Source organism: Serinus canaria, chromosome 1 (genome assembly GCF_022539315.1).
Source record: "Serinus canaria isolate serCan28SL12 chromosome 1, serCan2020, whole genome shotgun sequence".
NCBI classification, from domain to species: domain Eukaryota; kingdom Metazoa; phylum Chordata; class Aves; order Passeriformes; family Fringillidae; genus Serinus; species Serinus canaria.
In genome coordinates this window covers 4685194-4829372 of record NC_066313.1, presented here as the reverse complement: position 1 = coordinate 4829372, position 144179 = coordinate 4685194, and the positions used below count along the sequence as shown (strand labels likewise).

Below are 144179 nucleotides of genomic sequence, written 5' to 3'. Positions count from 1 at the left end.
CCACAGAACACCAGAAATCAGCACTCTCATGTCCCATCTCATAATTAAAAATTCTGTAGTCAGAACACTGCCCATGAAGCAGCCAGGTGGCACAACCCGATGACACTCACAGGGAAGATGAAGCCAAATTTCCAAGACGTGAGAAGCCCTGTCAAGGCTTGGGGCCATCCCATAACTGCTGGCAAGAAGGGAAGCATAAAGGGGAGGGATTGGCACAAGTGCTCTGTGCTGAGCACCTGTAGTTCACTCCCACAGCAATTCTGGCTGAGGTAGGGCTGTGCTCTCACACTTCCCCATGTGGTGCCTCTGCCTCCAGAGCTTTGGCAAGCACAGCAGACCCCCTCTGCTTAGGAGAGAAGGAGGGAAGGTATTGGCAGTCCCCCAGCATCATTCCCTATGGCTTTTGGAGAGGTGGGAAGCCCCCTGAGAGGAGCCTTGACCTTCCCTGCCTTGTGCAACCCCCGTTGTTGCCCACTGCTGGCAGGTCGGCACGGGAGCTGCAGGATTCATGGCACTGTCCTCTTCCCCTCCACACCAGCCAGGCAGGAAACTGCAATTAAATTTTGCCTAGCAGTAAAACACTGCCAGAATTATAATTCAGGGCACCCCCAGGGGAAGGGGAGAAGCATGAATCTTTCTCCCAGAGGAGCTCCCTTCATATCCAGGCACGCGGCACTTACGCCCCGCTCACATGCTGAGGGTTCTCCCTTTGCTAAAAACTTACATTTTTAAAAATTAAAAGCCGTGATTCTGGCATGAGAGATGCATTCACCAGGGACGGGTTTCAGCTCACCAAGCTGCTGTGAATCAGTAGACCCCTTCGCCCCTAGGCATCAAGAGAGATTAAAAACCATTAGTACACTAGAAAGACAACTGTGGTTTAATCAAAACATCTTGGGAGCAGCTTATGAATACTGTTAGCAGGCAATATTTTCTAGTGTATTTGTCTCTCATTAAGAAGAGCCTAACTTAAGCAGCTTCCTTTTTAAGTTTCTGCTTTCTTAGACTTGAATTTGTTTTAATTGCTAGCACACAGGCTGGCTGACCACTGGCAGCCTTCTGTTCCTCCTGCACCCATCACTGCAGTCCAGCATTCCAGAATTTTAGCCTCTTTTGTTTACTGGTTTCCCTCCCCTGGTATTTGCAATTCTAAACAAATTGAATATTTATTACGAGCTCGTCACTTTACACCGAGGACTGAGCTTCCCCCAGCACACACACCCAGGCAGCCTTCCTGGGGAGAGGGGAGGGCACCTTCCCCTGCTCTGTGCTGGCCCCACGGGCTGGTCCCTGCAGCCCTCCGAGGGCACAGAGTCACTGCTGGCCTGGCTAGAGCTGGCTGCTGTGGCAGGGTGCCCAAAAATAAAGGGGCTTGCTGCTGTTACACAGGAGAGCAGAGTCAGGAACTGGCTGTGGGCTGAAGGAGGCAATTGCTGGAGAGAAAGACCCTTCATTTCCAGCACTAGAGGAAGGGCTGCTTTTGCTGGCCAAATGTTTCCTGCCGGCCTCTCCTGGCTGAGCTGGCACCATGCACAGGCTGGGAAAAGCCATGCTGGGACTATCTGAGAAGCAGGGGCAGGTAGGAAGGGTCTGGCTGTGTTCAGGGATGCTTTTGCAATGGGACACAGCTGGGAAATCACTGGGCTGTCGCTCCCCTTGTCTGCTGTGCTGCAGCTTTCCTGCACATCTGTGCACAGAGAAAACTGGGCAGCCCAAAAGGAAGCTGGCACAGAGCAGCACCCAGCAAGGTGGCACCACCCTTGTGCCATGCACCACCCGATGGGGACCCAGTCTGTGCCAGGCTCCCCCTCCCATTCCTGCCTCTGACAGCTGCAGAGAGGCATCCCTCAGTACGACCAGCAGGGACTGTGTCCAAACCTCTGGGGGCTTGTCCCAGAGGGGTGCAAGTTACCTTCCTCCAGTCCCCCTCAACTCCACAGGAAAGGGCACAAGCTAAATACTCCAGAATTAAAATATCTCTCTTTTTCTCTCTGAGATTGACAACTAAAGAATCCTCCTCTTCCCAAACACAAAATAATGAAACAACCTGCTTCCCAACTCTCCAAAGAAAAGTAAACAGCATTCAGAGCTACGCTGCTGAAAATGGAACAGCAAACCCTTCTGTCATCCTTTTTCTGACAGAATTGCCATGATTTTCACACCACTAGGCTAATATACACCATCTAACATTTGTCCAATCTTTTTTTTTTTTTTAAATAACCCAATCATGGAGAAGCTTCCAGAAGCTATTTTACAGCCCTGATCTCACCCCTATGAAATTCTCCCACTCTTCAGTCTACACGTTGTTATGCTTTATTTCATGGCTCTAGTTAGTCCCCACCAGACATCCAAAACACATCAGAGGACTGCTCACTTGCAGCACCTTGACATGCCACTGTGTGACTCCTATGAAATATAGGACTGAGATTTAATCTATATGCCTGTGGCCTCAAGCCATTAGGAGCAGGCTGTAGATTTATAACAACACACTTTTTCTCCTTGTCGCTGGCCCAAGGACTCGGCAGCTGCACTTGCACTGCTGTGGCCCCATGGCTGCTGCTGCCCGTGCTGCCTGCATACCTGCTAAGTGCTGGCCAGGATGGCTTTGGGTTCACTGGCTGGGATGCAGGAGGAGCAGCAAGGGGATAAGAACACCTGTAGGTGCCACCTATACCCCAGCAGGCCTGTCCTGTCTTCCCACACAGCCTGGAGTTCCTCCCAGGCAGGCAGCAGGCACTGAGAGATTTGGGCTCAGGCTGGCCCAGATGGGAACAGCACAGGAATCACATCCCAGATCACACCAAGACCAAGTCTGGCAGTTTAGTGGTGCAGATGTTTGTGTGCTCTGGGTGACTCATAGCATGGAAGGCTCACAGTGACCCTCCTTCCCCGCTGAGAGATTCACCAAGCTCAGCACTTGCACCTCCACATAGCTCCCAGCTCTACGTGTCCATCCTCCTTAAAGCCACAAGACCATGAGCTGTTGGAGAGTCACTGCAGCAGCACTTTGGAACACCCCAGAAAATGGTGAGTGTACAGGAAGTCAAACCTATAACATCACTCATCACAGAGGCTCTGGGTATTCAAGGCTCTCAGAGGATAAGCTGGGCACCCATCACTTGAACCACAGAAGGCTTTTTCCTGCACCTCCCAGCCTGGCATGCTGTGGGAGAGGTTGATCATCACCCAGAACACCCAAGTATTGTATTTATCAAGTTATAACCCATGTCCTGGTTTCTTCAGTAGATCCCATCTCAGAAAGTCCTCAGAATCCAGATCAGGGTAAGTCCCTGGGTAGTAGTAATGCTTCTGAGGTCTTTGTACTTTCTGTCAGCAGAAAACAGCCTCTTCCCCTAAGGAAGCTGCTTTTGTGCCAGTTTGCATTTTGCAATCTCCCAAAGAGCCATGGGCTAGGCAGGAGTTCAGTCATTCAGAAACCGAGCATCTTGGGCATCAGTCAGGGCACATGGAAGATACTGAAGAAAAGAGAGGATGTTTCATGTGCCCAAAAGGCTTTTAATTAATGCCAATATGGAAGACCAGGACATGGGAGCAGTGGATCCCAGATCACACCATGGCATGCCTTGGCACTCACAAAACCTGCTTGGCCTTGCAGGGCACAGCATGCCACTGATGGACCTGCACATCCCAGGCCCGCTGGCTGTGCAGATGAGCCTGAAATGCTTGGAAACCTCTGGTGGCCTTAGAGGCTGGGATTAGCCACTCCTGCCTCACAACACCAAGCATTTTGTCTAGGAATTAGGGGTGGCATGGGGAATTTCCAAAGACATGAAAGAGCCCAGCTCCTTGGAGGCACCATCAGATCTGCTGCTTGGCTGCAGCTCTGGCGCTGCTGGGGCAACTCCACCCTGCAGACCTCCTCTAATGAGAAAGCCTTCTGCACATTTCACAGATCTGCCACATATAAACAAGTAGGTCATTCCTGTAATCTCTTCATCAGGGTATTAAAATGCTTGTCCAAGTTTAAGCTTGGGGTGTGTCAGTCTTATTATTCCCAAGGGCTTCTGTTGAGTTTGGCAGGGGAAGCACCGAGGCTGCCAAGGTTAATGAGAGCATTCCCAGTGGCAGGTGAGTGCCCTGCTTTCCCAGACTCTCCACCCAAAACGTGCTTGCAACAGAGCCCAGCTGCCCCAGTCCCAAACTGGGGAGCAGGGATTTGGGGACTGGACAAGCAGGCTGCTTTTTTCCAAAGCACAGAGTGCTCCGAGTCTACAGCGAGGGACTCCTAGGCAGACAGGGATCTTTCTGAAAGAAATACCACCTGGCATTTAGCTGCAAAGACCCTGATTTTATCAGAGAGTATGGATGTGTGAACGTGTGGTGAGTGATGGTGTGTGAAAGCAAGAGGGCACTTTGTTAGCAGCCCAGCCTCTGGAAACCAGAGCCTGTAAGGGAGCTGACTCCAGCTTAAAATTGCACAGCAAATTGAGGGTGCTTGTTGCACACAAAGCAATAATTGTATCTGGTCCAAATGAACTCAGCCATCACTCCAGGATATAGTTATTATTAGTGTTAACGGGGAGCTAACACCAGTTACTGCTCCAAAATGAACTCTTTCCTTGTCTCCTGATTGGATACCATCACTCTCTTGCTCATAACAGTGATTGCTTTCTGCAGCCTCCATCCGTTTTCTTTGCAGCAAATACAGCTGCCTCGGTGTTTTGACTCCTTCCTCATCGCACTGATCAAGCTCACATATCTCTCCCTCCATCCCACAGGCATCCACGGCCTCCAAAATGTGAAGCTCAGGCCTAAAATCAAAGCAGTGAATTTTTGCTAGGCAGATGTACATCCAGATGCTGTCACACAAGCACAAGGAAAATCAAAACCCCATTTACAAGCCAGCAAGTGCTTCTATCCAAGGAACGCCCTCAGAACAGTTTTCCCTACACAAATCCTGTGTTGTAGCATTTGGAATTTTATTGCCATAACCCTGCCTATTGTGGTCTGCTAGACTATGCCCAGAGATTTGCCTGCTCTACCACTCTTGCCCAGCACTTCCCAGGTCAGTGTTAATGTCACCCCTTACCAAAGAGGAGAGCAGACCCCAGAGATCAGAGGCCCCCAAGCTCTGTGGCTTTCTGGGGGATGCAGAATGAGCTGGTGTCACAAACCCCGGGTTGGTTTTACCCAAATGCAAAGCCTCACCTTCTACTTTGGAACATCCACTTTCAAACACAGTATTCTCTCTCAAGGAAAAGACACTAAAATATTTCAGAAATCAACACGAAATCCCTTTCATGCTCTGGCTGAGATTCTCCTCCGAGGTACATGCTGACCCTGGCTTCACCTTAAATAATATATACATTTCCATAAATGTTGCTGTTCACGTCAGTGGTGCAGAGAGCTGTTTAAAGAGCAGTTGGCTGGTTTGCTCCATCAGGGAGCAACTCCAGCGTGGCTGATGCAAGCCTAGAGGGTGGGTGAGTGCTTTGGCTGGTGACAGTCCCTGCCTTGGCCCCTGAAGGTGCAGGTGGCAGTGGCACAGGGCTCACCTCCACAGGAAGGAAGCTGGTTTGGACATTCCCAGCCATGGCTTATGACCAGAGGGCAGGTTAGGACACAGACATCGCCTGTCTCTGAGGCTGGGGGAGAGAAAGCCAGAGGAGAGCCCTGCCCTGTCATCACCAACCTGCACAAAACACCTTCGGCTGTCCCCAAACGCCACTCCTGCACTCTCCCCTGCAAGGGTAAGAAAGCCACCAGGGAGCACGGGACAATAACCACTAACCACTCTTCTGGCCCCTTCACCAGCAGCCTGCTCTACACACTGCTGGGAGAGCCCACAAATGTTTGGGATGTGTGCAGAAACAGAGCGTGTGCTGCTCCATCATCCCAGGCACAGGCAGGCGGGTACCCAGGTGCTGGAGCACCCCGGGCTGTGCAGCCATCGCATCCACAAAGCTGCTCGGCCCTTCCCAAAGCACCAGCCCTTTCCCCGTGTTCTCTCGGAGAGGAGAGGCAGGACCAGCAGCCCCGAGTGCCGGAGCAGCTCTGTCCCCAACCCGCCCGGCAGTGACAGTGCCTCTGCGCCATCTCTTGGCAGCTGTATTTGCATTTCCCCTCCTGCAGCAGCCAACGGAGCTGCTACAGAAAGAGACGGCCGGGGATGCTCACCGGGACCTGCAGCGGAGAAACAAGTGGGAAACCGGCCGTCCAGAGCGTGGAAAGATATGGGGCCCTTTTCTGTCAGCAACAAAGAGAAGAGGACACGGACCTGCATTTCTCCTGGTGTGTGTGGAGCAGGACATTTGCACCTGTGCAGGATGCAGGACATCAGACACCCACCTGCATGAGAGGAGCTGGCAGTGAGTGCTTGACAGAGAAGGATCAGACCCTCCCAGCTGGCTCAGGAGCCTCTGAGGAAAACATCTGGAAAACATTCTAAAAACATTCTCCTTCTGAAACGAGGGGTTTCCTGAGCTACTTCCCCTGTAAAGCAGAGCTAAAGCTGACAGGTACCCCCTGGAACAGTCTGCAGGTTACAATTACAACCCCAGGCTGCCCAAGCCAAGCCCTGGCCGGGGACATGCCAGCCCCTGGCTCAAGAGCTGCAGGGCTTCATCTGTGATTATTCCTGGGCAGCCCTCTGCCTCCCCCAGGCTTGCAAGGGATACAAGGAGTGAAAGTACCTTGTGTCATCGGCTCCCTCTGTCAGCTGGCAAGGCAGCCCTGCACGCCAGCCAAGTAAGTTAATCAAGCAATGCTTAGGGGACCATAAATAGTTCTCAGCAGTGTGATTTGTCTGACTGCACGGGATAGATATGCCATCAGCCAATTTACCCACAGAGTCAGGGAGGAACCAGGCAGCAATGGCTGGAAAAGCCCAAGTGCAAAGCGAGGCTGAGAGAGGGGGGAAAGAAAAAAAAAATTTAAAAAAAGGCAGAGAAAAGACTGCAACACTGACAGATGAGGATTTTGGCAGCAATCACCGTGTGTGTGCTTTGTGTATCTCACAGCATCATTGCAAGGCTTAATTAAACAATAAGGGCCCCGGGAAGTTCAGGTGCTATGGGAGAACAAGGTGATGGCACTGATCCTGTGACCACCTGAAACGTGAGCTGCTCTGGGGGGAAAGGGGGGGAAAGATCCATCTTATTTAGATCAGAGCAATGCCAATGGGCTTGGCTGACACAGGAAGAGGAATTGCACCTCTTCATCAAGAATATTCTTTATCTGCCCGTTTTGGGTACAAATAAGAGTAGAGAGATCATTTTGACAGCAGCGATGAGATTGCTCAGAAAATGAACCTGTGAAAATTGATTTCTGAGCTCTCTGTTAGGAGTGGAAAAGAAGAATAATTTCAGGTTGTCCAGAAATGCAGATTTTCCAGTTTGCTTGCTGACACCTACCATGGAAAAAAATAAACACAGTAGGTTGGCTAAATCCTTGCTTTTGACACAGAGATGCAGTGCCATTTACTTCATTTTGAGGGCTCCTGTTTTGTTTTATGCTCTCTTTTATAAAGTCACGTTTCAAAACAGAACATTATTTCAAAATGAAAAAGGGAAATGTTTTGTTTAGGAACTGTGGGAATAAAACATTTAGATTGAAAAAAAGCCACCCTCCATAATTTAAGCCCAAACTATTCGTTGCACTTGACATGCATTTGCAAATGGATTCAGTTGCCCTGAAAATTGAGGGGTTTTTTCCTTGCTGATAGCTGCTTCGTGGGGGGAGGAGGGAAAATAGCCTATTTCTGCCTTGGAGTTCTTTTGTTCCTGAGGCTCTTTAACTCAGCTGGAGTCAGAAATGTTCATCTTCACTGTGGGAATGGCCAGGCTGTGCAAACAGCCTGCAGGCGAGGGGTGGCAAAGGTGCACTGCTCTGTGCTTTGGCATCAGGAAGGCTGCAGCCCCTGCTTTTGCTCTGGTATCCCAACATCCCAGGACATTAAATAAAATTGGGATTGCACACAGAGGCCTGTTGGGAAAGCCTCCAGCCAGCAGCCTGGAAATGCTGTTTGGCCACAAGGGCTGCAAAAAGCGTATTTTTTCCAAACAGAGCAGCTCCTCAGAGCTCCCCTCAGCAGAGACCCCTGCACCAGACCATTGCTGGGTGCCTTTGCCAGGAGAAGCAGCAGCAGCCAGGTGTGAAGCCCAGCTGCAGGACACAGCCGTGCCATTGCTTGAGCCAACACCCCTTCCCACCAGGAGGGCAGCATTTCTCTGTATGGAAACAGTCCTCAGCTCTTATCCAACGTTTCTGCTGCTTATTCTACTTTTGCACTTCTAATTAAGCTCCTTATTAAAGCAATTAATTCTCCAAACACAAAACTGCAGAGAGTGAAAATTATTACCGACCGAAGGCTGTTTGGTGGAGTGTGGTAAATGAGTCGTGGAGCGCTGTAGCTTAATCCCAGTCCCCACGGATAAGGATTGTTGGAAGAAAAGCCTTCCCCCACTGCTGGAAGGGTTTTTTGCTGGGGCTCAGCAGGTGACAGGAGAAAAGAAAAGCACAGACACACCCCTCCCCTGAGAGCAGCACTACAGGAGCCTCCCAAACTCATCCCTGACAACACAGCCCAGGCATCCTCTTATTTTGTGCAGTGCTGTGTACATTAGGGTTTAATAACAACCCTAATAACAAGCTCGAGATTTAGGACTCCAGGGCCTGAGGGCTGTTCTTCTACATTAGCATAACAGCCATGCAGAAACAGACAGGGGGCCATTCCTCCCTCCAGGAGCCTCTCTTCCTCTCCACACCTTTCTCTCTCCAGACTGCCAGCTCTTCTAGACCTCCACCTGCCAGGAAGAACTAAAGCTTCTTCTTTCTCTCTTTAGGTGGGATTGCCTTTCAGAGCACAAGGAGTCTTTGCCCTACAAATCTACCATTCCCAAAGGCAGGCTGTGATAAACCCCACCCTTAATTCTGGTCTGCTTCAAAAGGAAAGGGGTGGGGAAGAAACAGCAACACAAGAAGGATAAGAAGTAGCTGAGGCTGACAAGCAGCTCACCTGGCACAAGGGGAGCAGGCACGACACTGACTGCCTGGCTTAGAGCATCCCACCATCTGCCTGAGCCACAGGGCAGTGAGAAACATTTATAACACCTGAGAGACAGACGTAAGAAAAGTTCTCTTCCCCCCCTCACCCTGTTGACACCCAATATGGGGCATTCAAAGAATTCCTGCTCCTTTTTTAGGGCAGACACACTTGACCATCTAAAGTTTTCTTTCTCTCCCTCAAGCATCTTCCTCCTCACTGCAGACCTGTTGGAGTGAGCAAAGTACTTTTCCAGGCACCCACAGCAAACATTTAGCAACCGCAGGGTGAGGATGAGCTCCAGCACTGCTGAGCCAAAAGCAGTCCAGCAGCTATCCCTTCCCTTCATCCATCCCTTCCCCAAAACTTTTCTTCTCTGCCTCTACTACAGTGTGACTTCCAGGGGGACAGTACCTGCAGTGGGCTGGCAGAGAAGGCAGTCCCTGAACTGGAAGCTGGTTTGTTGCTAGTCCAGGGCAGTGTTTCCTATTCCTGTCTCCAATCCTCATCCCCAGCTTTGCTTTCCCCAGTGCCTGAACACGAGCAGCCTGTAAAGGGCCCATCACCCATATGGTTTACCTTGTCACATCCCTGCTTCTGCACCAGATCAGGCCTTGTCCCACGTTGTCCCATCCAGCCCAGAGAGGGGTGGGTGCCATGTGGGATGGCCACCAAGCAAATCCTTGCACCAGCCCGGGGGTGCTAGTTTGATTTTCAGGCACAGGAGGCCACTGCAGAAAATGTGTGTCTTCAGCCAGGAGGGAGCCACTGCTCTCTCTGTGCCTGAGCACATTAGAATGCAGTATTTCAGTTGTAAGACACACAAAGGATCCCCTAGTCACCTGCCTGACCATTTCAGGTTAAAGCATGTTACCAAGGGCATTGTCTAAATGCCTCTTAAACACAGGCAGGGATGGGACACCAACCACTCCAAGAGCCTGTTCCAGTGCTTGGCCACCCTCTCTTTAAAGAAATGCTTCCCAAGGCCCAGTTTGAATTTCCCCTGGCACAGCTTGGAGCCCCCAGCAGGCACATGCTCTACTCCCAGCCAGGCTACAACCCCTCCTGCCCTTTTTATTGATTAAAGCCTTTCTATTGATTAGTGCCCCCACCTGCCCGTACTGCCACACCCAGCACCCACATGTGAGGGAGAGATTCATTTCTCCACCTACCTATCAGTATTTCATGAGAGCTGGGGTTTCCTCCCTTCTGCTTGTACCCCAGTTGCAAACACAAAGCACAGCTTTACCCCACAGCACAGCCACACTGCCACTGTGCCACCAGGGCACAGCAAAAGGGGACACATCTCCAGAGATTAACAGGCTCTCTGGCTAGTCAGGAGCAGCTGCAGCTCCTAAACCCTTGTGCAAAGAGCTCCAGAAAGACCCTGTCAGCAAGTGAAATTGTCCTCTGGATTCCTGCTGTCTGAGCATGGTCATTCAGAGGCAAGGCAGGCTGGCACACAGGTAGCACATCACGGGCACACAGCCACGTGTGACACGCTGGTGCCACGTGTTCCCTGGAAAGGGCCCTGCCTCTGGCTCCAAGCAGAGAAACAACACATCCTTTCCAATTTTATGGTCATTTCTGGGTGCCAGCCATGGAGCAGTGGTGCAAGGGAAGGGCTGCAGAGGGTCAAACTGGTGAACAACTTCTAGAATTCCTGGCTGGAGGCTCACCTCATGTGTCGTCTGCAGGGTTGTGAAGGGGAGCTAAGCTGCAGAGAGTCAGTCTGCTACTGTTAGTTGCTGCTTTCCACTTGCATTTGAGACCAAAACCTCTGGGCAGTTCTGCTGCTTGCTCTGCTGGCATGCTTTGGGCTCCTCAGGCAAACACAAGATGGGCAAGGCTGTGTGGAGCTGCAGAAGGGAAGCCTCTCAGGCAGCTGTGGCTGGAGCACAAGGAAGGGGAGTCTTTACAAAGCATTGAAGATTTGTTAAAGCCTGTCCAGTCTGTGGCCATTTGGATCAGCTTGTGGCACACTGGCATTGACTTCCAGCTGTTGCAAGCAAAAGCAGGAGGGAGGTGCCAAGCCCTGGAGCCCTGCAGTCCCCTGTGCCAGGAGCTGAGGTGACAAAAGCCAGCTCAGGGCAGAGCCATTAGTTAAATTTCCTTCTGGCATTCCCTGCCATGTACCACGGATGGCTCACAGCTGCAGTCAGCTCTTCCTTGGCTTGCAGGGCCCCCTTCTCCCAGGGGCACACATCCCAGGGCCCGTGATGAGGAGCACAGCCCCCACCAGTGCTGTGCGTGCAGGAAAAGGGCTTTGGCCTCCCTCTGTGCCTGCAGGGACCACAGTCCCTAAACTTGTGGACAGAATAGGATAAAACCTGCCTAAAATGCTCCCCAACCACACAGCCATTCTCTCCTGTCTCTTAGGTTCTACAGTAGCTGCTGTAGCTCCAGATTTCCATACATGGCTCTAGCCAAAGCCAGACCTCCAGACTCTTTCCTTGAATGGTTAGCGAGTAGAGAAAATGCAATGCAAGTGTTAAGTTCCTCCCCAGCTGACTCTGGCTTGCTGGGGAGCCCTTTCCCATCAAGGTTTGAGTGATCCTTGTTTTCTCACCCTAGGCAGAGCCTGAGCACAGCAGCAGGGGATCTGCTTCTCCCTGGTGCCCCAGAAGTTCTGGGCTCCACCTGCCCCTGGCTGCCAGGGGCTTCTCTCACATGTCCCTGAACAAAAGATGGCAACTTCCAACCTTGACATCAGTCCAGGGGTCTCTCCAGTTTTGGTGGAATTCAGGAGATTGGTGCCAGCCAAGGGACTGCCGTGTTGGACGTGTCAGTGCTAAGGAAGGCAGTGCCTTTCTTTCCCTGCCAAATGGATGATCCTGTTCTAAGGCTGCCACCAGAGAGGCTGGTGCTAGGAAAAACCTCCTTCAGCTAAATAATTCCACTCATCTGTCTGTCAGGAGAGGAAAGAAAGCAGCAAAACACTTTGGGATGTCAGCCAGGCAACTGTCACAGAGCAAACAGCTGCCTGGCTCTCCCCCAGTGACAAAAACACAGCAGCCTTGGCACAGGGACTAGGAGGATGCAGTGTGAGGCAAGCAACAAGCAAGCATTGCTTGGTTCTTGGTGTTTGGGGGGAGCACTGTGCTCTTCCAGGTGCTGCTGTACCCCCAGGTGAATGTCCAAGAGCAGGGTCACATCAGTGCCAAGGCAAATCCCTCCCTCCCTCCCTCCCTGGTGCCCTGCCAGGGCTCTGAGGAGCCATGCAGAGAGGAGGGCAGCCTTTGTGAGGCTCCTTGTCTCTCCCAGCCAGGAGGGACACAGGCAGCAATCCCAGGGGTCACACCACCTAAGGAGAGAGTGAGCCTGGGAATCAGCTCCTCTACTAAAAAACAAGAGTGGGAATAGCAAAGCAGCCCCAGTGCTTCCTGCAGCAATGCCTCCTCCAAGGCTGAGGGCCCCCTGCAGCACCTGCAGATGCTGAGAAACCAGGAGGCAAGGGGCAAGCACCCCTGAGGCAAGCAAGTCCCAGCAACTTAGAGGATCATGCCCTCTAGGACATAGGGAATGGGGTGGAGGAGAGGTGGCCAAGCCAAACCAGCTGCCATCTTTTTGTCCTCCTTTGGCTGGTTGCCTCCTTGCCCTGGGGAAGAGGCAGGAGCAGCCAACTTCAGGTGCCTCCCAAGTTAGTGCTTTACTAGAACTCAGAAAGCAAAAATCTCTACTTCTGGAGTCAAGGCACTCATCTTTCATCAGCCTCTGATCTCCCACAGCTCTAATTGACCTCAGCAGAGCACACAGATGTACTGCACTTTAAAGGAAAAATCACACCTCTGTGTTATCCTAGCTATTCCCAGGAGAGGTTAGAGCCAGGGAAATTTGGTTGTTCACACGTACCCACAGGAGCTTTGTGCCCACAAAGACATTTCTGTCGGGTTTCTGGCTGATACCAACGCATCCTCTCTGATGTGCACTTTTGGGTCAATGCACACCAACATCCTCCAGGTCCCCTTTCATCCTGCAGGAGCCAGGGAACCACTTCTGATGGCAGAACTCATTTTAAAATTACTCCAGAAAGCTGATGTGTGCCTGCACTCTGTACCCCTGGGAAAATGGGACCCAGCAGACATTCCCAGGAGGTTTGCTGCTGCTTCTGGCTTTTACTCCTTGCTTGGCATTTCTTCCCAGTGCCTAAGACCTCCCTGTCGCAGAGGAGCTTAGAAGCCCTTCAGCTTTGAGCAATGCCAGCTGAATATTGAGGCTGATTTTCTTTATATAGATGCTGGTTTTCTCTTTCTATTAGTGGTCTCTGGAAGCTCCCAGGCCAATTGTTTGAGAGCAGATATTTTATAGCTGCATGTGACAGTAGGGAGAGAAAATATGCTAATACATTCCCACCACGGGAAGAGAAATGCCAGGTCAGGCTGTGGGAAAGGCAGCAGCCCTGCAAGGAGAAGCAGCTTTACACAGGCAAGGAGAGCAGGTCACCATCATGCCAGTGGCACACCTGGCTAGGAGGGGGCCAGGCTTGCTGAGCTTTCAAGAAAAATGTGGCTTTCCCTAGTGCAAAGAGTGGGTTTATCATGGAATGAGTGTGGAGGCACGAGGGAACAACATGAGCTTGCTTGGTCTCCATCCCTCATGGCTGTAGGCTCTGGAGTGAGACACAGCTGGTGACAGGATGGTGTGAATGCCTCATGTGCACAGCTGGGGATGGCACCTGACATCATTTCAGACTCAAAGGAGAGAAATGCTTATTCCCTGCACCTCAGAAAGGCAGCACTGAGGTGGAGGGTAGCTGCTGGAGGAGGGTGAAATCAGACAAGAGGTTTCTGGACAGCTTTGGGGGTCAGATGGCTGTTGGGAGAAGGAAAATTGTAGGCTGAACTTTCCCCACACCTCCTGGCTGCGTGTAATTCAGAGAAACCTGAATCTTCACAGACTTCCCAATCAGATAATCCACGGGTTACATGCATGGAAGCACACCAAGTTCTTCTCTGGTTTCAAGGAATTCAAAAGGTGAAATTGATTCTGCATATGTTGGGGAGTACTGAGTGCAGGATGTCATGTTTTCAATCACTGCTTACATCTTGTTTGCCATCCCAGCCCTGGGAAGCACACAGCCTCCTCATTGAAAGCCTCTTCTTCCCTCACATCTTCATTCATCCAGCCAGCTGTCGACAGAAGCCTGTAAGCACAAAGCTCAACCACAGCAGCGGGCTTGGGAGACTGCTTTATTTTCGGAAAAAAGGCCCTAAAAACTTAAAACAGCCATATTCCTCTGGAGAACTGACTCTAGAACCACTACTAGTAAAAGCTGCCTTGAAATAAAACAGTTTCTAACGATGGCATTTAGCAGCGGTTTCAAGAGCCCAGTACTCTCTCAGTTTAATCAGAGGGGAATGCATTTTTGGGGAAGGCATTCAGGGCCAGTGAAGGGCTCCAGGGTAGGCAGCATAACTGGCCTTAGCTTGCCTGTCACTGCTCACAGCAATCTGTGATGCCTTTGCTCACAGGATCCAGCATTTCCCCTCTGGCTCCGCCTAATGCACCGAGATCTCCGATTCCTAAGTGGTTTGCAGTGCACAGTCCTTTTTTCTCAGTAACTCTCTCATTATAGGCCAATTTCAACTTATAAATTCATTTATAAGCCAGTCCATTTGTGCAGACCGTCTTGCTGGAGGCAGACTTCTGCCTTTCTCCATCTCCCTCCCTCCCTGCTTCACTGGAGCCTCTAATAAGGACAAGTGTGTGTGAACCCGGGACATCTCTTCTCTGCTGCTTGTGTGGGGCAGAGGCTGGGGCCAGGCACAGCCTCATCCAGCAGATGTGGATAAATTTGGGAAGGGGCAGTGCAGCTGTAACTGGGGGGTGTTCTTGCTGCCCAGCTAGAGAGGATGGTGGTTTCTGCAAACACAGCCATGCCCAGCTCTGCTGCCAGATCACGAGTCAGGGATGTGCTCCTCAATCTGTGTTCACCTTGCTGCTGCTCCTTCCCAGACCTCCTGAAGGGAGCAATGCCAACCCCAGGACACCCCCAGCAAGGGGCCATCTGGGAGAGGAAGAAGTTGCTTCAGTTCACTCCATCATTCCCAGGACTCTCCCTATCCCAGTGGCCCTGGGATGCCTTCCCATTGTTAACACAGCCTTGGAGCATAGATCAAGAGTGCTTGGGCAGCAAACCAGGGACTGGGACAGGAGTGGCCACCACCTTTGGGCAAGGAAAGACAAGAGAAAGGGAAAGGATATGAAAGAAACCCAGCAGCAGCAAAGTTGACCTTGCCAGGCCCAAAAAAAGGCAAGCGCCTTCTCCAAATGTGAATGGCCCCAGCTCCTCAGCTAAACCAAGTGATCCACCAAGGGGTCACCAGGGTGACCCTAGCTGGAAGCTGACCCCAGGTCCATAAATTGGGCCATCATTCACCTTTGCCACTGTGCTACTGAGGACACACTGACTGCAAGGCAATGACCAGGAGGAGGAGGAGGAGAAGGTGAAGTAACAAGTGATAGGACAAAAGGAAATGGCCTCAAGTTGGGTGGGGGGCAGCTTTAGTGAAAGAGTCAGGAAGACTGAAAAAACTTACCTGGGTGGCAAGGAAAAGCCTGGTTAAGAGGGGTGAATTCATGCTATGGACAAATCCAGGCACAAAACATGGTGAGTGCCAGGGAAGGCACCTGTGCCAGGCCAATCTAACAACCATCACGTGGTGATCACATGGCAATCAGGCAGTAATCAGGAGCTTATCAAGCCCCAATCATCTGACGATCGTGACTTGATCACGGGATGCTCACGAGTTGATCACAGGATGATCACAAGCCAGTCAAGTGCAGAGCAGGTGCCAAGACATGCTGATCAGGTGAGATCATTCACCCCTCGTGGGTCAACCGTGAGCCATTCACGTGAGGATCACAAGAAGACCATGTGAAAATTATGTAATGATCATGCAGCGACCATCCCATCAATCAAGGTTTAATTGCCTGATCGTCACTCAGCTATCACCTGTCCATCGTGCTGTGATCACACACCCACCAAGTGCCCACCAGGCACTGATCCCGTGCCAATCACATGGTGATCCCATGTGTCCTGTCCCATCCCAAGACATCCCTGTGTCACTCAGCTGGCTCCTGGTGCCCCAGCAGCACTCGGCATTGTCAGCAGCAGCTGGGGGTGCCCCACTGGGCTGTGGCTGTGCCCGGCCTGGGCACTGGGAGAACCCTCTTCCCTGGAAGGGTGGTCAGACATTTTTCCTGAGGTGACGTTTCTGATGCTTGTGTCCCCAGTAGTCTGTTTTGTTTATGCTGGATATTATGTTCTGTGCCTTCAAGACTGGCTCTGAAGAGCAAATGTTTTGTTTTTTTATCAGCCTGCTCCCCCACAGCTGGCAGGACACACAGATGGGGCAGTACATAGCGCTGCTTTGGCTTGGCTTTTTGCTTTGCTCTTGCTTTTTGCTTCTGCTCACTAGTTAGTTCAGCTAAGCAGTCCGAATTTTCCCTGGGCTGCTTTTCCTTTCCCTTTTTTGGAACCACTGGAGCCTGCTCCAGACTAGGACCTGGGAAACACCAAGAGTTTGCACCCTGTGCCAGAGGGACTGATAACAGAGTGACCACCCCCAAGAGAGACTTTCTGAATTTGTCATCTTTTTTCAGAGCGGTAAAAGAGTGGTGTCACCCGGTATTGTTTATTTTGTGTGCTGGGGGTGCTGTGCCTGTTAAATAAACAGGTTGTTTCCACTTCTCTCCGAGGAATCCTCCCTGAACCGGTTGCGGGGAGAGCCCCCCTTTTGGAGGTTTTCTCCTAATTTGCCCTAAACCAGGACAACACTGGACCGGGCTGTCTCGGGAATCGCGGAACCACCATCCCTGGATGTGGCACTCGGTTTAGCGCTGGGTCGGCGCTGCGCTCGGTGACCTTATCGGTCCTTTCCAGCCTAAAGGACTCGGTGATTTTGGGCTCTCCTCTCCCCGGCAGAGGCAGCACGGGCTCAGCCCCGCTCCCTGTCCCGGGAAGCCCCAGCAGATGGTGCCAGACTGTCAGAAACCCTCCGGGAGCCTGCCCGGCTCTGCCGGGAGCTGCCGCCGCCTCCCCTGCCTGCCGGGCGGGGTGCGACGTTTTGGGAGGCCCCGCTCCAAGGGGTAGTAATTCCTTGGAGGATGTGAGAACATCGGCATCCACCTCCCTCACTTCAGCCAGCTCTCCTTGGCCTGCATCTCGTTGTTTCCAACGTTTTTATTTTCCACCGCGATGTTTGCTCCTCGGAATGATCGGAGCAATGCAATTCCCCCCTCCCTTCTCTTGGCTGACTTTGCTTTGGGCAATTTATCTCGATCCTCAGTGTAAAATTTTCCTTTGCACCATTTCATCCTATTATTCCAGAATAAATCAGGATCCTTTCCATGTCAAATGCCAGCAGAGGAGGGAGAGTTCCATTGCTAAGGCAGTTCAGAGACTTTCCTCTGTGCTCAGGCGTGGGGACAACAGGCCCTTCCTGCTGACCACAGGGCTCCCTGGGCTTCTTAGAGCTACCTCAGACTCTCACAGCAGTGATGCTTTCCCAAACCTCTCTGTGAGCAGGACTGTGCCAGAAGCTGGTGAAGATGCAGGGAGCTGTGCCATCTCAAGGACCGGCCTGGGAAGTCACACAGGAGTGTTTCAGGGTGTTTCAGAGGGGGTTCCTCAATAGCCAGCATTGGTCTAGCAGGACTGCCAGCAGACAGCAAACTCATGGGCCTCAGCCCCCAAAAATCAGGACCCAGGGAACTGCACAGCAGGGATGGGAAATGCTGACCTCAAGCACCCACATGGGCTTTGGTGCTCCCAGCTGGTGGTGATGCAGTCACAGCTAAACTAAAGTCAGCTTTTGAATTACAGAGCAGAGAGCCCACCCATTCCTCACCTACGCCCAGCAGCTAAGCTCACCCACGTGTTGTTAAAACCATGACACCATGTTCCAGGCACACCCCTGGAGCCTGGGAGAGCTGAGTGAGCAGAGCCCCCTGGAAAGCAGGGTTGGGACCAGGAGCCAATGCTCCGGGAGGAGCCTTAGTGCTGGAGCCTGAACGTGGGAGCTGTCAGGCAGAGAACTGCTTTGCTTTGCCTGGCAAGTGCTCTCACCTTCCCCTCCACCCCAGGTCCTCATGCAGGGATTTGTTTCACCAAACTCTGCTCTCTGCTCTCAGGGCTGGTCCCAAACCTGCTAGCTGGAGCAGCTGCTTTTGCATGCTGAGGAGCTTTCCCAAACCAAACTGCTGCTGCTGGAATGGCCAAGGAGCACAACAGCCCCAGCCCTGTCATACACAGGAGGCTCTCTTCTCTCTGTACCCTCTCCCAGGCAGCACCATCCCAGCCTTCTCCTCCAGCAGACAGCTCAGCTCTGTGTCCCCAGCTCTCCAGCCTTCCCCTCAGGATGCAGCCCCTTACCTCTCCCCTGCCTTGCACTCCACAGGCACGAGCATCCATAATGCTTTCCTGCTTTTTGGGGAAATGCAGGTGCTTTATGAACATCCCTGTCTCTTCATGAGGCTGGGCAGTGGTGCCCCTGCCTGCCAGGGTCTCTGCCCCAGGGCTGGGGTTTCTCTCTCCCCTCCAGCCCCTCCTGGCTGACACATCTGATCCAGGCTTGGCAGCACCTGTGCACGTTTGTGTGTCAGTGCAGGCACCAGCCTGGCTGGCAGCAGGCAGTGCTGTGAGGTCTTTGCAGCCACCCTGAAGCTGCCAGCCTCAAAAGCAGCCCTGGGTGAAGCCTTGCTCCAGACAAGGTTTATTTCCAGGCTGGTTTCATCAGTAAGGAGGCCTGAGGAGAGCGTTTTGCCCCTCCCCATGGATGTGTTCTTGCTGTCCTTTCTTCAAGTTGCAATGAAATTTGATAGAAAGGGTTGCAGTCTCAATGTTAAGGTCCAGGGCTTACATCCTGTATTTCCACAAATGTGAGTAAGCAGATAGAGGATTGAGACCCCCACCATCACACTGGTCTTTGCTCAGCTGCCACCAGGCAGCTACAGCTCTCCAGGGCACAGTGTCGTATGTCCTCCCTCCCCACAGGGGCATTTTTAATCAGAGGCTTCAGCTTGTTCATTTCTCTCTGGGTCACTGCCACCAGTGGGGCCCTCAACCACAAACCATGACCTCTGTGTTGCAGTGAGAAAAGGTGAGACATCACCCAGCAGGAAAACACTCAAGCTTGAATGTTGCCACAGCAGAGGAATCAGGAGCAGAAAAATTGAGGACACCAGTGTGATTTCACATATTTAACCTCCTGATAATTCCCTCTGTCTATATTACCTCTCAGCTTCCAAATCCTCAGTTCTGCTCAGAGAGAGGGAGATTTCTCTCAAGGCTTTAAATCTTGGGATTAGGTTCCTGGGAAATGCCTGTCCAGGTCACACTGATAGGCTGTCTAGTCTGATCTCCCACTGCAGCCATGGGAAAGAGCTCACAGGGTCGACCACTCCTGGGTTCTGTCCCCAACATCCTCCTACAGCTCCCATCCTCTCAAAGCCACGGGTGTGAGAGGGCACTTCCCATCCCTTGGAGTACCCCAGTCCTGAGCCTGTTGTCCTCAAATGCCTCTCACCCTGCCCAAACCTGCTGGGGCTACCTGCCTCCAAGGAGCAGAGACCCAGATGTCCATGACCTGCTGCATGAAGATGTTCTTCCTCTTGTTCTTCCTCTTCCTCTTGTAGCTTCTTCCAAAGAAGTGTAGGAGTTTCAGTGAGTGTCTCACGGTGGCTGTGCTGCAGGGTTGGGTGAACAACTCCCTGTTTGCAGCCTGTGGGCTTAGCAAACCTCGTTGGTATTCTTTGCCAGCCTCCTCCTCTTCAAAACTGAAGTATTTTCACATCTCTCCGCTTTCACAGGACACAGTTAGGGTCACGTGAGCCTGAACTACATCCCTGAAAATGCCAGTATAACCATATCTAATTCCCTACCCTTGCCTTAATATTCAGGTAGTGGCCCCAGCTGAAGGCAAAGAACATATCCAAGGTGACCAATGACACACATCTGTGGAGATGGGAGAGGACTCAGCCTGAAAATCACCATGAAACTGGTGTAGGTCTGGCATGCTCCCATCAGCGTTCACCAGGAGGCAGCTCCAGGTCTAGCACATGAGTCTTTGACTGTGAGGACATAGAAGGTTTTAAAAGAAGTGAGAAAAAGCCATTCTGAACCCTGCTGCAAGACTGGAAGCGTGGCACGAACAGCTTGTGCTGGTGCAGCGCGGTTTCAGTTGCTTGCAGTTTGTGTGGAGGTTTCACATCACACCAGGGCTCTCTCATCGCCTGTGGCCTGACATTTCTAGAGCAGGCAGAGGCAGCAGCGAGCATTAGTGCATACAGAACAGGCTGGAGATGTTGTCTGGATCTCCAGATGGGTTACACCAGGCAATTAAGAAACTCTGAGCTGGCTAGACTTCTATGACAATGAAAAGCAAGGAAAAAATTCAGCAGCTTGTTGGCTTTTCCCTGCACCTCAGGCCTTTGAAGGGACAGAGGTCACTTCACAGTGGTTCTTTCCCGGACAGTCTTCAAAAGTTTTTGTCCTTCCTTGATGGGTTCAGCCCTGCTGCAGTGATATCCTTGATAAGGAGACAACTCTGTCACCAGGAAACCTCTTTTTCCAGGCTGATATTTAAACAAAGGTGTTTCATGTGTATGCAGGGTGTGGAAGAGAAGCAGAGGGGTCAAGGAGAGGTGTTTGAGCAGGGCTGGTAAGAGAGATTTACCCTGGCAGTGAAAAGCTTGCTGAAGGCAAGCTTGTGTGTTAACAGACAAAGAGGAACACGAAATGAGATGAAAAGTGAATTAAGGAAATATAAACACCAGGGAGCTGACAGCACTCAAAGACCTGGTGTGATCCTACAGCAGCCCCTCCACCATCTGTGGCCATGCTGGGACAAACCATAACAGGGAACACCCTACACTCCCTTGCATCTTGCCTGTGTGACCTTTTATCTGTGTGACACGAAGGTGCTGCAGTAGCTGGGGCTCAGCACCAGGGTCCAGCAGTTGTGGCCAGCAGAATCCCCCTACACCTGCTGGCACCATCCTGGTGGATTCAGGCCTCCCTGGGAATTCATGAGTCCTGAGGATCTGAGTGCCTCCAAAAGTGAAAGGCTTTTAAAACACTTGCAGCCAGAGCTGTGGCCAGAATGCTGCCCTTGGGAAAGCTTTGGGGAAAAAAAAATCCCAGAATCACGTCAAAATTACATTAAGAACCCCCAAACTTTTGTAACATGCCAAGCTCCAAATTAGCCATCTCTCCAGCTCAAAGCATGTGAAATTTCTCCTGTCCTAGGAAGGGGAGCACCCCAGGGAGAAGCAGATCAAGAAATCCTTAGAAGCACTAAGGACGCCTCAGCAGGGATCTACCTTCAAGGGCACGAAACTTTACTGCCTGGGTAAACCAGCAGGTCTCAGCCTGGGGGCAGTGGTCAAAATGAGTGATGTTCTTTGAAGCCCAGAAGAGGGACCTGAGCTGTCAGTGTGTGCTGTGCTTGCCCAGGACCATCCACCTGCCCAGGATGAGCCCAGGCTCCTCTCAGGTTCCACATGAAGGGCTCCACTGAGCCACTGAGCTGCTGAGCACCTCATCACTGCTGGCCCAGCTACCAATATCTCCGTGCAGAGAGGTTTTCTGTACAGACACACAGCTTTCCCAGCTCACAACCACAGACATTCATCCCTTTCCTTGAAACAGATCTGTATGCTGAAGCTGAGGAGGTTTGCAAACCAAAACGAGCAGGGCACCTCTGGCCTTGGTGCAGCACGTGGCTGATGGCCAGCAATACATCAGAGTGGCAGAGAAGTGAAAGCTGTCATTACCTGGTATTTGAACAGCTCATGATTTAACTTGCTTGTGCTCTGCTGCAAATCATAAACCCACAACCTCAGCCAAAACTGAGGGATTTGAAGGAACTTGGGGAGTCGGGAGCAGCAGAAAACCTGGGGCCAGAGCAGAAACATTACACCCAGTTCACCTTGCCCATGTGTAAAGTCAGCCATACCCCAAGTGCAGCAGCCCAGGGGTCCCGATGAGAAGCTCAGGGTGGGGAGAGCCCCACATCCACCTGCTGGTGTAAAGCCAAGAGTGACAACACTGCCACAGCAGAGATGGCAGGAATAACGTGGAAAAAACATTTTTCATGGCCTTGACAGTGACCCAGAGTCCCACCACAAGAGGAATTGCTTTGGAAAGCACTCTCGCTGGGAATTTATGGGCGAACATGACTGTATATTTTACAGTACATTCTTATGGCCTCATCGGTCAATAATCTGCATTTAACTCAGTCCCTTCAGAGTGTGATGGGCCATAACGCTTGTGAAGCAGCTGCTACATGCTGAAATAATAATCAAGGAAGCAGAGGGCAGAGCTGATAATTGACTCTGCTAATGTGCAAGTCGGGACTTTGAGTTATTGATCAGCTGTGCTTCAGTGGCTCAGCAAGAGCCCGGTCCTCTGTGCTTGGAGGTTATCGACTCAGATGTTTCAGGAGGGGGGTACTCTCTACCCCTGCATACTGCTTTTTTGGCTTGTCTCCTCCTCTGGGCTTTTTTTTTGGCATTTCCCCTGGGACTGGTCTAGCACAGACCCCTGAAATTGCCTGGCAAAGCAGTCTTGTCCCTGCATCCATCCTGCTGGTGTCCCACACACTCAGATCTTCAGCATCAGGGACATAAACACACAGTGCTGAGGAGACAACAACTTTCACCCTCAGTACCTCTTTATAGCACTATCCTGGGCATAGGTAACCCTTTGAACCCATTGCTTGCTCCTTCAGGTCTTCCACCTACCTCTCCTCTTTCTTGAGTGACCTTATTGAGCTTGGCTGCAGCTTTGGCATGTTTCTCCCTGTCCCCAGAGGTTGCCATGGCTGATCAAGGCATGTCACTGACGCCTCATCCCACCCCAGCACTGACCACCTGCTCTCCCATGTCCAGGCCAGTGTCAGAGCCACAGTGATAAGCTGCTTTCTCTGTTGCTGGCCAGATGTCTGCAGCCACATCTCGAATATGTACTTGCAAAAAGCCTGCCAAAAAAGGTAGCTAAGTTATGTCAGGCGGTTCTTCTTTTCAGCTGGTTCACTGGTTTGTTCCAAGACTTGCATGAGTGCAGGAAATGTGGTTTCCTTTTGCAGAATCTCTGCAGGTTGCACCTCCGAGCAGTCTTACCCATGTAAGCTTCATGGCCAATTCTCCTAATTTGCTAGGCATTGCCTTCATTTGCATGCATGTCAAAGAGACCTGTAATTCTCCAGATCAACCCAAGAGCTGATGCCAATGTGAGTAAAACATTCTCCATTTTTTCTTTTTTTTTCTTTTTTTCTTTTTTTAAAGTGTGTGTGGGGCTCTTTTTTCTTCAATGAGAGAAATATTTCTTTTTGAGATATGGCCCTTTCATCCTCATGCTCCCCAAGACCTCTTGGCTGTACACCATCATGACTTGGAATCTTAATGACACTTACTGGTTGCTCCAGCTCCTCCTCTCTCAGTCTCTGATGCTATTTGCTCCTGGTGCAGAAAAGGGCAAGATCTGAGTAAGCACCTCCAGAGCTATCTTCATAGTGGCTACTGATGTGAAGGAATTATTCAGCCCTTCAAGAACATATTTAGTTTCCTTAATTGCTCTATTTTAAGTACAGGTGACTCAATCCTCAAATATTTAAGCAGACTTCCCGATATATGGGTTACTTGGGGAATCAATGTTTTTACACCTCTAGGTTTCTGCATGCTTAAACCCATTTTGGTCTTCTAAGAGTGGTAAAAAATGTTGTCCAGTGAAGAGCATGAAAAGCTTAGTCTGAGTTGTCCAAAACCAGATGTGAAATGCCCTGAGCAAGTGCTTTCAGAACAGTCTAAGGATTCGGTGGAGAAAAGTAAAAGAAGATTCAGTGACTGAAATTAGAGGCAGAAAAGCCATGTGCTCTTAGCTGGGGAAGGTAATTATGCACTGTAGTTCACTCCAAGAGGAGGGCTGGAGACACTCCATCTTAACTTCATCACTGGGACATTATTGAGACCTAGCACAAGGTATCCAAGTGAAAATCCAAAACATTCTGGCAGCTTTGCAAGGCTAACCAAGCCCCAAAAGCTGCGAGCTCTCAGTGCAAGCTTTCAAAAGGTGACCGAGAGAGAGATGTGACATGTGGCCTGGTAACAGGCTGGGGAAACAGCCACAATGCTGAGCAGCCTGTCAGGTGGCAGCTGCAGGTCCCACCACAAGTGACAGCTGGTGGTGGTGGCAGTCGGTGGCACTGGGTGCCAGTCTAAGCTGCTCTCCAGCCCCTGGCACACGCAGCTGCCAAGGCTGGCCAGTCCAGTGGCCGGGTGACGAGCCCCCGAGCAGCACTGTGGTGCCCAGGCATGCCCAGGGGTAAGAGGTGTTGGACACTAGCCCAGGGGACACAGGATTTGTGCCTGGCAGGGCAACAACCACGTGCTGTGAGCCCAGCCACGGTGAGAGCTGGGGCAGTGCTGCAGGACGGAGACTGTGCCTCCCACTGTGCCCCCCGACCTAGAGGCACTTCCTCTGAGCTCTGGGCTGAGCAGATGCTCTTCCAGGCCTAGACAGAGCCCTGCCCAAGGCCAACAAAATATTTCACTCTTGTGATTGCTCATGAGGCAACACTGATTTTCAGATATGAACCCCTTCAGCCTGTCAGGCTCCTGCTGATAATAATGTTGGTTTTGACCACCAGACCAAAAACCCATTGATTCTTTCAGATGGTGATTTCTTCTAGTTCTGCCATAGTTTGGTGATTCTCAGCATCTTGAAGCAACAAAGCATGGTTTTAATTTGAGTTTCTTGTAGATCTCCCTGCAGCCTTCCTCTCCATTTCTTAACCAGACACCACAAAAAGGCCCTCATTTCCTTGGATCACTCCTTACTGCTCTGTGGGTCATGGCTCTGGGGCCACTGTCACAGGTCTCCAAGCCACCCTTCTTCACTTCCTCCTGAACTAGATTCAAAACCAGAGGCTCATCCTCTTTCATTTCAAAGGAAAAGGTAGGATTCAAGAGCCAGCTGAGCTGGTAACAGCTCTTGGACTTCGGGTGGAAGTCTGGCACTCCTCCCTGCCCCCCATCCTACCTCTTTGGGGGGAGGATGGCACAAGTTGTATTCCCCAGAATCTCACTGCAGAGTCCAAGCATTGCTTCCATCAGATGATAGGTGTCCAATGGACTCTGCTTCCCCTCTGTCTGCAGAAGAGGAGCAGAACAGCTCCCAATTCAACCACAGCCTGCTGGATGCTGTGGGATGTGCCTGTTTCCAGCAGCACTTCTCACTTTCCATGTTGTCTTTGCAGCCAAATTTATATATTGCCAGATGTTGCTTACCTTGCTGAGTCTGCAGCTCATGCAGGTGCCAGATTTTCATATGGATTTGTAGCAAAAAGTTGACAAGCCTCTTGCAAGGTTTGCTGTTGCTGGCAGGGTGCTGAGTTGCAGCAAGGGAAACAGGAAGGCTCTCGTTCTGCTCACTCCCATGCTGCATGGAAATCTAAGAGAAAGCCAGGCAGGCAGGAAAGTGATGGCTCCATATGGAGGTTTAGGATGCCAGGGGTCAGCTCTGCCACTCAGAGACGTGGAAGATGGGGGATTTTGAAAAGAAAAATGGCATTTTACAAGCATCAGGAAAATGCTTTCCAAAGGCCTATGCCAGCTGGACAGAGCCTTGCCTGGAAGATGTGTAGATAGAGGGCCTGCAGCAGCAGATTTGCAAGGCAGAAGCCACAGTGCATGCTGTTGGCCTCCCCCAGCCCCCCCCTTCCCATGGGAAAGGAGAAGCTGCTTCTCTGCAGGGCTGGGAGGTGACACATCATGGTGCCTTGGGGTTCCTGTTGCATCAAAATCTTCCTGACCCGTGTTGCAACTGCTCTGCCCACCTTCAGGGTGCAAACAAGCCCTGGCCCCCGTGGCCAGTGGCCAGCTCCCCTCTCTGCAGGGGCATCTCGAGATGGCAGTGGCCCTGCAGTGACACCAGCCCTGCAGGGACACGAACCAGCTGCTCCCTGGGCTGCACAGGGGGACTCAGAGGGCAGGGGGTCCCAGTGGACAGGCTGAACATGAGTTTGGAGCGCAGCACTGCAGTGACAAAGGCAAATCAGAGCAGGGGCTGCACCCACAGGGACACTGCCAGCAGAAATACAGATGTGATTGTCCCACTCTCCTCTGTCCTCGTCCAGATCACACCTGTCATCCTGTATCCTCTTCTGGTCCCCACAACACAAAAAAAAGGTGTTGATAGAGTGGAAAGGGGCCAAAGGAGGGCCACAAAGTGAGCAAAAGGCTGCAGATCCTTCAGGATGGGGAAAAACTGAAGTAACTAGGTCTTTTCTTCCTGGAGAAGGCTTGGGGAGGAACCTCATCACAGTTCTGCAGAACCTAAAGGGTGACTACAATTTAGACAGAGCTTCTCTCTTCACAAGGAGGCACATGGAGAGGGTACAAGTTGTAGGAGGAGAGATTTCATCTTGATATAACAAATATGTTTTTTGCAGTGAGAACAATCAATCATTGGAATGACTCCCCCGGGATGTGGTGGAGCCTCATCGCTGGAAGTTTTCAAGATGTGACTGGACAGGGTGCCAGAGAATCTCATCTACCCTCTCTCTTTCCCATGAAAGGTTGAGCCAGATGATCTTTCAAGGACTCTTCCAGCCTGGGCTGTTTCTGTGCTCCTGACACTGGTCCCATCTCCAGACTCCAGCTTCCCTCCAGGCCCTTGCCCCTCCTGACCCCTGTGCTGGCCCCCTCCCAGGCATTTCTCCTGCTACTCAGGACACTGCCTCCATCCATCCCTCCCAGAATTCCCTCCCCTGCCTCCTACTAGAGGGAGACATGGCTGTGCCCTGACCAGACAACACGTACCCACGACAGGAGAAGCATTGTCTCTGCTTGCAGACCCCTTTTCTGCTTCTTTTCTCCTGCAGAAGAATTCAGTCCTTTGCTTCTCCTCTCTCCTTCTCCTGAAAAAGCAAAGAATGAAAGGGGAGACAAACCTGCCACTTTGTTGTCCATATCAGAAGGGGGCAGGGAGTGGAAGAGGATGTATTTAAGAATGCACCTGAAGGATTTTGGCTATCCCACCCACATCCCCATTCAGCTTTTGGATCCAGAGCTGTGTCATTTATCCTAATCTGTGCTTTGCACTTTGCAGCAATCACCCTTCGCATGAGATCACACAACTCCTACACCACAGCAGCACACAAATCACCAGTCCCAAGCCTGTCCCAAATAAATCACAGCTAATCTACTTATTGTAGAGGAAAGGGCACAAATCACCCTTAGACCAAGGGGAATAGGGAAGTGTAAAACATGGAAACACAGACTGCAGCTACAGGGCAGCTCCCAGGATTGGTGGGATGGTGGTGTGCTTACCAAACATGTGTGTACACATTCCCACTGCCCAAAATGCCCTGCCTGAATATGGAAACAGCCCCCCTCCAGCTCAGCAAGGGACATTTCTACACTGGAGCTTCTGACCTCTGTCATATCAACAGGCACCAGATGTGGGGATATTGTTCTAGATGCTTCATCCCACACTATGGCATCTGCAAATGGATGGAGGCAGAAATGTCTGATCCCAACCAGAACCAACTGCCTCAATGGTTCAGAACAAGGTTTTGGTCTCAACCCATTACTAAAAGCTGGACAGTCCAGAGTGCCTTACCAGCCTGCTGAGGAAGCAACTGCACCAAGGAGAGAAATATGAATCCTGTTTCTGTGCCAAAAGTGAATTCAATTTTGGAGAGAAACTGCATATTCAGTACAGCACATCCAGTGATCTCTCAGCTCCAGTCTGCTCTTTTCCTTCCCTAACAGGATTTTCCCAGCACTACTTACCTCATCAGCCTTTCCTTGGGACTAAGCCAGGAATCCCAGACAATCTGTCCTGTTGCCTCCAAACAACTTTCTGTCTGTCACTAACAGGTCTGCAGCATCCATATGTCCTGCGGCCGTCAGTGCTAAAAACAGTCCTAATCTTCTTCCTCAACACAAGTTATCAAAATATCTGAGGCAGAAATAGATGCTAAATTTCAGATCATTAGCAGAAAAGAGAACCAATTATGAAAAAAATAGCCAAGAGTAAGAGATCTTGCACTGGATTAAAAATAGATTGGTTTTATCCATTCTCACTGCTTCAGCTGAGCATGCAAACTGCAGGCTTTGCAAGTTCAGAGGGGAAACGTGTCTGGCTTGGGGGCCAGCAAAGCTGGTCTGTGTGGGCATGACTCTCTGACTCAGGTCTGAAGCGCAGAGGAAGGTGTGTGCAGCTCCACAGTTTGTGTTGTGGGCCTGGGATGCCTGGCAGGGGGCACCTGGGCAAGCCTGGCTGGGGAGTGGGCAGGGTTGGCTCCTGCACTGGGTGCCCATCTCTGCTGGGCATGTGGGGCCAGAGGTCTGAGGAGGCAGCAAAAGGGGAGCAAAAGTTGCTTTTCCCATGCAAATCTGTTCAACATTTTGGTCTCTGACATAGGTCATGGCCTCCTCAGGGATTGGAAATCACCTGAGAAGAAAAGCTGTCCACAAGGCTCCCCTCAGTGGTTTTGTTGCAGGAATGTAATATCCTCTGACAGCATCCTTCCCTCACACCTTGAAAAGCTTGGAGCTGAAAACCACCACCAAAGGAGAGGCATAACTTCTGCCACCACTGATGTGCCCTTTTGATGGTACCACTGTGGCAGGCATTGAATAAACAAAAAATCTGTCCCAAAGCAGGGAGGAGGAGGAGGAGGAGGAGGAGGAGGATGAAAGTTGCCAGGAAAGTGAGCAAGGCTCTCAGCAAGCACAAGGAAAACCAAGTCTCCAGGAAATGAAGTGTGTCTTCCATCTCCCTGTCAGGGGAAATTTTGAGAAAGAATGCTTTCCAGCTGTAAGGGAACATTGAAGCTCAGTGGTGCTAGGGGACAGTTTCAGCTGCTGCTGCTGCTGTTCCCCTGATAAGGATTTGGGCTCCAGCACCAGGGTCACCATCTGTGACCATCACCACCCCAGGGCAGGCAAGAACCCCCTGCAGCCACAGCTGGCCTGGTGGGTGACAAGCAGGGGAAACAGTTCATCTGGACCCAAGCAGGTCAAGAGCTTCCACATTAAGATGGAACATTGACATGAACATTATGTGAAGATGGATTGTTTAAATGCCTTGAGAGCTTACTTTGGCTGGGACAAGCACAAGGGCTCAGAGAAGGGAACAAAAAAAAAAATTAGATCAAATTTCCATGAGGATTATTTATTCTGCATCATCTCAACAGAGTCCCAAAGCACTATTAGCACTAGGCTTAAGTTCATTTTTTGGGATTTGCTGCTGGGAGATGTTTGGAAGGGGGTCTACAAATATACATCTCCCCAAATAAAAAGCTGGAAGAGGATGTGAAATTATGAAGGAATAAGAACACGGAAAGTTTGCATGAAAAAGAGTAGCTGCAGCTTGGCTACACAAGAGCTTCATCTATTCCAAGTACAGTAAATGGAAATAAAACTCTGAGTCAAACCTTATTTGTCCTGTTAATTCAGCTGAGAGTAAAGTCACAAAACAGAGGGGAGAAAAAGATATACAAACCAGCCTTAAATAGCTTAAACTAAACCAAATCATTTAGCAGAACACACTTACAATAAAAGCAATTAGCATGCAAAATATTAAGAACCTATCCTGTCTTTAAAATATCTATGGGCCACAAACAGAGGTGCACAAAAGACAGATTATGAGCAAATCTCAACCTTTTATACCATCACTTCTCAAATTAATTATCTGATAATCACCCTGGCATTCATTTACAGAATAAGTATTCCATTTCAAATTAAACCTGCACGTAAATAGAAAAAAAAAGTTAATTAACAAAACAATAAAGTACCCAGCAATGTAAAAACTCTGCTGACTCCACTCCCTAGCAAGTGGCAAGAGTCTTATGGAACTTTGTGCTGTACTCTCAGATTGAGGCACTGGGGCCTACACTTCTGGCAGCAAAGCAACACATGCTGTCATAAAAAATAAGTTGCAAGTTTGTCAGTGACAAGGAAGCACAAGAAAACCTGGATCCCACTTCTGTGCAACTTATCCTTATTTCTACCTCCATCAAATAAAGCACATAAGCCTCCATGGAAATCACACACTTGCATCTTGAACTGAATAGGGATAAACAAAGAACATGCTTAAATATTTTGCAGAATTAGATCCACAATCTTAATTTCATACTGCAGTCATTCATTCTCTGAAAAATCTGTTTCTATGGAAACTTATTTTGGATCCAGCAGAGAGATTCTTCCCTTTGATTTTCACTATTAGAGTCAGTCTTTTCTCTTGTCTCTTTCTCTAGAGATATTCTAAAAAACAGATTTCTTATTTCTTTGCCTGTTTCACAGCAAACCACTATCTCTAAGTTCCCTCATTTGTTAAGCAGAAAAAATTCTCAACTATCTTATTGTGATAGTGTGAAGTCCTTGAATGCTGTAGAAAAAGAAAGGATAATGGATAATCTAAAAGCTTCATCTTGCCTAGTGGCTTACAGATTAACATGATTTACTGTACTGAAAGGGAATTCTAATGCTTTTAAAAGCGTATTTAGGGAAAAAACCCAAAACTGTTTGCCAGCCCTCCCTGTGCCCTGGCTAGATGTGCTGTCCTTTGTGGGGAGGAGGAGCAGCCCTTCATGGAAGGTGTGAATGCTCCCCAGGTGTACACAGCAGCAAAATTATGTTTTTGTCTTGATTTCCTGATGACTCTTTTTGCTGTCTTGGCTGCTGTGATCATCGTGCAGATGTTACATCATAAACTTGGCTATTCTCACATGAAGGTTTTGCTTCTGAATGACAGTGGTCAGCTCAGACCCCATTGTTTCAGACAAGACTGGTTAATTTTTGCCACCATGTCTTACTTTACAGCCACCTACACAAAAGTCATCTCTTCTTCATTACCCAGCCACTCAGTCTCATAGCGCCCTGTGAATTTCATCAGAGTCAGCCCTTGCTGCAAATGCCTTGATTAACTTAATATTATCTTTCTTTGTTTAGCAATCATCCTCTTTTCCAGCCCATTTCTGTGTTTGTTGAGCAGCACAGGTCCCATCGCTGGTGACCTCCCTTTTCTGTCAGAACCACTTACTTTCTTTTCTGCCTGGTATTTTTAACAAATAGCTGAGCCCTGCCAGGAGCTGCCAGTTTTGTCCTCTCGTTACTTAGTTTCTGTAATAACCATGGACATTGTGGAGCCTCTTTTGGATCCACACAGACTACAGCCACAAGATTTTTCCCCTTCGCATGCTGACTCCTTCAAAGAACCTCACAGATTTGTGAGCCTTTTTCAATAGCCAGACCATTTCTTTGCTTAGTGCAGAGGTCAATCCTCCCTGCAGGTGCCTGCAGGTCCCTCAGATTTCTCATGCCTGCCTGGTCAAGTGCAGCACCTTGCAGAGACATCCAAACATCTGAATACCCACAGGAGGCATACGACAAACTCCAGCAGCATCTTAGGACCCAAAAGCCCTGTGTTAGTAAGACTATAATAAATATCCTTTTAGACATTCATTCTTCAAGAAAATTCAGCTCTTTCCCCAAAAGCCTTGTGTTAGTGAAGACTATAATAAATATCCCTTTAGACTTTCATTCTTCAAGACAATTCAGCTCTTTCCCCAAAATAATCTCAAGATGATGCCATTGTCCAGTATCAGCTACCAGGCTGCCAGATCACCACTTCTGGATTAATGACTTTATCCCCAGGAGCCTCTGGGTCTGTCCCAGAATATCTTTGTCAGTTGTCTTGCTTGAATTCAATTAAATGCCCAAATGACAGCACAAAAGGAACACCACCTAACCTCCCAAACCTTTGCCTCACCTGGAGAACGCCCCAAACTGACGTTCATGCTCTGAGACCAAAGAGCAGGATGACCTTGCAGGACGTGTGCCTTCAAACGTGGCCGTGTGACACCAGGACAGCCTCCCAAGGACAGAAAGCAGGGGACACTGTGCCACACAGAGTTAGCCTGTGACATCCCCCCTACCCTTGCTCCCCGTCTCTGTAGCCCTTCAGTAATTCCTCTCTGAATTGCCTGCCTCTCCTAACATTACCAGGCAGCAGCGTACGTCCCACTTCATTAAGCCTGTAAGCCACTGGCTGGATGATATCTGACTCGCATCCGTTTGCAATTTAAAACGGGCATTTGCTTCAGATCAAAGCAGCAGCGGCAGCAGGAGCAGAAATTAGCATCTCGCAGCCTCTCTCTCCCTGGTTTCATTGCCACAGTGTGTCTCCCTCATTACCAGGGAAATGAAATGTCTTTACAGTTCAGGCTGCCTCTCTGCCTTTTTATCCTGCGGCCACCGCGCGAGGCATCGCCGCCACATTTAACATCGATTGGTCATGGCCCTTCTCTTTCAAATGGGACAGTGGACCTCTCCTCCCTATTAGCATCCCACGAGGGGGCTGGGAGGAGTCACAGCCCCTCCTGGTATGCCATCCTGCTTCCAGCATTCACCCATTATTTCCCTCGTGCTTAAAACAATGATAAAACCAGTGTTCTCCCCCCAGCAGGTCAATTTCCACACTTAGTCGACAGCCCTAGAAATGGAAGTTCCTCTCACCTCTACAAGGAGTAGGTACAACACAGGTACACACATTAATCTTGTCAGTCCCACACCACCACAACCAGAATCTTTTCTGGGGAGTGCAGCTGGCTAAAAGGACACTGAGCTGGTTCCTCCTGCCTGCTGTGGCAGCAAACGGAGCCAGATTCCACCCTAGCACCTCTCATCCATCCTTCCCACCTCGAGCCTGACAGCTGTACTGCTTCTGCCCTGCAAAGCATTACTCCTTTCCTGCCCTGTGCAACTGCAATTCAGTGTAACAGCAACTATAGCAATAATTATGTAATGCCATATTATACTCTAGAAGAAAAGAGGGAGGAGCAGGTGATTTGAGAAGGACCAAAAAATGCAGCAGCAGGCAGATCCAATGCAGCAGTTTCTTAATGGCTAAGGAAGGTTCAGAGTTCTATAAGTGGTTCTGCTTTGTCTAAGTGGCCAAAGACCAAGGCCAAATGATACACAAAACAGGCAGGGGCTGCAAGAAGCAGCTGGAATGCAAAACAGCATCAAGTGAGACCAAAGCACATAATAAATACTGCTTCTTTTATTTCCAGTTTTTAAATATTTTATCACAGGAAGAAAACTGAATGTCAGATTTCCAAACCAACTCAGAGTTAATAGGAAGTAATGAAGAGATGCTGCTTGAGGGGGGACATCCCAGGACAATCCAGGTCATTTGTTTGGAATAATTTATCAAAAGTTTGGCAACCTTCCTCAGCAGCCTTGCCCTGGCAGTCCAGGACAGCACGCTGCTCTTGTGCCCTCTGCTCCAGGGCAGCAGGGCAGGCCAGGAAACCCTGAGCCATCAGCCACAAACCATCCCCTTGCTTGCAAACCACTTCCCTCCACTTCTGCACGGCAACCAGCTCATCACCCAACTTCTCTCTTGCCAAAAAAGGTCCTCAGTGCAGGTGAGTCACTGGTATGATCCTTCATCCCACTGCATGTTGGATAAATCACTGAGCACGGGCTTTTTTCCTGCCCAAATGCAGGTGCCATAGGAGCATTCCAGGAAGGACACACATTGCAGGGGTTATATTCCCATCCATCCCACCCTCACATCATCCATCCAAGCTGCAGGAGGGTGCTGCTCTCCCCTTGCCATACAGTTTCCATACCTTCCCATGAAAACCTTCCACACACAGCACAACAATTCTGGCTTTTTATAGCCCTGTGCAACCACTTCCCAGTGGATTAATTCCTCATGGACCAAGCCCTCCATTGCCCTTTAACCCTTTTAAACGGCTTTAAAAAACTGTGAAAGGACCCTGGATCTCCCTGCCACATACTGCCCTCACACAGAGCATTCATTCCCTGGGCAAGGGCACACAGGGGGGGACAGGGTGCAGCACGGGCACTGCTGTGCTGCTGCACCATTTTCTCCCCTTCAGGTGGGGAATGTAACAGCTAAATATATATTTTATCAGCTGTTCTAATTTATATCACAAGCTGAATTTGAACAAAAGGTGTTGATGGGGAGGGTGAAGGTGGACAAGAGCTTCAACAGCAAAATTTACACCCTCCCCCTGTCCCACCAAGTACCACATCTCCCTCCCTTCTCATGCATTTACCACAGCTGACAGAATTGTTCTCTTTAAAAACAGGACAGTTTTGGAGCTTTGGCTGTGATAAGTTACAACTCTAAGTTCACTCATGGAAAAAAATACATCCTAAACATTATGTCAGCTAAAGGTTTGGCAGTGACCCAGCAAAGCCAGAAGAAAAAAATAGGGGAAAAAGCCCACTGCTGCAAAAACACACATTCTCCTTGCAGACCCTTTCATCAAGGCCCTAGGCACACTTTCAAGCTTAAATTAAAACCTCTACACCTGCATGAATAGAAAGCTGCTACTTATAGGGCTCTGGTTAACTGAGCAAAAATGGCACAGAAGAAGAAAGTGCCCTATTGATGGAGAAACCTCTCTCTCTCTGTGCCAACCTTGTTCTCCCAGTCCATCAGACACAAAAATCTCGTGTTGCAACAGTCTGCAGCTTTTTGTGTGCAGATAAGATGGCAGGAAAGATTCCTCCACAGACCTGACATGGGCTCCTGAGGTGACTGAGTGAGTGGGACAGCACAGTTCTGTGGGATGCACCAAACCCAGGTGACTCAGAGAGCTTTTGGAGATTGACCCACACATGTGACTGCTACAGTAGGGTAGGGGCTGTCCCCAGCACTCTGGTAATGAGTAGCAACCTAAATAATTCAGATTTTTGACTAAAAATATGGTCTTGATGAAGTTCATCCTAAGCCACATAAAGAATGGGCTGTCAAGCCATCTATTAGTAGTTTGCTGTGGTAATATCTGAGGAGGTGTGAGATACCAAATGAGGCAAATAGGGCAAAATTATATTTAAAAATAAGTGGAAACTGAGCACCATCTTTTTAACTATAATCCCCAGGGAGATGAAGGGACAAAGTACTTAAAAGTAGTAAAAAGAATGCAAGGAAAAAAACCAACCCACTACTACTCATTTTTTTTGAACAAAACCAAAGCAGACCTACCTATCTCCCTCGCAATGAGACTGAAAACCTTGTGGGAAGGGATAACAAGCAGGCATCGTATATTCTTGACTTCACCAAGGTTTGTAGGCTCCCAAGGTATTCTTGGGCAAACAAAGGAAACAATCCAAATGAAAATCTGGATAAACAGCACAAAATTAGCAGATTAGCTACATGCATAGATAGAGAAAAGCAGTTCTTTCTTTCTTTTGCCGTGCCCTTACACATCTTCATCTCCTTTCCATATCCCCTAAACACAAACCAGGCACCAGGTGGCCAGCTCACACTGCAGCCTTCCCTTGGTGGCCTGCCTCCTCTCCTTCATCCACCTACCACTTTCCAGACACCTGTAGGAGTTTAATATCCCGGGAGCATCCGCTTCTCTGTCAAACAGACGGAAACCGGCCCATGAGTAAAGCTTCACCGAGACAGGGCTAAGACAGACATCAACATCTTCCACAAACTGGTGCTGAAAGCTGCTCAACACCCCCATGAAAATGGGGCTGCAGTTAGACAGGAGAAGCCAGCAGCCTGAACACACACTGGAGACACAACCTGCTAGACAGCAAATCTGCAGGAGAGGAGCCTGACGGTCACGAGCCAAGCACAAACAGCGCCGCGCTGTCACACGCAAAGAGGAAATCAAACATCCCACTGGGATGTGTAAACGGGACATAACCCACAAGGCAGGGGGGAAACCTCTGCAGAGAGCCCCACATGCAGCTCTGAGCACTCATGCTGTGGGAGAGGCAGCTGGGGTCAGGGCAGCAAAGAGAAAAGCTGCACGGGGTCCAGAAAACATCCTGCAGGGAAAGACTGAGCAAGCTGGAGCCAGACAGCACAGACAGAGGTGGCTGAACAGGGAAACAGGAGCAGATGTGTGCAAAAACTGAATTTTCAAGGGAGTGAAGCACCTGCCAGTTCTTCAGGATAAAGTCAGGCAGCTTTCCTAATTGCAAAGAAAGTGAAAGAACAGATCATCTAGAGGGGCTGTGGTGCCTCCAAATCTCTCTGTGGTCACAAGAAACAGGTCTGTAAGTGTCTGCTGTGGTTTCCATTGAGCTACTTTGGTCTGAGGACAGTGCTTATTAGAGTGTTGCCCTGACACCTGACCCTACACCTCCCTGGGACCACATCCCATTTTGCACAATTAGGGGTGGAGTATCCCTTGGCTTATCAGGACTGGATAGAAATCTGCTTTCTTCTATGCATCAGCCAAATATTTTTCAGGTAGCAAAGCTCCTCAGCCTTGAAAAGGTGAGCCCAAGCTGGATTCCAGGGTATAGAGGAGCTGCCCCACAAGCACACACATGTTTTTTTTATTATGTGGGACAACCTGGATGTGTCTAATACCAGGTCCCAGCTGTGCAGCTTCCTGACCCACAGGTAGCAGGGGCTGGATGCTGTCTTCTCCTACAGCAGAAGCAAAGGAAGGAGTTGGAACTTTATAGGCTCATCTGCAAGATGGTTTGGGGTCCACATCTTCCTTCTGGGATCCAAGACTCCATGCCAGTTTACTGGGTCAAAAGGATTTGGTTTTTTGTGGATGGCTGCGATTCTTCTGCTCTGGACTTCCTTCAGGTCCAGCCAGCCTTGCTCAGTCCTCATGTTCCTGTGAGAGGTTTTGTCATGAAGACCCATTTCACTTTGGAGATGATGCTCTTTGGGCACAGGGACTCTCAGGCTGTGAAAACAGAGGTGTCCAAGAGCTTCCCCAGCAAAGAGTGGGCAAAGGCAAGGGCGATGACTTAAATGGAAACCAATATCCCACTTCCAGTTCTACCACTGGTTTTTAGCCTGGATACCACATAGATTTTGTCAAGACACCTAAAATTAGTAGAAATGTAGTACTTTTGTGTCACAGTGTAGAAGGAGCTGTTTTTTTCCCTTATTCCTGCAGAGGAATAACACCACTTCCATGCACAGTGGGAGATGCATACTGAAAGGACCTCCAAGTGTACCACAACAAACAGAGCAGGCAATGGGTGAGTACCTAACCTAAAAGACAGAAACACTTGTTATGAAAACCTTATTTGCTTCGTAATTCCAAAGCTGTCTCATTCCATCAAAATCAAACACACAGTTTCAAGGATTTATTGCAAGAGCTACTACAAAACAATAAAAAGCCCCTCTGCAAGTACTCAGTCCTCCTCAGCTGTCCAGCTCTGCTCCTCCAAGTTAGCTGCCTCTAGAGACCAGCTAAGTTTTCTTGGCCTCTTCATTCCCTTCCAGTTCCATCATCCATCCTGTGATGTTGCTCTTCTTGCTTTTCCTGAATTTGCAGTACCAGCAGAAGACAGCAAGGGCCAGCAGAAGGATCAGAACCAGTGGCAAGTATAGGATGAAGTTCAGCAGTGGTGGGGATGAGCAGATTCTAGACAAAACAGTTGACTCTGAAGGAAAGAAGAAAGAAAAAGTGAGGCCCCAAGCTAGTTTGAGTTTCTCTTTCCTACTGTTATCTCTAAGTGCTATTTTCTAACACTTTTCCCTCAATCTTCAACAGCCACCAATTTTTAAGAATTCATAGAGGCTACCTGAGGAGAAGGGAGAGAGAAACCAGGTAATTTGCCTCAATTTATTGTCTGGGGAGGTCAGATAAGGCTCTGCCTTGTTCATCTGAAACATCCCAACAGAAACAGCCCAGTTCTTCTGCTAACCCATTCCAGACTGGGCTCAGTAAGGAAAAGCAACACACTGCCTGACACCAGTGACAGTGGGATGAGGTAGAAGTCTGTCAGAGGCTGCACCACTGAGCAAGATGGGATATGAGGAAAGCAAAGGAAACCAGATCAAGAGGTCCCTGTCCCTCCAGACACCTGGCCCTCCTTGTTACTGCTGATCTGCTACTGTATTTCATCCCCAGTGAGCTGCAGGCAGCTGTGAGCACCATCCTCATCCCTGGCAGCTCCTGCAGAACAGCTCCCCAGCTGAGGTGGAGGCTGCTGGGTACTTCAAAGACACCTGCATCACTGGAGGAACACACATGCACATACATGGCCACCCAAAAAATAAAAATTAAAAAGAGAGAGTGAAAGAAAAAACACCCAGGTAATTTTTTATCTTTTGGGAAAACCATGAAAACCACTTGGCACAAATACTTATTCAAATATTGGAGGAGAATTTACTACCATTACTGAGCAATTTTAGCAATGGTTTTCCCACCAGTAATGGGTAACAAGAGATAGAGGGAGCTGATGAAGGAGAAATCTTGCGTGCTAGAGAGCTGTGATGGATAACAGCAGTAACACAACAGCAGGGGGGACGATGGGCTGTCAGTCCCTCTCTGTGCAATTAAATCCAGATTAGCTCTGCTGTAGGTGCAAAGTCATGAGAGAAGGCCCCATGCCTGGCTGTGGGAGCAGCAGGCAGAGGGGAGGGCTCTGTAGGGTCACTCTTTCCATGCTGGTCAGCTCTGGGAATCGCTGCAGAAGGCAGAATTTGTGTAGGCACCCAGGCTGGCTTCAGGCAGGGCAGCTCCAGAGCTGAAGGCAAGTACAAGTGCAAGATCCTCTCAGCTGGGTGCATCATGATTGATTTCACAGTTTATATTTTTTCCTCCACATGGGTCATCTGAGCCTCCTATTTTCCCAAAGCAGCAACAACTCCTGCCTATTACCTTCCTAAAAATGCTGCGTGCCCCTGACTGAAACCTTTGCTTTTATTAAGCTTCTGCATGCAAAACCCAGTCCTACCTTTGCACCCAGCATGTACCCTCACTCACCCCAAAGCGAACAGAGGCTGTTTTTTGAGCCCTCAGGTTAGACAGACTTGCCAGAGAAGTCACACCAAGAATTTTCCCCCCAAAACATTTAGGTCCTGGCCCCAGCATGGCTCTGGGGAGAGGAGGCACGCAGGGCGATCAACCCCTGGCACCCAGCAGCGTTACCTGGCGGGATGGTGGTGAGCTGGGTGTACCCTGAGCGTGCCAAGGCCTGCACAGCCCAGTCCTTCCCCTTGCTCTGCTGCTGCCATTCCTGCAGCTGGCAGTAATATGCCCCAGCATCTCCCCTCTCCACGCTGCTCAGCGTCAGGCTGAAGTCGCCAGCGGAGGGGCGGCGGAGGAACAGCCTCGCCGCCAGGCGCTCCTCGGGGTACTCCACGGTGCCATCGTGCTGCAGGGACAGCAGGGCACTGTCACGGCCACTGCCCTTCACCTGGAACCAGGTGGCAGAGAGGTGTGAGCGGGCCAGGAGGGCGCCCTGCAGCCGGCAGGGCAGCGTGGCCTCCTCGCCCTCCCGCGCAGAGATGCTGTGGTTGGTTTTCTCCATCTGCAGCTCGCGCTCTGTGGGGGAAGAGTGCGAGCAGAAAGAGATGTTGTGGCGCTGTACAGCTGTAAAAACACTTCTGCCCGCACCCACAGGCTGACAGGAACCTTCTGGAGCAAAGTGAGAGGGATTGGAATGGCCTCCCACAGGCCCCTTGCTCCTGTGACTCATTCTCCCTGGGGTGTTGTGTCTCCACCCTGCCCATCATCTCTGCCCCCTGTGCAGTAATAACTCTTACCCCTCCAAAAAAGTGATAAAAGCATCTTTTAATCCAAAAGCTATTTAGGAAGCTGGAATTCTCTGATCCACTTTATTTAGGGCTGGAGGAGTGAGGCTGAGGGACGGAAGAACTGAGCCAGGGAGACCCAGCATGCACCCAAAAGGTGATTAGGATGAGAGCAGATGAACCTCCAAGTCTTCTTCCTTAGCAGCAATGTGCTGCAGGGTAAGGAAAACCTAGTGTTTTTCCTACAGGATGCTCAGGAGCACCAGATGAGGGCAGCTTCTCTATTCAGAGTGTTGCACAACCACCCAAGTGCACCAGGTGTTGGAGGGAAAAGAAAAAGGGCACAATTCACTTTGTGATGAAGCATTCCACTACATCTGCCAGTAGCAAAAATAGCAGCTCAGTTGGCTTGGGAGGATGTGGTAAATCTTCCTAATTCCCTATTTCCCTTTGAGAGGCACTGACAACTCCTGCATCCCTAAGCCTCTGATCCAACACAGGAGCTGCTGCTTTCCCTAAGCCCTGCCAGCTTAGGAGAGGCCTGGCAGGGGCCTGTCATAAGTTGATCCAACCCTCTCCAGCAGCACCTATACAAGGGATAACACCTGCTCACCTGAGAGTTTGAACTTCAGCGTGGTCCTTCCCGATGTTCCCTCTCCAAGCTTGTACCAGCCATCCACCAGCCAGAGCCATTCCTCCACCACACAGTAGTAGCTGCCCTGCTCCCCCAGGTGTGCAGACAGAATCTGCAGCTGGAATATGTTGCTGGACACCCTCTGGCTCAGGAACCGGGACTTTTGTGCAGGAGAGCTGAATTCAGACCCGTACTCCAGTATGCTGCTGTAGCTGGCCCTGACAATTTTCAGGGGTTTTGTGTCTGCCAGAGGAGGCAGGAGGTACCAGGTAACAGCAAACTGTGAATTATTCTGGGCAAACAGAATCCTGCACTCAATGGCTGCGTTACTGCTGGCAATCTCCACAGAGCTGTCTTTCGTAGCAACCTGAAGCTTGCTTTCTAAAATGGAGAAACAAAACAGTCGTGCCAGATGCAGCTGCCAGGACAAGGATACTGACAGGGAGAGGAATAAAGCTGAGAGAAACACACTGGAAGAGGAGTAAGGAAGAGGGTGCACAGAGGAAAAGGGCTCATTAGGGGATGCTGGGGCAGAGGGTGGAGGAAGGAGGAAAAGAGCAAATCCACACACCCTTGTTCAAACAATAGCAGGGAATCACAGCTGGGTGTTACTGGGCAGGAGAGCAGCAGAGGAGGTGCCTTGGAGACCATGGAGCAGGAATGGGGATGGAGGTAAAGCCATTGTATTGGAGCTGGGAGACAAAGCCTCTGTCTGAAGCAAATGTGTCTGTCTACCACTGCTCCCATCAGCAGGCTCACACATATGTGATAAAAGCAGCCCACGGCTTCGGAGACTGTGAACAAGTGTCTTTTATGGCAGAGAGACTACAGAGCCTCTGTGGCTTTCACTAACAGTTGCCATCTCAGGTGTTTGCTGTGGTTATTAATCCAAAACCACACAACAGAGTCCTGCACACCCTCTGTGATCACACCCAGTGACTGCTCAGCGCAGTTGAGGAGAGCAGAGGGATGGTGCTGCCTGCAGCTCTGCCCTCGGCACAGGGAAATTCTGATCCTGATGTGTCTGTGCTGCTCCTGCTCTGGGGGAACCTCTTCCCACAGTGCATCACCTGTTGCTGGAACCTCTCCTCCAGCAGTGAAAAGGCTGCAAATCCATATCTTTAAAGGTCCTCCAGCCACCTGCATGTCCCCTCCACCCTCCCATCCATGCTCAGCAGTCAGGGGAAGGAATACACACAGGTATTACCCTCAGGTAGGGAGAAATTACTCAGCAGGAGACACCATCAGGGTGTAGGCTGAGTTTCCATTCTTAGCACTTTCCTGGCACAGGAGCTGAGCAGCAGGACACCCTCTGCCACAGGGGCTGGGGACAAGTGAGCTCTCTTAAGGCTCAGCCCCTGGGTGCTGGTTTGGGGAAGGCAGCAGAGGACACACTGAAATGGTCCCTCAGAATGTCCCAGACCCCTGTCCTTGGCCACAGGCTCAGCAGGGCACTCTCTTTCCCAGTCCTCTCCCAAGGGATGTGGTGGCAGCAGGTTATGGAAAGGGCTTTGGGACAGGAGGGAGCTGCGGCTTCTCCCACAGGGGCTGAGGGGGAAGAGGGATACTGCAGGAAAAAGCTTGCACATTTCCCCTTCCTTCAAGCATTTCTTCTCAAAACTCAAGCAATCCACTTCAGAGGCCTTCACTGCCTCTCTTGAGACTGGTCAAAGCAAAATATCCCAACTGCTATGTCTTTACATCCCTGCAGAGCCTCTGCCTCTTTGTGAAATCTGCCAACAAAACCTCCCTGCTTATTCTTTCCTCTTTGCACCCCATTACTTTTCCTTCTCTCTGCAGACAAACACATTTTCACCAAAAGGTTGGCAGTTTCCTCCACAGAGGCACTTGCACAAGTCCCAGTATCTGTTTATTGCCTCAATTCAGTGATGAGGAACACTGAATGGGAGGTGGATGTTCCCAAGGGATCAAAGGGCTGTCCTGCATTTCACAGTGTGCATTTGCTGCTCTGAAGAAACAGGTGTGGGCAGAAAGCAGAAGAGAGGGGACAGCAGTCACCCTAATTGGGACACTGTGCAAATTCATCAGATCCACCACAAAAACCACACTGACTTGAGCACACCTGGGAACTAGATGCAAGTTGATGTCTTAAACTTCAGTATTTAAAAGCACACCCATCCCAGAGCTGCCTCTGTGGAAGTACAAATCTTCAGAGGGGGACACTGCAGAGGTCCCTGCCAATCTCCACCATCCTGTGTTTCTGTGACAGGTGAACTGACCACTCTGGAAAAAATAAGATACTTAATTCTGAACTTCATCTGCTCAGCACCTAGGATACCATTCAGCCAGTCAGTGAACTGCCAGGGGATGAGGGCCAGGCAGGGTCTTCCTTGAGTATGGCCTAGCCTGACACCCACTGGGGCAGAAAATGCTCCAGAGAAGGAAAAGCTGCTAGATCTCAGAGAGGAGGCACAGGAACCAAGCCTTGAGTGCTTGATTTTGATGAGGAAAATTGCACTTGTTGCAAAGCCCTTTTGTTTTAGTTTTAGTTCAGATCTCCTCTCTCTCTACTGCTAAAGATCATTTACCAAAAGGGCAGAGGAACTGCCTGCCTCTTCCTTTCTCACATAAAGCCATGGTGCGGTTTTCCTTTTCATTTTCAATTTAATTAACCAGGCTGAGCACCTCAGCACCCATCTCCTTGTGAACCTTGCCTGATGACTCTTGGCTTGCTCCTGGCCCAGGAGCAGGCAGAGGGACACAGCTCACGTGGGCTGCTGGCCTGAGGGACACAAGGTGAAAATAATGCCCACTCCAGAGTGGGGGAAGCAGCTGCACTGAGAGGCTCATGGAGCACTACTTATGAGATCCCACCTTAGATACTGGAAATGGAAAAGATCTGTCCTCCTTCCTTGTCTCTTGTAATCTTTCATGGATGTCCCTCCCAGCTGAACATGGTCTGTAGACCACAGCAACATGTAAACTCCTTCAGCACTAACTAACACCAAGTAGTGCTGAAGCAAAAAGTCAAGAACTCCAGGATTTCTGCAGACTCCAACTATAAGGTTTTATATCAGGAGAAGCAAGCTGGTGATTTTCATGATTTGCAGCTTCATTTTCTGCAGCTTCCCCTCAACCCTTTTGCTGCCTAAGCCAGCTTCCTCCCCAGACTTCCCTACCTTCCCAAATATCCTCCACTGGCTCGTGCTGCCTTTCCAAGAGAGGTGGCACTAGAGCCAGCAGGAACCTCCCACTGTGCATCACCCTCTCCCAGTTCCTACCATCTTTTACGGTGTTGCAGTCTCCAGCAGCAGCTGCAACACATTTGGAGCCAAATGTTGTGGTCTCATGCTGCTGCCATCTCCTCTGTGTAGATGCTCTGCAATTACACCTGCTCATCTTAATGCCATTTACACTAGAGATGTGCACTCAGAGATGCTGATTATTGTCACCCCTTTGCCTCAGTGCCACCCTGCCCCAGCTGGTTGTAGCTCCAGTGCTCAACAGAGCATCCCAGCAGTCAGCTCCACAGGGGTGAGGAATCAGTAACAGTGGGAGAGGAGAGAGCACCAGAGAAAAGAGCCCAGACCGGATAGGAAATGTATTAGCCTACGCCACAGCAAACCCATCAGTTAAAAGACATGAAAAATGCATAATTTCAGTTCACTGGGTTGTGATTCCAAAAATCCAAGGATTTTAGAGGAAGGAGTACTTAAAGGGGAAAAAAAAAAAAAAAAAAGAGCAAGAACTCTCCTTTGCTGGCAGGACAGACACGAGGGCAAAAAACTAAACCAGCCCATGTTCTCACGCCTGCCTGCAGAGGCTCAGAGGCTTTGGCCAGGACAAACCCTGCAGCTCCTGCAGCAGCCCCAGCTGTGAGCAGGGCACGCTGGCACCGTGGTGCTGCCGGGGGTGGAAGGAAGCAGGCTGGCTTGGGAGCTGGGGTCTGCTTGCAACATCTCTCTTCCATAAGAGGATGAGGCTCCCAGCGGGATGCTGGAAGGAGGGATGGCAGCGCAGACCCTGCCTGCAGGGGTGGCCATAAAAGGGAAGCCTGGGCAGGGCCCTGGCTGTCCAGCCCAGCTGTGCCTGGCAGGAGATGCCTCCCCACGGAGTCCCTGGCATCCTGAGCCTCAGTGCTGGCTCCCAGCCCGGCAGAGAGGCCTGGTGCTTTCTCAGCATGCCTTCAATATTCTGGTCAGGGAACACAGGCATATCCCAGCATCAGCTTCAGGGACTGGTCTCTCTCCACTGCCTCCCAGAAGATCCCACCATGGGGTGTATCTTGCACCCTAAACATTCATCTGGGCTTCTTGGGGGGTGCACTGCTTCTTTCCAGAAACCAGGCTTAAAATCCTAGTGGCAGGACCGATCTCTATGTGCTTGGTGTAATCTGCCAACAAAGAGATACTGCCACTTGCCAGCACCAAATTTGCCTCCAAGTTTTTGTCAGGTGCTGGGGAAGCACCAGAACAGGCAGCACCATCTCCTGCAGCCCTGGGAGGCGACCCTGCAGGGGACACCCCAGACATCAGTGGCCCTGGTTGCCCTGTCACGTTTGATGGACTTAAAGTTGCAGGAGAGACCTTTGCTGAAGGTTCTGCTTACCTGGCAGCACCACTTTTATTCCCACGGCATTGGAGCTGGTGCTGGCTGCTGGCTGCCCCAGGGGCAGGACGTTCCTCCTCCAGACCTCCACCTCACACTGGTATGTCCCCTCATTGGCAGGCAAGGTGCTGTGGATGTGCAGCCTGAAGGAGGTGTCAGTCTTCGCCAGCTGGGCTTTCCCTTGGAAGTGTGGCTGTGCTGTCCCCCAGAGCACAGTGCCATTGGGAAGGAGCTGGAGCAGCTCATGTGGGGGACCCGTGGGCGGGCTGGGCTGGAAACGCCACCGCACGGACACCGGCACCTCCTCCAGGGCGTAGCTGGCACCCACTTGGCAGAAGAGCTCAAAACTCTGCCCGTAACTGACCGTGGCAATTCGGCTTCTCAGCGTGGCGTGCAGACCCAGACCTGCCCGGGAGGAGAGAGCCCTTGGCTTGGGCACACAAGTCCTGCCCTTGGCTTGAGCACACAAATCCTGCCTTGTGCCAGCCCACCGCCACCCTTCCCACGCAGCCCCAGGCACTGCAGGGTCATGGCACCAGCAGTGCCGCTGCTCCTATGCCCGTGCCACTCTCCACTTAGCTGCACTGTGCTCTCCCAACCCCATGCATCCCTCTCCTACCTGCCACTTTCCCACCTCCAGTTTCCCAGAAAACTCTAAATACCCTTTTTCCAAGGTCCCCAGACCCACACCAGAGGAGCCAGGGATCCTCTGCTGATGCTGCTGTCCTGTTTGCTGCTTCCCTCTGCCATCTGCAAAAGCTTAACAAGTCCTGTGGCCTGACTGGTGCTTTCAGGCACCCAGCCCAACAACAAGAAAGGAAAATCGCCCTAAATCACAGCCAAAAGCTGCCTACCCGTAAAGGCACCCAAGAAGGAAGGACATGGTCACTGCACACCATGGAGATGAGCAGCTCTGCACTCAGAGGGCAGGAGAAGCAATCAGAGGCCAGCTCCGGGGATGTATCTCTGATAAATACCACCAGACAACTCAGCAAGTAGCTTTGTGGAACTTAATTACTGCAAGTAATTATCCTGCTCGAAGAGATATTTTGTATTCCAGCTTAAGGAGACAGGCCTGCTGAGCAAGATACTGCCCCTCAGGTCTCCGACCATTTTAGTTGTTTTGTCCCACTGGTCTCCCCCAAAACACACCATGGAGGACTCTGGCATCCTGGTAGAAAAGGGGAAACTGAAGCACTGCAGGGCCAAGTGATCACCCAGGTCACCCTGCAGTAGCAGGAATGCTCAGAGCACAGCAGGCCTGTGTCCCAGTGATGTGCCCACCTGTCAGAACCCAGGAAATTCCTCTGGCTGCTCTGGATGGCTTGAGCCCCTGTCCAGGGGGCTCAGAGAACTTGGCACAGAGCCCAAGACCCCTGTGCCTTTGATCTTGACCCATGGAAAAACAATTACCAACCTTTACATGAAGAAATACAAGCCAAGAGAGTTAGAGCAGAATAATAGTTTGTCATGGGGTGACAAATAGATTTTTGAGGTTTTTAGAATGGGGGCTTGGGGCCCCAAGATGTGGAGGAATTTTGGCGTACCCTGTCCTCCTTCCTTCTTCTTCTTAGCCTCCAGAGCACTTTTGGATTCATTTAAGGTAGAAACTCACTGTCTAACATAGGTGATAGGTATTGGGAAGTTATTGTAAATACTGTACACATAGTTTTTAGTATAAAAGACAACACCACCTCTGAGGGTGGCCAGTGTGCCTCAACCCGACCTGCCAGACAGACCTATGGTGGGTCGGAGAAAGAATGTTCCTTGAGAACGAGAACAGAAGAATCCTGACTCCTTATTCGACTGCTGGGCTAGGCAGAGGCTTATCCATATCTCAGAGTCACTCTGACCACAGAGATTCTGAGATCCACCCACTTCTCCAACCCAGAAATAGGGATGGCCGAACTCACCCATGGAGCTGATCATCACTGCTGCCTCTCCCTTGACTGTCCAGTTCTGGCCTTGGGACCACTGCGTGGCTTCACACCGGTACTGCCCACCGTCCTCCTCGTCCAGCGTGCTGGGGATCACCAGGGTGAAGGTGCCAGAGCTGTCTTTCTGCAGCCTGAGGCTGCCCCGAGCCCCCCCATCCTGGTAGGCACTGCCCAGGCTCAGGGTGCCATCCTGCTCCATGGCAGCCACCAGCTCCCTGTGCCCCGGCTGCTGCGGTGGCAGGTGCCACCAGCGCAGGGACACAGGGCCTGTGGCATCCTGCACCTCACAGTGCAGGATCAGGGGGTCTCCTGCTGTCACTCTTGGGGTGCTGGTGGACACAGACAGGCGCAGGTGGCTCTCTGCAAACAACAGGTACCACGTTGGGATGCTGCACTCCTTAGGAAAAGCCAGAGATGCTGTTTTGTTAAATGGGAAGGCTAGATAAATCTTGATGTTGGAAAATGAGAGGAGTTGGGGTGAAGTAATTACATATCCTCTGAACAGAGAGAGAGACATGGTTCGCCCAGGAAAATCCTGGGAAGCTGGGTAGAAGCTGTGAGAAACTTAGAGGAAATAATTCCAACACTTATTATCTCTCTTTCTGTAACCATTGTTTATAGATACGATTCTCCTGAGTATGCTATTCATGGCTCACCAGTAGTGTGAGAGAAGATTCCTAAAGGCCAATCAGGTCTTAAGTTCACCATTGTTTCTATAAAAACTGTAGATTTCTAATAAAAAACTGTCTTTTCATGCCTTCTGTTGATGGAGTCTCTATCACCTTTGGCCGTCCCCAGTACCCCTTCAGTGATATTGTGAAATTGCCTGAAATTTTCAACCTGACTTTTTATATAAATTTAGAGAAGGCTTTGTGGTGGTGGTTTTTTGTTTTGTTTTCGTTGGGTTTTTGTGGGGGTTTTTTTCTGGTTTTTGACTTTCTTGGGACACAGATACATAAAGAATGAGTTAAGAAACAGAGTCCCAGCAGGCAGCTCCTGCTACATCAGAATAACCATTATCTAGCTATGACAAGGAAACCAAGAGCCTCCTACACACTTTTCTTAGAGTGGTTTCTCACAAATCATCCACCCAAAACAGTGACAGAACCCTGATGGAAATGGCAATGATGCCCCTCCCCAGACACTCCTGTTCTGCTGGGTTTTCCTGTGATTTTCAGGAATAGCAGCAGATGTTGCTCGCAGTTTTTGGTGCCAAAGACACAGGAGGACCCAGACTCCTCAGAATTCTACCTATTTGCCCCAAAACTTACTGCAAAGAGACTGGACTAAAGGTTTACACTTTGTTTACAGCTACTGTGTCTGTCATGCTAATACGTGCTAAAGCAAAAGCTTTTCCCATTATCTATCAAAAACTATGGCATATTTACACTCCTGCTGCCCTTGTCAAGATGAGGCCAGACCTAAAGCATTTCCCAGTCAAGGATCCTGCAGACTTTACCCAGCAGAGCAGCTGTTAGGATTTACTAACCTATTGGCTTCACGTCGACTTGGATGCCTGATGACACAACGGTCTGGATGCTGTGCAAGTCTCCAGGAGTCTTCATTTCTGACACAGAGCACTGGTAGGTACCCTTGTCCTTCAGCCCCACCTCAGAGATAGTGAGGACATAAACTGTGTTGCTTGGCTTGAATGCTCGGAGCTGCCCCAGCTTGGCTCTCTCCTCGTATTCCTCTTCCCAAGTCAATACCCCATGGGGGTCAACCCTGGCCACTTCCATGTCATTGAGGAGCCAGATCACTTGGAAGCTGCTGCTCTTTGGGGCTTCCACCACACAACTGAGCTGCAAGGTGTCCCCTTCAGAAAGGGAGGGTTCAGTGGCAGTGAGGTCCACGGAGAGGTCTCTGCCTGTGGGCAACCAAAAACAAGGAGGGTGGTGGGTGGCCCTGCCCATGCTTCCTCCTCCCTGGCAGCACCAGTGGCCTTGCAGTGAGCAACAGGAGACAATTCTCTGTTAAAACATGGGGTTTTTTCATAAGAACAGCGATCAGGATGGAAAACTTTGACTCTGGGGAGAAGGTTGCCAGCTCTGGGCACTAAGCAGCAGTTGCAGGTGGAGGAAGTGCCAGAGCCCTGGGGAGCTGAGCTCCCCCCTTAAGAGGAGATAAACCTGACAGAGCAGAGCATTCACTGGGACAGCCTTTGGCCACAGCCTCCCCCCTGCTCAGCTCAGGCATCCAAGCTGAGGGCTGCCCTAACTCAGAGGCATCAGCTTTTGCAGGTGCTGCTCTGTTTCACCTCCTGGAGCTGTTTTACCTCATGGAACACCTCTCCTGTAAGCCAAAAAGGGGCACAAAGGGGTTTTATCACAGTGGTGGTTTTAACTATGCTGCTTGTGGTAGAAAAAGGTGCACGAAGGGCTGGCATTCAGGTGGCTTGTCTGTATCTACTGTGGCTCTTCCTGCATGCTGAAACCCCCAGTGGCTACTGTGAGCTGGGGATGTGGGCAAGAGATGCTCTCCAAGCTGGAGAGGATTTGGGTTAAGTTCCTATAGAAAGCAGAAATGTCAAGACTTGTCACAGCATGGGGAGGCAGGAAGGAAGAAAGAGAAGGTGGATCCTGCTCCCCATACCAATTAGCAGGAGGTGCTGAGCAAAGAAGGCAGTGGCAGGGGGAGCTTAAAGTCATCTTCCCCTTGGCAGACCCTCTTGGGCAGTCAGCCAGCTGTGTCTGAGGCAGGGACCCCATCTCTGGCTCTTGTCATAGCATTCACCTTCCTCACTGGGCATTCAACACCCCTGGTTCCTGGCATCAGCCTGGCTGGACAGTGGCTGCAAGCAGGAGACCCACTGGTACCCCAAACCCTGGGCCATGACCCCACAAAGCACTGGCTTGGCCAAAAACCTGGAGGAAGGACTGAGCCCTCACTCCCTGGCTCACACCACTGTGCCCCTGGGTCACTGTGGTGCCCCCTGAGTCTCAAAACAAGGGAAAGGTTACGTGCTGTAGTTTGGAAGTAAAACAGAGCAGCTCCCAGAGCACAACTGGAAGGGCTCAAATAATTTATAGAAAGCACAGTACCCTGTGAATTTAAACACTGGTTCATAAACTGTTTGTGAACAAGAATCCCAGCTGCTGCAGATATGTTTGGCATTCCTAAATATTTGCTGCAGAGTTTATAGAAGCCCCTGGAGGAGCTAGCCATGGTCAGAGTGGCCGATGGCTCTCGGAGTGACGGGGTGCTCAGCCCTGGGTTCCCCCACTGGGTGCTGGAGGAAGAAAGCAGCCCTGCAAATTTGATGGGGGGTTTGCACACCCACTGCTGTCCCACCATGGCAATACCAGGAGCAGCAACGCTGCCACCATAATGTCCTCTCACCGCCATCACCTCCCACCTTTAACCTTACCACAGAACAAATACCAAACTCTGACAAGGTTTCTAAACAATCCCATGGCACTGATGCCTGAATCCATGCACTACCAGTCATGACAAGCCCTCTTTAACAAGAGGAGGCACAGAAGTGCACTGACTGCTATTGCTCCCCAAGCAGCAGCAGGCTTGGAACGCCTTTGCTGCAAACAGGGCACAATGAGGGGAATAAAGCTCAGCCAGTCAGACAGGTTTCAGGAGACAAAGTGACAAGAGACCACGCTTCCCTCCCCCTCCTCCTGATACCCTGCTCCCCTGAGCCACGTTCAGAGTGCTTCGTTCTCACCCGTCTGTTTCTTTGGTTTCCTGCTCTGACTCACCACCCTCCCATGAGACATCAGTTCCCCTCACTCCCCAGCTCTGCTCTGTAGCCTCCTCCACTCACCCTGAGGAGTGGGGACAGGGTACACCACCTCCACAGGCAGGGCTTCAGGGGGAGACTTGCTCCAATTTTACTGCACCCTATCTTAAAGGACACCAACTACAACCTTCTCTTGGCAGCTTTGAGCTAAAGCTTACTGGTGAGAGAGAGAGAGAGAGAATGATTCTCCCTTCCCCTGGGCACAGCTACTCACACACATCTGGGGGAAGAGCAGGGTGAGGGACCGCAGCCAGCAGAGGCTTGTGGCAGGAGGGATGGCAGGCAGAGTGGTCAGAGGGAAAGCCTAACAAACAGCAGCACCAGTTGCTCTGGAAACCAGCGGGGTGGTGGCAGCAGGGACAGACAAGCCACCCCCAACAAGAGCTGTGCAGCACACACAGGCCATCCCCGTGTCCCTCCGTGCCTGTGCTGAGGCACAGAGATGAGCAGCTGACTTTTTTAAGGCCACAAGAGCCCCGAGGCAGGGTAGCAACCCTGTTTTCCACACTCTGGAGTTAGCACTGCCAAGGATCCATCCAGGCTGCTGTGGGTGCACACTGTGCCCTCTGCTAACACCTCACACGGGTCTGTGAGGCTGTGGGCTTGCAGCTGGCATCGGGGATTCGGCTGCATGACCAGCCAAAGCACCAGCAGCTCCTCCACCAGGGCTGCCACGGCCCTGAGCTCAGCCCAGCCCAGCCCCTCAGTGCCCAGCCAGCCCCACCAGTGTGTCCCTGGGCTGCAGCACAGGCAGGTGAAGGGGCTCTGAAATCTGCTGCTGTGGAGCCTGGAATGCACAGGGGAGCTGGAGCCAACACGTGAGTTTGCAAAGGCCTTACCCCGGCTCAAAACTGCCAGCCACGTCCTCTGGGTTTGATTGCGGGAGATGTCCTTCCACGTCTTGTCAGGATCCTCAATCCACTCAGCTGCCTCACAGTACAGCTGCCCCTGGTCAGATTGCTTCACTCCCCTGATGACGAGCTTGTACGTGGTGTTCCCAACCTTGTTCAGCTGCACATCCCCCTCCAGAAACCTCTGCTCATAAGAGGGCCCTGGCTTCAGGATGAAGTCCTTGGAGAGGGTGAGGATCTCCTTGGCATGCTGCTCTCCTGCTCCCTGAAGAAGGTACCAGCCGACTGAGAGATGGGTGTGCTGGGCAGTGGCCTTGGACACCTCACAGGTCAGCTCCACCACATCCCCTTCCATGTGACTGAGGGCCTGGGGTGCCATGGAAGCCGAGAGTGTGTCTGGAATCACTGAGCATGGGAGAAACACAGAATCATGGAATATCCTGAGTTGAAAGGGACCCACAAGAATCACTGAGTCCAGGTCCTGTCCCTGCACAGGACAACTCCCAAGAAACTCCAACCAGGGCCTAAGGGACCTGACAGCACAGGAGAAAAATCTTCTGTAGCTGACTGACAAGGCTTCCATCACCTTGTGTTGAGGTGTGAAGTGACTCAAACCTCAGCAAACAAGAAAAACAGTCATCTCTTTACAGTGACCTTTTCAGTCAAACTACAGTCAGTATTAGTCAGGCAATCCCAAGGAGATTAGAATCCATCCCTCACTATCCCAAATACTGAGATCTATCACCAGTAGAGTGGTGCAGCACCAAGATAAAGGAGAAAACAGGGCTGAACACCAAGTGGAAGTACCATACCACCACGTAGACTCAGTGGGCTCACAGCTGGGCCTTTCCCTCTGTATCTCCACCCCATTGCCTTCCCTCCCCAGGAGTCTGCAAGAGCTGCTACCTCCCTCCATCTGTGGGTATCCCACTTGGGCCAATTCCCACACCCACAAAGCCTGGAAACTCCTGCCTTCCTAAGTACTCAGCTGCAACACGCTGTGTCTGTGTCAGGAGCTGAAGTCAGGTCATAGGAGAGCAGAGGCTTCCTTTCCCTCCTCTTGCTCTGGCTGGGAGGCAATAACCACAGAATCACAGAATAATGAGGTTGGAAGTGACCTCTAAGATCATCAAGTCCAACCTATGCCCTAACACCTCAACTAGACTATAGCACCAAGTGCCATGTCCAGTCTTTTTTCAACACATCCAGAGATGGTGATTCTACCACCTCCCTGGGAAGAGCATTCCAGTACTTTATTCTTTTGGTGAAAAATTTCTTCCTAATATCCAGCCTATACCTTCCCTGACGTAGCTTGAGGCTGTGTCCTCTCATTCTGTCAGTTGCTGCCCGGTGGAAGAAATCGACTGTCGGAATTCAGGACATCCCTCTGGCTGTCCTGGATTGCCAAGACCCCTGCCAGAGCACTCAGAGACCCTGGCACAGAGCCCAAGACACCTGTGACTTTGATTATGACCCATGGAAAAAGTTACTATGACCCATGGAAAAAGTTACCAACCTTATATGAAGATCTGCAAGCTACAAAAGTTATTATGAGCAGAATAATAATTAGTTTGTCACGGGGTGGAAAAGTAGATTTTTTGGGGTTTTTAGAATGGGGGTTTAGGGGGCAAGATGGAGGAATCTGGGTGTGTCCAGCCTTTCTCCTTCTTCTTCTTGGCCTCCATCTTCTGCTGTGATGTTGGCACTTTTGGATTGGTTTAGAGTAGAAGTTCACTGTCTAACATAGGTGATAGGTATTGGAAAGTAATTGTAAATAATGTACACATAGTTTTTAGTATAAAAAGATAACACCGCCCTGGGAGCTGCCAGAGTGCCTCTGTCTGTCCTGCTGAGCAGATGGAGGCAGGCCAGGAGAAAGAAACAATAAATAGATAAGAAACAATAAACAACCTTGAGACTGAGAATTGAAGAGTTCTGACTCCTTCTTCGAGCGCTGGGCTAGGAAAAGAGACTTTCTAACATATCTCGGGGTCACTCTGACCAGCTAAAGCCCCGAGAACCGACCCCCACCTGTCTCCAACCTCCCTTCAGGAAATTGTAGAGAGCAATAAGGTCACCTCTAAGCCTTCTCTTCTCCAGGCTAAACAGCCCCAGCTCCTTCAAACGTTCCTCAAACGAACGTGCAAGGTGATGGATATATTGACGTACCTACCTCAGCCCCACTCATCATCCCTTTTCCCCAGCCATCCCTGTGACAGATGAGATGTCCCTGTGGGGACAGTACTGACCCGTCCCACCGGGAGCAGGGCTCTCACTCAGCACCCACCTGTGAGGTTGGTCTTGGCGCTGTAGCTGCCGAAGTACCTCTCGTCGGTGTTGGGCGTGTGGCACTCGTACTGGCCGGCGTCGCGCTCCTGCAGCTCGGTGATGTGCAGCAGCACGGCGTCCCCCTGCAGCCGCTCCACGAAGATGCCGCGGCCGCGCACGCGCTGCGTGTAGATGGCGTAGGGGAACGAGGGGTCCACGGTGCTGACGATCTGCACCTCCCGCTCGGGGGCCGAGGGCAGGTAGATGGACCACTGGAAGTTCTGCTCCGCCGGGCCCTGGTAGCCGCTCACCTTGCACCACAGGGTGATGTGGGAGCCCTCCGTGCGGTAGAGGGGTCCCTTCTGGACAGTCACCAGCCGCTGGCCGGTGGTCAGACCTGTCAGCACACACGGTGTTTGCAGGGGGGCAGTCACAAGAACAAGCCCTGTGACAACAGAGCCCTGAATTTCTTGTCTCCTGCCACACTGGGGATCACACGACAGAGCCCAGAGCATCGTGGCCAGAGGGCTGCCGAGCCTGTTCTTGCCTGAAGAGCCTCTCTCAGGCAGCGTTGCACGGGAAGCAGCAACCAGGCTGAGAGCACTGGAGGAAGCTTGTGGTGTGTTAAAATGAAGAGGGCCAAGCTCTCAGGTCCTGCACAAAGTGTGGGGGACAGGGAGCAGGGGCGCAGAGCTGATCACTGCCAGAGGAGGAGATGGCAATGCAGAAGCTGAGGGACACAGGACAGTGGAGGTCGGCAGCAGGCTGGCTGCTGCAGAGATGCTCCAAAGGCAGAAAAGAAGAACAGCACACGAGAGGGGTCAGAAAGCACTCTCCCTTCTGAAGGCAGGGGGCACAAATAAGCATCAAGAGCTCCCTCCATTTCTGCTTGCAGAGGGTCTGGGGATTGCCACCCACAGACCCTCCCCTTCTTATAGCTCCCAGCAGTGACATTTGCTCTATCTGGAGCTCAGCATGCACACCAAGCAGAATGCCCACAGGACATGGGTCCTGAGTCAAAAAAACAACCGTGGTGGCCAGGGAAGAGAGCTGGTGACAGGGCTGCCCTAGGAACTCTTCAGAAATTCCCTCCCAATGGGAGAGAGAGTGAGGTAACACCCTCCACACTGCAATGAGGCACTCACACGGGGATGTGCATGTCCCCTCACTGAAACCCTCTTAGGGTTTGGGCTCTCGTTTTTGAGTGAAAACACAGTGCAGAAGGAGCACATGCTGATGCACCTCTTCCCATGGCAACTGAGCCAAAGCAGTGCTGGCTGAGCCCCCCATGCCCTGCTTTCCCCACAACACTTCCAAGAAAGCTCCGGCCACTGGGCAGGGCACTCACCCAGGAGGAGGAAGAAGAGGAAGGCAGCTGCCAGACACTGTGCCAGCCCCATGGGAATCCTCTCTGCTTGGATCCTCTCCCAGAGGGGTGGTGCTGGGTTCTCATAGGCGATGGCGACAGCCACGCCGCTATTTAGAAAGAGGCTGGGAGGAAACTGTCTCTCAGTGGTGGTTTCCTCTGCTTAGAATGGCAGGGAGAAGTTACAGAGCGGGGTGCATCAGCAAAGCAACACCCTCTGGGAGGTGACAGCCTGCACCCTGTCCCCAGGCCACCTGGGCAAGTGTGACGATGCTCAAAGCCCCTTCTGCCACTGTGTCCATGCCAGATGCCCACCCGTGGGCACCCACTGGCTGTGGCTTTGCTGTCCAACAGCAGCTCATGGGCTAAACCTCTGTCTCACTCCTTCCCCTTAATTGCATGGAGTAGCTTGCTCCCTGGTGACAGCGAGGAGGGGACAAGGGGCTGGATTCCAGGGAGCAGATTTCTAGGGCTGAAGGTTCCTCCAGCTATTTATTTCCCATGGCTGCAGCCAGCAGCTTGATGCCTTAGGTAGAGGCTCGGGTGGCACAGTGCTCCTTGAAGCTGATCAGGGTCTCCCTGCTCCAGTGCCCCCAGTGGGGCATCCCTCCCACAGCACCCCCACCAGCCCATCCACTCCATGGTCAGCAGAATCACAGCAGCCAGTCCAGCCAGCTTGTTGGTTCTTGAAGGATCCCCACAGAGTCAGGAATTGCCCAGGAGCTCTATCCTTGGATGGGGGAGATCCTGGCCCAAAACTTCTGGCAGAAGCAAAGGGACCACGGGGAGCTGCACTGGGGGGCTGAGGTCAGGAGGCTCCAGTGCAGTCCCAGGGGCTCTGGCACATTCCCAGAGATAAGTGCTGTGGCTTCATTGCCTGGGACATGCTGCTGGCTCCTGCTGGCAGGTGCCAGGGGTGTTCTGGGACATGGTGGGTCATCCAGGGCCACATCCTGGGCAGGGAAAACCCAGTCTCTGAGGCATCTAGCCAAAACACTAGAGACGGGCTCAGAGGCACTGCTGAAATTATTTGTTTGGGGTTTTTTTGTTTGGTGGGGCTTTTTTTTTTTTTTTTTTGTTTTGGGGATTTTTGGGGTGGGGTTATTTTCTTTGTTTTGGGGTTGTTGGGCTTTTTTCCCCAGGTGGCACAAAGCATTTATCCCTGAGCCATGCTGCTTCTGCTGCTGCCAGAGGGATTGACTGAATGACTTAATTAGCTAAGGGATTCACAAGCAAAAAACAGCCATAAAACAACTCCTCTTGCTAGATCCCAGGGGGCTTCCAGAGGGAATGAGATTCATGTAACGACCCAAAACAAACACCAGGTCCCTCCTTTCCCCATTTATAAAACCAACTCATGACAGGCTGGGAGGTGGAGGCAGAGGCCTCTTGCTGCAAGGCTCAACCCTCCATCAGCCAGCTCCTCATCAGCTCCTCAGAAAACCAAACCCAGACCAGGGGACAGGCTGTGGCAGCAGGCAGAGGTCCCTGCAGGATCCCACCTGTACCCTGAGGAGGGTCTGTGCCCTGTGGCAGCAGGACACAGCCATAACTGGGTGGTAGGCTTACGTTCTGTGCTGCAGGATTAAACCTTCCCTTTTCAGAAGGAAAAGGATGGAGAGATTTGCTTTCCAAGAGCAACCCACTGCCAGCACTGCCCTGGGGGATCATCCTGTTGACAGTAAGCCAACCCACTTACCACTTTGGAGGAGGGAAAAGCATCAAAAGCATCTCTGCTACAGTGACAGAGTAAATGGAAAGGAAACTTGGAGTTCAACCTCAGTGAGCTCCCGACAGCCAGTGTGCAGATAAACACACACTTGGGGACAGTTTAACTCCAAGCTTGCAGCTCTAATGATGCATGAGTCGCAGTTTACATTTGCAGTAGAGAAACTGGGGAGAATAGGATTGTCTGGCCCGGCCCTATCCCTGGCAATGATGATGCTCTGTGGACAAAATCAACAGTTCCCTCTTCCTGGGACTGCACAGTCTAAAACTCACTCTCTTCCTCCCTGGGAAATCAGTGCAACCAGACATACAGCAGGGCAGGGTGAAGGGAGGGGATCAGAGAATTCTTTACAAAGACTATTGCTATTAGAAGCCACATCAGGGAGTCCAAATCCATGGGGAGAAAGATTCCCTTGCCCTATTTTCCCAGGCATGACACCAAACAAGAAATGACAGGGAAATATGCTTCTTGGACAGCACAGAGGGTCCCTGCCTGTACCTACACAGAGCAGAGGACTTTCCTCCTCTGAGCCAGGGGCTTCATGTGCCCAGGACCCCACTTGGTGAAGTGCTACACAGGCCCCTAGGGATTAAACACTCTTGGCCTCTGGCTCCTGGAACAGCCTGGCTACTGCCAGCACCTCTCAGTATACCTCAGCAGGGTATAGCTATCTCCCCCTCAGCATCAAGCTGAAGATTGGGTTGCCTAGACCACTTTGTCTTTCACACCGGTGATGACCATCTTTAATTGCATGTCTCCATTCTCCTTCCTCCTGGCTCTCCCTGGATGCCTTCAGAGGTGCCCTCTTTGGATGGTGCTCAGCCACTTTGGGTCAAAGCTTTGCAGAGAAACACCATCAAAAACGCAGCATGGAAAGTTACCAAGCCCAGTACCAAGTTACCATGCAAAGTGGAGTCTCTGCTAGGAGAGCAGAGCAGCCATCAGCAGCATGCAGAGTGACTTGGAAACCTCTTGGCTAGACAAATGCTGACACTCACACACTGCAGTAAGCCTGGGGAGAGATGGAAATAAGGCAGGATCAGCCCCACATCAGGGTGGAAAGGCTGTAGAGGAAGCTGCTGAGGATGAAGGAGGTGACCCAGTAATCAGTGTTTATTTTTAGGGGGAGGAGTCTGTTGAGACCCAGAAGTGATTAGGCAAGCACAGGGGAAAGGCTGTAACCCAGATCCCAGCCTGGCTATATGGCTCCCATGAGTTCCCTCACCCCATTTGGGCGCCTAGGGTTAGGGAAGCTGTGGTTTCCTGTGCCTGCAGCCATCACATTCACTGATGGCTTCCACTGAAAAGTCATAACAAACGCCACCATCCAAAGGAAATCAGACCTCAAACCATGTTATAGGCAAATCCAGCTTTGCACAGGAAGGGTTTTCAGCCTGTGTGGCTGTAAACACCTCTGTGCCTTGCAAAGAGCAGCTGCAGAGAGCTCCCCACATTTCAGGCTGCTCTTGTGACCAAACGGGGAGGGGGAAGACAGCCCAGGGGTGCAGGCTGTAGGCAAGCTCTCCACAAATTCTGCCTCACAGGTCTCAGGAGCTCTGTCTCCCACCCAGAAATGCCATTGCTGTATGCCCACAGTAACGTGGAGAAGCAGGGGGACAGGGAGGGATGGAAGCTGCAGCCTTGAAAGCAAGAGGCTGGCACCAGGCAGGGTGGGGGGGACAGCGGGAAGAGCACAGCATTAGCTGGGATAATCTGGCACTCTTGGGGGACGCGCCAGAAGCCTACAGATAATCAGGGGAGCTGGCGCAACAGACTTTGAAGTCTGCCATCAGGTTTTCTCAGCCCGGCTCAGACATCAAAGGCAGCTGGTTACTGCCCCCAATTACAGAGCCAGCCAGCCTGCTGCCTGCCTTCCCCAAGGCCGGCGGCTCAGCCGCGCTCCCCGGGCACACGCTCACGGCCAGAAACCTCCTGACGAAGCATAAATGCCCAAATTCCCTGCAGCTCCTTCTGGAGCCAGGCTCACTTTGTTGGGAGCTCGCCTGGCTGCCACGTGGCTTTCACCTTGGGCTGTGGGAGCCAAGTGAGATCTCAGTGGATACAGATCTGCCCGCTGATGTGCTGCAGGGCCTGTCAGTCCCAGGAAAACCAGACAGCCACAGCCACAAAAAAAAGGGGAAGAATAAAAGAGAAGAAAATAAAAACCTTTTCTCATGGTGGTGGGAAAGTTTGCTGCCTTTAGTCAAATCTTGCGGGGCCCTCATGGGACATGGCTCCAAAGCAGGGCAAGGTCAGGGTCTTCATGAGCAAAACCTCACAGCAGCACAGAAAGGTTGTTGGGGTCTGTTTGCACTTAAAAAACACAACACAGTACAGCAAGTGAAAGCAAATAATTAAAACCACAAACAAAACAAGAGAAATTGAAATCTAAGAGCAGAAGTGGCTGAGAAGGAGAGAAACACCTGTCTTGTACCAGTTGCAGATCTAAGGACTCTGGCCACGCTGAGTAGCAAACAGCCGAAAACACACACAACTCGTTTTCAATGAACCGGTGTTCACTGCTATTTGAACCATCATTTCTACTGGGAAAAAGAAAAAAAAAAAAAACAAATCAAAGAATGGAGCAGCCTGCCCTCCATGAATCCCGGTGATCTCCTCTGCAGCACACACAGGGCCTGATCACGTCACGGTGAAGTCTCCAAGTGCAGCCCCCCTGCCCAGCCCGGCTTCTGCACAGCACCAGGAGCCGCCCCCAACCCGCTCTGCACTGGCATCTGAAGCAGCATCTTTTACGCAAGCAGCACCATGAAAGGCTCTTTGAAGCAGAGCAGCAGAGGGATGAGCCTGGTTGTTTCAGTTCCCCATGGACACAGCCCGGGCAGAGGCCGAGGAGGAGAGGAGGGAGGTTAACAGAGGGATAGGAGAGCAGTCGCACTGGGCTGTTCAGGAGGAATTTCTGGGGAGGAGTACAGGACGGTGTTACGTGTTGGGAGAGAAACTAGGTTTTCATATTAAGCTGCTTATTTAGGTCTCTAAGTTATGGAGATTCTGCACTTCAAAACTAATTAGATTGACAGAGCTTGGATTCGATTACAGGATTTCCAGAAGCAAAAGGGTTTGAAAAAAATAAAATTAAATAGCTGGCCTGGAAATGCTAGCAAGAGAATTAAACACCCATTGCTGCAACCAATTGTTAAATGCATCTAGGCTGGGAAAATGACAACTCCAATTCCCAAAACCCACTGCACCAGTGGCTGCAGCAGGGAGGTGCTCTCCTAACAAACCCAAGTAGAATATGGACAAAACCATGTTTCCCAGTCCTAGAGGTAGGCAGAGAGTTCCAAGGCACTTCAGGAAGCATATGCTTTTCCACTGGCTCTGTGTGAATTTGGAAGTGCGTGGATTTTTCCCTGCCCTGAGGCTACTGCAGTGAGCAGAGCATACAGGAGCTGTAGGCAGGCAACTGCAGGGCTAGGACTGAAAAGGGAGGAGCTGGAGGTCCCACAGAGCAGCACTGGGGCTGACAGGAAACCTCACCACATAAAACCCCACCATCTATGCAGACACAAAGTCCCATCCTTACCAGCCAGGACCCCAAAGTGTTTTCTGCACCAGAGGAGTGGGGCCGGCCCAGCACTGCCAACAACGTGGGACCATCACACAACTGTGCTCCTGAAATGACAAAGCAAGGGAGCAATGGCAGAGCTACACTTACACCTCACCTACCATCAAAGGCTTTGCTCATCTGCCTGAAAGAACTCCCTCTTTCCCACTCCTCTGAGATCACAGAAATAGCAGTGGCTTTTCAAGGCCCAACAGCAGAGGCAGAGTGGCTCTTTTTAAATTCCCAGAACTGCCAGCTTCAGTTCCTCTTGAAGCTCCAAAAGCATATTTTCTCTCTTCTCCTGAAGCATCCCCATGCAGGTGTCCAGAGAAAGTCAGCTTGGGGCCTGAGGGGTTGCCAGGGAAGCCTTGCCTCCCGATGAGGTATTAGCATGATGGGCTGGGTGTGTTTAGCTACCTGGCCATGCAGTAAATGCTCTGGTTCCTATATGTCACCTTTCCACCTTCCTTAGGTTTGGGTAGAGCCCTCTGGACAGCACCACCCCACATTGCCCTCACTGTCACACTAGCACCACAAGAGCAGAGCACATTGTTGGCAATACTGAGGCTGCTGCTGCTGCTCTCCTCCATTTGCACTACAGAACGGTGTCTTGGCTCACAGAAAGGCTAAGCTGTGTTTACTCTGAGCCAAAGAAATTCCCTTCAAACAAAAGGCAGGAGCTGCAGTGAACTCCAGGGAAAGCCTGCAGGGTACACTGCTTTGATTAAACAGAGATGGCAGGAAGAGTTGCAAATGTACACAGTACATCTCACTTGTTTGTGCTCGGGTTGTCAGTCTCAGTGTGAAAGCAACTCCCCCTTCAATGTTGCCACTGAAAGACTTGAAAAAGGATGTGCTCAGGACTCCAACACAGCAGCAGCAGCAGCTATCTTCCTTTTGCCTGACACCTTCCACACAAGACAGCCTGCAGAACTCCCCTGCTCCTCGCAGGAGAACACCTCTCACCACTGAAATGCCTCAGTCGAGCTGGGAAGAGGTGACACTCTGGCAACACGCTGCTGCCACCACTGACATGAGCTAAAGGAGGGTTTAAAGAAGCAGTGCCATGCCCAAGGGTCCTGAGAGCTGTCTTGTTAACACTGTACACAGTTGGGTCGAGGAAAGGGAATTTAATGAATAGCAACTCACAAAAGACCTTTATAGACCTTTTCTGAAAAGACCTTTTCTGCATTCATCCATGCAGGGAACTGTAGGAGACAGAAAGAAGAGCAGGGGGAAAAAAAGATAATGGCACAAGGCAAAGACATCTCAGCACGGACCTGAAAGGCTACAGGAAAAGCCATCAACTTCAAAAGGACCTTAACATCTTATTTCTAATGAAATGGATTATTCTACCAGTCTGAGCACTCTGAGCTGAAGGGGCTCTCGCTGAAAAACCAGAGATGGACATTTCTGAGCTAGAGGAAGGGGCCATGCTTTTGTCAGCCTACAGTGATGGCAGCAGGGGAGAGAGTGGGCAGTGACAAAAACCAGCTAGTAAGGTCTGTCCCTGCAGAAGAAAGCCAAAACCACAATAAAGTAAAAAGACACATTATCCTTTTTTTTTTTTTTTTTTGTTTTTTGGTGTTTTTTTTTTGGTTTTTTTTTTTTTGGTTTTTTTTTTTTTACTCGAAGACTCACCTTATTGCAACGATTTTGCTCTAAATATTCCAAGAAGCTTGGTCACTCACTGAGGGACTGGACACTGTGGATACACACCAGGGACCTCAGTATGAGGCACTGATTCCAGGAGCTACACAGCAGAAAAGCTGCCTGGCTGAAGTCTAAGAGCCTGCAAAAGGATAAAAACCACAGAGCAGACTGGATTCATCCTGAGAACCATCACTGCACAAAGGCAGAGGTGTTATACAAGTAACAAAAGAAAGATCAGAATCCATCCTGGAGGTGTTTTCTTGGATACATAAGCTATGTTTGGAGAGAACTTGAGGACCCATCACCTATCTGTGGGTTGAATAATGACCGCTGCTCCCTGCTGGGACTTCCTCCCTTCTCCCCAGTCCATCACTAGATGGAGCTGCCATTACCTCATTTCTCTCAGCCCCTACCTGTCTGCCCAATGCTTTTATACAAGGATCTTGCCTAATTCTCATGTCTTAGGTGAGCTGTGCTTTCCTCTACAGCAATAGTGAGAAACAAGTGCCTTCAGTTCTTATTCTGAGATGTGTATCTCGAGTAGCTCAGATAAATTACATTCTTTAATTACCTGTTTATCAAGTCCAGGGCAGCTATCCTGGTTGTTAACAATGAATCATGTTGTTGTTATCCTGAAAAATGAAAATGTTCAGCACAGTGGTCGCTTGTCTGGAGCTCCTAGACAGTGAGCAGAATTTGTGTTATGATAGCAAGCAGATGGAGAAAAAAGGCTAAACCATCTTTCTTAGGGAAAAAACCTATCCCTCCTGCTTTGGCAAAGGAAGTGTAAATGTCTCTTTGGAGTCACTTCCCCATCAGAAACGCTTACTTTCCTTGCATAGTCCTGGAGTCCTCATAAGGAAAGCAGCTACAAAACATTTGTGTGTATGTACACAGGGTGCCAGCCTTGCAGGTGATTCTGCAGTGGGCACTGGGCTGGAGTTCTGCAGCCTGAGCTCTCAGCAAATAATTCAAGATCACACTATAACAATGTACTCCTGCTCTCCTCCAGAGAGAGAAGCACAAAAGGCCATTGTCCTTTAGATGCAGAGAGACAAGGGCAAGAAAAGGCTCCTGAAATGAAGCATGAAAAACAGAGGAGATAAGGCAGAGGGAAGAAAACACAGATTAAATCAGCAAACAAGTTTCAGGACACTAAAAGGATGTACCTGAACACCAAAGGGGAGGTTACAACTACTGCACTTGCATTCAGAATGTGCATTTGGCTGTAACCACACACAGCTTTCATACATCCAGGCAGATGCTAAGCAGCATGGATATTTTGTCTTTTTACCACAGTCTTAGCATTCCAGCAGAGAGGCAACAACAGCTACAAAGGCAACACCAGTCCTGTCATCTCGGGGTTCTCAGATGCCCAGGTATGTTCAGATTACCAGCTCGGCTGCAGGAGCTCTGGAAGTTCATCCTCCCTTCTCTCTAGCTCCAACCTTTAGGAAACTTTTAGGAACTTAGTGTCTTTGGCACTCCTTACCATCCATTAAGTATGTCAAACTATTGCCAGGATCACAGAAGCAGGGAACTCGAGGGCATAAGCCAGGTTAAGTTGCTAAGAAGAAACAGAACTTTGTGCCCATTTGTCTTGCAGCTTCATCACTCACCTCTAATGACATCAGAGGGGTGCTCAGACTAAGTCTGTGGTCTGCTCTAAGGCCCAGCACATGCTGGAGGTTATAAAACCCCAGATGAACAAAGTATAATATATTGCTAACTTGCTTTCCCAAAGCCTGTATTGCAAAGTCCTGCCACTCTACCCCCTTGGCAGAGGTGGAAGCAGACATGCTTTTATGCTTCTGGCACTTCATGGAATGCAACTCTGCTGCCAGGGACAGGAGAACAGCTTGTGTCTATGGCAGCTCCCCGGAGGGACCTGGAAATCCACAGGGCCTGGTTTCCTCCATAACCCAGGATCAGTCATCTGCTGGCTACAGCACAATGCCATTTTCCTCAGTAGCAGAAGGAGACCCCTGGCAAAAGGCTGGCTGACTGAAAGCTACACGTGGCATTTGAGGCATCTTTGGCACAAGAATGAGAAGTGGCTTTTCCTTCAGTTAGCACATCCCACAGCTTCAATCAGTCACTAAAGACTCTCTTGAAACACCATTTGTGCTGATACCTGCTGTGCAGACCTCAGCCCCCTGCAGTCACAGAAGTGTGGGAAGTCCCACAGGAAAGGCTAAAGCCACACATTTCCTTGGAGGATTTGCATGACAGGGCTTCAGCTTCACATGACAAAGAGGAGGCAGGTCTTCTCATGCATCCTGCTTGACACCAGTCAGCTCCAGCCCAGAGAGGGTTTTTGGACTGGCCCTGACCCGAGCAGGGCAGTCAGCCAGAGCCACAGCAGCACCATTAGGGTCTGTCAGAGAAAAAGGACAGCCAAACATGTTGCCTGAGCCTGGTGTTATGAAAGCAACTAAACTCTCAGGCTCTGGCACAAAAGTGCTTTTCAGACTGCCCCTATGGCAGCAGGCCATCCCTCTATCAGCAGCTGACAGAGCTGAGCCCATGGCAGGTACAAGGCAGTGTTAGAGACTTGACATCTCCCATCACTCTTCAACACCCAGGCACTTACTTGCAAGTACCCCCTTGCATTTCCAGACTTATATTTTCCAGCTTTCCTTCTTATGACAAAATCCAAGCACGTTTACAAGAATGGTATTAAGACCCAGGTCATCCCAGAGGGTGGGGGAGGCAAGTGAATTTCATAAAAGCTAATCCAAACTTACCTGTGAGCTGTAACCTGCACAGCTCGAGGCCAAGGACTCTGTCCCACAAGCACACCACTCCTTCCTGCTGTACCTGTGTGTGCTGGGCACCTACAGCTGGCAGAGGCTTTGCTGAGGGACCATTTGTGACATTCCTGGATCTCGGCTGATGGCTCCTGCTGCTCCTTAAGGATTTAGAGCTTGGTGCCACCTCCCAGCTTCCTGCAAGCAGACTCTGCAGAGCACAGCTTTCCATCTAGAAAGAAGGCAAAGGGACACACTTTGCTGTCACCTGGCCTGCACTGCAGCCTGCTCAGACACAGCATACACCACTCTGAACACTAACTCACCTTGCCAAAGCCTGCCTTGGCCTCCCAAAACCACTGCTGCCTCAAACAACTTCCTGCTGGAAAGCAAGTGTGCTGGTTTTGGCTGGAATAAAGTTCATTTTCTTCACAGTAGCTACATGGGGCAGTGTTTTGGATTAGTGCTGGGAGCAGTGCTGATAATGCAGGGATGCTTCCCTTCCTGCTGGGCAGAGCCTGCACAGAGCCGAGGCCTTTTCTGCCTCTCACCCCACCCTAGAAGCAAGTGGGAGCACGAGAAGGTGGGAGGGGGCACAGCCAGGACAGGTGACCCTAACTGAGCCCAGGGATACCCCAGAGCAGACAGTGCCATGCTGGGCATATAAAAGTGGTGGGAGGAGGAGGAAAGGGCAACATTCAGAATGAAGGTGTTTGCCTTCCCAAGTCACTGCTACGCGTGACAGAGCCGTGCTCTCCTGGGAATGGCTGAACACCTGCCTACCCAGGGGAAGCAGGGAATGAATTCCTTTGTTTCCATCTATGACTTTTTCTTTCCCTATATTAAACTGCCTTTAGCTCAACACATATATTTTTTTCACTTTCACCCTTCCAATTCTCTCCTTCATCCTGCTGGTGGGGGAGTGAGCAAGGGTGGGGCTTGGCTGCCAGCTGGGATCAAACCATGACAGCAAGTCACCTCCTTGCTGTATGATTTTAGTGTCTTTGCATGGTTGCTGGGAGAAAAAAAAAATCCTAAACTCAGCCACTGGCAAAGAAAGCAAGAAGTTTTCTTCCAACATTATTGATTTTCCTCCTGGTACTTTGGAAATAAGAAGCCTCATGAAGGGGTCAAGGAAGACTCGACATCTAACACCAGGTTTTACAGCAGATATTAAATATACACTCCCAACTGTGACTTCTGTCCTTAGCTAATCAAAATCAAACTCTCCCAATAAGAAGGACCACTTACAGTGGGGCAGAAACATAATAGACTCAGAAAATAATTATGTTTCCCAATTCATCCCAGAAATTAAGGCAAATATTTAAAACTTACTGTAAAAATAGAGTTCATGCTTATTTTACAGGGTAAACAGTGCTGGAAACAGGACTGTGAGGTTTACATTTTATACCTTCAACAGTAGTGTCTGCATACATGCAGGGAACAAGGAAAGAACTGCCCCCAGCTCAAACATCCAGACCCACAGCACAGACATAATCAAAAAGGACATCATCTTTATTTTAAACATAAAAAGAAACATTTTACACAGCATTGTTAGAACTATTCAGTACCTGCATTCCAGAATTGTGCCCAAAACTTTATTTTTTAATTTTGAAATTTAAAAAAGAAAGAAAATGTTTTGCCCTTCTGCTGTATGATGTTCAAAGTTGCCCTGGATCGAAAGTCCAAGTGCCTGGAGGAATTTACCAGCTTAACCAGGAGATGTGGCAATGCAAACAGAGGAAGATCAATGTGAGCCCTTAGGATACTTTGACAATACCACAGGTTGCAGCAGGGAGGATATGGATGCTTGTACTGCACCACAGGCAGCTTACTCTTCTGATACTCTGCAGGTTTAATACACAACCAGATGCACACACACCTCCACTCACACAAACCCTGGTCACACACAAAATAATAATAATAATAATAATAATTAAAAAAACCATGAAAAGTGACCTAGATTTTTTTTTTCCCTTAGAGAGAAGATTCACACTCTATTTTTAAAAAAGAGGATAATACAAAATTGGCACAAGTAGAAGGAAACTTGGGGGCTAGGTCTAGCCCATCAGTTTCTAGCCTTCCAACTACAGCAAATACAGGGTGGGATGGGATGCAGCATTGCCTTCCAAGGGGCTGTCAGCAGTATAAGCTAGTGGCAAAACTTCCTTCACTTGGAGTGACAAAGATGGTTTGTTACGGGCTGTGGAGGAAGGTCAGCATTAGATAAGGACATGGGGACCTTTCACTAGAGAAGAAGGGAGCCCTGACCAAAATAACCCTGAGTTTTTTTCCAGCAGGGAGGAAGTGTGCTATATTGTGTGTTTGGGAAGAGCTGGCTCATCCATTTCCTAATTATTGCCCTGCTCATCCATTCCCTAATTATTGCATTACGGTCATGATCCTCTCCCCCTAAAACTTAACCAAGGACATAGATAGACAAGGATTCAGTCTGCCAGGACAAAAAGTGACTGATGCTGTGCTTAGAACTTCACCACTACTTCCACCCCTCCCAAGATGCCCCAATGCCACAAGCCTTCTGAGAAGAAAGCAGATGGTAATGCAGGAAAGAAGCTGCTAGATCAGCCAGCATCCCAAACATCAGAATAGTGTTTCATAACATCCCAGGAAAAAGCAAGATTTCATTACAGAAGAGGCAGGAGAGGAAGAAAAAATTCTTGTTGTCAAAGTAGTATCTGAGTGAATCCTTTCCTGAACTCCCTTCCCTTGCTACAGATTTCTGGGCTTTCACAGTGGAAGCTGGAGACTGCTTTTGCCCTGTTCTTTAGAAAAGGCAGCTAAGTCTGCCTGCAACAGAGACCTTTTCAGAGATCTTCCAGAAGGAAAAACATCAGGCCAGAAGGAAAACTTGCTATGTACTTTCAGGACAAAGTCTTCCAGAGGTTCATAGGTCTGGGGGTCCCAGTTTTGGAATGCTACATGAAATGTCATAGCAACTTGCAAGGCCCAACTCTGCAAACTAAGCCCATTTTGAAGATGTTTCATACTCATCTTTCAAAAATCCCTGGACACCTCTATGCATACAGATGTGACTGCATGCATGTTCACACACAGGACACAGAGCAGCCTTCTGGAAAACCCCTTCACATTGGCCTCAGAATAAAGGTCACAATGCAAGACAGGAAAAAACAATCCACACTAAGAAAACTTGGCACAAAAAACCTTCATAGGCCAGATACCAGACCTGCAGCTCCCCTGGAATATGCAGTGGGATGAGCTATTAGAGAAGCAGATTGTCTAGGACATAACTAATGTCTAATCAGGCAACAGCACACCACAGCCACTACCTTCCATGGATGCTCTTCTTTACCATCTTTTAAAAGCCATGGTAAGGATTGAGCCCTGCCCTCATGTCTGCATTTCTCACCCTTCTTGATGCAAGCCAAACCACGGCTGTGACACCAGACTGTGGTGAAGTCCTACTTCCTCATTGGTTTGTACACAGTACCTTTATTCTGACCTTTATTGCTTAGAACACCAGCCATGCTGGGAAGACAGAACTGCCTGGCAAAGATGCTGCTTCCTCTCAGGAGCCAGGTCAGTGTATTTGGAAGACCAAAGCAGGAGTTCCATACTATAGCACCGAGGAATAGGTCTCAAGCCCAGGGGGAAAGCCCCGCTGAAAGGCTCATGCTCAAGACCAGGGCCCATGGAACCTGAAGGATTCTTGCTGCCCTCCTGGGCTTGCTCTTATTCCTACCCTGAGCTGCACTGCAGCTACTGCAGATCTCAGATTCTGCTCACAGGTTTGAGGGTTACCAGTAAGTGACTGGCAGAAGCAGCACTGATGTCTGGTCTGTGCATTTGGTAATACATAGTTTACGAGTCTCTAAACATGATCAGTTGGCCAACTGCAGATGAAGACCCATCTCTTATTATCTTCATAGGTCACACCATCATCTGGGGAGCAAGGTCTCCAACGCCCCTGCTGAGGCCAGCAGAAGGCTGAGTCTTGTCCCTAGATACCACGTGCCCCCCTGCCACAAGCAGGACAGGGTCTCAGGCACAATGTGAGCAGCTGTAGTGGGGAGAACAGAAGGTGGAAGGGTGTGGGAGAAGGTGGCCATAGGCAGACATCCATCAAATGCTTGTCTGAGGATCAACTCTTCGGGGTTGCCAAGTTGGTCTTTGCTTACCACAGCTAAGAGATTTGAGCACTGAAAACAAAAGGTTTAAAAAAAGTGCTTCAAAGACCTCCACCAGGCAAGTTACATGTCAGGATTAACTGCAATCTCTTGGGAAGCCGGGGAAGAGAAGGCATGCTGACAACCATAAAACAATTCTTTGCTGGAACAGCCTCATGATGGCTCCAGCACAGGAACCTTCCCCAGCCTTCAACCCAACACAGAGAAGTCTCTGAGATACCAAGGTGGTAAGAGAAAGGAAACAGGATGGCGTGATGGGGATAGAGGAGGAAGGTAGATTGGTTAATACAGTGAAAGTCTAACACTTACCAGCCTCTTTCCCATTCATCATCCTGCCCACCTTGCTTTCATACAGGGACATCTTTCCAAAACCACGGGGATGGCGGGGGGGGGAACCAATGAACAAACAAACAAAACATTAATTAATTTTGTCACAGGGCCCTGCTGAAAGAAGGCTCAACAGTTTGCACATTAAAAGGACATGATCCCTATGCAGAAAGTGCTGCTGGAAAAGGAGAACTCCCAAGTTGCTAAATATGGCCTGATTGTTCTCAGGACATGATGTGTTACAAGGAGAAGCTTGAGGTCCAGGCTGAAACCAGAGAGCAAAATGCACTGTCTTGTCTGGGCCTGTGAGCAAGTGTCTGAACACGGTCCAAGAGCCCTGTGAGTCTCTCCCAAAATGCAAGTGTGTCCAGCTCAGTGCTCAGTCCATCTCCATCGACATGAGCCGGCGGCGCTCCCGTCTCGTTTCCTGCACCTCCTTCTTGCAGCACCAGCGGGAGCTGCAGTAGCCAATAAGGCAGGATAGGAGTCCAATGGCAGTGGCCAGACCGATGCCAATCAACAGGGGGTACTTGAAAGCATTCAGAACTGAAAAAGGAAGGCAGAGTCATTAGATATCACTGAGAAATTCAGACATCCCCTTTATTTCTGCTTGCCTGAAAAAGGAGAAAATTCCACATTATTCAGGCAGGGGCAGATTAATTATTTCAGAAAGAAATGACACTAATTTTCCTTCTTGATTTTCATCTTCCTGGGTTTGAAAAATTGGTCTTTTAGTCTCTCCCTTTCCTCTTCACCCTAATTCTTTCTCTATAATTTCAAGGCCTTGAAGAGGCTGGAAGTACCAGAAGAGCCTTGGAGTGAGAGAGCAAAGTGCAGTTTATTTCAAGAGTTATTCTCTCACACATTTCTCCAAACAAAATATTGGATTGTTTCCCCATCAGAGGCAGAGAGTGGCTGCATTCTTTGTAATACATTTCCAAAAAGAAAGGAATGGACTCCTTCATGCTTTGAATTATTAGAATTACTATATATTTACCCTATCTAATCAACCTTCAAAGCTGGTGCCTAAACAAAAAAGATTTTGAAGTACCTACTGCTCAGTTAAAAGGCAGAAAGAACTGAAATGGGTTTGGAAAGTACAGTTATAATAGTTATCAGCACAGTGGGGAGAACAAAAGCTTCTTGTTAATTTCAAGTTCATGGAACTTCCAAAAATGACCTCTCCTGGAAATATCAAGAAAGCAACTAGTTCAAAATCCCTCCTGTGTTCATTTTACTCCTTAGTTGAATTCTAAATGCAGTATGTAGTGAGCAACTTCCCACTCATGAAGTCTAGCAACACTTGCAACTCTGGGTGGAAAGCAGACAAGGCATAAAGTGCAGAGAGCAACATGTCTTGTCATCAGAGAGGGAGGAAGGAGTCAGAGTTCTGATTTTTCTCATCTCAGCTTTGACACTAACCACAATGTGACTAATTCACACACCCCATCTGCAAACCAAGGCTTCCTCCAGCAGACAGCAGAAGGGTTAACACTTGAAGAGAATACCGTGCCCTTGACTGAAAGATGCCTCAGCTATGGAAAACATCACCAAAAGGTGATCAGGAAAGAAAATGCTCCAGTCTTGTATCTATCAATTGTTTAGGCAGAACAGATTCTTCTACTCTGAAGAATCTTGAATCAGAAATTGCTAACCATAAAAAAAAAAATATGACAAAATCTAATGAGATTACCAGAGGCACCTTTAAAAGTAGTTATGGGGAATGTTTGCCGCAAAAAGACATAATAAGGTGTTAAAACCTAAATGGAGTAACACATGTTTCGGTCTCTCACCATCCATTTTCACAGACAGAAAGATGGGTTTGGCTCTGATGTCAGGCTCCCGCTGCCACACGCCCGTGGCAGACCGCACCCACGGGGTCACCACGCAGTAGTGGTTCCCGAAGTCGTGGTCCTCGCAGCCGTGCACGCGCAGCCGGAATTCCAGAGGGCTGATCCTCTCCAGGCTCAGCTCGCTGCTCCCGTTCCTCCTGCTCTGCATCACGATCCCCCTCCGGTCCAGAGAGGCCAGCAAGATGGGCTCTCTGTCCAGGGCAAAGGAGCGCACGGCAAACCAGGAGACATCAAAGGACATATCATCTGTGTTTGGGGACAAAGAAGAGTTCAGACGTGTTGGTGAGTCCTGAAAAGCATTCATAGTGCTATTTCTCAGCAGAAAGGTTAATCTGTAAGCAGCACAGCCAGCACTGGTCTGACAGGAGAGGGGAAAAAAAAAAGAAAAAAGAAAAAAGAAAACAGAAAGAAAAAGAGAGTCCCCTGACCATGTCATTTCTAGGAAGATTCAAGCAGTGAACTGCAATGAAATGCATTGACAGGAAGAATGGAGTTGTACAAAAAGGGTGACTTACCACAGGGATGACACAGAAGTGATTTCTTGCCTTTCTGCTGGCTATTCTGAAATTTGTATTTAATTCTGATCTACGTTTTTACCAAGCAGGCTTAGTGTCATAAGAAGTTCTACAGTTATGCTGCACCTATAGTAAAGGGAGTGGGAGTGCTAGATATTTGCTAGCAGAGAGCAATTTGCAGTCAATATCTTCATGAGAGCCTTACACAACCACAAGATCAGAAGGCTCTATCCTGAAGGCCCCTTCTGTACATTTAGAGTTTGCCTAAATTAACACATATTCTGCACAGTGCACAAAAAATTACCTCCAACAGTACAAAACATTCAGGAGCAAAGCCTGACCATGCTGTCTTTACACATTTCTCCCACAGTTGTGGGTTACTGTGACACATCAGTCATGATGCCTTATACAAGTTTCAGCACCCAAAGACACAGTCTATAATATGGATTTGCAGGAACTTACACTTTTGACACAGCTGACAGGTAGTCAGAGTGCATCAGCACATCCAGCTCACTGTGTGTTCATGCAAGGTCCTATTGATCTCGTTAGCAGATCTCAGTTCTAAGCCTATTAGGCAGATGTAGCTGAGTATCTACTTTTAAAATCACCACTATTCTTTGCTATCATGAGCCCAGCAACACCTGTCAGAGTCTGAAACCTGGCATGACCCACAGTACAGGCAGGAAAGCCTGCTCACTTGTTTCCTCACAGGTCTTCCTTCCTGGCACATCAGCAAACCAATGGGCCCAAAGTGGAAACAGAAGTTACTATTTCTGTCCTGAGTTTGGAGTACTGGTACAGTGTGTGCACACCAAAAGCACTCCCAGTGATTCTTGGAAACTTATCAAACCTCCCTTTTCTAGTTTTGAGAGCTCCGAAAAATACAGTCTGGAATTTGAAACTGATCTTTTGGCTAAATGAGTTTGCTTTTCTCTTAAACTTCCACATTTGACTTCCAGGCTAATGGAATAACTGAAGCCCTAAACCTGCTGTTGTACTGAAATTGTTTACAGATCTAAGTGAAGATGATTTTTAAGTCTATCAGGCAAGCTAGCACTTTGGAAAAGAAGGGAACCCCCATATTTTAAAGTAAAGGGAAGAAAAGGGACAGCCTCAGCTCTTTTACTTGAAGTATATTATCAGCTGGCCATGTGGGACATTCCTCCTTACTGTAGGGAAAAAAGCCAAACAAGCCAATGTCTGGGATATAATTAACTCCTAAGGTGCCCTGGTTTTACACACACCTACAGAAACAAAACAAAAATATGAGAAAGCACATGTTCCTACCAGAGACAGTGTCTGACCAAGCTGTTTTGGGACACCAGCCAGTTTCCTGCCCTGCCTGCCACAGCCTGATGTTCTGGGCAATGCAAGAACCATGGGAGAGCACCTGGCCTGCTTTGCAGCCCTGCAGCAGGAGCCAGTGTCCCAGCCCTATACGGGGTTCAGCATAGGTCACATGGAGCAGCAGCCCTCAGAGCAATCCCTCTTGCCTCTCATCCTACAAATGCTACCATGAGTTACTTGGCAAAGCACTCGGACCACTTCCCTTGAAACCAAAGTTAATAAAAATTAGCATAAACACATGTTCAGTCAAAGAGACCAAACTCTGACCTCTGCTTTGTGCACTCATCCAAATGTCTATGGGAAACAGGGCCTCTGCTGGAGAGAGCTCTGTTTATAGAAACCACTCTTCATCCCTGTTGTTTATGCCAAATATAGTAATAGCACTGGTCCACAGGCACGTTGGGAATGACCAATTCCTTCCAAAGATCCAAGACTGACACTTGCTCTTGTGTTTCCAGGTGCTGTAGGAGCATATGGACACCTTTCAGGCTAAGTCAAATTATACTTAACACACCCTTGACCTTGCTTAAGCAATAAATTCAGATATTAAAGATAATAATAATCTAGTCTTCAGATCCTCAGGCAGCTTTGAAGAATTTATTCTTTTGCATCTCAGATAATTTGAGGTTCCCATCCCCTCACATGAGTACAGGCACTTGCTGTCACTTTGAAATATTTGAATCTATCTTCTGTAATTATAACGTGGGACAACATTATTATGCCAACATATTTTATTAGCCAGTATACAGTTTGCAATTAGTGACTCACTACAGACAGTCAGAGGGAGGATTTGGCTCCGAGCACTCTATCACTATCCTCCTTGAAATAGCTTAATACAGCAAAGTCATCTGATTCATTTCTATATATCTCTGGGTTTCATGCAATAAAAACACAGACAAATTTAGCAAAGCCAGGACATAAATCAGGTGCTCTCTAAATATCAGAGATGAACAGGCCTAGCGGCTCCCAAGTGCTAATAAATATGTAGATTCACTGACATAAAACAGGTCACACACTAGGCATCTGCCTCATTCCACACACCCTGCATCAATGCTGATGAGTCACTCAATTTTTGACGCAAATCTATAAAAACTCCACTTCAAGAACCACACTCCCACTCAACATAGGTTTCTTTCCCTGGTTCTGTCTGTGCCACAGTCAGTAGTGTGGGACACCTGGCCAAGGTGCCCCACAGTGAAGTGTAACATCCCAGTGCCCACAAGGGCATCAAGGACCTCAGAGCCACCAGGACATGCACCCTAAAGGAACAGGGAGCACTGGGAGCTGGCCCCTTGAGAGCTCTGGGAGCAGAGTTAGCAGTGCTGCTGTGCTTCCTCCCCTCCTCAGCCACTGAGGATCATCAACATGTAAAGCACATCTTTACGCACATTTCGATTTGACACACAGGGCTAAGCTGTCTGGGTCTTAGCTACTTCCCTGACCAACCACTCCTCAAAAAAGAGAATCCTATTTCTAGACCAGCTTCTTAGGAACCATACACTTCCACTGCTTAGAATGGAGCCCTCTCAGCATCCTGTTACAGTGTTGAATCACAATTTTGAGACCCTTTTTGTTTACTACATTTAAATGAGGTTGAATAGGGCTTCCTAGAGAGCTGAGCAAACCACTTCAAGCCATATAAGGGGTAAACAAGCTGGTTTTGTTAAATTCTCCAGAGTGCCCATTGGGTCTGGCTGGAGCAGATAAAAAAAACCCCACATCTCCTTTCAGACACAGTAAGTAATACTTTTAAATCCCTAAGCACACAGCCCAAGAATGGGTGATCTGGGAAGTCTAGAGAGATCATTTGTGAAAATGTGTATTCAAGAGAAGTATCAGAAGCAGCTTTTATATCTTCAGGGCACAGAAGAACTACTATTCCCCACTGACACACACACACATATTCCCCTCGTACCAATTCAAAACACCAAGCACAGCTGCCAAAGCAAAGGAGCACTTCTTTAGATGGAGCAGTTGCTGCCATGTACTGGGCTTAGTAACACACACTCGATTTCAGCAGGGTCTCAAAGAAGCAGAGGAAATTAAAGCATGTAGCAGTCACGCCAAAACCTTTTCTACCCTTTTGAAAATTTCCCACAGGGTGGGTGGATACACACATACACACACTGAAAGCATTCTGAGCTGCCTCTACCAGAAAAGGGTTCAAACCATAAGTGATGCCTCTGGAATTAAAAAAAAAAAAAAAAAAAAATCTATCTAACTAACAAATGGCACTGACAAAGATAACTGGTCATTTAGCTTTTCTTAAGCTCCTTGAAAGTACTTTAGTTTTCTAATTGTGCATACAGAGAGGGAGAAGAGGTGGCACCTGACACCAGTGTACTACGGGAGGCATACATACTAATGCACATGCATGCCTGCGAAGTTGAGTGTCTATGTGCACAAGAGCAGAGCTGGCTTGCATACCAAATACATTCAAAGGATGTGCATCTATGGGATATCTTAGGAAACATCCTGCTCCTCCTCTGCTCACAGGGGATCCCACACCACAGCCCTGCAGCAGGTCTGACACAAGAAGTACAGATGGCCTTGAAAGCCACCACGCCCCTCAGAAGGGAGTCAAATGCATTTGCTCTTTTCTCCTTTCTCATCACATTCCCAAATGGATTGACCATGTCTGTACTGCAGTCATCTGTTTTCTTCCAGAAGATGCTGATAACTCTTGCCTTGTTTCTCTAAATGCCAGGTGTAGGCTTTCCCTAACAACATGCCTCATGTCCCCAGTGGGATGAGACAGCCCTCTTATTTTCACAGTCTGTCTAACATTTGGCACTAATTTAAAAGCAAGTCCTCCATTCCAATTGTGAATTAAATTGTGATACTGACATAAAAGCATAAAGACAGATCAGAGATGGGACACACAGGAATAAGGCTAATAGTGAGGAACAACATGTTTGCTACCATACAAGCCCTTAATCCCCTCCTCTAACCTGCTCCATTAGCTCCCTCCAGCTCCCAAGGCCAAGAAGGTAGATGGATGAGGGGAAGTCTGCACACCCTGCATCAATTCCAGCTGTTCCCTGCAGCTCTTCTGCCAATACCATCCAGAAGACCAGCAAGGACTGCGTTTCATCACACAGCATGACTTGTTAGGCCCCAAATCCTGCTCATCCTGCAACTGGATGGGATGCAACTGGAGGCTCAGAGCATGGACTGAAAAGCCCCCTCAAAGCCTGCCACAATGCCACATTTTATTCCACTGTAGGTTTACTTGTCTGTGCCTCATCTGCCCCATTACAGAATGAGAGGACCAAAGAAACCATCAACATAAAAGAAACAATATAAAAAAACATCACAGAGGTCTGCCATGTCCAAGATGACATTACCCAGCTATGGAACAGGGCTGACATTTAAGACTCTGCTCTGGTTGCCCATGACTGCTGGAAACAGCATCATCTCCAGCTCCAGGGATAATCTATCAATTCAACAGACACCCACAAACCCTTGTGAAGTTGCCAGGGTAAAACTCTGCTGTGATGAGCAGCTCCTCAAAAGGCCACACTTTTTTACTTTAACCTTTTTGATTATCCTTATACTGCCTGTGTTCCTCCCAGTCTCAAGATAGCAAATACACACAAATCCATCCCAAACCCAACTGCAGCGAAGCTCTGACACGAGAGCCCCACGGCTACTAAGTGGCCTCTTTACACAGCATGGCTGAGGCTGGAAGGGACCATTGGAGGTCATCTGGTCCAACCTCCCTGCTCAAGAGCTATCCTAGAGCACATGACACAGGATTCTGTCTGAGGGCTTTTGAGTCTCTCCAGAGAAGGAGCCTCCATATCATCTCTGGGCAACCTCTTCCAGTGTGTGGCCACCCTCACAGTAAAGAGGTTCCTCCTCATATTCAGGTGGAACTTGTTGTGTTCCAGTTTTCAAGTTTTAAGTGAGTCAGGGATGCTGAGACCTCTTTCACAAGGCAATATTGAGCTTATTTAGGCTGTCGAGCACCAGCAGAAGCAGCAGCTGCTCCCTGTCAGCAATTATTGCTTTGGAAAGGAAGGCAGCTGCTCTGGGTACTGCCTCACAACAATACCTCTAAGAGCTTGAGCACACCTCAACGTGGAAGAGGCTTCCTGCTGAGGAGAAGCCACAGGACAGGCTGAGGTATATGCACAGGCACACACTGCTGCTTGCTGTGCCCAATATCCCAGGCTGTGAGTCTTTTGACAGCAATAAAGTTTACTCAGCTTTTCCTCCCTACCAAGCATTTCAATAATACAATCTACAGGCTTCTATCATTTTTTCACAGGCAGCACACGACCGTAATCTAGCAAATTGCTTCCCTGCCACACTCAGATTTAATGTAGACAGACATCTTGTAATTTCAAAGTGATGGGCCTTTACTAAGCCTGGTACCTCATCTCATCAGCCACTACATCATAAGTAATATTTTCTGCACAGCACCTCTTTTGTAGTGGTTTATGTGTTGGCTTTTATGTTTGGCATAAATCATATAACAACTTTATATTTAGATATATTCACATATATTTATATTTACATATATATTAGTAGATTGATTTTAAAGAGATGCTTATATCCATATACATAATGACTTAACTGACTCCAAACCCAAATTTTGGGTATAAGAAAGAGAGTTACTCTCACAGCACTTTGATGAAAAGCAGCTCAGACAATGCTTGGCAAGCAGCTAGGTTTTGAGCAATTCTCTGAACTTTTCAGCTTTCCATAAAAATTTGCTTTTGTGTCTGCTACTCTTCCCACAGGTACTAGGTACTGTATTTCTTTCTTCCACATAAAAAAGGATGCTCAACTCTGAAGGCAATGAACATTCATTTTGACATTTAGGCTGCAGCAGTCGATTATTATGATTTTTAGATTTACCTTAAGCCTTAAATTCACTCTGAAGGGAGATGCTGACTGGCCAGGTGTCTAAGATTTCTTCACAGATGACCATTTTCTTCTAAATGGTTTAACCAATGGACCTGCTTTCCATTTAAAGGGAATAGGAATAGTTTTCATGGCCCATCTGATGGTTGTAGGTTGAGATTACCTGCAATGGGGGCAGTTGCTGGCTACAGCAGAGGGGAATTTGATGGTAAGAGCATTTTTTCCCTCTCCCCTCAGGAAGTGGAAAAAAAACTTGCTTTAAATTGAGCTGTGTAAAAGCAAGCGCACTGTCCTGTGTTTATCCAGTTCTACAGAATTGTTGATTCTCAGCTCTCCAGCTTCACTCAAAGGACATAGGGTTGTAACTTCTAAAGGCAAATGAGTTACAGGTGAAATAATTTTGCAGAAATACCTGGCTCAAGTGGCATTCCTTCCGTTGTGACGATGCACAGCAAATCTGCCACCTCACCCTGGTAAATCGTTGGGCTGTCAGAATGCACCGAGACGTTGAATACAGGACCTGGAAAAGAGCAACCACAATTATTCATGACAGGCTTTACTTCACTGTCCAACACCTTTCTTGCACATTTTTGAAGTATGTACTCTCCTAGTTTGAAGTACTGAAGTACTCCCCTAGTTTGTGGAGACAGATCTCTGAAGTAGGGACAAGCAGCCATTTAAGTTTGTTGTAAAATAGTTTTTCATTGCTGGCCATTTAATCCTGTACTAAGACAAAGTAGAAGCTGTTGCCCCAGTCTGCCTTCTTCTCTCCAGCACAAAAGGAGCTGTTCTTCCACTGGTGACTCCTTTAAGAGCACAGGAGTTCAGATCTTCAGGCTAATCCAGAATGGATTTTTTTGTGGAAGCTGTCAATAGGAATTCAAGTTAAAGCAAAACAGTATCTTAACAATACCAATGGTTCTACACTGGAACAGACAATACAAGTAGTGCATCTGATAATACTTTTCTATGGGCTTTCCTTCAGGCTCTGCCACAGATAGCTTTTTCTGTAGATGTCTCAAAGCCCAAGGGTACAGTAACTCCTTCAGCTGCAAAGTAGTGATGATATCAATGAAAACCATTAGGCAGTTTTGAAATACTCAGATCCCATGACAACACTGTGATGTTTTAACAGACTTCTGATATACATAGGTTAAAAACCCAAAACTGCTTCAAATTTTGACAACAGCTGCATCTCTAGTGCACAAGTAACAAAATCAGATATGCCAGCATTGTTAATACTCTCTATTTCACAGGGCAGAAACTGAAGAATGTACCAAAATACCTCTGTGATTTCTCTTACTAATCAAGGAGTGAATAGAAGGAAAGCTGATCCCAACAGTGAACTCCAGGATGACTTTGGGGGAAAGAGCCAGGGAAGCCAACAAAAAACTTGGTCTTCAGATTAAAAAGTAACCCTTTTTACACTCCCTAGACTCCCATTATTACCTGCCTCACCTACTTCTGGCACAGCAGCAACAACAACAAGCAGAGAAGGGTGGCTTTGAAGGAAAGAAAAAGCTGTTTGTTTGCTCTCCTCCACTCTTAGCTGCTACTCTTTTAGTACAGAACCCCAAATTTCAAATCCACTGAAGATCAGTGGCAAACAATGCTTTTAATGAACACATCAGGAAATCATCCAAAACAACCCACTTGCCCTCTCAACAGGTTTCTACACTGATAGCTCACCACATGGCACACACTTACCACATCATTCCCAAACTGAGGTTCTGGAAAGAAACTTGGATGTATCATGAAGCTCAAACTATAATTTTTGGTGCAACTTTTCTAGACTACAAGGGCCTGGCTTGTTTTGGTCAACAGAAAACACACAGCATGCTAAGAAATTAATTCCAGTGCAATAATTACTTCTCCAGCTTTCAAAATCCCCCCTTCCCCAGTTTGTACCAGCACTCTCCTCTGCCCAGAAGCAGCTGCACTTTTGTACACAAGGGTAGTATGCAGACATACAGTCTGAGAGTTTGACACTCATTTTGACATTACAAGATCTTTCTTAAAATTAGCACTGCAAATCATCCCCCCCAAACAAGGATAAAAAGGTGGTAGAGATGCAACAGAGGTTATACATGGATTACCAGCCAAGACTCCTACACGTTTATGCTAGAACACATTTAAGGAAACAAGAGACCCAGAATACTGAGATCAGCTGCTCAGATAGTGACTTCACAAGCAGGCTGCAGCCCTAACTTAAGCTCAGCATGATGGGATCCTTTTCCTAGGAGATGAACAGAGATTAATCTGAATGCTTCCTCAGCATCTGTCTCAACTGGTTTTGTGTGAATTCAATTTGTTTCCTGATATTCACACACACCAAACTATATTCCCCTTGCAGCCCATTTGATTATGTGTCCTCAGATAAATCAAGACATTTTCCATCCTCATGTTCAGAGCTGGACAGACAGAAGTTCAAGGTCCTAGGGGATTAAAGGGAGCACAGAGCAGGGCACTCCAGCCAACTAAAAGCAGAAAAGTCTCAAGCTGTGTGTGAACTGTCAGAGAAAAGAAATAAAGAGACTGTAAAAATCTGCTAGGAACATCCCTGCATTCCCAGCACAGTCCCTCTGCTGCACTGATCAAAGGCAGAATAGTACCACAATAATCCTGATACTGTCCATAGCTCAGAGTCTATCTGCAGCAAGTGAGGTGACATCACATCAGGAACACAGGACATGCCCGACTCCAGCAGACAGGCTGGATGCTGGGAGGGGTTGAGCTAGAGAGATGAACTGCTTGATTCCAACTCTGTCAGGCTAAGGATGGGCTACCTTATTCCTGGCCTGGCAGGTTAAACAAGAGGGCACTTGGGATTTTTCAGGCCTTATTTCTAGGCTGAAAGTCCAGGTACCTCCTGCATTGAACAGACACTGCCTTCAAACCCTGGCAAACCAACAAACCACTGATGTGGAGCAGAGTCAGAGCATTCCTGGCCACTGGATGTCATAAGGGTAAAAGCTGAGCTTGGCTGGTCACTCAGCCAGGAAAGGCTGTGGATCATGGAAATGCAGCACTCCCAAAACACTCCTCAGTTTGGGTCACCAAGCATTTCTCCACCAGGCTTCCCACATGAAGAGCCAAAACTTCCCAGGCAGGAAGGCTCCAAGGCATCAGCTGCATTGGCATTTCAGGATTGTGCTTTCCCTTGGTAAGGCACAAACAGTTCTTTCCCTTCAGGTATTTCCCTGGCAGGTAACATCTCCTGCAAATTACCTTTTCTACCTCCAGGGAGAAATCACTGTCCTGTGCTAGAACTGAATATCAATAGTCAAGAGGTGTGTTGGGGGTTGTGTTCTTCCCTATTCAGCTGAAGAGAGAAAACAACATTTAATTATTTATTAAAACCTAAGCAAGATTAATTACAGTGAAAGATCCTCAGTTCAGTCTCAAAAACTGTGGCTGCAACTTCTTAGGGTTATATATCTCTGAGTGTATCTCAGAACTTCTGCCCACATAACCCATGCCCTAGGCCTCAGGCTGCCCTCAGGCATAAAAGGACAGAATAAAGCACCTTCAGAGATTTATTGTCCCCTACCTGAAGAGGCAGGAGGCTGAGTGCCCCATTCCCCCACCCAGTGTTCAAGAAACCCTGGATCTGGACCACACCAAGCAAGGCTCAGAACACAAAACCCAAGCACTTTTCTCAAGCTTTTGCCCTCCAAGGCAAAAGAAAACCAAAAGAACCCACCATACAAAAAAGAGGCCAAACATCTCAGTGCCAAGGTTACAGATACAGGCATGTGGTAAAACAGGCAGCTCCCAGCAGACACTGATGACACTGGCTCAGGGTCTCAGCACCGTCACGCTCAAGCACTTACAGTGTCACTGGGAGGGTTGGGGAGGTGACAGGAACTCTCTCCTTCACTGAGATATGAGTTCATGCTACATTAACACCGAGAAAAACAGAACTCTGCAGATAACAGATGATGTGGCTTTGGCCATCTTTGCCACCTGCATTTAACAGTTTGAAATACTGTAATTGGCACCTACTGGTCACTCGGGAGAATAAACAAACCAGAGTTTAGTTTCAATTGCAGGGCTGACACATCAAGCATGACCTGTAAAACTCATCAATAACAAAGCAAAGTTAAATGCTGAAAAGCTGCTCAGGAGCTTGAAAGCTGAGAAATAACTGGATTTTAATACTTTCAGATTTGAAGATAAGTGTCATTCCTTTACATAATTTGGAAGCTAAAGAGCACAGATATACAAAATAAACCAGCATTCCCAATTCTAAGAGCTAAGCATCATAAATTGCCATGTTCTGCTGAGAACTTTGATTTAAAATAAGCCAAAATATCTGCTCCTCACTATAAATAAGGCCTTATGTAATCTTAGATAGAACACCTAAAAGAAGTTTTCTTCTCTTTTAAAGTAATAACAATTTTATATTAAAAAGCATCTGCAGTCAGGATGGTAAGAGTTTTCAGAACGTTTCTTGACTCCTGAACACTTGAAAAACACTACACAACTTTAAACCGAAAGTGAAGAAATTGAGGTCAGAAGTTTACTAGTACAAATTCAGAAATCTTAAGAGAAACCAGGTTCCAGAATCAGGATTTCTTCAGTGTACTTTTCTCTGAATGTTCCCTTTTATAATAGGTCTCAATGCTCAAACTGTTGATTTGATGTCACCAGGAAGGTAACTCCAGGAGCCAGCCCCTATAGTGATCCAGTTTTCAGCTAAAAAGTGCAATGCTAATTCTTCTACTCATAAAAATGAAAGGAAAAGGTGTTTGTAAGCTGAACCAAGATTTGTTTAATATTTTGTCCTCAATCAGATTCATACTGAAGGGACTTCAGGGTGGAAAAGAGGAGTTCAAGTTGATCGAGGTAATTTACTCAACTTAAGGATTGAGACAAATTCTGAACCCTCTTTACCTGATGTCACCCTACTTTCTCCTTGCTTTCCTTCCCTACTCAGTAATTCAAACATTTTAAATCTGCAAGAAAAGTGGGGAAATGAAAGAGAATAACTAAGAGACAGTTAAAATCCAGTTTTGTAACAAAAGAGGTCCTAATTATCATGGGTCCTAGGTGATGTTTTGTCTCCTTTGATTATCATTTTACCCTGTACTTCTCTGCAGAAACAAGGTATAGTCTCCCCACAGACATGAGCTACCTTTATTTCCCAGCCAAGCAGAGAAGGAAAAGGTCAAGTAATCTGATGACAAGAGAGACCTGAGGCAGGCTGTTCCCCCCCAAGAAGCCCATGCCCAGGCCATTAGTGATCAGGGGGTCTGGAATTCCTGCACGCAGCTACCCTGCTTCCATCAGACAGCACCACAGACCACAACGGGGAAAACAACTGATGCAACCCACGAGTTCTGCATCATCCAAAACATTACTCATCTCTGCCCTGGCACCAAATCATTCACTCCTCAACTGAGAATTCCATGACCTGCTTTTCTCCAGATAGTAAGTTTCTTCACCTTCACTTTTCCAGACCCCTGCCCTTTCCCAGTTTCTTCGTGAAGCTGTTCCCTAACAAGCTTTACCCCAAGCCTCATAATGGCTGTTACTGGAAGAAGCCCTCAGTAGTTAAGTCTGTGGTTTCTACTTCCAGCTACAAATTAATGCACACAGGCACAAAGGCACACAATGACAAAGCACGTTCCTGCCCATTAAGAGTGGCTGGAAAATACCAGCCTTTCTTGCCAAAGAGTTTCTGCTGCGCTGCTTTTCATTCATTTCCGTGATTAAGCTTTCTTTCCTTTAAGAATCTTTCTATTCGCCCTTCTTGAAATTGAGCATCTCTCGGGGTCATTGCAGGGCATCATTTCATTTTAATTGCAAGTTCAACATCAATACTCAGCTCATATTTCAGCAGCTCTTGGTTCATCTCAGCTTCTTCCAAAGTGAACGATAATACATTGCTGTGCAATGAGCTCACATGCAGATGTAATCCAGAGTTGAAGATTTCATTGAGATAGTTCCCTTACAAGTTCTATTTTATTTTTGCTTCTCCAGAACTTTCTACCCTCTGCTGAATGGCACAGAGCAGAGACAGCTCAGAGCACAGCCAAGCTCCAAACGGATCTCTCATAACACACTTCTCAACATGAGATTAAAAGCTTCCTTCTCCCTGCTTCCTTCAAGGGAAAGGAAAATAAGTCACTTCTGTGGAAATCTCTGAGATTGTGTACCAGGCAAACACATTCTAAACACCAACCTGGGTTGCCCAATTCATGGTGAAAGCGTTTGAAGATTAAAGGACATATGCCAAAACAGAGTTTATGAAGCTGTCTTCATACACTGGCTTGAGAAGAACACAAGGGACAAAAGACTGGTGTGTTCCAGGCTGAAAGAAAGGATCTGTACACATGCATCAACAAATATCTCAGGAGGAGAGAGGATGCACTGGAGTAGAAAATGTGCAATGAAATTAAGAGAACATTTCAAGACAAGCACTGGCAGCTGCTCTTGTTCCTCACATCACTGGGCAACCTTTTAAAAAAGACATGGCAGAACCTCTCTGTCCTACATTGGGAAGACAAACAAAAAGCACTAAGGAAAATTAAATTCTTCATATGGGACACCTTTCCCTGCCCAGCAGATAAGTTTATTTTGCTTACAGAAGCTGGAAATACATAAGGCATTCGTTTTATAAAACTGGTCTAGTGATCCATGTTATCCATGAGGTCATACCAGAAGATTCACAAGATCCTCTCTGGTCTTAAAATATATCCAGCAGAGAACAATCTGCCATTGATTGAACATTTGAAAACTAATGGCCGAGTAGGCTCCTCCTCACCACACTCCCCCACCCTCCCTTCTAGTTCATGTGGTCCAGGGGACAAAATCCACATTTCCTTTTTTTTTTTTAGTTCAGGGTGTTTCAAACAAATGCCTTTACATTAACATTTCAGATCATTACCAAATTGAATAAATACGCCCCTCTGCAACAGCAAGTGGAGAAAGAAGAGAGGAGATCTCTGCTTGCGGCCAGCAAGTTCTGCCCTGAATGGAAAGAATCTGAGCAAGACATTTTCCACAGATGTTCATGGAAAAACATTTCAGAGCACTGCCACATTTCAAGCCTATTGTGGCAGGAAACACTGAAGCTTCACGTGTGCAGTCCCCAGCTCACATATGAAAAGCTCACAGGCCCCTGCCCCTCAGAGAGATCACACTGCACAATGTGTATGCACGCTTAAAAACTCCTCTTTGAAACATCACTCAGCTCGGAGAGATCTGGGAGTGAGTCAAATGAGAGAGAAGGATTTCCAGTCCCAGCAAGCCTCACCATCCCCCATCAAAGGGGAATCAATAAAAACAACTGAGAAAGAAATTCCTCCTAGGACTAAAAGCTTCACGTAAAACCCTTTAAGGGCTTCCTTTTGCTGAAAATGCTGCTTCCTTATTGATCCCTTCCCCACTCCAACTGCCATGATGGAAGCCGAAAATGCTGCCCAAGCCCAAGATTTCAAAGTCTGGAAGAGACTGGAATACATCCTATTTTTCAAAATTACACTGCTGTATATATTACCTCCAGCAGTTATAGGTAAGTTGTCTTTCTCTTACACTTTGAGAAATCAGTGCAATTGACTCCTTAACAGTTTTCCTATCAGGAACAAACACTCATAAGATACCACACCCCACCTTCCCTACAACTCAGGATTTAGCACAATGATGCTCCCCAGGTTTCGGGTTTTTTTCCAGCTGCCTGGAAAGCTGCATACCCCTCTTTTCCCCTGCACCATTCCTGTTGGTATCTTCCCTCCAATTTTGAGGAAATATCCCTGACAAATAACTAGCTCCCTCAGCAGTTCTGCCTTTCACTATGCCCATTAGGGAAATTCTGGCACCAACTTATTTTTTTCTGAAGAACAAGTTTGACAGCTGCTTGTGCCACAGGATGCAAGAGAAGGGTGTGATATCTGAGCTGTGCTTTCATAGCTGCTCCACAGCTTTGCCATTTACCTCTGGCTCCCTGACTCAGTCTGCATCAAAGACAGGAGGCTTCAGCAAACAAAACCAAAGTAACACACCCATGAAACATCTTTAGTCTTGTATACTTAATTCCAGATGATTTCCCAAATAATTCCACAGTTAGTCCATTCTAACTGTGCTCATCACATGTTCTCATCATGCCCAGGGGTGAATATCCAGCAGGGATATCTGAGTAACAACTGAAGAACACAAAGTTCATCCATCAATTAAAGAAAATTGCAGGTATTTCAAAACAGATTTTGCTACATGCCAAGATTATTTTGGGAAATAGCACTGCAGCAAATTGTGCCTGGGATCTCATTTCTTTCTTCATTCTTTTGTAAAGAATGAAAGGCTGACAGGGCTTCAGGACCATCCCTCCCCCTACTCCAGCCCTGCTACTGGAATTCACACATTCCCAGGGCACTTCTACATGCTGCCTCCCTTTCTTCACTCCACGCTCCAGAAATCCTATCTGGGTGGAGGGGCTGGGAGGAGAGGCTGACAGCAAAGAGAAGTCAAGACTACAACACGCACGCTTCCCTCCCTTGCATTGCTCGCAGGTTTCCCTCTGAACTCTGGGTGTCAAAGCATCCCAAAAAACTTTTTGGATGGCAGTTCAAAGTGACACAAGACCAGCAATATTGGGAGAGGCACAAACCACCACTTTTGTGCAGGAAAGCCTCCGCATAGGAGCTTGGAGGGGCAGGGTGGGGTTTTGTGCAGAATTTCATTCTTGCTGGTTTCTTTTATCCCCCCCTTTGCAAATACTACTCTCCCACTGTGTCTGACCCAGATATGAAGAGTAATAAGGCTAAAACTGCAGTCCACTAAACCATCAAGAGAAATTACCTAAAACTGAAACAAGCTGAGTCAATGTCCTCTGTCTGGCCAGCTCAGATCAAATCTACATCTCAAAGCTTCCTATGAAGTGATGTCCTCGTTGCCAGGCTGTCCTCCTATGATCAGCCCTGTTTGTTTTCCCAATGTGCCATATAAGCAAGTTGAGATCTTAGGAACCACATCAGCTAGAATAATTACCTTAGCTGTGGATGCAGCCAGAAGTCAGGCTGCTCTTGCCTAGACACAGACACATCTACTGAATATGCTACAGCCTGTTACTACTAGCAGAATATGATCATGAAAGCCCCACCAGCCTGGTTTATCAAATCATGAGAGGAGCCCTTCACTCATATGTGCACCAGTGTTATAAAAACAGTGCCCACTGCACTTTCCAACAATGTAACATGACAGAAGTCAGAGTTAATATGCATCTCTGATGATCCAAATCAATGCCATCCATCTCTCCCTCCCTCCAACAAGTATCAGGACAGGCATGTTTCTATAGAAAAGTCTCAACAGGCAGGCTTAGTTACAGCTGAAGGTAAGGGTTTCAGCAAGCAATTGAGGAACAGGATGTCCTTCTGGGTACTGAAATTCCTCCCAATTTGTGGAGCTTTGTAGCTCAGCCGCAAGGGACCTCTAAGGTCTTGCAGCAGCAGGATACACTTACTGAGACGGCTGAAATGTTACCCTGACCTGACCATTTTCTGCAATTACATCAACAGCGAGGTGTGCTCAGGGAATTTAATGCTATGCTAATAGAGTCTGTTTTGGAACAGAAATCCAGTTTATATTAATGCTCTTCCAGAGCAGCCGCTACTAACAATCTAGTGATACAGCTGGCAAATGCAGCAGCAGTTGCTCCATACTGAGAATGAGCTCTGAGCCTGCAGGACCATAAAAGCTGCATTAGTAGAGAAAAACCCAGGGGTTATGATTACAGCCAATTCATTAAACATCTTTCTGTAAACAATCAATAGCACAAAGGACACAAGTACCACCAAAGAAGACAAGCACGGCTCTCAGCCATCATACCATTTGTTCCAAAGAGTAGGTATTTCTGAGACACAGTGAAATCAATGGGAAAGCATCACAGAATTCCCTCCCTCTCTGGCTTAGACACACGGCTGCCAGGTTCTGTACCAACCTGATGTCTGGAAGTCTATCTGGATAGGGTTGGACAAGCCATTGACTGCTTCACGCCACATGCCCCCACCACCCGGAGACCAGGCGGTCACCACGCAGCGGTACAGCCCAGCATCAGAGATCTGGGTCTGGTACATCCTGTAGCGGAACTCGTTCTCCTGCACCTTCTCCAGGACCACCCCGTCCACGCGGGTCTGGTCCGTCCAGTCTTCCAGCCGCACCACCGAGTCCTGGTTCAAGGAGATGATGCGAGTGGTCCCGTTGGGACTCGACTGGTCCGTGAGGGGCTTCTCAGCCGTGATGAGGACGGAGTAGCGCGGTGTCTTGATGTTTTTGGAGGACACTTTGCACGTCATCTCAAAGGTGTGGCCTGCTACAAAGAATGGCTTCAATTTCACCGCCTCCACTGTAAGTGTGTAATCTGAAGAGGGAAGGAAATAAAGCAGCAAGAGAGGGTTAACAAACAGGTATGGGTATTTCTGCAGCACCAGTCAACCTAGAAGATTACAGACAGGCAAAGTTTCTTTTTTGGAGGAACAAATCCCAGCACATTTATCTAAACATGTTGACAGCCCAGAGCGCTACTCAACAGTGCACACACACAAGTATGCAACAGTTTGGGTCAAGATGCACAAATTCAAACGAACACCAAATACTGAACAGATAATAGAGCACACAGCTTGCCACAAGACAGGATCCCCAGGATTGCTTTATACGGAAATAAAGATATTAGACAAGATTCAGAGTCCCACTTTTATACTGGATCTGGAAGAGCACCCTCGGTGATGGGGTAATAAGGGCACTGCTGAAATACTCATGACTAATGACAAAAGCTGCCACTTGCTAAATTGCCAGCACTTAGCATCTTTCATTTCCCTTGAAAATCCACCCTAACGGCATTCCTAAGGCATTCCTAACGGCAATCCAGACACATTCAGCTGAAAACACATGACAAAAGTTGGTGTAAACAGATTTACACACACCTCTGCCTCCGTGTCAGTCTTTCCTCCCCTTGCTTCTCATACATTTACTTGCATACAAGCCTACCAGAAGTCTTGACATTTCCCATTTGACATGAAGAATTCCAGCAACTCTCACTGCTTAGTTTCCTTCCATTCTCTACTGGCTCCTCAATCCCAAGAATCCCTTAATTACAGGGTTTGGGAAAATTATACATGTCGGAGCACAGCTCCAAGACACACAAAATACAAGCTCACAGTGAGAAACTGAGAAAATGAGGAGTGACTGAAATCAAAATCAGATAAAAGGAAAGGGAGTTGCTAGTTTCCTGGCATTGTGATGAAAAGACACCCTGCACATCAAGGTTCTTCTTAAGGAAGGGAGGGCTGGGGCAGAATACATTGAACTAACAGTATTGCAAAAATACACCCAATCCAACCATCTGGACTTACTTTGCTGCACCATATTCTCCCTTCCCTCCTTTAAATATTAAAAAAAAAAAAAAAAAAAGTGTAGGCCTGTTAAAGAGCTCCACAGAACCTCTTTATGCAAGACAAAACTTCTCAGGAACAGGGAAATAAGCAATGGTGAGACTGAAACACATTTCCCAAAACTGAACTTAAATGCAGTAATATTTATGTCTTCCCCACAAGAGCAACAAGATACTTGTCAAGATTACATTCTGCAGTGTTTTGCCTTCAAGCAGCAGTTTTCACAATGAGTAAACACAGCCCACAAGATGAGAAGCCCGGTATGACAACTTTAAATCAGTACTGTATAAAGCAGATCACAGTACAAAGCTATATAAAGAAACAGCAGGAGCAGTGAAGGCTGAGATGCTTCTAGTGGTCTAGCTGAGCACAGAATTATTTGATACTCCACACCAAATCCCCCTCGCACTTCCACCCACTAAGCAAGTGACAATACAAGAGTTGCACATTTAGGCACTCAGGGTACAATCACAAATTAAGTTGTATAGCATCAGAGTCATTCTCCTCTCCCTTGTGAAAAGACTCATCAGATACCAGATTCCAGACTCCAAATCCATTTTTTTTGTCCTCATTCTGTGTCTGTGAGACTCTGATATTTCCTTCTTTATACGGCTGCAGTATTTAGGAGCCCAGCACAGATCAGCTTTTCACATACTTTTAGGAACATAGTAGGCAATTATATTTTGTCCCAAAAGCAGAAGCACAAACAGCTAGTTATACTTTTCTGGCACATACTGTTGCTTTCTAGGCCATATGAGGAGGCTCTGGGCAAAAATCCCTCCTTATTTAAGGGTTCTTTACGTTGTTGATCTTCACATCAGAACACTGGGTCCTAGACACCAGAAAGAAAATCTTACATTTGGTCTCTGGTATATGCGCTTCAGATTAAACACCCTCACATATTCAGAGCAATTCAGCTACAGCTGAAATAACTCTCCCTACTACCTGGGCTTCAAACACCTTAACTTCCACTACTCCCTGAGCCACAGGTCAGGCAGCAGCAGAAAGGGCAGTGCCTTGTCCCCAACAAGGACAGAGCAAATTTTGTCCCTAGACATCCTTTAATGGTTTTCCATTTGAAGGCAATAGCAAATGCTTTTCACTAGGTATTTCTGCTAGAGGAAAAGGAGAAAGGAGTGGCAGTAGTATGGGACAACAGCAAAAATGCCATTGGTAGAGTGTGGAAGAGAACAACTGAGGCCCAGAGATGCAGCTGGAGAACAGTGATAGAGTTCAAAGGGTTAGAAATTAGGATGCTGAACAGAGAACAAGGAGTTATGTTCTTATGCAAGTTCTTTCAAAGCATTTTTCTACCTTCAAAAACTCCTGAGATCCTTAGTTTGGATGAACACACAAGGCAGAGGCACCCCCTCTTCGTTAGACCATAAGAAATTTAGAACAGAATAGAGAAGGGGACACACAACCCATCACATACAGGTGCTGAATATTTCTTTTCACAACAAAGTCAAAAAAAGATCAAAGGGATGTTTCTGTATTTGCCATAATATTAGAGACCTGCATATGTAGCAAGGTAAAACAACAACAACAAAAAGGCTCCACATCCTATCAACCAGAAAAACCTGGATCACCATTCTTAATAAGCTGGTTCTGTGCCAATATTGTTCTCCTTCAGTAGCAGCAGATGAAATATAATTAGCACTCCTTCACCCCCACCTAGAAAAGCATGTAGCTGTGTGTGTAAGAGTCCACATTATGAAAAAGAGGGCAGCCCAAAGATATGGCACTTATCTTAGAAATAACAGTAATCTGCACAGAAAATTAAGAGGGAAAGGAAAATCTCTTCATGTTTCCTGTTAGCAGAAATTACTCATCAGATCTTGCAGCATAAGATGAGCCAGAGAGGTCAAATGAATGTTTTCTTCCAAGAACTGCAGCCTAAGGTCTCATTTCTAATCTTTTGGGAATTGCCAAGGAAGCAGTGTGTGTCTTGACCACCACTTTGCACACTTGCCTGTCTGCATACATGCCTGCAGTCCCATGTGGAGTCTCATCTCCTCCTTGTAAAGCTCCATGAATGAAAAGCACAATAAAACACACCCTGCTTGGTCATATACAGGAGGCTGCAATCTGCAGTTTATTCTGGAAAGCAGTAGGGGAAGAGTTCCTAAGTAAACCATACCCAAAGCTTGGGCACTACTCCAAGACAGAGGGCTAGCAACAGAAGAAATCCTGGCCAAATGACTCAAATAAAATTTCAGTAAACTGTACTTTGGAGCCTGGCAGCGCAAGCTTCTGCCTTCCATCACTGGCCAGTCCAAGTGGTTAAGCCACACTGTTATTCTCCTGTTGCTCTTCCACCACAAAGTGTGTACTTAGCTTCAAGAGCACTTCCTGGGTAGTGACCAAAACCAGTTTTCACCTCATCTATACCAGGCAAATCTCTAGAGAAGCCCAACAGCTACAAGGCCAAGGAGACTTAAGAATAAACAGCAAACACCTTCCCCTGCACTGCTTTGACTCCAGCTGGAAAAGCAGCACATTGGCCAGGGCTGACAGCAATGTTGGAGCCACAGCACTGCTTGAAGCTGCTGACAGGAATCTTGGGGTTCATCCCCCAGTGCACTGATGAGGCTGAAAGTGCAGGGAATGCAGCAGACATTAAGGCAGTGACAGCTTTGCCATGGTAGGAGATGGCTGTACAACACCCCGAGGTACAACCAGAGCCCCAGCAGCTCTGGAAGCACAGCAGCACACCAAAGCCTGCACTGCAGCCTACACCTGAACACAGAACACACACCTGACTGCAGGAACTCCTGCCCCTACAGCCCAACTGGCACAGGCACACTCCAGCTTAGCACCATGGGGATCTCTGTGCCTGGGGGGAACTGTGTGTCTATGATACATCAGCAATGATAAAGAAAAGTAGGTGGCAGAAATATTATCTGTTCTCTATTTGCAGGACTGTCTGAAAGATTAAGGCACCCTTGCTCCCAATTAAGTGTGATGGGAGGGCCTAGGCAAACATTTAGGACAAGTAATATTATGTTAAATATAATTATTTTGTAAATTAAAGACAGAAGTATTAACAAAACCCCAAATAATAGGACCTTTGGGATTTGGAATTTCAATTAAAAGATAATGTTTTCTTCTGCTAAGTACTCCATGCAGATCTGAAGTTGACAACACTGGTTTAGGAAAAAAGCATTGATTTTTTTCAATGCAAACAGTATCTGTGTTCTAAATGTAACCCGTATTCAAATAAATAAATAAAATTATCTTTTAGAATATCAAACTTTTTTCTGGGTTGAAAATCATTTACAGAGCTAGTCAGAAAAGGTTTCCTCCCTTTCTTTACCCCTTTTCACTGACTGGAATTTGTACTCTAAATAAGCAAAACATAATACAACTGATGTTTTTAATTTCTGAGATGAGACAGAGATGCCTTCTTTGTCACCTTGGCAGGGGAAGAAGTAGAAGGGGGGAAGAAACATATCAGGCAGACTATGTCAAAAACAACAGTGATCTATGATAGCAATTGGCTGCACTTGCAAAGCTGAGTAAGCAGAAAAATGTGTGAGCATTATTGGCCCCTGTAGAATAAAACAGAAAACAGAGACAATAAAACCCCAAGTTCAAATGGGCAAACACACTACTTATTATAAAAGGCACAAAAAAGGGTTTTTTACATGTTTACACAACATTTACATTTTGAATAAAGGCTCTGAACACCCCTCTTTACTGAGAGACCCACAGACACAATATAAACCCCATTTCTCCTTTCTCAAGAACTCAGAACAATTGTCTCCAAAGTGAGTTTTCTCTAACATCCTCCTCCAAAGCAGTGCTCTAAAATCAACAAAGAAGATGAAAGCAATGAAATAGATGGAAGAAAAGTCTCTGTATAGGCATAAGCTACGCAAGGAAGAGGCAAATTTCTGTTCTCTCCTTAGGCAAACACGTGGGAGCCTGGCTGCTGGCTTTTATAAGCACTGGGAGCAGTTAGGGACTCAAATCACCAGAGATACTTGTCAAAACAACAGTCAGAGAGCACAGGCAGCAGCAGATTAACTCCTTCATAGCTGCTGGCTACAGCACTGGGCTCCCAGCAGCAGAGTCTGCAGCTCACAGGAATAGGATATGGCAGAGGCCAGGGCACACAGGGAGAGGCATTTGGGGCTGCACTGCTGAAGGAGGAGTTGATGGGGGGAAGAGAAGGGGAAATCAAACCTCTATTTCGCCCTCCCCACCTCATATATATATATATATATATATATATAACATTCTTTTTCAGGAGGGGAGGGTTTTTGTAGGAGAGCTCACTTTCACATAATAAATACCCCAACCCTAAGCTTTGCCAACAGAACGTACTTTTCAGCACAGGGACTATAACATTTACATTTGTGCTGCAAAATTAGCAGAGTTTCTGGAACAAAACCAGAAACAAGGGAATGTTCACACCTGTCACGGTTTGTTTTCCCTCAGAAATGTCAACACAGGCTGAGACTTTTCAACTCCAGCTGGTCTCTGTAGCTGCTCCGAAGGCGACGATCCATTACACTGGCATGCACATGCACACACTCCGTGTTGTGGCATAACACTGAACTAATTGTGACCAACATCCAGCATTAATGAGACTTCTCAGTCCTGCTGGAGAAGTCAGCTTCAGGGATAAAAAAAAAATTACAAATGAACAAACACAAAAAAAACCCCCAAACCTTTCCCTGGACCACACGCTTGGAGCTCTGAGCAAGCAGCCCAGCAATTCTTTCTCCACTGAAACAGAATCACAGCAGAAGATTTCCAATTTGCTGTTAAGGGATTATCCCTAAACAACTTCAAAATTATTTCAAATTGCTTGTCTCTGAAATATAGTTCTCTGCCTGTGGATGCCTAAGCTAGACTGTTAAACTAGTCTATCAAGATAAATGCAGCTTAGCTAAGCACGGATTTTTGACAAAGGCATTGCATACCAGGTTATCCTAACCTTTTTGATGCTCTCCAACAGATACTCTTGAATGACTTCACTCTACTGTTTTGAGCCAAAACAGTACCACTCTACAGCACATCTAGGAAACACAGATCCCATTTTAAACCAGAGTTAAGCAACTTCAGGTAACTATTAAGATTCTAAAAAATGCCCCCAAAATAAGTTAAATACTGATTAGAGTTAGTTCACTTTTCCGTAAAAAAGGCCAAGATCCAAGCAAACCACTTAATTACTTTATTCAGCTACCCATTTATTTTTTGATACTCTGGTAGTACTATGCCCATGAACATCCTCAGAATTGCCTTTTAAACATGGGCTTGTAGAAGAGAACAAGAAAACCACAAGTCCCAAACTGTCAGACAGAGAAGACAAAGTGACATTCCTCTTTTCACCTCAGTACAACCCTGTTATTAGCAGCAAGATGTACCCTAAAGAGACCAAAATATGCCAAGCCACAAAAGTGAGCAATGACCACAGCAATGCTGCTGGATGCCACTCCTTCCACTTCCAGCCCAGCTCCTGGAAGTCTCACCAGCTTGATGGAAACTCTCCTTTGGTGGTATCTTTTCCTTTTCACTTCCACTCCAAACTGTTGCATAAAACTGATAAAGTAGGTAAAGTAGTGATGCAAAATAAAGGAGTGATGTAAAGCAGTTATTCCCCTCAACTGATAAGAGGCCTTTACACAAGTTGACAGTGCTTTTAAACTTTCATCAACACAGAACCCCATCACATCAACACAGAACCCCATTTCCAAAGCCCATTAGCAGGCCTTCTGGCTGACAAGCCTACTCTCAGCCAGCCAGGTGTAAAGTTCCTACCTTGTGTAGCCCAGAAAATGTTGACAGATGCAGAAGTCACATCTTTGCTCTTCACCCAGCTGTTGTTGCGGTGCCTACTCCAGGCCGAGATGACACAGAAATAATCCCCTCTGTCACTCTCTGAAGTCCACTGGATTCTCAAACTGAAGGTGTCAGCAGACTTTTTAGACAAGATTATTTCCCCATTCTGAATCCGCTCTCTGCCCCTGTCCCCAAGCAGCAGAGCCCAGTCTGCATCCATGGAAGCCAGCAGCTGCTCTGCCACCACGTCGTCACCGGGCAGGCGCTGCCTGTAGTACCAGGACACGGTGAAGCGGATGTTTGCTTCGGTGTCCTGGACGTTTGTGATCCTGCAGTTGAGCTCTGTGGGGTCATCTGAAAACTTGGGTGTTTTAGAGGCATTCAGGAACACGTCATAGTCTGGCTCTGCAGGAGAGAAAACGCAGAAGAAACATGTTAGGAGGTACAAGAAGGGAAAAAATGTCAGACTTAATTAAAAGATATACTAACTTCTAACATCCAGTTTTAGCATCCAAGCTAAGTGCCACAATATGCATTTTTCTTACAAGACCTTGGAACTTTGACTCTGGTTCTCAGACTCACACTACTCTGACACACGTACCCCTAAGCCTGCATTTCCAAACAGGACACTCCATTTCATAGGTCTAGTCAGACCATTTCAGAAAAATCAGGACTAATAGAGCTTATTGAGCAAAATAATTCCCTCCTTTAGGCCTGCCCCCAAGAACCCACCTGTGGGTTCAATTTCAACCCAGCCAGCCACTTTTTGCATCTGTCAAATGCCTGGCCCAGCCTGCAGCAGGACACTGGTTATCCTCTAGCTTTGGACTGACCAGAGACATCCCATTTTCCCAAAATCTCTCCAGGATAAGAGGCCATCTCCCATCTTGAAATGCCTTATTTTCCACACTTAACCATCCCATTGTGTCTCTACAACAGTTTAAGAATGGTGAAAACCAGCCAAACAGTTCACCCACCCAGACACCCAAACCAGGGAACATGGAACACCACTGGCACTGGCCAGAGGCAGCACCAAGAGCTGAGCACAGTAAATTTCAGAGGTCAGCAGTTTAAATACTACCTTGGTCAATAAATACTAAGTAGGATAACAGTTGAAGATGTATAGATCAGAAAAAAGCTTCACACTCTGAATAGAGAAGTATGTGCTGTGCAGCTGTGAGGCTGGAATATCTCAGGCTGGAAAATCAGTGCCTGAGTTTCACGGGTTAAGAATGGGGCTGTTGTATTTAAATCTGAACTAGCTGGCTGCCCAAAGCCTAAAAGCGATAAGGGAGCCGCATGACTATTTTCTCTCAGACTACAGAGATAGTAAAGGAAAAAGATTACAGCAAGAACCTCACACCACAAAGGAAATACATATTTATTTACTAGTATTAGAATATTTTTGTCTTGCTGTCTACTATAATTCAGAAAAATGACCAGCTTCCCAACTGTTCGGCCAATACTCATCACAGGGCTTTTACAGCCTAACTGTATTCAGCACTCCGTATTTATTTCCTGCTTTATGTTTTACTTGGCATTTTGCCCTCCTAGAAACAATTAACTGAAGCTATAATTGGGACAAAGAAGGCAATCTAAGGCTAAAACTTGGGCTTAGCTCACCAACAAGCCAAGATAATAAAGCATCTTAATAGAACTGCTGTGGAAACTCTGTGTGCATATGCACTTTTGGACTTGAGATGCAAAGGATAAAAACAATTGTAGCAAACAAGCTGGGCTGCTTCTATGTCAGCCTGCAGAAAAGATCTCTCACCAGTGTCCTTGCATCGAGCAAGAACAAGGGCAGCTACACACATCAGACCCCAGAGAATCTGGCAATACTGGCAGTGAGTTTCTGTGACATTAGGCAACATAAAATCATAAAAGCACTGCTTACAAAGACTGTGGTACCTACACTGGTACTTACTACCAGTGAGCATGGGGAGATTTCTGCACATTTTCAGGGCAACACAAAAGAAAAAGAAAATGCACAAAATTTTGCTACAACAAAAGCATAGATTAATAATGATGGCCAAACCCCACTTTTTGTGTAAGACCCCTTAGACCCTACAGCCACACTGCTCTTCTTTTCTCATTCACAATAGAGTAGTTTACTCCAGGGCCTCATGATGTATTGCTGAGACTCTACAACCCTCTTACCATTCCCTCTTTGCCACGCCTTCCCCTCAAAAAGAAGGCATTCAAGACCAAGTAGTATTTTCAAAGCAACAAAGATTATGAAAGTAGATGAACTTCTCTAGACAGGGGCACAAGAAAGAAAAAGCCACAAGAATCCCAAGTTCTCAGAATATCGCTTGAGGTTTGTTTTATTTGTGGGCAGGGGAAGGACCCTAAGAAGAGAGTTTCTCTTTGATAGCACCACTCCAGACAGGCGCTTCACCCTGACAGACACTCAAACACAGGATTTAGAAAGAATAAAAGGCTGGCTGGATAAACCTCATTCCTCCATTCTGTCAGCTGTCAAAGAACAGCCTCACTGACAATTCAATGACTTAATACTCCAGGAGCTCTTAACTTCCATTAAGGAGGAGGAGTTGGTAAATTCTGGATGCAGTTGAAAACCTGAAACACTGAAAATTTATTCTGCTTTCCCTCTCCCTAGCAACCAAGCATCTGCATCTGCTGAAAAGCAGATTTTATTTTCTCCAGTTCCCAAATAATGCTAAATTAGAATGGAAAGCGTAAAGAGAAGTCCTACATGTACGACAAGAGTGCACACGAGCGTGCAAGTGCATCTGTACACACATGGACACACGTGCATGACTGCACATGCACACAAGTGGGGAAAGGAGGGAACACTCACAAGTTAAATGTGCAATGTGGATGGCTGAATGAAGACAGGAAATGAAGACATTAATCACTTGTGCACTTTAGTACACATTACAAGTGTACTTGGAGACAGCCACGGCTCAGCTGCTCTGCACAATGCTAAAATGCAACATTTAAAGTCATTGTTGATGGGATTTAACCTTATGGCACAGCTATTTATTGCTCAAAAACAGGCTCTCTATATGCTAGCCTCATTCAGCACTTTCATGTTGGAGGAGCTCTGCCTTTGTAACTGGATAGTACCACCAGTTTCTCATGACAAGAGGATCTGAAAGGGTACATTGAAAGGGTTTGGGCCTGGATGCTTCCTTCCAGTCAGAGCTGGGAATAGGCACCAAGCACTACAGTTCTGCCAGTTCAGATCCAGCTTCATTCATGCTTCCAATACCTTGTACAATTTAGCAGATGCACATACCTTACCTACACCATTCTGCAACAACATCCTGAGTTTCACTGCCTCTAAATTGAAGCTATTATCTCCTCAAGAATAAACTATGGAACAGATTGGGTAGGCTGACATATCTAGACCTATCTGTAAAACAAAAGGCTTTTTAAGAAGTTTTACTGGAGTTTCATTTTAAGTAATTCTCCCAGGTAACTTTACTTCTAAGGATATTTGCACAAAGAGAAATATATGTGAGAGAGAAGCCTACATACAGATAATAGATGCAAACAAGAGAAACATTGGTGCAGAAGAGATTCTGCAAGGTCCTCTCCCTTTTCTGACGGGGCCAAGGATTGAGGGAAACATTACCCATGAAGTCTGACAGCACAATCACTCACCCAGTGCTGTCACCACCACACTGACTGGTGCAGAGGTCCTCTCCACCACCTTATGCCAGCTCCCATTGTGCAGTGGCACCCAGATAGCAGCTTCACAGAAGTAGTAGCCGGAGTCCTCCACATCCACATCACGCACCAAGAGCCGATAGGAGTTCCTGTCTACATGGCTGAGGCTGATGAGAGTTGAATCACTGACAACAGAATCGTGGTCCATGCTCAGCAAGAGCTGAGCATCTGACAAGGTGTCATCAGGTGATGCAGAAAAATACCACATCACCTCTGCTTGGAAAATACCACTTCTGTCTGTTGTGATGTTGCATGTAAGATCCAGGGAGTCTCTTTCAGTCACGGACACATTGCTGGTTGAGATGACCACATCTAGAGCTTGGAAAGAGAGACACAAAAATTCAAACAAAAAAATATTTTTTTATTTGTTACTTTTAATAAACATAGTTCACTCAAAGTTATCCAGGACTTCACATTTTATAACAGGAGCATCTGAACAGGCTCAGGAGCCCAACCTTCAAATGCCTATTGGATATTGAGCTGAGTGATCTATTACAAGGGCAATACACATTATCAGTCAAGCAAGGGATGTATGATGAGGGCAGAGGGGAGAAAGGGAGGGAGAACACCATTTTTATAACCCAACAGCAACTGGTCCATGAAGGCTTTGTCTCATCCACAGACTGCACATCACCTTTGCACAGCAGGAAAATGTAGAGGATTTTTCAGTCTCACTCAAGGAGTGTCAAAGTGTTTTAGGACTATGCCTCTGAAGACCAAGCATCTACAGAAATCACTAGGAACTACATTGGAACTCAACATGGTTTCTGCTGACATTTTTGAGCTCCTTGAACAGAGCAGATTTAGATGAGAAGCAGCCATGGCCACATGTTGGAGTCCCGGCTGACCTCAGGTGTGCTGCAAAAACATGAAAGGGAAGCAACCAGAAGGCAGCAGTAACTCCCTATACTGCTGATTTCTCCACTTACTGCACAGAACAACACACACTGGGGACTTCAAAGCAACACCAACAGCCACTGCAAACACACTTAGCAACCACTGGCCTGTGAATATTTCTAATATACATATCACATATGGTCATAGCCAGCACTCAAATAGGACTAGATACAGAATATTAAAAAGAAAACCATGGAATCACAGTGTCAAGACCAGGCTACCACATGTCTTCACTTGCTCATTCACTCGTTCTACACTGCCTGAAGATTAGATCTGTCTCAGTGCAGCACCATTCCCACAGTGTGTAATGCAGCTGCTCCTAAAGTCTCCACTGAGGCCAGTGGACAGGGCTGCTGTACAGTGGCTCTTTTCAGCATGAGCAAGAATAGTGATACCTGCTTTAAACTAGCAGCTGTGGCTCTGCTGAGATTAGTGACTTGTATGTAAAACCATGTTCTACTACATAATAGTTCCTTATCTGCATAAACTTCCTCGGACTATTATCTGGAATGAGACACAACACATGAAGGCTAGAGCCAAACTGAGTAGTCAGAACTATTGCCAATAAAACCAAGCAAGGCTCATTCTCACCCCTCAGCACCTGATAACTCAGAGCAGTCAAACTGGACAGAGGGTAGAAGGCCCCACCTGAGTGCTAAAACCAAGTTCAGATGAATCTCTCACTGGGACTTGCCTCACTGTCTTATCATGGGATTAAAATCAGTAGGAAAGCCTAGCTAATTTAACAGACTAACACCAGAATACAAACTAAGACTCATCTGCAAGGTTAAGAGCAGCAATTCTCCAAGCAACATTTCTGTCTCCATGAGTGATGGGCATTCACAATCTGGCAATATATGCACATAGAGGGACTTGAAGAGAGTTTACCCATAGGCATATAACCACTTACATCTCAAGTTCTTTCAGCATGCAAATGCAGAGATTTCAGATGTCAGCACAAGATACTCTTCAAGTCCTTCTACAGGATGTGTATACTGCATTTTGCTGGAGAACAACCCATCCCCTCAGCATAACTTTAAGAATGCCCCTGACAAAGTGCCAGTGCTGCTAATGACTGAGCTTAAAATGTAGGTGAAAAAACCCAAAGCAAAACAAACAAAAACCTCCACAACAAACAAACCACACACCGAAACCACATCAAAAAACTCTACCACTGGTCTTGGCCAGCCTCATGCTGTTTTCAGCCACTGATTAAACCCCACATACTTAAACCAAACACTGCAAAAGTGTCTCAAAAATAGAGAATTACAGCTCTTAAAGAGGCAAGTCCTGTGTCAGCAGAGAGCACCTGCAAGCTTATCTGTGTAACAGACACCTTGAAAAAGAGGGGGCAGATTGATCCAGTAAAATTTCACAGGCTAAGTACCACCAAGACACTAAAACTACATCCAAATGAGCCAATCAAAGAATCCCAGACTTCTGGGTTCTCCCTATAGTGATTAAAGGATTACAAAAATGAAAAGATACCCCTCCTGTCTGAACACTTCTAAAATACTGTGATAATCTCATATTTCTGAAGGACCATCTCTGCCTGTTTTTCCACCTATTGAGTGTTAAGGTGCATCACCCCCGCTCTCCCTCCTCCAACAGCAGTGATAATGCAAATGCAATCAAGTGCTTAGTGCATCTAGTCCTGAAATCTGTATGGGCAGGGATATCTGGATATCCTCAGCACAGCGCTGCATGTATTTTTGTCTCCTTAGCCAAGCATGCAATGATGTGTTTAACAGAACCATTACTGTCCTAGACCCCTGCCAACAGAGCAGAGCAATCAGACCAGTGATAAAAATCATTGGGTAATTTGCCCTGTTAAATTATCACTGCCTTCCTCCTTTCTCTTGATCTTTCCACACTATTTTAATAAACAGCATACAGAAAAGCTCCACATCTATCACTGAATCACGAGCCACTTTCACAGGGGAAGTGCAGCTGTTTAATGCTATGGAGCCCTGTGTTAATAAGAGAGCAGAGGGAAGGCTTTGGGGAACCAGGTGTTAAATATAATGTTTATTTAAGAAATATAAAAACCATGAGCCCTCTGAAGTGAATGAAGGATGAGATAAAATCTGCGTCTAGGCATCTAAGAGGTTCCAGGCAATCATTCCATGCCCTTTTCTCCAAAAAAAAGCTAGAAAAATGATGTTGTGGATTTAACAGGCCAGCTATCCAAAGAGCACTCCAGGTTCTGCTGGAACGCACCCTCGCTTCGTTCAGCTGACCCCAAAGCACCAGAGCCTGGACGCAGCCCACCAGGAGCACTCACCGGTCCTCTGGATGGACACGGTGGCGATCTCCACGCTCTTCTCCTGGATCTTCTGCCACGAGCCGTCCGCCCCTCTCACCCACTCGCTCACGAGGCACCGGTAGGCCCCGCCATCCGCAGAGGAGGCCTGGGACACTGACAGCCGGTACGTGTCGTTGGCTCCCGTGTCCAGGCGGATGTCCCCGCTGCGGTAGCGCTCCTCGTAGCCAGGGCCCGGCTGGAACTTGCCCTCGTGAGTCAAAGACAGGATGTCCCGCCAAGAGGAGCCGCTCTTGACCTGCCAGGTGACGTGCAGGTGGGTGTGCTCCGGGGAGGTGGTGGTCGCCGAGCAGCGCAGCTTGAAGGAGTCGCCCTCAGACAGCCGGAGAGACGTGGAGGAACGAGCTTTGGAACCGCTCACGGACAAACCGTCGGAAATCACTATTTGGGAAAAAAAGAAACCCAAACGATAGAAGCATCATAAAACAGAATCAAGTAGAGAACACCCACAGTGAGCTGTTCAGATGTGAGGCAATAAAACCACCACAGAGCAACACCTTGCCAATCATTCCTTCTCCCACACAGAACAATATTCCAGGAAGAAGGAAATTCGGCTGAAAAAGCACTAAAGGAAGTGCTCTGCTTTAAACAAGCCAAGACAAGAATTCATTTATCCTTCCACTCACTTTAGCTTCTCATCCAAACATCATCATTTTGACTATTCCCATACAAAACTAATCTTGATATAATCTTGATATGTGAGTAAAAAATGAGACATGGGAAAAGAAATAGTGTCCAAATTTAATACTGAAAAATGCTAAGTGATAGAGCAAAGCTAGGACAAGACTGTAGTATCAACATGCTATAAAGGAGAAAAGGAAGATTACCTCCTTCATACAGAAAGATCCCTAAATGACACTAAAACTGAGAGAGAAGGCAGCCTGTGGTTTTTACCTGAATGTAGCTTCTCTACCAAGAGGATTAGGGACATGAAATATTTGCAGACATCTTCAGAAAACCCACCACTTAGTGTTTTATTTACATATTTACTAGACAGAAAAAAAGAAAAGTGGTGTTTATAGTAAACAGCCTCTCTTCACTTCTTCACCTCACTTGCCTTTGCTATCATATTTCCCAATTTTAAATTCTGGCTTTAGGAGAATTAAAGAGGAATAAGAAGAAGAAGAAGAAAAGAAATGAAAAATCACAATGATCATAAACAACAGAAAATCAACATTCTTAAATGTATATCTATAATCAATATCAAAAACAAATTTAAAGCACACCTCACTCTTCAGAAATACCTTTCACTTGGACCTCTGCATCATAATTTCCCTGAACGGTGGCATCAGTGCTGGGCGTGGAACATTTGTATCTCCCTTGGTCAGCTGGCTGGATGTTCCTAATCACAAGTTCCACAGCATCGTTGCTGCTCCGTCTCAGTTTGATATCCCCGCGGCCCACACGTTTTTGGTACTCCTCAGAGGTGAAGGTAGAATCCCAGGTACTCACTATCCGCACGAAGTCAGTCTCCCGGGAGAACTCCCAGTCAAAGTTCTGCTCACTGGGTCCATCATAGTCACTAACGCTGCACGGGATCGCCACCTCCGTGCCCACCACTCGAATGAGGGGACCTTTGGGCACTCTCACAATGCGCCCTCTGCAGAAAGCTAGGCAGGAGAATGAAGAACAGTGTGCAGTTAGGATAACCAGGAAAACACCAATTAAACATGCCAAGGTTGGGCATCCCACTCTGCAGAAAGCAAGAGCTAGTAAGAGCAATATTTCCCATTAACATTTCATCTCACTGAAGCGGGAGCCTCGAAACACACCATTTTTAGTGTGGGCAATCTTTTTTGCACTCCTTATCTAATACCACGAGAGGTAACAAAATACAAACTAAGAGAAAACTGTAAAGAGGAAAAAAAAAAAAAAGAACAGAATTAGCCATAGATCCAATGGGTAACAGTCTCTCTACTACAAGGGAAGTGCTATGTAAGATGTTTAAACAACATTAATAAGTGGTTTTCATTACTACAATGAGGGCATAATCTACTCAGGAATTTTTATAAAACTTCTGCTGATACCACTAGAGAGTCTGAAGTAGGAAATTAATTCTCCCCTAGAGTGAGTGCCATAAGAATTTTAAGTTGATGTTCTCCCAAAATGAGTATAGTCACAGCTGCCCTAAAGGGTCATGGCTTCTCAAACACAGGTGAGATTCCTTGCCCTTCAAATTGATTCAAAAGGAAGAACTGATTATAATGGACACAGTTTGCTTGAGTGGATTTCTACAACCACAGGTTTGCTCTTTGGTGAAGGCCCAGAACCTGGGAGCATGAGCAGAGCAGGCTGCCTCCAAAGCAGAGGAACACACAGAGCTCAGACTGTGTTTTCTGGGACCATCTCACCAGAAGGAAAGGACAACAGCAGTTTTCTGCAAAAGCTGGCAAAGCAGAATGTTATGCTCCAGGCAGAAGTGTGAACCACTTAAACAAGCCAGAGGACCTGGCAGAGACACAGCAAGAGACTCTTCTGGTTGATTTGGCTCAGTAGGCCAGAGAATAACCCCAGCAGCTGCACATGGATTTTGACAGGTCCTTACTTCTCCAAAGAGCAAACTGCTTTGATTCATAGCTCCAACCAGAGAAATCTCTTAAGAGATGAGTACTACCTAAACTCAGCCTTCAAACATGAACAGCTTACTGCATCCCACCACCTCCACATCCATAGCAAAATATTTTAACAGCCAGGTAGAACAGAAGCCAGAACACTGAAAGACAGCTCTTTCAGTGTTCAACCAAGAAGACATCTAACAACAACAAAAGGAATTGGACCAAAAAACTGATCTGAGATACCACAGAGGAAAAGACAAATTTAAACAAACAACCCCCCAACACACAAAGTACAGCATCTCACATCTGCTACAATTCACCAAGTCCACTGGGAAAGCCACCAGGCTAGTAATATGAACACCAGTATATTTGCTGAGCTTTTCCCTCCCATCACTCTGCACATCTTCTTGCTGTAGATTAGGACTCCACTTGCTGGCTTAGGCCTCATCATGCCAATGGGTGTCCAAGTGTGGGCAAGAGTCTTGTGAACAGAAACCCCACTGGAGAACCTGCTATAAAGCACAGCTTGCCCACTCCAGAGCAGTGTGGAGAAGGATGTGTTAAAGAATAAGATTTCTGTGGGCATTTAAAAACTACACAAGCAGCTGTACACACTGAGCACAACTGCAAGAGAAAAAGCATAATTTTTTTTGCAGTTACAGTTCAGCAAACAGTTGAACCAAGCACTAAAACTGCCTTTACCTCCCCAGTTCAGAACTCTTACCATGCTCTTTACTTTGCAGGCTGTTCACAGGTACAGGCTCAGTCATAACAGTCCAATTTCCTCACTGCCATGACCTTCTATATTCAACATTAGTACTTCATTAAACTTATTTGTAATGCAGACTGGGGTTAATCTCCTACCCCTTCTATCCCTCCCAGGGGACTGTTATTATATACCTGATCAAGTGATTGACTAGTCCTAACAAGGAAGCTGGACTTTGCTGTGCCATTCACATGTGCATTGGAGAGGAAAACCTCCACTAACAGAAGACATCTGACTGTTCCACAGACAGATGTCTTCAAGGACACATCTCCTAACCCAAGCACCACAATAAATTCATAAAATCATCCACAGAGAAAAACAATCAACAAAAAATAAAGCAAGCTACAGGGCTCTGATATGCTTCCTCACAAAGTCTTAAGTTGCATTCAATCCTTCAACTTATCCTCTTACAGAAAGCAGAACAGCAGCAGGTAAGCTTTAAAGCCTGACAGTCAAACCAGCTTCCAGCAAACCACTGTGAGAAGTCAGCTCAGGATCCTGACTGAGGGCACTCTTCAAGCACTGACATCTCTCTAGAAAATACTCTCTGGTGACACTAAAACAAGCAGACAACACTGTTCTGCATGTGTCTTCAGCTGTAGACCCACATACCGTGCACTGCACTAATCCAATCTAGAGGTGACAAAGGCATGACTAATGTGGCAAGGGCTGCACATTTGTGTTTGAGATTAGCACCGACAGCTCAGTTTCTCTTATTCCAAGGTCACAAAAACCCTTTGACACTAAACGAAGGTAGGGGGTGATTAGCACCTTCCTACAAAAGGCAAACCAAAGTGAAAGACAGGAGCACAGGGAGCCCTCACCAGGTCTGTAAAGCCATGACTATCGCCCTCCGCACTGCACAGTCCCACAAGCAATTCCTGCTTAACCCAGGTCTGGAAGGAAGGCAGTGGAACAGACTGCAGGAGAGAAGAGGGATCAGGTGTAACAGAATTTTATACTTTCCAAACAATAATATTTATTATTGCTAAGATAAATCAGGATTCTGGTAAGGAAGGAGCAGAGGCAACATCACCAAATAAGAGATTGAGAACTTCCTGCAGAGCAGCTGCTCTGCCCTTCCCACAGTGAGGAGGAGTGTGCATAGGGCAGGCACTCCAAGGGAAAGCTGCACTTCTAAGTGACCCAGCAGGCTGTGAATTCAAGGTTCTGCCTTTGGTCCTGCAGCAAGGCCATCCCTAGAGACTAAACAAGGTGCCCTTTGCCGTGCATTAGGGCTTAGCATTTCATGTAACTGTGGCAGAAGTAGCTACAGACACAGCGCTACAGACACCAATCTTGGCAAAAGGTGAGCTCCATATTACTCTGGCAGATAAGTGAGGAGCTTTTGCAAATATTTTATTCTTACAGAGCCCTGTGTTAATTGCATACACCCCCTCACCTTCCCAGAGCAATCATGATACAAGAGCTCAAAACTATGTAAATTTGTTGGAAACACTTATTTTTCACCCAATATATTTCACTGTTAATATAAATGACAAGTTCTTGATGAATTCATCTGAATCCCATTTAACTACAGAAACAGATGGAGGAGGACAAAACAATGTATACACCCGTGACAGAAAACAACAGAACTCTGACAATTCTGTATTTCTCAGTATCACTTATGCCACCAAAGATGTGTATTTAGTGAGAACTCAGTGATTGGATCTGAGTTAGTGTTGGACATCAAATTTTTCTAAGCCCAAGGTTAACTCTTAAATACAAAATTTTATTTTTATTGAGCTACCAGACCACCAGATGAAATTGCAAGGAACTGTTTTCCACAACAAAAGGTAATGGAGCCCCTGCAAGGAGGACAGCACACAAACACAAGGCATGGGACATATTCCTTGGGTTCATTAAACAGGTGACAGCACTACCAGGCAACACTGGTCCTTTTGCAGGGCTGGGCTAGAAACACACAAATGTAGGACAACCACAGAGCCCTTGTTGGTATTTGTCAAGAACTTGATTAGAGGATTCTCCCACAGGAATGCATTAAATACTTCACGAGAAACATGGACAAAGTGTGGCTCAAGGTAGAATAATAACACAGTGGGGTCTACCGTATTAGTAAGATGGGGCAAGACAGCCCAGACATGGCCAAGGCAGCTTTGAGATAGCATTTCTTCCCTAGCAATGGTTTATAAATTTGTCCTACCACCCAGATGCACCATCACATTGCTGGCATTAAATGAAATCCTTCCAAAAAGGAGAACAAGGAAAGCAGATGATTGAAGAGATGGGTTGTGAAGTTAATTCAAGTATAAATAGTAACCTGTCATTTTTTGGACAACCAAGAAAACAAAGCAGCAAAATCATGCAGGACCTACAGAACAGACAGTCCATTTAAACTCTCAACAAGCTACAAAACTCCTCAAGGAAAGGGCTGGTTAAGGATTTCCCTTTGCATTGGGGACATGTGGAAAATCTTCTAGGAGCTTCATTTTCATACACATTTTGCATCTATGTATCACTTACAAAACCACAAGATGAAAAGTAAACTGTGGAGTCATCCCCAAGGCTGAGAAGGGATCATTATTGCAAAGAGCACACTTGTGCTTCAGCACTCTCTTTCACAAGGTGCTTCCTCCAGCCTGCACTAGACAGCTCTCTCTAATAAGAAAACATGTCCTGGTAGCAGCCCAGAGAAGGAGGTCGCCTCCACATCCGCCAGCTGAAGGAAAATGCAATCTGACATGCAGTAGGAAGCCAATTAAAGTCAAAAAAGTAAGAGCTAACGAATGAGTAAATTGGCTCAGACTAAGCACTCGAGCCTCTGCATCAGAAAGACTTAGAACACACAGTCCAGCTCCTCAACCAAGGCAGTCACAGGAGACGCAGCCACAACTTTGCTGACGCCTTTCATCTCAAAAGAGCCTCCCGAACAAAAGGTTGTTTCATTTGCCAACTGAACATTACCATGTCGGGGAAGGAAATACCCAGCAGCCCTTTCAAATTCACAACAGTTTATGACAGGAAAAAAAATACTGCAGCCAACTTTGCAAATGGTGGAAATGATCCTCCCTCCCTGAACTCCTCCATCTACTTCCAGTCGAATCAACACTTGCTGCAGCACTGTGGGAGTGAGTGGGCTGAGCAGGGGCAACCCTTCTTGTGCCACACTGAGTGTGAGCAACGAATCCCCTACCATTAAAACTATTTCTAGCAAAATCCCAAACCTCTCACTTCTGTCCTAAACTGCTTAACTACAGTGATTGTGATGCGGAATCCCATTTTCCAAACTGAAGAAAAAGTTATTTTTGCCTATTTTTTTTTTAGCCCACCAGAGTCACGTCCACTCAAATACTCTTCCTCCATTTTCAAAAAAGAAATTCTCAGGCTCCTGATGGAAAGCATTCAGCAACTTTCCCTAGCGAGCAGGCAGGTGAAGCGACAGGCAGCATGCCACACATTCACAGGCTCTCCTCTCAGGAAGGAGAGCCAAAGCATATCAACACAGGAGATGATAATCCTTATCTCCAATCTGCCCCTCTTCCCCTTGCCTATCCTCCCAGCTTCAATTATAATCAGGCAGCTACACATCAACAATGTCATCGGTGACTATCTGGGAGAGAAAGAACAAGTTATACCCAACACACCTACAATGTCTGAAAACCTTTCAAAACTTTCAATAATTGTTACAGCAATTTTTTTTTATTATATAATTAACATGATTTTCCTAGAAGAGGCACATTTAAACAAACATTTTACTTTGGTATTTCCTCCACTTTTTAAATGCAGTCAAATAAATTTTCTATGCTACACTGTGTAGTCTGAGAGGAAAAATCAGAGATTAAGCAGAAAAGGAAAGTTCTTGAAGAACCAGAAAGGCAGCTAACTATCAAAATTTCCATAGTAGTCTCAAAAAGAGAAGGAAAAAACCAAAACTAAGTGAGATCCTTTACTACTCCTGCTTAACACATGACATCATCATACCCTTCTTTCCAGTGCAGACACACACAGCAGGGATTGGGATGTATGCTAAATTACGTGGTAGGCTATTCCTATTCTTTCCAAATTACCAAATTCAGATTGCCTTAACCAGCAGAAGCAACCCAACTGGCCAGCCTTCACAGGGAAGAAACAAGGGGCTCCTTTAAAAGAGACCAAATATGATTCTTTATGTCAAAGCTGTAATCACCACAGTAGCCTGGGATCACTTGAGGCACAGAGGGCTCCCTCCACACCCTGCAAGAAAACAGTCATGTTACACCTCTCTGCCTTACCTAAAAAAAGTCTGATAGATTTTTATGGCCTGAAAGATCTGCAGCCTATCATCTGAGGATATCAGAGAAGAGCAAATGAAAGAGTCTGTGAGAGAGACATTTACATTGTTCTTTCCCAGGCGGCTAGGATTCTTTTTTTAGATAATGTAGAGCTCTTATCAAAAGGAATTAGCCTGGGTGTAATTGCTTAAAACCCATTATCTCTATCAGGATGAAGAAACACATACTGCATCTTAAGTGGAGCCTCAGAAAAGCTATCAAACTGCAAGGCTGCTGGATTGCTCTTATCTCCATACCATCTGAGATCTCAGGAAAGCCACATCTCCAGCACAGGGTGAAAAAGCAAGTACCTTCCCAGCTGAACTCCATGTACACCACGTGGACTAACATTCACGTGAAAGCACATGAGTGTTAATTTTGCAGCACAGGAACAACTTGCTTTCTTCACCACTCATCCCCTCACCCACTGCCACCAAGCCATGGGATTACAAAAGCACCTGAACAAACCATGAGGCTTTCACTAGGGCACAGTTCTTAGTTATCACAGAACCACAGAATGGCCTGGGTTGGAATGGACTTTTAAAGATCATCTAGTTCCACCACCCTGCCATGGGCAGGGACGTGTTGCACTAGACCAAGATGCTGGAAGTTTCAGCCAACCTGACCTTGAACAATTCAAATAATGAGGCATCCACAGCTTTTCTGGGCAACCTGCTCCAGTCTTTTCACCCTCATAATTAGTTATTAAGAATTTCTTCTTAATAACTAATCAAAACCTGCCCTCTTTCAGTTTACAGCCATTATCCCTTGTCCTATCACTACATGCTGCAGTCAAATGTCTCTCTCCATATTTCTTACAAGTCCCTTTCAGTACTGCAAGGCCATAATATGATCTCCCTGGAGTCTTCTCCAGACTTAACACCCCCAATTCCCTCAGCCTTTCTCCATAGGAAAGGAGCTCCAGCCCTGACAGCAGTCAGAAGATCTTACTGTCTTAAAAGAACAGGGACAGTAAGAGAACAATACTTCACCACATGAATTACACTATATCACTGCACATAGTCAGCAGTTCATCTGCTCACTGCCCAAAGAGATTCATTTTGGAAAAACATCACTGAACCATCTCACAAAAATGAAAGCCACCCTCTGACTCTCTCCCAAGGCAGCTGCAACAGGCAGCATTGCCTCTCCTGCCATCTCAGGCTTTTGGGAATGAAGCACTGGTCACCTGTACAGCTCCCCTCCTTTGAAGACAAGCTGACTGGCACCTTTCACTCCAGCACATGACCCATCTTAATCCTGTGCCAAAACAAGCTGCAAGTGCTTCTGTGGACTACTCATGCTACAATACAAGGAGAAGAGACCAGTAAACTGCAGTGGAAGCTGTAAGGCATAAACCAGGTGCATGTGCAGGTAGAGTTTAAAACACTACCACTGGCTGCAGACACAGAGGCCGTTCCCTCTGATTCCTGGCCATGGGGAGAGGTTTGCTACTGGAAGGTAGACCAAGGCATATGGCAGGCAGAAGGGAAAGGAGAAGCCATACAACCTTTTCCCAAGTGTACAAAACAGGAGGCTACCTTGTAAAACAGAGCAGTTCCTGGCAGGCAGAGAACTGTGGCAATACCGGTCCAAAAAAAAAAAAAAAACCAAAAAAACCAAACCCAAAAAAACCAACAACAAAACCCCAAAAAACCAACCACCAAACCACCTAGCAGGCAAAGATAACACTAAAGATCAGGTTTTAGATTCCCTGGATGTCGAACGATTCCATCACATATAATCTCTATTCCCTTTCCCTATCACTGACTGACAGAGATAAAAAGCTGTATCTAAGAACTACTTCTGACAAGTCTCTAAAATGCATCTGGGAGCAAAAAAGAAAGGGGATAGGAAAAAAACCCACGAAATGCCAGAATTAACATGCCAATTATTCCTGGGTCTCACCTGACAAACCTGCCCCTGCTAATGGCCTTCATTTACTGTCCTCCAAATTGTCTCACAGATCTACATTTCTATCCTGCTATGACAGAGCAGCCCATTTAGGTTACCTGGTGACATTTGACCCAAAAAGTCCAGGGATTCTGGAAGTGGTATTTAGACTGCCACACAAGACAAGTGATTTTCTGTTGTTCTTCCTCAGAAGCAATTTGTGTTGCAGAGGAGAAGTTCAATATGTTGCATTCTAAATAAAACAGTTGACAAAGCAGTAAAGCCCACAAGTCAAGGCTTAAGAGCATAGTTGGAAACCAGGCTGCAAATATTTCCAGAAATGCTGTATCTACAGTATCTTCACATTTCCTTTAGTGGGGAAGAAAGACACAGGTTAACAAATACCTACTACTAATGCCAACTTGAGCAAGAGAAGTATTTTTTAAAAGTCCCCAAACTGGAATATACAGAATTAAAATCAGTGCTGTTCTGCAACATCATTAACTTGCACTTATCTCTCATCTTAAATCTTTCCCAAAGCAGTTGGAACTGAGCAGAGCAGTCCAAATCCATTTGTTCTATACTGCAATTTCCTCTGGGCAGAGACAAACCATTTTCTTTGCTCTGTGTGGAATGCAGCACACCACTAGGATTAAACTGAACTTTTGGGAGATTTAACTGAAGTAAACAATCGGAACAGATAATTTCTAAATCTGCATCTACATTAAGTAAAAGCATACATTGAGTGAAAATCCAAGACAAAAAAATCTAAATCCTAGAAAGATCACATTAAAACTCTATAAGCTACTATGTTTTTTACCAACATGTCTTTCAACAGGACATAGCTCATAACAGAGCCGATAAAGCTGGAAAGCTAAGAAGAAGCATTTGTCAAAAGACTTTTTAAAAAGCTGCATGAATAGCAATATCCATGTGTTTCACAAGTCTGTAATTCATATAATATATACATACTTTAGAAAGGAAATCCTGAAACACTCCCTTCTCTCTCCAAAATAATTTCCATTATCATCACTCTCTTTTTCTCCCAAAGCAGAAAGCATTGATTTTTATTAACATGAAGTAATCATTTGTTTTCCAAGTCATCTTTAATGCTAGGTAATATACAAAAAAACCTCTTTAAAAATGCTAACAAATTCAAGAAGTGCTGAAACCAAAGGAAAGTCTTTTACTTTTCATTAACGATTATACTGAAACCAAAAAGCAAAGCAAGAAAAAACACAAACAGATGTTTGGAGGGTTGTGGGGTTTTTTTTTGGGGGGGAGGGGGTGGTTCTTGAGTGATTGTTTTGCCTTGCTTCTAGATGTGAGCTTTTTATTTGGTGTTTGGGATGAAGGGGGGCAGGCTGCAGCAGGTTTTTGTTGTTAGTTTTTTTGTGTTCTTTACCTGCTTAAATTTGGTGGCATTTGTCTACTGCAATTTAACCCAACACTCCACTCTGGTAATTTTCCATTACCAGACAGGGTCCTGTCTAAAGCCAAGTTAAATCCAAAGGGGATTTGGAAATGAAATTTAAAAAGCCAAATACTTTCATAATCCAGATATTACTAATCTTCACCTCCCCAAGAATTATTTTGGGGTTCACTTCAAATCTCCACACACAGGCACTCGTTTCCTAACATGCATTTCACCAGATGAGCAAAGGCATCCTGGAGGCTTCAGCAAAAGCAGCAACAGAGGCCCATCACAGAAGTCAGCAGCCACACCACCAAATGACACAACATAGACACACACTTGGGCTCCCAGACTCTCCAGTTGGGATCCTGAAGGGCAGCTTCACTCTGCCTGCATCTGCTGTTGTGAGAGATTATGGAACGAGGTGGCTGGGCAGCCAGGCTGCTGGAACTGCTGAACAAGGCAGCATATGGCACTGGCCCACCTTGGCTCCACGCTTGACAACTGATTTGCAGCCCCAGGAGCCAGTGGGGGGATGGAGCTCAGTGTTTTAGAGCAATCCTTTTTGCCTGTAATTTAATTTTCTAACGGTCTCATCTTCACCGTAAATAATCTCCAAGCAAGCAGCAACATTAAAAATGCCAACAGCAGATGCACACAGAATGGGTGTTATGGGATGGAAATGAGTGCCTGTGCCTTGTAGGATTGTGCAGGTAAATGCAGTAGCACAGCTTTTACCAGGTCCTTTTGCAGCACATCTTCTTGGACAGATTAACCAACTAGACCAAATTAAAAAGCTAGGAACAGATAACAGGCATTCCTGGTTTCAGGCTTAGTGCTCACTGTATCAGCTGTTTTACATAAAGATGAATGCAAAGAGCCAGGCAAAGATGACATAAGCCAACAGTTCCCTAACTTGTGCTCTAGCAACTGGTGCCCCCAGAGGACTTCACGTGGGCCCCTACACAGCCACTGTATCCATACTGCTGCCTGAAATCTGGAAAACTGGAGGCCAGCGTTTTCCAAGCCCTTCTCTCAAAGCCTACAGATCCAATTAACACCCAAAAGCCAATTTCAGGTCATGCAGAGCAACAGTGTTTAGTATGTTAATCTCTGTGGAGCCTGCATGGTATTTTTCTCCTGGACAACAAGGAATTGCACGCATGCGTGCACACAGAGTATGATTTAAGAGACATCAGGGCTCTTCCTCCTTTAAGACAAGATTTACATAACTAATTCTGTAATTGAGAACAGGACTGCAAGGTATTTACACTGCTTGATGCTGCTGAGCTTTTGTTATTTGCTGTGGGAGAGACAATGAGAGACTCTCTTGCCCCAGAAAAGATAGGTAGTCTCATCTGTAGCATTAAAAAAAAAAGAGGAGACAGATGAAATTACCCATTTCAGGAAGAGATATTTTCCATTACAGAATCTTTTCTCTCTTCCAAAGCAGAGGGTCAGCGGTTCAGTGGGAGCAAGGGAAGAAAAGAGGTCTGGATAAGAAAAAAGATGAGAGGTCAGGGACATAAAACAACATCTAGAAGGCACACAGGGATTCTAGTCAAGGTCTCTGTGCAACCCCCACGCAGACTGTTAAATAAAATTACCCCCAGATGGGTCTGCAAAACAGCTGGCTTTGAAAACAGGCATGCCACAGCACTCTTCATTATTTGAAAGGGACAAATACCAACACAAGACACTTCTGGAAACACAGGAAAAAGCCTCACAAACAGCTTTCAAATCAATACTGCTGGTTTCATTCAGACTCCTGAAAATTCAGAATAAAGTTTTAGGTTAGTAAATGGAACTCAAGATGGCCTCATTATTTACTTCACTAATATTTAAACAGAAAAAAAAAATCTGCATCACAAAGAAAATTAAGACTACCACAACTGTCTACTTTGGCACTAGCACAGTCTTAAAAAAGAGAAAAGGCTGCAGAGGTCAGCTAGTGCTAAGCCCCCAAAAATCACACTGCATCTTTGGGGGGTTGCATTGTACCAAAGATCCAAGACAATTGAAGCACAGCAGATAGGCTCCTGGAGTGACACTCCTGGGTCAGTTACATCCCAAGGAATACTCAGATTGCTTCCCAGGGAAAAGCAAAGTGCAGAAACTGGGACTCACCTCAGAAATTCAGTCCTCGACAACCAGAATTATAATGAAGATGCAATCAATGTGCCCATAAAAGATGCTTAAAGGACTGTTCACATTTGAACTTCACTGTGGAAATAGAAGCTCTTCCCAAAATCACAAAAGCGAGCTAAAGCCATGTACACGTGTGTGGCCAGGATTTGAAATCCACCCACACTTCACAGCATCACTTATGCCTGCTCAACAAATTTAACAGCCAAAACTTCCCAAAAAAGCATGCAAGAGTCAAAAATTTCCTGGCATTCAGTGCCTCCAAGAGCTTGAAGGCAAATTAGCTGTGTAATTAGCTGTCTGTGGCCCTGAATCCTACCTCTAGAAAGCTGTTCTCACACGTGAAAGGAAACAGTATTGCATGTGGCTGCTGTTTAATTTCCTGGAAGATTAATTTTACTGGACAGAAGAAGAGGCTTTCTGGAACAGGTGGGCAGGTATGTGCATGTGGGCAACACAAAAGAGATCCAGAAACCAGCAAAGCATTGAGCAAGCACCTGGTGAAATTCCATTCCAAATTACCCAATCCTAGAGAAAAACAAACATTTCTCTTGTGACTTAAAGAGTAAGCAAAAAAAAAAAAAAAATAATAGCACTCTGCTCTTGTGTGACCAAAGTTAGGTAGTTCTTGAAATGAAGAGGTTCAATTACCAAAAATGCCTGAGCATTAATCTCCTGCGGATCCAAGCCTCCTTTCTGAAGTTCCAGGCTCACAGTCCCATATCTTCCATCACCTCTGAAAACCCTGCCCCGAATTCAATGCAGGCACTTTGTTGCCTCCAGTAGCAGAATAGCAAGGTTCATCAATTCAGCACCTGGCCAAAGAAGACCAGCAGGCTTTTCATGTTCCCCATCACAAATGTAAAGTCTTTTCTCCCTTTAGATTATATACCAGTAAGTTATCACTGTTATCTGCTTTGATTAACTTGCAGCATTTGCCTAAACAATCAATCCTGAACAGCCTCCCTGGTACACACAGGAACAGGTAGCACTGCAGAATGTCACACACATTTAAGCTTCTGGGGAGAATTTGATGCCATTAGACATGAGAAAACCCACATGTAATAAAAGACTATCACAGCACAGCACCACTTGGAGCCTTAGCAAAGTTTGGGGTAGCCTTTAGCTACCTACTTTCATTTAAGCATGCCCAAATACACATCTTAAAATGCTTCCTGTTATTCCTGCTTTCAAGAAAAGTATCTCTCCTAAGTAGATACTTTGCTGCTGTCACTGGCATGCTATGCATTGCACAGTCAACACCAGAGGTGATAAAAGAGAAAGGGAAAGGTAACACAACAAGATTACCTAATAGGTGCCAACACCCAGGACATCTCAGAAACCAGCTTCAGAGGTAGCCAAATGCAACACCGATGAGCCAGCAAATACTTGGCGGAATTAGCCAAGGTTAAGCTCATTAAGACCAGGTTGGATGGAGCTCTGAGCAACCTGGTCCAGTGGAAAGTGTTCCTCTCCATGGCAGGTATCTTGATTTTGCATGGGGCCAAAACCACTACAGCAGGGGGGTTGGAACTAGATGATCTGTAAGGTCCCTTGCAACCCAAACCATCCTATGATGCTGTGAGGATACCGCCTCTAATTTAGGAAGCTTCCAAGCTACATATGATCATGCAATTATACACTAGGATAGTACTGTCTGCACTCTTCCCTAGGCTTCCACTCGTGGCCACTGTCAGAGGCAAGACCTGAAGCTAAATACATCTTTGGTGTCAGCCTTCCCCTCACTTCCACAGCCTCAGGAAGCAGGAGTTTGGAGGCACTACCCTTTTATCACTGCTGCTCCTCAGTGCAGCCCAGGCTGGTGACTAGGCTGGGCCCAGCAGTGAGAACAGAGACAAAAAAAGGAGTGAAAGAACACAGAATTTTCAAGTAACTCCAAAATCAGAAGCGAGGGAATCCTTTTGAGCATGAAACAAGAGTGAGAGGCGGGTAGAGAACCAACATGACATTAAAATAGCAGGAGGAGGAGAATACAATTTTTGAAAGACACCCAGAGGGAAAACGCTTAATTGTTTCTTTTCTGCTCCAGTCTCCATGCAGAACTATTCTAGGTTACACTATTTAACAAGACAACCTACGCACAAAATAAGTAGCTGTTAATATTTGGGTGAAACTTGGGATATGCTGAAATTATTCTGTAACTAACACTTATAATCAGCTCACATTGAAACAGACAGCAGATTGCATGCACCCCAGGCATCCTCACATTTGCTGCATTGGAAAGAAGAGTTATGTCCCACAGTACATTGTTCAGCAGAACAAAAGACTCTGCATCCCAATGGACAGCACACCAGCCATTTTGTGGATCCTGCACTGGTGCACGTGTAGCACAACAACCACAGACAACACCTCGAGTACACATTGCAAAAGCAACACTGCAGTGCTGACTAAGCCTCAGAAGTCTCCACCAACCCCTGTGTTGATGCAAACAAAATTTTAATATCACTTGAAATTATGTCTAGTGCAAACACGGTAGCTGTCTAACACTGTAAGAACAGAAGGGGAAAGTACACTACCAATTTAGAAAGTCAAGGGTGCTAAAATTCACCTGGAGAGCTGTAGATGGATTTGGCCACAAACACTGGCATTAGCAGTCCATGCTTTTAAAGCATGAGGGAAGAGCCTTAGTAGCAGCTTTTAAGTACCTTTGGGATTTCTAGTGAACAGGTGTCTCCCTGAATTGTCCCCTTCACTTGAGGGCAAAGAGCCCTCGGGTAACAAAGGATGCACTCACTGCACAGAGAGCCCATATTCCCCAGAGGTACTTCTGACTGGGCCTGGAAAACCAAAGCATGAAACACTCCTGTCCAATGAGCAGAGCAAGCCCTGACCCCTGAACCCATCCAGGAAGCCAAGCCAAGCCAAAGAGACCTGCTCAGCCTTAGCACTAGAGACCACATGAACTGACGTATTCCTCCGAGTGCAAGCACAAAACACAGACCCATATGCAAGGAAACAGAAATATGACACGTATTTCTACCACACCAACCTAAACTGGGGAAGTGCTCATTTGGCACCTAAGCCTTTAACTCAGGCTGTAAAAAAAAAAGAACTGAAAGCTTGATCTCACAAGCATTAACAAAACAAAACAAAACAAAAAAGATAAGAAAGTAAGAGACTGAATTCTGTGCAGCACCAAATTGTTCTCCTTGCTCACATACTTCATGATAACATCTCAAAAGATAGCATTATTTAAAAAGTCAGGGCTATATCTAAGCCCCCTTGGGCAAAAGAAAAGGAGTTATGCCTTTGGTAATGTTCAGAAAGAAGCATGGTATACATGTACTGAGATTTCTCAATGGATGGTTTAGAAATAAAGTATCCTCCTCCCAGTTCTGCACCTAGACATGTCCAATGTCAGCAATACATAACAATAAGCCTGACAAGCCTTTCATAAATAAATACAACAAAACTGTTTATTTGTCTTTTAATTTCTTCACTGTTTATAAATTCACACTTTAAACCTTCTAAGTACTACTTACATGCCCTGCTCAATTTTTATTTTACTACACCACATAACCAACTGGGTTTCTGTCTTGCTGGAATGGCAGTCATAAGTCATGCTAACAGCACCACTATCCTATAGAAAATTTGTTTATTATTAGAGAGCAATCAGTATTACAAGTGTTACAAGAAAATAACAAAGTGCCTAAAAGGCACTCCTGCTGCTAGTGAAGATCTAAATAGAAGGTACACACAGAATTTACAGGGCTCTAGTTAACTATACAACTCTGCTCTCACCTCCTGCCTCCCCACTTAATTTTTCAGAAAAAATAACAGGTTATTAGAGATTAATAATCTGAAGAGCATTTCTCAGGAGCTTAAACCTGTTCAAATCCACAACAGAGCACCCGCCTTAGTGAAATGTAAGAGCAGCCTACAAATGCCTCCACTGTTTGTAGTTTTATAGCCTAAGCCTACCTGGAGTCAAAATGCAGGGCACAAAGCACACAGCTACATCATGTTTTGCCCTTACCCAGACAAAACACAGATTATTTCAAGATCTTTATTCTTTTCACAAAGAATAAGCAAGCCTTGGACAAGGGATTGCCAGGAAGCCTTAGAGTACAGAAGTCCAGTCTGTCCCTAGATGGAAAAGCAGCACTCTTTGCCTTTATTGTAAAAGGATATCCACTTTACCAAAGAGAACTGTGTTTAAAAAAAAAAAAATCAGTTTAATATTTGAGTAATTGTCTTCCCTGGGCAGTTTTAAGGTATTCATATTTCTGCCTACCCTGCTCAAACTTCACTTTCATCTCTTAGCAATTCAGTGCAAGAAATTCACTACCTGTCCATCACCTACAATTGCTCAGTACAATCAGTCAGTTCTCCCAGAATTCTCTGAGATCCTATTGAAAAATCTCTCTCCTGATGAAAAGAACCATCTTCATTAATCCACCTGGCAGATGCATTCTTCCCTTCTAATCATTATGTGAGTTTACAAATCTAACAAAGCTGTACTCACATCACATTATTCAGATTACAAATTCTCTGGGAAAAGAAAGCTCTTGGGCATGGTGCTGTAAATCATCAAAACCACTTCTTACTCCTAGCTGATACCCACTTTAAGGAAAGGTATGTACACAGCTGACTGCTAGGGAAGAGTCACAGGCATGGTCAGTCAACTGGTTATCACTGAAACAAACATCTGTTAAGCAGCAGAATTCAATAATTAGAACCCTATTTTCTGCAGGAAGGACACACATTTATACAGGGCAGCTCAAACTTTGAGTGAAACCTACCCAGAGTATTGTAAGCCAAGGCTGTTAAGTTATCTGCAGAGAGTCTGAAACAACAGCAGAGGCAAAAGCTGCATCCTTGAATGTCAACACTAGAAGCCAATAACAAATTTAACATCACTACTGTGGATTGTTTCAGGATTTATGTATTTTTATGGAAATGCACAAGAGTTGAATGTTCAATTGCCATTATCACAGTCAGGTTAAGTCCATGAGGCAGTACTGGGGTTACAAGAAACATCCTGCAGGAAAAGCTTAAAATGAGGCTCCCTAGTTTCTGTCAGTAAAAGAGAAGAGAACAGACTTTAACAACCTAACTTCACAAGCCCCTGCTAAGCCTGGATGTCAGTCAGTTAAATGTTTGTCCCTATTTCATCCTTAAATGCCAGAAATGTTAAAGGACAAGGAAAGAAAACATTCACAGAATCACAGAGTATCCCAGGTTGGAAGGGACACATGAGGATCACCAAATCCAACTCCTGGCCCTAGGCAGGACATCCCAGGAATCACACCATGTACCTGAGCAGTGTCCAAATACTTCTTGAACTCTGTGAGCCTTGGTGCTGTGACCACTTCTGTGGGGAGCCTCTTCCAATGCCCAAGCACCCTCTGGGTGAAGAGCCTTTTCCCAATATCCAACCTAAACCTCCCCTGATGCCTTCAGGCCAATCCCTTGGGTCCTGTCACTGTCACCACAGAGCAGAGATCAGTGCCTGCCCCTCTGCTTCCCCTCCTGAGGGTGTTGAAGACCACAATGAGGTCTCCCCTCAGTCTCGTGTTCTTCAGACTGAAAAAAAACAAGTGACCTCAGGTGCCCTTGTACAGCTCCCCCATCAGTCCTTTAGCCATCTTCATAGCCCTAATTCCTATTAGTTTCTATCTCAACATAAAACATTTCTGTAACAATAAGAAGTAGACGGGGCTAAGGAGGGGTAATACAGAAATGGACAGTGGAATTTCTGTATGACCCCCACCATAAATTCAAATAATGTTCTGCCAATTAATTCATTTTTGGAGCTCGTTCAGTTTTAAACTCCAGTTTCACTATTACTTGGGACTTGTGACAGGAGCTTCCATGCAATGCACAATTCAGCATTCATGTGGCAAAAATCATCAAAATTACAAGTCACAGAACAACTGTGTAGCAGAGGAGCAGTATTTATGTAACCACAGTAATATAAGGCAATATTCTTTAGAGATCTTCCATTAGACCAGCTGTCACAGTAGAAGAGATGACATACACGTCCTTTTTCTGAAACAGATACAATAAGAAACTTCTGTGAAGTTTCATGAGCACCAAGATCCTAGAGAAAAAAATCTTCTACTGCTACACCTTTGCTATCATTCTGCCTCAATGAGCTCAAACACAGCTCAGCTCACGTCCCACAGCCTCTCACACTTCTGCCCATCACAAGTGTACACTCCAGTGCTTCTACTCACAGTGACTTTCCTGCAGAACAAAACACCCAAGATGACCTGACAAAATCCTTGCTGGCATTCACACTTCTGATGCTGCAAAGAGGACTATTTAGGTAGAAGTGGATTCAAATGGAAGAAAAAAAGGCAGGCAAAAGATGACTTAATGCACAGAAACAGATGTTCTGAAAGAGGGCAAGAAAGAGATCCTACTCTCCTAAGAATGCCAACAATATATACCACCAGATGAGCAGAATTCTGTCCAGTGCTATTCTGTCAAGTGCTATTCAGGTTTCCCAGCAGGTACTCACTGCCCTTCACCTACTTCAACACAAAGCACACACCATCTTTTCTAAGGAAAAGCAGAACCTCCTTAGCACAGGCAGGCTAGTTAGGAGACAGTCTGAGCCTCTTGTGGCAGGGGCTGCCTAAGCAGAGCCAGAGGTCCCCTAAAGCTCCCACCAACCTTCCAAGCTATGCTTACTGCATGAACCAGGCATCTCCAAGAAATGCCACAGCAGAACAAGACAGAAGCAAGCAATGCTTGCTCCCCTTTGCACATCTTTAAAGATGGTCCAAACCCAGCCTGACTTACCCAGACACATCACTGCCTCTGAAGAAGTACTGAAGATCTGTCTGAAACATGGTAAATGTACCAAGAGGGAATTTTATATCAAATTACAAGAGAAGGGTACATGAAATTGCCTGTGAGGAACTTAGAGATCCTGCAAAGACACAAACAATCATCAGACCGTTTCCTGTGATCATCTGGTGCCATACATCCAGGACAACATAGAGGTCTTACAGATAGAGCATTAATTATCCCAAGTTAAAAATCTCCTTGGATCATGTATTGAAAACAATTGTCACTTCACGAGCCTTTCAAGTTTCTAATGCATACGAAAACAGCAATTGCTGGGGAGGTGCAGAAGGAAGTGGTGGTGTTAACTAGTGCCAAGAAGCATTCAAATAACTCCGAAGGTCGAAGTTCTTCATTCACTCAAGCAAACAAAACAGTCAAAACCAGGGCAGACAGGGCTGTCCCTTCTTGTGTCAGCCACAGCCAACACACATCTGCTGTTTTGTATCAGAAACTGGGTTCTGAGCTCACTCAGGAGCCAACCTGAGCTGCAGAGTTTTAATTCCAAGAAACATCTGTGTACTCATGAGAGTCACCTGACCAAAGCCCCGCTTTGGACTGCAATCAAGATCCCACAGCAACAAGGCAACCCTGACACTGGAGGATTAGGGCTGAGCCCTGCCTGCCACTCGTGTGAAAGCAGAACTCATGCTGGACTTGGGCCAAACCCACATATGCAAAGCGTGTTCTCACCCCAACGCACCAATACCAGAAGCGCAACCAAAAAAAGAAAATAAGCAGAAAGCCAGCACATTGTTTTGATTACAAATGGTAAGGGGAATAATTTCTTATTCTGGGGTAGGAATTGTTAAAGCAAGGAAAGGACCCACCTTACAAGTTTGAGTACAGCAGTGCCCCATGCACTGCCCTGCATCCACTTGTAGGTTACTACCCTTGCCCAGATACGCAAAGAGGTTTAAGTGTCTCTACAGCATCAGACAGGGTGAAAAAATCTCTCTATATACATACAGACTAAAAGCTGACAGCTCACATCAAGAGGGAGATCAGTGAAAAATACTTCAAACTACCTTTAACAGCTACTTTCTAAGTAGCTTTGGCCTATCTCTGTTGATCCTTAGAGGCTCATAAGGCAAAGTCCAGAATAGGCACACGCCCTGCGGCCTCTGGTCTTAAGCAGGAACAAGGGTACCATGTGAAGTCTCATTTGTTCTTCAGCTATTTTGGAAGAACATCCCCACCCAGTAACTCTATTCACAGTACTGCAGCTTCCCCCTCAACCCGCCCTTTCAGACTTTAAAGGCAGAAACCAGCAACAACTCAGATGCCACAGCATACCCTGCAGCCACATGCATCACACTTCAGTCCTTGTTTTAAACTCTGCAGGAGTCTACAATTAGATATTCCGTTTACCTGCCAGTGGTGAGCAGAAAACTTTGCTTAGAAAACCAGGGTATTTCAAGATTCAACTGCAGAGCTTTGAAAAATCGTCAGTTTTTTACCAATGCTGTTTTGTGGTGATAACTGCCCCAGCACCACCATCTCATGCAGACATACCTTTAACTAATTCTTCCATTTTAAACAAGCTATTCTCCCACTTCCCTTTCTCTGTGGAACGCATGCCCTGCTCCAGTTATCTCTCCTCACCTTCCTTCTCCCGCTTCTAATTCAAAGCAACAGCCATACTTCTGTGCCCAGTGACCTCAGGGTATACATGCTATTTTCTCAACTTTTTTTTTAATAGATAAACCTACAGACCTAGGGATGTCAGCAGCTTTGCAGCTATTGACAGGTGCCTATCAATAGAGTTGCCAGCACAGGGCTCAGTCAATAGCTTTAGTGACCATTCAACCCCGCTTGGTGATAAGACAGGGAAGACCCAGACTTGTGTTACTTCCCACTTCCAAACACTGAGTGATTTTGTCTCGAATAAGCTGTCATGTTCTTTATTTTCTCACTAATGAGGCCACCTCCAAGCACTTAGGCTCTACTTGGCAAAAGGTACAACATGCCTTGTCTAGAACCAAGAGCTGAGATCAAACAGGAACAAGGCTGATGCGATACACTTCTTACTCCACATTAACTTAAACCTCTGTATAAACTGGATGGGAACTAGAACACTGCACATACACCATAAAGTCTCTTTACACAGACAAACACCATTCACTGACATCACCTCCCCAACACACAGTATGTTGCTGGGCTTCTAAAGAACATAACATCTCTTTTGGGGAAAGGTGGATGTTATCTGGGTAAATATTCCAGGTGGTGCTGTGAAAGCACAAAATAGTCTGTGGCAAAGGCAAAAGGCAAAGGAAGATACTTCGCCTCTCCCACTCTCTAGGAAGAGGATTAGAGTGCAGACAGAAAGACTAACACCTTGCTGCTTATTCTAACAGTTTCCATTAACAAATAATTGCCTATTTTCACCTCAGTATTACTAGCAGCATTCAAGCACAAATACATGTACTGATTAGACATGCACTTTTGAGGGGGAAAATGGGCATTGAGACTTAAATTACCACGCATAAACCAAGCAAATTCTGAATTTTTGCTCAAAATGAATATGTTTGGTACCCTGAAAATCTAGGAAGCATCCTCCATCAGTTCAGCATCTGTTTCATATTTAGAAGCTATTCTTTGCAATTGCAGGGGTCACACTGCTTTTAAAGCAGCCTCTGCCAATTCTCTTTCGCGGGGCAGATTTAATAGCGAATTCCACTGCCACAGGATTCACTGTGTAATAATGAAGGGTAGCGTGTCAATAGATGAAACTGCACACATCAATAAGGAGCTGGCAGAGGTCCCCGCGGATGCCTCTCTTGCAACAATCATTCCAATGCGTGTAGGAGAACAATGCGTTACAGCCCGCTCAAAGATTCCCCACAGCCACACTGCATCAAAGGCCGACTGAAACGCCACACTAAATCTCTGCTCTCGGAGCCAGCAGTGCAACATGCACGGAAACAAAGTCCTTTACATTGGCAATTATTCTTTTTAAGACTGGCAAACCTAAGCAGAGCCAGCTTTTTGTTGGAACTGGACTCTTGCTAACCAACACGACCCCCAGCAATGGTTCCACCAAACTCTTTTCAGAGGCTACTGATATGGCAAGGAGAGAGCGACTCAAAGAGCATGAGAACACACAAATTGCAGTCACAAAGCAAGCACTGAGCAGCACAGCTAAACCATGTCTTTAAGAAAGGCAGAAAGGCAAGTCCAGACTAATCAAGCCTGTTAAACAGAAAGAGTGGAATAAGAGCAGCTTCAGCAGCAGGAGTTGTTTTACAGCCAGTGTGAAGTAAAGAATGGTGATGGATATCTGGGAAGAAAGCCTGAGAGAAGAACTGAAGCCAGAGAACAAAAGTTAAAAGCAACACAAAGTTTACATTGATTTTTTTTTTTTCAAGCTACACATAAGAAAGATATATATACGTTGTGTGCTACAAGCAGCAGACTCTCACAGCAGCTCTGATCAGTGATCCACACAGAGCAGTACATCAATCCAGCACTGGCCAATTTGGCAAAAGTAGAGAATAAAAGAACAGAAGTAGGGGGCAGGGGAGTGGGGGGGGAAGGCCTTCACACACATTTACAGAAGTCTGAAACTGGAATAAAAAGGAGGGCTCCATTTCTCCACCCCTAACTGCAGTTGTAATCCTTTGACACCTTACAAGCAATGACAGAATGCTTTCTCTAGGGACCTGAGACTAATTCCCTATTAAGCTTTTACAAACTGATGCTTTTCCAAGTCTATAATGTGGCCAAATTTGGACATTTTCCTAAGAACAGCAAAAGCCACATTCTTGATGTAGAGTTAACACTCTAGCCAAATTTCCAGTTCTTGTTCTAAACCATGGCAGGGTTGTGCTAGAACTTCCAAACTTGGCAGCTGACATTATTATTGGTTCAAGAGTGACAAGGAAGAAACAGCTAGAACCTGCAACAATCAAAAAGGAAAAAAATAACTCACCCAGCTGCCTTCCTAAGTGTGACTATTGGAAATACTGGAGCATTTTAAGGAAAGAGGGAGCAAGGGAAGCAGTGTTTCCTGGGGGGGAAAAAAAGTCAACCTGTGGCAGACATCCAGCCCAGAAAATTTCAGCATGAATGCCTGAAGTCCTGCAGAATAATAAACAATTTAAGAGATGGCACTCATAACAAACAGTAACAAGCAGATATACTACAGGCATTGCTGCCAGCCCTGCTTATTGGCAGCTGTGACAGATTGCCTGGGAGCTCCAGTCTTTAATTAGTTCTCATTCCTGAAGTTCACAAGTCAATTAATTCTAAAAACCACCCTCAGATTCTTTTTTAAAGAAAATCCTGTTCAGGATTCTCTGCCTTTCTTACCTTTTCTTCTCACAGCTCAGCTAACAGTTCAGATCCTTTAGAGCATCCATGCAAATTCCATCTGGCCGTGGAGATTATCACTAGTCAAATACTTCAGCTTGCTTCAGCAATTCTTCATATTTCTGCAGCAGTATTTTGCCTCTGCTGCACACAACAGATACTGTTCCCCAGGCTGCTTCTTCAGCTCCTCTTTCCCCACAACTTGCCTCCTGCAGGGTAATGAACAGGAGCACCAAGTGCGATACTCCAGTGCCAGTTTCAAGCAGTCCCCATGGCAGTCACATCAACTCAAATCTCCAAGCATTACTACATTGCTTTATAACTTTTTCAAGACTCAACAAAGGCATTTAGCAACACCAGTTCTACCTTCTACCTAACTCACTTTAAACTTGGTCAGAATGATTACAGTTTCCAAAGATGATTACAGTTTCCACTGGAAACCCAGCTTTGAAACCACTTCCAACTCTGGAAGGAATGAGGAAAAAAATCAAAACCAAAAAACCCATCCTTTTTTTCTGTCTCAGACTTCATTAAGAAGAAATCAGTTATGCTTTACAATTATGAAATCTTACATGTATATGAATAAGACAGCTTCTGATATGAAACTCAAAAAACCTAAGAAACTTTAAGTTCTTTAATTTCTGTCTTCCTTCTTATCCTATCTCATATATGCTGATCATCTGGAAAGACATTATTCAAGACTTTTGGTACCTTAGCAGCTACCTGTCAGTTTATTCAAAAGCAGTTTGGCCTGAAACTGATTTTACACCTTCGCCCTTTGCAAAACACAAGATGTATTAAAAGTTTCTCATTATTTTTAAAGACCCTTCTCAGTAGATATTTGAGTCTTGAAAGGCAACTGAAATTTGAGGCTTTCTAGAGAATCAACTGACAAAAAAAAAAAAGGAAAAATTGAAAACCATTGAGAAGCTAGTGTCTCACTGTGAGCTCATTTCTTCTTTAGAAAAGGAAATTCTAACAACTTCAAACCTGCTTATGACACAGTCTCTCCCTGCCTTGTTCAATCCAGTTTTGAGGTACCTTGTGCAGGTTAAGAACTGGGGTCATGCTGGAAACTGATTATTATTCCTAGACAGAAATGGAAACATCGGTATGCCCAGACAATTTCACCTCACAGGTCTCTATAAAACTTTTAAGTCTATAAGACTTTATCACTTACTATCACAGATCAGAGAAAGTAGAACAAATATCAGAAGCCTGGTAACATCTCCAATAAAAGTCAAAAACAAAGTATTAAACAGATATTTTATTTGCATTACAATATACACACTGACTCTATAGTCCGTCTAATATCTTTCTTTTGAAAGTACTAGAGACTTTTATAGACACTGACATAACCACTACTTTGACCTAGCTCCTTGTCTTCCTCAAGTTCTTTCCAACTTAACTTTCAGTCGACTTCTATACATAATCTGAAAGAATTCACATTTTCAGACAATGTGTCTCCTTTCCCTTCCTTCTAAAACACAGAACTTCACACACCATAAAATATATCAATGAAAGGCATCTAAAACCAGACAACTGAAATGCTCACTTTCTAAAAATACCTTATTCAGATATGTACCCATTTCCCTTCTAAAAAAAACCATACATTTCTGTTTTGCAGGTTAGTGTTTGACAAGGATTATGGAGATGGGGGGAAAAAAAAAAAACCAACCCACCAGAAGAAGAAACAAACACACAGAAACAAATCAACCCATGAATACATTAGATGTGAAAGCTGAAATCTCAAATGTCCCTGAATGTTTGTTTATATAACTAGACGGATGGATATATACCATTTCTTAAGCACATTCCCCTCTAATCAAGCATGTGGCTGCATTTTTATATGACCCCTACTGCTTACTTCAAATCTTGTTCAGGCAGGTTTATACCTCAGTTCAGGGATTAGAGCCAAATACAACAGAGGCTACCTAAAGAGAGCAAGCTGTTGCTACGCTGAAATGTAGCCATCAAGAAACCTGGGGAACAAGGTCAAAGAATTTTGGAAAAAGCACCTTGACTCCCTAAAAAGCAGCCCCAGACAGGCACTACAAACATGTAAGAGAGCCAGAGAAGGTGACTAAGGTATCATCTGCCAACCCTAAAGAACACAGGATGTAAAGGAACAAACACTCACTACACTGCTCACCCCTCGATTCCCACATGTTCCCGCAGCCTACACAGCAAGAAAATACATCAGCATGATAAAGCCACAGGGAAAGAGCTTCCTCCTCAGCAACACCACCTGCCCTTCAGTGCCTCACCAACCCAGTTCCAACACTCACTATGTGCTTCTAGTGCATTAGCAGTCTGCAATTCCCTTTTGGAAGCCTTTTTAGCAACTTCCTAAGTCACAAGAGATAGGCAGGTCTAGCTGTAAGCTTTCTCTGAGTACCAGTGAGGATCTGAGTCTGCCTCCTTCCAAGAACAGGCAGGCAAAAGGCAGCAGGGCCAGCCCTGGGCTCACCCACAGGTGAGCAGGCACCAGAAGGGAAGAGGGAGCAGATTCCACTCTAACATACCTTGAACCCTCCGTAGGCAATCGTCCTTTCATTGCCTCCCTGCCCTAAACCTTGAGGCTCTCCCTTTCTTTAATGCTCCCACTTCAGCTGCAAATGCAGGAAAAGATTAAAGCACGCTTTTCCTTGAAGTGCATGATCACAATAACTTACACTAATTACCAAAAGCCTTCTATTGCAGAGCTTGAATTAAACCTTGATTCAAATGACTAATTATTGTAGCTTCTGAGGAAAAGAAACAAAAAATAATTTCAGACACGAGATGCAGGAAACAACTCCATCCATCTAAACACACAGCTCCTGGGGTTCTGGCATGCTGGAACTGACTTTCATCATAGCGGACAGAGAGCGCCACAGAGGTCTAAAAGGTGAGTAAGAAAAAGGCCATCTCTGGGAAACCCATTATCAGTGGTTTTCCCCCAGGAGCTACTGAGTACATGCTCTCCTCATGCCCCATAGCATTTAAACAAAAACCTTTCTTTTTTCAGATCCACTGAAATTATTACCTTGGACCTCAAACAAGAACCAGGGAAAAAAAATCCAGGAGGTGGAATGCTTATTGTTTACTTTACTGTCTGAGCCCTGGTAACAATCAGATACTTGTTTTGGGTTTTGGCCATCTTGTCCTAGGAGAGATGTTTTGGTTTCCAGAGCATTTCACAGGTTGATTAGGTAGATTGGCTGCAGACTCAAATCACACATGAAACAGACAGAGCAAAAACGCTCTTATAGTGCCCTCCTTTCTCAGGATCTAACCACACCAAAAGAGGGAAGAAAAGATAGACTAGATGAAGCCTTAGTATCAGGATCCCACAATCTCCTTACCAAACAGATTATAACTGTACTGGATCAAAAAGAAAGGATGATAAAACATTCTCATTTGTCACAGCCAAATACTTCAGCCATTTGCATCTTTTGCTGGATTATTTTGTAAATATCTGAAGAAAACAGTCAAGCCTAAGTACTCACAAGGGATAAACTTGTGTATGCTTCAGCTCCTTCCCTCCACCTCCCTTACACAAGAATTCCTCAATACTTGCAGCAAAAGCTCCAAGCCATCTCTCCATTAAAGAGCTGCCAGAAATGGTTCACACAAGTGTACTTCTCCCATCCAGAATGAGAAAATGACTACTTTCCAAACCTCTTAACCTTTGGAATATTTCATAGAAGTGACCAAGTAATGGTATCAAAAGATAGGCACTCTACAACACACACTACAAATAAGACTACAGTTCAGAGATTTTTCTGCACACAAAAGACTTTCAGTTTTAAAAGCACCATTCTAATTACCAAAAAGAAATCCCCAGGAGAAAGCTCAGAACATCTAGACAAACCAGATCATGAACAATGGCCACATATCTCTGCATGCACACTTTAAGTTCTTCAAATTATTTCGTCTTGATTTAAGAAGGAAACAACTTTCCTGTTGTGCGTCATCCTTAACAGTTTTTACTTTTTGCTGCATGACCTTGAGCATCTCAGAGTCTTGATTTTCCGCTTGTCCTATTAAACCATCCTCTTGAAAAATCTTATTCCCTTTCTGTTCCTAAACAAAAATACTGAAGGTGAACTCTCCAGCTCATGACTGTTTCCCTGGCTGGCAGCATGCCTATATTGTAAAGATAAACGAGATGACTAACGTCAGCTGCAAGTAAGAGAAAGCACAGTGGACATTTTTGTCTGGTAGGATCTTGTAGACAGAACACCCTCTGCCCCAACAGCCTGCAAGCAGCCTCAGGAAAAAGACTGGGACAAGACCAGGTTTAGGAAGCTGACTTTTCAACTGCAACTCTCAGCTCTGCAGACCTGGCTATGAAGCATTCAACACCCAAACTATGAGGAAAGTGCCCTGTCAGACTTAAGGAAAAAAAAAGTCACAGCACAGTCAAACGTACAAGCACAAACTAAATCAGCGAATAGAGTTTTGTTTAAAGGAGAGTGTTGGCAATGTGAGGCTGGGGCACTGTTTAGTTACTCCTTTCTCCTGAAATCTGGAAAAGGCTCCCACTTACTACCTGCAATTAATCAAGTGTTCTGAATCATGAACTACATAGAGTAACCTGTGGGACATGCTTGCTCACCAGCACCTCATGTCCTTCTGGCTGCCCAGAGCCGACACAAAGTCATGCAAACCCTACTAGACAGAGCCATCTAACCCCAACGGTCTTCTGGTTCTCTACTTTTACATTCACTGTTACTTCTGTAACAGGGTTAGCAAAAATGCTACAAGTACAACCTTGGGGGGAAAACAAGGGAAAAAAAGAAAAAAGAGGAAGAAAAAACCCCACGACAACCCACCACCCACCCTTTTGTGTAGAGCTTGCTTGTCTTTATTCCTGCACGCTGCCTGGCTGGCACTGACACCAGGAAGGAACAATGCCACATGTCACGCTAACGACAGCTACACAATTACCTGAACACGGCGTAAACCATCACCTACACAATTACACGCTATCTCCTAGCGGGAGAACTTCCCGGCAGAGGCAGCAAACCCCGGGAGCCCGGCAGGAGGGCTCAGGGGAAGCGCAGCTTTCCCCGCACCTCGTGTGCCCGGAGAACCCGAGCAGGGTGCGGGCCCCAGGGGACTGGCAGAAGGAGGGTCCCCACCTCAGCGAGCGGCTTCACCTCCGCCAGGTGAGGTCTCGGAGCGAAAGAGCGCTCACAGCTGACCGCGAACACAGCCCCGCACCGGCTCCTTTACTACGGCTCCACCGCCACGTTCCGCGGCCGGGGCGCCGCGGGACCCCGGAGCCTGCGGGAGCCCCTCTCGGCGGGGAGCCCCCGGGCAGCACCCCGCGACCCACCCCCGCTCCGGGGAGGCCCCCTAAAGTTTCGGGGAAATGCCCGGCAGCGATACCCTGGAGGGAGCAGCGGGGACCGGGGGATCTGGGCCGGCCGATTCTGCCCGCTCCAGGGGCCAGCACAGCCCGGCGGGCAGGCGGCACAGCCCGGCCCCGCCGCGGGCAGCGCCCGGGCGGGCTCCGCCGCGCCCCGGGCGGGCACGGCCCGGCGGGCGGCTCCCTCCCGGCCCCGCCGCGCTACCTGCGGACAAGGTGGCTGAGCACCCCCGGCCACCCTCCCCGCCGCCCCCGGCCGCGCACCCCCGGCTCACCGAGCAGCAGCAGGACGAGGAGGAGGAGAGGCAGGCAGGACGCCCTCTCCCTGCGGTGCCCCATGCTGGCAGGGCTGCGCGGCGCCTCTCCCTAGGCGAGCGGGACCGCGGGCGCGCAGGCTGGGCTGGCCCGGGGGGACCGGCGGCGGCAGCGCTCCTCGGCCGACCACTCGCTGCCCTGCGAGCGCACGGAGCCGCCCGCCCGCCCCGACCGGCCGCGCCGCGCGGCGCAGCCAACCACAGAGACAAACTTTCCCAGCGCCCGCCCCCGCCCGCAGGTAGCGGGGGCGGCGCGGGGTCCGGCCCGGCCCGGCCCCTTCCCCTCAGGCGGGAGAGGGAGGGAGGAGAGCGGGGCCGAGGGGGAGCGCCTCACCGAGAAGGGCCCAGCGGAGGGCAGCGCTGCCCTCGCCGCCTCCCTCCCTTCTTCCCTCCCGGGGCCGCCGCCGCCGCCGCCGCGCACACGTGGCTTGGGAAAGCCCCGGTGCGGGGAGGGCGGGCTGGGAGTGTCCCCTGGAGCCCCGGCAGCCCCAAACAGCGTCCCAGCGTGGGGCCTGGACGCTGTTTGGCCGCTCGTTCCTGCCCCGGCTGCGGCCGTCCGGCCTCACGGGGTGGGGTCCCCCCCGTGTCCGCGGCCGCGGCTCGGCTGTGCCCCCGTCCTCACATGCCGCGCACGGAGCCATCGCACACGTGTGGAGTCACTGCTGGCCCTGTCCCCATCACAGCCCCAACCGGGGGCTCCTGCTGCGCTGCCCCAGCATAGGGGCACTCGTGCCCCCTTCCGTGCATGTGTGCCCTCAAAAGCAGTGCCGGCTGTGGCCATCGTGTGCTCTAGCCTTCCACGGACAGCAGTGGGCCTGTCCGTGCTCCTGTGATTCCATCCTGCTCATGGCCTGGGTTAGGAGAGGGAGAGCACAGACATTCAAGTGTGTCTGTACCCCAAGTACTTTGTGAACAAGGCCGCCGCTCCCTCTCCTACTGGTGCCAGAGAGCCCCACATGCAGCATTGCCCTTTTTTAACACTCGGTTTCTTTTCCCCTGCCTAAGACTCCAGCTTACTCAATAAGGGGCTGCTGTAGCGTGGCATTCGTGCCACCAACTCCACCACCTTCCTTCCCAGCCTGCTCCGAGATTTTTGTTTGCTCAGAGATTTAATTTCCTGTTTGTTTGTAAAAACAAAGAGCGGAGGCACTGGGTGGCTCTCAAGTAACTCGGACAGTTATCTCAGTTATCTGCTCTTTCAGTCCCCTTGCCACATTCTCAGGGAAATCTGTGCTCTCCTTGGGCACATCTTGCTGTCTGTTGTCCAGGCTCCGTGGTAGAGACGGATCCATGTTATACATTTTCCAGTGGGGAATCTCTGGAGCCTATGCATGGTTTGGGGCAGCTGCTCCTGCACAAAATGGCTGGTTTAGGTTTTATTCTAGCGTCTCCAGTGCACCTTGCTCTTGAGCATGACTTGGCTTGGGCGAGGTTCAGGAAGTGTGTGCTGTGTTCTTGACTGAGCATGATTATCAGACTGGATTTTAGGCTGGACTTTGTTATTCCTTCCGTTATCCTTTACGATAGAAAGGAAAGAGGGTGTTGCCTGATAGGAATGAAATGAGACCCTCCTAAACCTGATGAGGAGAACTTTCACTCTCCAACCACAGTTACCTGAGCTCCTGCAAGGAGTAGATCAGATCGACCTCTTTCAGAGCTGCAGCCACAAGCTGTCAGGAGGACACTTGGTCCTGTGCACATCCGAAGTTCTCCCAGCTCCCAGACAGCAAATGAGGCTGAATCCACAAATGTGACTGAGAAAAAACTGCCTGAACAAAACATGGCTGTCTTCAAGTATATTCAAACTACCCTCATAGCTCTGCTTGCTCTTGCTGCCTGTTCTCAGTCATTCTGCTCTCCTCCTTTAGCCAGCATTTAAACACACTTTCTCTTCAGTGGAAAATGTCACTTCCATAAACCAAGACGTGTCCCTTACATCAGAAAGCAGGCTATATGTGTCGCCCTTACCAGTCAGCTTCCACCACACTGGTTAAACTCCTGATCCTTCATCAGGAGTCCTGAAACCCTGCTATCCTGAGCCCTGGGTTGCATTCTCAACAAGCACCTCTCACTCTTTTACTTCAGTAGGAACCACTTTTTCCTCACATATAGTCAGACTTCCAGACAGAAGGGCCACTATAACCCATTAATCTGACCCGTATACAAAAGCCAGAGATTATTTTCCTCGGCAGCTGGATCAAAGTGAGTTAGAAATACAACACATCTTGTCTTAAAGACTCCAAGTAATGGCAACTGCCTTCTTCCACCTACTAATTTATTCCAATGTTTAATTACCCCTGCCACTAGGAAATTGCTTCTTTCAAGGTTGAATTTGTCTGACTTCAGCTTTGAAACTTGTTATGCCTTTGCCTACAAAACTGCACACCCATCCCATTTTCATGGATAAGTAACTATACATGGTGCTTCTATCACTTCTTGTTTAACTGAATAGATTGTTATCTTTGAAGACTCACATTGTAAGATTTAGTTTTGGTCACTGCAGATTTTTTGTGTTTCTAAGTGTTTTGTGTTTTTAAGTGTTTCTAAGTGGTTTTTTGACTTGCAGGCACCCAGCATGGGTACAATGTCATTGTGGTCTGTACACATATGCTGTGCACAGAGTAAAAGTAATTTCTCAGTCATTGTTTTCCCCCTTCTCTCATAACTAAAAATGGAAGTAGACCATTTCCTGTGCTGTATGAAAAGCTTGTGGAGTTCATTACCCATGTTGGGTCCCCAAATCTCTTTCTGCATCTGTGTTTTTCCTGAAAGCATCTTTATCCTGCCATTCATCACTACGCTCTTCCCTCCTCAACACATGGCCTTGCAGCAGGGTGTGTTAAAATACATTCTGTAACATTGTGACAATTTAGGCAGGTGTCTAAGATTCTCATTCAACTTGAGAGCTGTTTCTCCAAGGCTGGTAAATCGCCCGCACAGGTGCCAGAAAGAGCAGGTCTGAAGCTGACCACTGTGTTAGTCTGCCTTCTCCTTCAAAGCCTGTTTTCTTCTCCTTTTTGTGTGTCCTACTTTCAATGGATTGTTACATGTATGTGATTATGTCATTTTTTCCCCCTTGCCAATTCCATTTTGTATCATTCAGCTATGAGAGCCAGTCTGAGCCAGAAGCTTCCTCCAAGTTGAGACAAATATCTTCCTCTGTTTTTGTGCATTTTCAATGTTTATTCATGAGCTGCAGAGTAAATACATGGTCAGTTGTTTGTTTCTCAGGAAGGCATCCCATTTGACTTTCAGTGTTTAGCATGTTGTTGATTTGAGTAGATAGCACGTATTTATTTATTGATGATGCTGTAAAAATGCTGGCTTACGTTTCTTCATACCTACATTTCTGCATAATGTATAGGCTGAAAGTGTCTCTCATTTGGGGGTAACTAGGTTAGCCAGCAGAATTTCGGGAAGGATCAAGATTGGAGTGTTATATTAAACACACTATTATGCATGCACATGTTCATGAAACATGAACACACCCTGATCCTAAAGAAGCCCACATGCAACCACTCCCTGTTTGCACCACTCCCCCAACATACACTTGCTAGCTTTTGCAGTTTCTCTCTTGGCAAACATGGATAAACAACTTTTGTTCTCCCCACCTTGTTGCCTGAGCAGCAGAGGAAGGGTGAAATGTCTGTGTACAAGGCCCACATCCAACATGGAGTGCAAGAGTAAAGAACATTTGGCTGATTAACAGCAGAAAAACCTGGCCTGATGAGGACCCAGCACCTTGCTTAGGAGCAGAGATGCAAAAGTGCTCCTCTCATGCAGCGCAGACTGCAGGCTGCAAACCTTAACCAGGGGAGAAATCTTTTGGTGCCATTGCCTGGCGTGTGGCAGCCAGGAGCTCTCCACAACAAACGAGAGGCGTAGGCAGACAGACAGGTAAGGCCATGCTCCACTGCCCCGTCAGCAGCACAGCAGCCTCTGAGGCAGGAAGAGGGCTCTCAGTGGCTTCCAAGCTGTTTGCATGAGAAGCCTGGAGAAAGGGAGCCACAGCACAAACGTTGTCCTGGAGACATCCGTGCAGGGATGCGCCATCTCATTTAAGGACCCTTTTCTCAAGAGCTAGGGACTTCATCCCCAGCATGCTGGCAAAATTCCACGTTGCTTGATTTCATTCCGCCCCTAGGTTCCCTTTGTGTTTCCAAGCAGGCACAATACTTGTCTTCATTTCCTCTTCTCAACTCTTGTTAAATTTTGCCTTGCTCCAGTGAACAGAGTGCGTGTTCCAGCAAGCGGGCTGCCCCATCACGGTTGTGGCTGACGTGAGCCCCACACTCGGTTTTGTGAAATGTTCCTGAGCATACCTGGATGGAAAATATATGCCCCCCTGTCATTCCCCTTTAGCAGTTGAGCAGAAATATGGGCAATAGTAGAGAGCTCACAAAGAACTGTGAAAAACTCAGCTTAGCCATTTATGTATTATGCATTAAAACCTGTCTCTATTGAGCTGTCCAAGATAAAGTCCTACTGGCATGTGATCAAAAGCGTAGGAAATTACCTTGATTTGTCCTGGCTAGAGCTGGCTGCCTCATGTAAAAGTATTTGTGAATAAATTATTTGCAGATTGATGAGGAAAAAGTGAGTAATTTATTTGATGAATATTGTTCAGCTGGCTCTTGAGCTAACCAAACCATGAGGAAAAAATATTGGTGAATGATTTATTTGAAAATCTAGTTGAAATCTGACAGGAGAAAATGGTCAAACAATCTGCCACAATTATTCAAATTCTGGTAGACCTGGATAATGTTCACACGCTACTAAAGCACACCCCAATTCTTCAAGCCACGATGGTAAAGAAGATACTGAAATCTGAATTCAAATCTTCAAATCTATACTCACCTTCTCCTTAAAAGAGATTCTCCTCAACCACAGACCCAAAGTACCTATTAATGAGCATAGAACAGAGTCTACATTTGCAGTTATTTATTCTTATTTATTATTAAGACACTCTGGAAACTCTCCTGCTTGATAGAACAGCAATGAAAATTGAGTAGCTTTTATTCCTCTACAGCCTCCCTTCAGTGGATTTCTAAGCACTTTACAAATTTCAATGGGTTTAATGTTACAGCTGTTCTGTGAGGCAGGAAGGCATAATGAAATCCAGGAAAAGTAGAAAGCACACCACACGCTACAAGTTTCTTTTCAACATAAACTCAAGCTCCATGAACATCTTTAGACTAGATTCCTTTCAACAGAGCACATCTTTCTAAGGCTGACTAGATTTTTCAAATCTGACTGCCTGAGCTTGGGTTCCTAACTACTTAAGCACTCATAAACATGCTATGTGTAGAAATTTGTTGGGACTTTTGACCACTAAACACGCAAGGAAAACCCCCATGTGTCGTGATATTTCCATGCATGTGTACAGATTTACCAGCATATCTAGATAACTGATGGTCTCACAAGAGCCATAATAGCTGCAAAACAGGCAGGTTGCAAAAAGCTGCCTGTGGCTGTGGGTTGCACATCATGTCGCTGTCGCCACATGAGCAAACCACATGCAAAAAGGTTATCCAACCTGTTAAGCAATAAATGACACATCCTCCTACCTCCTGCCTCCCTCTTGCACTTCCAGCAGCAGGGCTGCAGTCCCTCTGTTGCTTCTTGGTTGAAATGGTGAATGAAATATGAGGGGCTGCACTTCAAAGCGCTGGAGAGATGTTAAAGATCTGATGTTAGATGTTATGACAGCTCCCACTAGGGCAGGAACAGTAAGGATAAAATCAACACCCTATTCAAACTACTGGACATTTTCTTGTCAACTTGAGCGCAGACAGGATTTGATCTGTAGTACCTAAGCAACCAAAGAATTAGGGAACAGAAAATACATTCTAAAGCAGTACATGACAAAATTATCCCCCCAACAACTTGCACTCTGAACTCCTACAGAAGTAAATAATTAAATAACCAATCTAAAATATACAATTTTTTTTAATAAGGAAGACTGAATATCAAATTAAAAATCTGCTGTCAGCCTTAACACAAATAAACTATAAAACCAGAAATAAATATTTGTATAATTGCTGTTGATCATTAGAGGCAGTTTAAAATCCAGATTTACTCAGTGTGATTTTTATTCTCCTTCCCACTGGCATGTCTCCTCTCTTGAACTAGGAAAAATCAAAAGGAGTCAATTTTGCTTTCAGGTTTTCTCTCTTTCTGCAATGTGACTGCAAAAAATCATAGGGGAGGATATTGCTCTGTTTTAAAGGAACAGATTTCATTAGATACAGAGAAGGAAAACAATAGAAACATTTCTCTTGGCATTTATTTGTTTTCATGTGGATTCTCCTAGGCAAAATTAAAGTCACGAGAGAGGGAGAGTCTCTGTTTATAACATGGGCAGGTACAATTCTACAATTCTTGCCCTGCTCCAGATTCACTCTCATGATACTGACCAGTTACAATCCATTTTGGGAGCTTGCTTTTTTTCAGTAAGGTCAATCTGAACTTAGCTCTTCTTTGTGTTTTTTTTTACCTGTGGGACTCCTGTCTTCCCACATCAGAAACAGGCTCAAGTCCTTTTCTGACCTTGATTGCAGGACATCCATGTGATGAGAATAAATCAGATTAAATCAGAAGCAGGAACACTGCATTTCTTTGGCAGGTCCCAGAACTTCACATATTGTTGCTTTCTATTACACAAGGTGTCTAACCCAACCTTGACTTTAGGCCGTTCTGAGGCACAGAAATTATGGAAACAAAAGGCCAGGAGGTCTCTGCCTGTGCTAGACTGAAATGCTACACATAATATACACTGAGCTGTCACCTATTATCCTGAGTTGATTTAAAATAATCTATAATCCAGGGATGAGAAGTGAGCACCATAGGATGTAGGAAATCCTTCTCATATAGCATGACAGCAAAGTGCTGTCATTATACCAGACCATGAAAGAAGAAACACACTGTCTCTTCAAAAAAGGACTTCTATTTTCTTGAACACTGCAGTAAAAGAATCTTTTCGAGTCCATTTACATTAACAGGAATTAATTAAGAGATTAGGCTAAGGCTGGTGATTAGGGCCCTGTCTGAGAATGTGGGCACACTCTTCATTAACAGGAGCCTAGAAAGAAGGAAGGAAGCTCCACACCCCCCATACATATAAGCTAGTGCAGTCACTGCATTCCAAGGAACTGAGATCTCAGTACAAAGGATGATCCAGAAGTCAGTCTTCTGGGGATCTTCCCTCCCCTTGATAGGACTGGAAGAGATGCTATGAAGAGAGCTTTGTGTTCTCAGACAAAAAATAGTCTGGGAAAGTCAGTGCAGTCTTACCGTGTGTTTTTCAGGTTGATTTCTAACTTGCAGTGCCAAGCAAAGAAAATAGAGATGCAAAATACATGCAAAATAAAACCAACATAAAAGTTCAGTGACAACTGGCATTTTAAAAACCCTGCTTTTAACAGAGTTCCAGAAACCAACTCAGAGAGCTTAATGCACAAATAATAAAGGAGAGCAAAGCAACCTCTGTACTGATATATTTCCAGTCCTTTTGGCATCATAATAGTCCAGCATCTCCTGCTTATTGCAATTTGCTCTCCTTTCCTCGGTTTTGTTTTCACATTGAATGACCAGCTAACTAGCTATTGAGCCAGAAGAGACAAAAAAAAGGTCAAAAACTGCAGATGTCTCAGTGTTTGTGCCCAGGGGACATCAGATAACAAGCTGTTACAGTCTGCCTGCAAATCCACTGGTTGACTTGTTATTCTTGAGTGTCTGCGTAAGGCCTCATTGATTCTAGTTTGGCACTGTGCTGTTGACCCTGCAGCGTTTTGGGGAGATCTGCAGTACAAAAGGCTCATCAGCTCATCCAGCACATCTTCTGTGAGTCTTGGATAAGGGTCAGAGAAGTAACTCAGAGAAGCTGTATCTCACCCCAAACCTTCAGCTGAGCTGGCAGCTAGGAGCTCCTGCTCTCTGCTGGGATGCTCCATACACCTGTGCCTGGGCAAATCTTGCATCCTTGGAGATGGGCACTGTTAGAAGGTGATGCTGTGTTGGCAGAACAGGGAATGTGCCTGCTGATCATGTGGTTCTTCAGGACTTCCCAACAACCCCAGAAGTCACAAGGTAAACCACAGCACAAAGTCCCCTTGCCTACTCTGTGACTGCAGGGACTGCAAGCAAGGAAACACATTCAGATTCAAATCACGATATATGAAAGTCTCACTAATTTAGACCCAAGGGACTTCAGAAAGGGCAGATTTTGGCTCTCTCTGAAAGCGCAGTGTGTGCATATAAAGTCACTGGAAAATGTTCAGTGAGGCTACACATACTGTGTCCCTCAAAATACACTTCTGTGACTGGGGAGCAGTGGCTGTTTTCCATGAACTTATAGCAGAATAAGAAGGGTTGATAAAAACAGCATGAATAAATCCTATTAGCATTGTTTTAAGGAGACCTCCACTCCAGCCCTTGCACAGATGAGTGAGCAAAGCTGGGCAAGTCTGCACGGGGGCTCTGGCTATTTTCATGTATCCCTGAGGGAAATGGCATTTCTCTGTTGGTGGAAGGGATGAGAGCCTGTACATTGCCTGCCACTCAGACTTCCCATGGGGTTTGAGACCAGCTCCTCACCCACCACCATGCTGTGGAGTGGTGTTTCATGCAAGCAAGATGACTTCAGAGCAGGGGGGATTGAGGAGCCGGGAAGGACTAGTGCAAAAGGAAGTATCACTGCATTTCCAGTGCTTGTCACGGAGGATCAGGACAGCTGGGTAGCCTTGGAGACAGAAATTGAAGGTGTGTTACGGGGATTTACATGCTGGTTTTGGAAGTCCTGTTTCAATTTAAGATGATTAGCAATATCTGTGAAAGCCCTCAGGAAGCTGACTCCTTTACGTTTCCATAAAGGAATCAGACAAGGCATAGCCCCTTTCTTTTAGCAAGAATTTCCTAGCCAGTGGCTGGAGAAATGTGCTGCTTTTCTCCTTGCTGCGAATAGGCAGCTGCTGTGCTCACTAGATTATAACCCAGGCTGCATGGGAAGATTTGATTTAAGGCAAGCCTGGCTGATGACTCTCTGCATGCAAAACTTCCAAACAAGGAGGAGGGAGCAGCTGCAATTACAGTTTTCAATTGGGAAGTGAGAAAATAGAGATAATTTCCGTTTCTACAGCAATGTGAATAATTATCAAAAAGAAAATGGTCGACTGGCAGCTAGAAGCCTTGCTCCTGCTACCTAGAGCAATGGGCCAGTAGCAGCAGCACAGGCGAAATCCTTGGACAGAGGAGTGCACTTCTAAATTTTAAATCTCCTTTCCCCAATCTCATGTTTGTTTGTTTTTCATTTACACGTACTTGGAATTTACATTTCCCCACCCTGCCCCCGAGAACACTGTTTGCATGTGAATATCACTTCTGAGATTTCACCTTGCCTCTGCTTACATCTCAGCACCAATCAAACAAGACTGCAAGGCATTCAGGCACTAAGCCTCCATAAAGCATCCCTTTCTAGATTAAAATCAACACTGTTTATTCTCAAGAACGTTTGAAAACCAGCCATGTTTAGCAGGTGATGGGCACTCCCCATAAAGTTGCTTTGACATCGTGCTAGTTTTCAGAAGCTCTCCTGTCTCAGACAGGAACTCCTGGTAAATTTCATTATTCCAGAGACTGGCAAATCCATGGCAATAGCCTTCTGAAGTGCTAATAAAATGCCAAGCCAGTTCTGGAATCATACACTGGCATACGAATGTGGGCTTGTTTATTGACTGTTGTGATGCTTCTGCTGCCAGCTAAAAGAAGGTGGTGCCTCCTGTGTGTAACACTGGCTCAGCTGAGCTACCTGGCCACTGCACCAGAAGTCCAGTGGTACTCAGCTGGTCTGACTGAAAATGCACTGGGATTCACTTAGCTAGCAACCCTGAAAATCCACAGGATCCTAATTAGAATGATCAAGTAGTCAATTTTAAAACATTGGCACAATCTGCTACCGAGCCCACAGGCTCTCAGAAATAATGAGCATTAAAGGAAAAAAAACCTCTTCAGAAAGGAAGGTCTCACTGATACCTTAGATAGCAGGTCATGCCTTTTGCATTTCTTGATGAGCTTCTGTAGCCAGTCTTCTCCGACTGCTCCTGCCAGCACATGTTGGAGCACATCTCATGCCTATTCAAACAAACAAAAGAGGATGTCTTGTCTTTCTCCTTCCTCCATGTGGGAATTACTGCTCTTCTCCATTCTGCTTCTCATGTGGAGAGAGTAATTTTTAGTTTTTTATTGCAGTAAAAATAATACAAAGCTTCATGAATGAAGCTGGCAAAATACAGAATTGGGCTTTACTCTTCATGCACAAAGATAAAATGGTAACATAATATTTAATCAGGGAGTGAAAGAAAGAGAAGTGAGTTCATTAACTTTTCCCTTGAGTGAAAACTCCTGTTTTCATTCTTCTTTTATTTTTATTCAAATAATTTCCAAGAGAACACCATCCATATGCAAATGCATATGTGTTCTCAGAATACAGCTTTCTTTTATATAGATGATCATGAACTCACTTCAATAAAGGGAAAAATGTCAGGATTTTTTCATAGAAATAATCGGCCAGGCAGCCAGCAGTAAAAGCTCTATTACCTCCAATTATCTCTCCCACATTCCCAAGAGCTTGTATACTTCAGTGGACAGCATTTTTCAGAGCTGGACATTACAGATCCAAAGTGCTTTTACTCAGTCCTTCTGTGGGAAGAATCACATGCTACTTTTTGTGGTTTGTAGTGGTTTTTTTCCCCCCCTAGTCGCTAATGACGGCAGAAGAAGAAGGAGCAACTTTTTCTTTGAGTTTTCCATGAAGCAAGATCCATGCTCTTTGGAGGCTCCATAATGCTCTGTGAAGATCCATGTCTCCACTTCTGGATGCCAACAGGAGGTTTGGATTTTTGCCAGGACTGAGCTCAGAGGCAGAGCTGCTTGTGACATAGAAGGACAGGGGAAGGGCAAGGATGCTTTGATGTTGAATGATGGGCAAACATCATTCAAAAGATGACATTTGAATTGTGCCCTCATGCACCAGAGACCAGGGAATGGAAATGTGATTTGTCCTGTATCCAGGGCAATGGCAGGGAAAAGGCTCAGGGTGACAGCTTCCAGCCAAATGTTGAGGGAATGCTGAGCCTAGACACGATTGCCCATCTCTACCCTGTGACCTGTTTAATAAGGACCAGTTGCCAGATCCCTGAATGGAGTCAGCCACCAGCTCTGCCTCTCCTGAGGCATCCATATTACAGGGAGGAACATTCTTATTGAGGAGACATCCCAGCTAAAAGAAGCCACACAAGAAAGAAAAGGGAAGTTCAGCCCTGGGAATGCCTGCTCAGAGCCCCTGATCTGGACTGTACTACTGAGCTCCACCCCAGCAGCTTCCCCATCCAGACTCTGGTGGCTGCACACCCCAGTCCTAAAGCACAGAGCACAACAGCACCGAAATAACTCCGGAGTTAATATGTCCTGAAGGTCTCCTACTTTCACAGGAGCGTGTGTTATGTCTATTCCAAATGATCCCTCTTATGGGTGTTGCCCCTGGATACACCCATTTGGGAAGCAGTTTGGTTGTGCAAAAGTTTTTGAAGAGATGCAAACACGACCATTAAAATAACCTAAGCAATTCCCACACCCCCTCTGTGACATAAAAAACCTACTTGTCTCCCATCACCAAGACATGTGATTTCTTTATTTTCCCTCTTGTTATTTCCTTTTAGATAACCACATTATCAGAACCCACTAATTTATGAGGAGCAGTCAAAGACCAGGAGAGTTAGTCCCTTCCTTGAAGATGTTACTTCTGTCAGATTAATGTGTGAAAAACAGCCAGGAACTTCTCAGTGAATCTTTCTGGAATATTTCCTAAGCAGCTGCTGATTCTTTCTGGGTAATAACAGAAAAGAAATTTGAGAGGAGAAACTGCAGCTGCTGCCACAACAGAAAGAGCTTATTATGAGACATTGCGCTCTTTTGTTTTTTCACTTCATTTGTTTGGGTTTTGTTGAGGTTTTTATTTTTGCCGAAGTGATAAATTACTATGGAAAATCCACACCAGGAAATTTTCATATATACATATATATATATAAATATATGCCTACCAACATGCAGGTTCCCATGCAACCATGGATGATGTCAGCTATTTTAGTTAGTAATGATTTCGTCCCCTGTGGTGTTTTGATTCCCCTTCTACAGGACTCAAATTCTGCGCTGGAGGCACTGGGCTGGGATTTGAATGATTTGCCACCAGTGCCTGTCTCTCTTCAGTGCACTCTGGCTCAGGTTTCTTCCATTTACAGTGCCACAGTGCACCACAATCCAAATTATCTTCTTATCTTCCTCCATGGTTATTGTGTTCCAATAATAAACCTTTCCAAGAAAGGATCATATCTGCATTGGATTTTTTGGCCCTATTGCAATGCAATAACTGATAAGAGGAAACACCATTTGCAGAAAAATACAATTCCCAAAGCTGCACTTAAGGCAGCTTTTCAGTCCTTAATTACCCAACACTGAATGAGAGAGGAAAGAAAGAAAACCAGCTCCAGGCATCTGCTCCCTC

At 46.9% G+C, this 144179-nt stretch overlaps 2 protein-coding genes across 4 annotated transcripts; both read right to left on the bottom strand.

Moving 5' to 3' along the window:
• Positions 1–37110: 37110 nt before the first annotated feature.
• CD101 (CD101 molecule) lies at positions 37111–55076 on the bottom strand. 2 transcript variants are annotated; one of them, XM_030234066.2, is made up of 9 exons: positions 54889–55076; positions 53560–53937; positions 51261–51677; positions 48160–48537; positions 46647–47030; positions 44734–45138; positions 40144–40545; positions 38926–39321; positions 37111–37432 (listed from the first exon to the last, which is right to left on the bottom strand). In XM_030234066.2, exons 1-9 carry the CDS (start codon positions 54938–54940, stop codon positions 37239–37241), a joined length of 3006 nt encoding a protein of 1001 aa, XP_030089926.2. In that variant the 5' UTR covers positions 54941–55076; the 3' UTR covers positions 37111–37238. The 2 variants fall into 2 exon arrangements, with proteins under 2 accessions (XP_030089926.2, XP_050841498.1); XM_050985541.1 differs by lacking the exon at positions 37111–37432 and having other exon boundaries at positions 39025–39193.
• Positions 55077–66097: 11021 nt separating this feature from the next.
• On the bottom strand, positions 66098–131727 carry PTGFRN (prostaglandin F2 receptor inhibitor). Of its 2 annotated transcripts, none has more exons than XM_050973257.1 (9): positions 131585–131727; positions 103024–103389; positions 101741–102160; positions 98494–98877; positions 94840–95265; positions 87621–88040; positions 78096–78203; positions 70890–71195; positions 66098–69642 (listed from the first exon to the last, which is right to left on the bottom strand). In XM_050973257.1, the coding sequence occupies exons 1-9, from the start codon at positions 131646–131648 to the stop codon at positions 69476–69478; spliced, it is 2661 nt and encodes an 886-aa protein (XP_050829214.1). In that variant the 5' UTR covers positions 131649–131727; the 3' UTR covers positions 66098–69475. The 2 variants fall into 2 exon arrangements, with proteins under 2 accessions (XP_050829214.1, XP_050829217.1); XM_050973260.1 differs by lacking the exon at positions 131585–131727 and adding an exon at positions 125951–125970 and having other exon boundaries at positions 103232–103389.
• Positions 131728–144179: the final 12452 nt, after the last annotated feature.

What these genes read in the sequence shown, in the direction of transcription:
- CD101 (XM_030234066.2), bottom strand. Translation starts at nt 54,940, where the DNA reads ATGGGGCTGGCACAGTGTCTGGCAGCTGCCTTCCTCTTCTTCCTCCTC. An exon ending in CGCCAAGACCAACCTCACAG is followed by an intron (nt 51,678 to 53,559) that starts GTGGGTGCTGAG and finishes TCCCATGCTCAG; the next exon opens with TGATTCCAGACACACTCTCG. An exon ending in AATAAAAGTGGTGCTGCCAG is followed by an intron (nt 40,546 to 44,733) that starts GTAAGCAGAACC and finishes TCTCCATTTTAG; the next exon opens with AAAGCAAGCTTCAGGTTGCT.
- PTGFRN (XM_050973257.1), bottom strand. Translation starts at nt 131,648, where the DNA reads ATGGGGCACCGCAGGGAGAGGGCGTCCTGCCTGCCTCTCCTCCTCCTC. An exon ending in TGCAGAGGTCCAAGTGAAAG is followed by an intron (nt 102,161 to 103,023) that starts GTATTTCTGAAG and finishes TTTCCCAAATAG; the next exon opens with TGATTTCCGACGGTTTGTCC. An exon ending in CGTGTCCATCCAGAGGACCG is followed by an intron (nt 98,878 to 101,740) that starts GTGAGTGCTCCT and finishes TCTCTTTCCAAG; the next exon opens with CTCTAGATGTGGTCATCTCA.